The sequence below is a fragment of the Cetorhinus maximus genome, unplaced genomic scaffold (assembly GCF_964194155.1).
Source record: "Cetorhinus maximus unplaced genomic scaffold, sCetMax3.hap1.1 HAP1_SCAFFOLD_215, whole genome shotgun sequence".
Classification (NCBI taxonomy): Eukaryota; Metazoa; Chordata; class Chondrichthyes; order Lamniformes; family Cetorhinidae; genus Cetorhinus; species Cetorhinus maximus.
The window spans coordinates 444,835-589,013 of NW_027596187.1; the positions used below are offsets into that span (position 1 = coordinate 444,835).

A 144,179-nucleotide genomic window follows, 5' to 3' on the forward strand; every position below is an offset into this window, starting at 1 on the left:
TGTACAAACAGTCATACTCCCCACTGTGTTACCCGCTGTGTACACACAGCCACACTCCCCACTGTGTTACCCACTGTGTACACACAGCAACACTCCACACTGTGTTTACCACTGTGTACACACAGCCACACTCCCCACTGTGTTACGCACTGTGTACACACAGCAACACTCCACACAGTGTTACCCACTGTGTACACACAGCCACACTCCCCACTGTGTTACCCCCTGTGTACACACAGTCACACTCCACACTGTGTTACCCACTGTGTACACACAGCCACACTCCCCACTGTGTAACACACTGTGTACACATAGCCAAACACCACACCGTGTTACCCACTGTGTACACACAGCCACACTCCCCACTGTATTACCCACTGTGTACACACAGCCACACTCCTCACTGTGTTACCCACTGTGTACACACAGCCACACTCCCCACTCTATTACCCAATGTGTACACAGAGCTACACTCCCCACTGTGTTACCCGCTGAGTTCACACAGCCACACTCCCCACTGTGTTACCCACTGTGTACACACAGTCACACTCCCCACTGTGTTACCCACTGTGTACACACAGCCACACTCCACACTGTGTTACCCACTGTGCACACACAGTCACACTCCACACTGTGTTACCAACTGTTTACACACAGCCACAGTCCCCACTGTGTTACACACTGCGTACAAACAGGCACACTCCACACTGTGTTACCCACTGTGTACACACAGCCACACTCCCAACTGTGTTACCCACTGTGTACACACAGCCACACTCCACACTGTGTTACCCACTGTGTACACACAGCCACAATCCCGACTGTTTTACCCACTGTGTACACACAGATACACTCCCCACTGTGTTACCCACTGTGTACACACAGCCAACAACCCACTGTGTTACCAATGTGTCCACACTGCCACACTCCCCACTGTGTTACCCACTGTGTATACACAGCCACACTCCCCACTGTGTTACCCACTTTGTACACACAGCCACACTCCCCACTGTGTTACCCACTGTGTACACACTGCAACACTCCACACTGTGTTACCCGCTGTGTACACACAGCCAAACTCCCCACTGTGTTACCCGCTGTGTACACACGTCCACACTCCCATCTGTTTTACCCACTGCGTACACACGGCCACACTCCCCACAGTGTTACCCACTGTGTACACACAGCCACACTCCACACTGTATTACCCACTGTGTACACACAGCCACATTCCCCACTGTGTTACCCACTGTGTACACACAGTCACACTCCCCACTGTGTTACCCACTGTATACACACAGTCACACTCCACACTGTGTTACCCACTGTGTACACACAGACACACTCCCCACTGTGTTACCCACTTTGTACACAAAGCCACACTCCACACTGTGTTACCCACTGTGTACACACAGCCACACTCCCCACTGTGTTACCCACTGTGTACACACAGCCACACTCCCCACTGTGTTACCCACTGTGTACACACAACCACACTCCCCACTGTGTAACCCACTGTGTACACACAGCCACAGTCCCCACTGTTTTACCCACTGTCTACACACAGCCCCAGACCCCACTGTGTTACCCACTGTGTACACACAGCCACACTCCCCCCTGTGTTACCCACATTGTACACACCGCCACACAGCCCACTGTTTTACCCACTGTGTACACACAGCCACACACCCCACTGCGTACACACAGCCAAACTCCACACTGTGTTACCCACTGTGTACACACAGCCCCACACCCCACTGTGTTACCCACTGTGTACACACAGCCGCACTCACCCCTGTGTTACCCACTGTGTACACACAGTCACACACCCCACTGTGTTACCCACTGTGTACACACAGCCACACTCCCCACTGTGTTACCCACTGTGTACACACAGCCACACTCCACACTGTGTTACCCACTGTGTACACACAGCCACACTCCACACTGTGTTACCCACTGTGTACACACAGCCACACTCCCCACTGTGTTACCCACTGTGTACACACAGCCACACTCCCCACTGTGTTACCCACTGTGTACACACAGCCACACTCCACACTGTGGTACCCACTGTCTACACACAGCCACACTGTGTTACCCACCGTGTACACACAGTCACACTCCCCACTGTGTTACCCGCTGTGTACACACAGTCACACTCCTCACTGTGTTACCCACTGTGTACACACAGCCACACTCCACACTATGTTTCCCACTGTGTACACACAGCCACACACCCCACTATGTTACCCACTGTGTACACACCGCCACACGCCCCACTGTGTTACCCACTGTGTACACACAGTCACACTCCACACTGTGTTACCAGCTGTGTACACACAGCCCCTCTCTCCACTGTGTTACCCACTGTGTACACACAGCCAAAATCCACACTGTGTTACCCACGGTGTACACATAGCCACACACCACACTGTGTTACCCACTTTTTACACACAGTCACATTCCCCACAGTGTTAACCGCTGTGTACACACAGCCACACTCCCCACTGTGTTACCCACTGTGTACACACAGGCACACTCCCCACTGTGTTACCCACTGTGTACACACAGTCACACTCCCAACTGTGTTACCCACTGTGTACGCACAGCCACACTCCACACTGTGTTCCCCTCTGTGTATACATAGCCACACTCCCCACTGTGTTACCCACTGTGTACGCACAGCCACACTCCACACTGTGGTACCCACTGTGTACACACAGCCTCACTCCCCACTGTGTTATCCACTGTGTACACACAGCCACACTCCCTACTGTGTTACCCACTGTGTACACACAGACACACTCCACACTGTGGTACCCACTGTGTACACCTAGCCTCACTCCCCACTGCGTTACCCACTGTGTACACACAGTCACACTCCACACTGTGTTACCCACTGTGTACACACAGCCGCACACCACACTGTGTTTCCCACTGTGTACACAGAGCCACACTCCACACTGTGTTACCCACTGAGTACACACAGCCACTCTCCACACTGTGTTACCCACTGTGTACACACAGCCACACTCCCCACTATGTTACGCACTGTGTACACACAGCCACACTCCACACTGTGTTACCCACTGTGTACACACAGCCACACTCCACACTGTGTTACCCACTGTGCACACACAGTCACACTCCACACTGTGTTACCCACTGTGTACACACAGCCACACTCCCCCCTGTGTTACCCACATTGTACACACAGCCGCACAGCCCACTGTTTTACCCACTGTGTACACACAGCCACACACCCCACTGCGTACACACAGCCAAACTCCACACTGTGTTACCCACTGTGTACACACAGCCCCACACCCCACTGTGTTACCCACTGTGTACACACAGCCGCACTCACCCCTGTGTTACCCACTGTGTACACACAGTCACACACCCCACTGTGTTACCCACTGTGTACACACAGCCACACTCCCCACTGTGTTACCCACTGTGTACACACAGCCACACTCCACACTGTGTTACCCACTGTGTACACACAGCCACACTCCACACTGTGTTACCCACTGTGTACACACAGCCAAAATCCACACTGTGTTACCCACGGTGTACACATAGCCACACACCACACTGTGTTACCCACTGTTTACACACAGTCACATTCCCCACAGTGTTAACCGCTGTGTACACACAGCCACACTCCCCACTGTGTTACCCACTGTGTACACACAGGCACACTCCCCACTGTGTTACCCACTGTGTACACACAGTCACACTCCCAACTGTGTTACCCACTGTGTACGCACAGCCACACTCCACACTGTGTTCCCCACTGTGTATACATAGCCACACTCCCCACTGTGGTACCCACTGTGTACACACAGCCTCACTCCCCACTGTGTTATCCACTGTGTACACACAGTCACACTCCACACTGTGTTACCCACTGTGTACACACAGCCGCACACCACACTGTGTTTCCCACTGTGTACACAGAGCCACACTCCACACTGTGTTACCCACTGAGTACACACAGCCACTCTCCACACTGTGTTACCCACTGTGTACACACAGCCACACTCCCCACTATGTTACGCACTGTGTACACACAGCCACACTCCACACTGTGTTACCCACTGTGTACACACAGCCACACTCCACACTGTGTTACCCACTGTGCACACACAGTCACACTCCACACTGTGTTACCCACTGTGTACACACAGCCACAGTCCCCACTGTGTTACCCACTGTGTACACACAGCCACACTCCACACTGTGTTACCCACTGTGTACACACAGCCACACTCCCCACTGTGTTACCCACTGTGTACACACAGCCACACTCCACACTGTGTTACCCACTGTGTACACACAGCCACACTCCCGACTGTTTTACCCACTGTGTACACACAGATACACTCCCCACTGTGTTACCCACTGTGTACACACAGCCAACACACCACTGTGTTACCAATGTGTACACACTGCCACACTCCCCACTGTGTTACCCACTGTGTACACACAGCCACACTCCCCACTGTGTTACTCACTTTGTACACACAGCCACACTTCCCACTGTGTTACCCACTGTGTACACACTGCAACACTCCACACTGTGTTACCCTCTGTGTACACACAGCCAAACTCCCCACTGTGTTACCCGCTGTGTACACACGTCCACACTCCCAACTGTTTTACCCACTGTGTACACACGGCCACACTCCCCACAGTGTTACCCACTGTGTACACACAGCCACACTCCACACTGTATTACCCACTGTGTACACACAGCCACATTCCCCACTGTGTTACCCACTGTGTAAACACAGTCACACTCCCCACTGTGTTACCCACTGTGTACACACAGTCACACTCCACACTGTGTTACCCACTGTGTACACACAGACACACTCCCCACTGTGTTACCCACTGTGTACACACAGCCACACTCCACACTGTGTTACCCACTGTGTACACACAGCCACACTCCCCACTGTGTTACCCACTGTGTACACACAGCCACACTCCCCACTGTGTTACCCACTGTGTACACACAGCCACACTTCCCACTGTGTTACCCACTGTGTACACACAGCCACAGTCCCCACTGTTTTACCCACTGTCTACACACAGCCCCACACCCCACTGTGTTACTCACTGTGTACACACAGCCACACTCCCCCCTGTGTTACCCACAGTGTACACACAGCCACACACCCCACTGTTTTTCCCACTGTGTACACACAGCCACACTCCCCACTGTGTACACACAGCCAAAATCCACACTGTGTTACCCACTGTGTACACACAGACCCACAACCCACGGTGTTACCCACTGTGTACACACAGCCACACTCACCCCTGTGTTACCCACTTTGAACACACAGTCACACTCCCAACTGTGTTACCCACTGTGTACACACAGCCACACTCCCCACTGTGTTACCCACTGTGTACACACAGCCACACTCCACACAGTGTTACCCACTGTGTACACACAGCCCCACTCTCCACTGTGTTACCCACTGTGTACACACAGCCACAATCCACACTGTGTTACTCACGGTGTACACATAGCCACACACCACAATTTGTTACCCACTGTGTACACACAGTCACAATCCCCACAGTGTTAACCGCTGTGTACACACAGCCACACTCCACACTGTGTTACCCACTGTGTACACACAGCCACACTCCCCACTGTGTTACCCACTGTGTACACACAGTCACACTCCCAACTGTGTTACCCACTGTGTACACACAGCAACACTCCACACTGTGTTACCCACTGTGTACACATAGCCACACTCCCCACTGTGTTACCCACTGTGTACACACAGCCACACTCCACACTGTGTTCCCCACTGTGTACACACAGCCATACTCCACACTGTGTTACCAACTGTGTACACACAGCCACACTCCCCACTGTGGTACCCACTGTGTACACACAGCCTCACTCCCCACTGTGTTACCCACTGTGTACACACAGCCACACTCCCCACTGTGTTACCCACTGTGTACACACAGACACACTCCACACTGTGGTACCCACTGTGTACACATAGCTTCACTCCCCACTGCGTTATCCACCGTGTACACCCAGTCACACTCCACACTGTGTTAACCACTGTGTACACAAAGCCACACTCCCCACTGTGTTACCCACAGTGTACACAGAGCCACACTCCACACTGTGTTACCCACTGAGTACACACAGCCACTCTCCACACTGTGTTACCCACTGTGTACATACAGCCACACTCCCCACTGTGTTACGCACTGTGTACACACAGCCACACTCCCCACTGTGTTACCCACTGTGTACACAGAGCCACACTCCCCACTGTGTTACCCACTGTGTACACACAGCCACACTCCACACTGTGTTACCCACTGTGTACCCACAGCCACACTCCCCACTGTGTTACCCACTGTGTACACACAGCCACACTCCACACTGTGTAACCCACTGTGTACACACAGCCACACTCCCGACTGTTTTACCCACTGTGTACACACAGATACACTCCCCACTGTGTTACCCTCTGTGTACACACAGCCAACACACCACTGTGTTACCAATGTGTACACACTGCCACAATCCCCACTGTGTTACCCACTGTGTACACACAGCCACACTCCCCACTGTGTTACCCACTTTGTACACACAGCCACACTTCCCACTGTGTTACCCACTGTGTACACACTGCAACACTCCACACTGTGTTACCCGCTGTGTACACACAGCCACACTCCCCACTGTGTTACCCGCTGTGTACACACGTCCACACTCCCAACTGTTTTACCCACTGTGTACACACGGCCACACTCCCCACAGTGTTACACACTGTGTACACATAGCCACACTCCACACTGTATTACCCACTGTGTACACACAGCCACATTCCCCACTGTTTTACCCACTGTGTACACACAGTCACACTCCCCACTGTGTTACCCACTGTGTACACACAGTCACACTCCACACTGTGTTACCCACTGTGTACACACAGACACACTCCCCACTGTGTTACCCACTGTGTACACACAGCCACACTCCACACTGTGCTACCCACTGTGTACACACAGCCACACTCCACACTGTGTTACCCACTGTGTACACACAGCCACACTCCCCACTGTGCTGCCCACTGTGTACACACAGCCACACTCCCCACTGTGTTACCCACTGTGTACACACAGCCACAGTCCCCACTGTTTTACCCACTGTCTACACACAGCCCCACACCCCACTGTGTTACCCACTGTGTACACACAGCCACACTCCCGCCTGTGTTACCCACAGTGTACACACAGCCACACACCCCACTGTTTTACCCACTGTGTACACACAGCCACACTCCCCACTGTGTACACACAGCCAAAATCCACACTGTGTTACCCACTGTGTACACACAGAACCACACCCCACTGTGTTACCCACTGTGTACACACAGCAACACTCACCCCTGTGTTACCCACTGTGAACACACAGTCACACTCCCAACTGTGTTACCCACTGTGTACACAAAGCCACACTCCCCACTGTGTTACCCACTGTGTACACACAGCCACACTCCACACAGTGTTACCCACGGTGTACACACAGCCCCACTCTCCACTGTGTTACCCACTGTGTACACACAGCCACAATCCACACTGTGTTACTCACGGTGTACACATAGCCACACACCACACTTTGTTACCCACTGTGTACACACAGTCACACACCCCACAGTGTTAACCGCTGTGTACACACAGCCACACTCCACACTGTGTTACCCACTGTGTACACACAGCCACACTCCCCACTGTGTTACCCACTGTGTACACACAGTCACACTCCCAACTGTGTTACCCACTGTGTACACACAGCAACACTCCACACTGTGTTACCCACTGTGTACACACAGCCACACTCCCCACTGTGTTACCCACTGTGTACACACAGCCACACTCCACACTGTGTTCCCCACTGTGTACACACAGCCACACTCCACACTGTGTTACCCACTGTGTACACACAGCCACACTCCCCACTGTGGTACCCACTGTGTACACACAGCCTCACTCCCCACTGTGTTACACACTCTGTACACACAGCCACACTCCCCACTGTGTTACCCACTGTGTACACACAGACACACTCCACACTGTGGTACCCACTGTGTACACATAGCTTCACTCCCCACTGCGTTACCCACTGTGTACACCCAGTCACACTCCACACTGTGTTACCCACTGTGTACAGAAAGCCACACTCCCCACTGTGTTACCCACTGTGTACACAGAGCCACACTCCACACTGTGTTACCCACTGAGTACACACAGCCACTCTCCACACTGTGTTACCCACTGTGTACAGACAGCCACACTCCCCACTGTGTTACGCACTGTGTACACACAGCCACACTCCCCGCTGTGTTACCCACTGTGTACACACAGCCACACTCCCCACTGTGTTACCCACTGTGTACACACAGCCACACTCCACACTGTGTTACCCACTGTGTACACACAGCCAAAATCCCGACTGTTTTACCCACTGTGTACACACAGATACACTCCCCACTGTGTTACCCACTGTGTACACACAGCCAACAACCCACTGTGTTACCAATGTGTACACACTGCCACACTCCCCACTGTGTTACCCACTGTGTACACACAGCCACACTACCCACTGTGTTACCCAATTTGTACACACAGCCACACTCCCCACTGTGTTACCCACTGTGTACACACTGCAACACTCCACACTGTGTTACCCGCTGTGTACACACAGCCAAACTCCCCACTGTGTTACCCGCTGTGTACACACGTCCTCACTCGCTTCTGTTTTACCCACTGCGTACACACGGCCACACTCCCCACAGTGTTACCCATAGTGTACACACAGCCACACTCCACACTGTATTACCCACTGTGTACACACAGCCACATTCCCCAATGTGTTACCCACTGTGTACACACAGTCACACTCCCCACTGTGTTACCCACTGTATACACACAGTCACACTCCACACTGTGTTACCCACTGTGTACACACAGACACACTCCCCACTGTGTTACCCACTGTGTACACACAGCCACACTCCACACTGAGTTACCCACTGTGTAAACACAGCCACACACCCCACTGTGTTACCCACTGTGTACACACAGCCACACTCCCCACTGTGTTACCCTCTGTGTACACACAGCCACACTCCCCACTGTGTTACCCACTGTGTACACACAGCCACAGTCCCCACTGTTTTACCCACTGTCTACACACAGCCACACACCCCACTGTTTTACCCACTGTGTACACACACCCACACTCCCCACTGTGTACACACAGCCAAACTCCACACTGTGTTACCCACTGTGTACACACAGCCCCACACCCCACTGTGTTACCCACTGTGTACACACAGCCACACTCACCCCTGTGTTACCCACTGTGTACACACAGTCACACTCCCCACTGTGTTACCCACTGTGTACACACAGCCACACTCCACACTGTGTTACCCACTGTGTACACACAGCCACACTCCCCACTGTGTTACCCACTCTGTACACACAGCCACACTCCACACTGTGTTACCCACTGTGTACACACAGCCACACTCCACACTGTGTAACCCACTGTGTACACACAGCCACACTCCACACTGTGTTACCCACTGTGTACACACAGCCACACTCCACACTGTGTTACCCACTGTGTACACACAGCCACACTCCACACTGTGTTACCCACTCTGTACACACAGCCACACTCCACACTGTGTTACCCAATGTGTACACACATCCACACTCCCCACTGTGTTACCCACTGTGTACACACAGCCACACTCCCCACTGTGTTACCCACTGTATACACACAGCCACACTCCACACTGTGTTACCCACTGTCTACACACAGCCACACTCCACACTGTGTTACCCGCTGTGTACACACAGTCACACTCCTCATTGTGATACCCACTGTGTACACACAGCCACACTCCACACTATGTTTCCCATTGTGTACACACAGCCACACACCCCACTATGTTACCCACTGTGTACACACCGCCACACTCCCCACTGTGTTACCCACTGTGTACACACAGTCACACTCCACACTGTGTTACCAGCTGTGTACACACAGCCCCACTCTCCACTGTGTTACCCACTGTGTACACACAGCCAAAATCCACACTGTGTTACCCACGGTGTAGACATAGCCACACACCACACTGTGTTACCCACTGTGTACACACAGTCACACTCCCCACAGTGTTAACAGCTGTGTACAAACAGCCACACTCCCCACTGTGTTACCCAATGTGTACACACAGGCACACTTCCCACTGTGTTACCCACTGTGTACACACAGTCACACTCCCAACTGTGTTACCCAATGTGTACTCACAGCAACACTCCCCACTGTGTTACCCACTGTGTACACATAGCCACACTCCCCACTGTGTTACCCACTGTGTACACACAGCCACACTCCACACTGTGTTCCCCACTGTGTACACACAGCCACACTCCACACTGTGTTACCCACTGTGTACACACAGCCACACTCCCCACTGTGGTAACCACTGTGTACACACAGCCTCACTCCCCACTATGTTACCCACTGTGTACACACAGCCACACACGCCACTGTGTTACCCACTGTGTACACACAGACACACTCCACACTGTGGTACCCACTGTGTACACATAGCCTCACTCCCCACTGCGTTACCCACTGTGTACACACAGTCACACTCCACACTGTGTTACCCACTGTGTACACACAGCCACACTCCACAATGTGTTACCCACTGTGTACACAGAGCCACACTCCACACTGTGTTACCCACTGAGTACACACAGCCACTCTCCACACTGTGTTACCCACTGTGTACACACAGCCACACTCCCCACTGTGTTACGCACTGTGTACACACAGCCACACTCCCCACTGTGTTACCCACTGTGTACACTCAGCCACACGCCACACTGTGTTACCCACTGTGCACACACAGTCACACTCCACACTTTGTTACCCACTGTGTACACACAGCCACAGTCCCCACTGTGTTACCCACTGTGTACACACAGCCAGACTCCACACTGTGTTACCCACTGTGTACACACAGCCACACTCCCCACTGTGTTACCCACTGTGTACACACAGCCACACTCCACACTGTGTTACCCACTGTGTACACACAGCCACACTCCCGACTGTTTTACCCACTGTTTACACACAGATACACTCCCCACTGTGTTACCCACTGTGTACACACAGCCAACACACCACTGTGTTACCAATGTGTACACACTGCCACACTCCCCACTGTGTTACCCACTGTGTACACACAGCCACACTCCCCACTGTGTTACCCACTTTGTACACACAGCCACACTTCCCACTGTGTTACCCACTGTGTACACACTGCAACACTCCACACTGTGTTACCCGCTGTGTACACACAGCCAAACTCCCCACTGTGTTACCCGCTGTGTACACACGTCCTCACTCCCATCTGTTTTACCGACTGCGTACACACGGCCACACTCCCCACAGTGTTACCCACTGTGTACACACAGCCACACTCCACACTGTATTACCCACTGTGTACACACAGCCACATTCCCCAATGTGTTACCCACTGTGTACACACAGTCACACTCCCCACTGTGTTACCCACTGTATACACACAGTCACACTCCACACTGTGTTACCCACTGTGTACACACAGACACACTCCCCACTGTGTTACCCACTGTGTACACACAGCCACACTCCACACTGAGTTACCCACTGTGTACACACAGCCACACTCCACACTGTGTTACCCACTGTGTACACACAGCCACACTCCCCACTGTGTTACCCACTGTGTAAACACAGCCACACTCCCCACTGTGTTACCCACTGTGTACACACAGCCACACTCCCCACTGTGTTACCCTCTGTGTACACACAGCCACACTCCCCACTGTGTTACCCACTGTGTACACACAGCCACAGTCCCCACTGTTTTACCCACTGTCTACACACAGCCACACACCCCACTGTTTTACCCACTGTGTACACACAGCCACACTCCCCACTGTGTACACACAGCCAAACTCCACACTGTGTTACCCACTGTGTACACACAGCCCCACACCCCACTGTGTTACCCACTGTGTACACACAGCCACACTCACCCCTGTGTTACCCACTGTGTACACACAGTCACACTCCCCACTGTGTTACCCACTGTGTACACACAGCCACACTCCACACTGTGTTACCCACTGTGTACACACAGCCACACTCCACACTGTGTTACCCACTCTGTACACACAGCCACACTCCACACTGTGTTACCCACTGTGTACACACATCCACACTCCCCACTGTGTTACCCACTGTGTACACACAGCCACACTCCCCACTGTGTTACCCACTGTATACACACAGCCACACTCCACACTGTGTTACCCACTGTCTACACACAGCCACACTCCACACTGTGTTACCCACCGTTTACACACAGTCACACTCCCCACTGTGTTACCCGCTGTGTACACACAGTCACACTCCTCATTGTGTTACCCACTGTGTACACACAGCCACACACCACACTATGTTTCCCACTGTGTACACACAGCCACACACCCCACTATGTTACCCACTGTGTACACACCGCCACACTCCCCACTGTGTTACCCACTGTGTACAGACAGTCACACTCCACACTGTGTTACCAGCTGTGTACACACAGACCCACTCTCCACTGTGTTACCCACTGTGTACACACAGCCAAAATCCACACTGTGTTACCCACGGTGTACACATAGCCACACACCACACTGTGTTACCCACTGTGTACACACAGTCACACTCCCCACAGTGTTAACCGCTGTGTACAAACAGCCACACTCCCCACTGTGTTACCCACTGTGTACACACAGGCACTCTTCCCACTGTGTTAACCACTGTGTACACACAGTCACACTCCCAACTGTGTTACCCAATGTGTACACACAGCAACACTCCCCACTGTGTTACCCACTGTGTACACATAGCCACACTCCCCACTGTGTTACCCACTGTGTACACACAGCCACACTCCACACTGTGTTCCCCACTGTGTACACACAGCCACACTCCACACTGTGTTACCCACTGTGTACACACAGCCACACTCCCCACTGTGGTAACCACTGTGTACACACAGCCTCACTCCCCACTGTGTTACCCACTGTGTACACACAGCCACACACCCCACTGTGTTACCCACTGTGTACACACAGACACACTCCACACTGTGGTACCCACTGTGTACACACAGCCACACTCCCCACTGTGTTACCCACTGTGTACACACAGTCACACTCCACACTGTGTTACCCACTGTGTACACACAGCCACACTCCACAATGTGTTACCCACTGTGTACACAGAGCCACACTCCACACTGTGTTACCCACTGAGTACACACAGCCACTCTCCACACTGTGTTACCCACTGTGTACACACAGCCACACTCCCCACTGTGTTACGCACTGTGTGCACACAGCCACACTCCCCACTGTGTTACCCACTGTGTACACTCAGCCACACGCCACACTGTGTTACCCACTGTGCACACACAGTCACACTCCACACTGTGTTACCCACTGTGTACACACAGCCACAGTCCCCACTGTGTTACCCACTGTGTACACACAGCCACACTCCCGACTGTTTTACCCACTGTTTACACACAGATGCACTCCCCACTGTGTTACCCACTGTGTACACACAGCCAACACACCACTGAGTTACCAATGTGTACACACTGCCACACTCCCCACTGTGTTACCCACTGTGTACACACAGCCACACTCCCCACTGTGTTACCCACTATGTACACACAGCCACACTTCCCACTGTGTTACCCACTGTGTACACACTGCAACACTCCACACTGTGTTACCCGCTGTGTACACACAGCCAAACTCCCCACTGTGTTACCCGCTGTGTACACACGTCCACACTCCCAACTGTTTTACCCACTGTGTACACACGGCCACACTCCCCACAGTGTTACCCACTGTGTACACACAGCCACACTCCACACTGTATTACCCACTGTGTACACACAGCCACATTCCCCACTGTGTTACCCACTGTGTTCACACAGTCACACTCCACACTGTGTTACCCACTGTGTACACACAGTCACAATCCACACTGTGTTACCCACTGTGTACACACAGACACACTCCCCACTTTGTTACCCACTGTGTACACACAGCCAAACTCCACACTGTGTTACCCACTGTGTACACACAGCCACACTCCCCACTGTGTTACCCACTGTGTACACACAGCCACACTCCCCACTGTGTTACCCACTGTGTACACACAGCCACACTCCCCACTGTGTTACCCACTGTGTACACACAGCCACAGTCCCCACTGTTTTACCCACTGTCTACACACAGCCCCACACCCCACTGTGTTACCCACTGTGTACACACAGCCACACTCCCCCCTGTGTTACCCACAATGTACACACAGCCACACAACCCACTGTTTTACCCACTGTGTACACACAGCCACACTCCCCACTGTGTACACACAGCCAAACTCCACACTGTGTTACCCACTGTGTACAAACAGACCCACACCCCACTGTGTTACCCACTGTGTACACACAGCCACACTCACCCCTGTGTTACCCACTGTGAACACACAGTCACACTCCCAACTGTGTTACCCACTGTGTACACACAGCCACACTCCCCACTGTGTTACCCACTGTGTACACACAGCCACACTCCACACTGTGTTACCCACCGTGTACACACAGCCCCACTCTCCACTGTGTTACCCACTGTGTACACACAGCCACAATCCACACTGTGTTACTTACGGTGTACACATAGCCACACACCACACTGTGTTACCCACTGTGTACACACAGTCACACTCCCCACAGTGTTAACCGCTGTGTACACACAGCCACACTCCACACTGTGTTACCCACTGTGTACACACAGCCACACTCCCCACTGTGTTACCCACTGTGTACACACAGTCACACTCCCAACTGTGTTACCCACTGTGTACACACAGCAACACTCCACACTGTGTTACCCACTGTGTACACATAGCCACACTCCCCACTGTGTTACCCACTGTGTACACACAGCCACACTCCACACTGTGTTCCCCACTGTGTACACACAGCCACACTCCACACTGTGTTACCCACTGTGTACACACAGCCACACTCCCCACTGTGGTACCCACTGTGTACACACAGCCTCACTCCCCACTGTGTTACCCACTGTGTACTCACAGCCACACTCCCCACTGTGTTACCCACTGTGTACACACAGACACACTCCACACTGTGGTACCCACTGTGTACACATAGCTTCACTACCCACTGCGTTACCCACTGTGTACACCCAGTCACACTCCACACTGCGTTACCCACTGTGTACACAAAGCCACACTCCCCACTGTGTTACCCACTGTGTACACAGAGCCACACTCCACACTGTGTTACCCACTGAGTACACACAGCCACTCTCCACACTGTGTTACCCACTGTGTACACACAGCCACACTCCCCACTGTGTTACGCACTGTGTACACACAGCCACACTCCCCACTGTGTTACCCACTGTGTACACACAGCCACACTCCACACTGTGTTACCCACTGTGTACACACAGTCAAACTCCTCACTTTGTTAGCCACTGTGTGCACACAGCCACACACCGCGCTGTGTTACCCACTGAGTACACACAGCCACACTCCACACTGTGTTACCCACTGTGTACACACAGCCACACACCCCACTGTGTAACCCACAGTGTGCACACAATCAAACTCCACACTGTGTTACCCACTGTGTACACAGAGCCACACTCCACACTGTGTTACCCACTGTGTACACACAGCCACACTCCCCACTGTGTTACCCAATGTGTACACACAGCCACACTCCACGCTGTGTTACCCACTGTGTACACACAGCCACACTCCAAACTGTGTTACCCACTGTGTGCACACAGCCACACTCCACACTGTGTTACCCACTGTGTACACACAGCCACAATCCCCACTGTGTTACCCACTGTGTACACACAGCCACACTCCACACTGTGTTACCCACTGTGTACACACAGCCACACTCCACACTGTGTTACCCACTGTGTACACACATCCACACTCCACACTGTGTTACCCACTGTGTACACACAGCCGCATTCCACACTGTGTTACCCACTGTGTACACATAGCCACACTCCCCACTGTGTTACCTGCTGTGTACACACAGTCACACTCCCCACTGTGTTACCCACTGTGTACACACAGCCACACTCCCCACTGTGTTACCCACTGTGTTCACACAGCCACACTCCCCACAGTGTTACCCACTGTGTACACAAAGCCACACACCCCAATGTGTTACCCTCTGTGTACATACATCCACACTCCCCACTGTGTTACCCACTGTGTACACGCAGCCACACTCCCCACTGTGTTACCCACTGTGTACACACAGACACACTCACCACTGTGTTACCCACTGTGTACACACAGACACACTCACCACTGTGTTACCCACTGTGTACACAAAGCCACACTCCCCACTGTATTACCCTCTGTGTACACACAGCCACACTCCCCTCTGTGTTACCCACTGTGTACACTCAGCCACACTCCACACTGTGGACACACAGCCACACTCCCCACTCTGTTACCCACTGTGTACACACAGCCACACTCCCAACTGTGTTACCCACTGTGTACACACAGCCAGACACCCCTCTGTGTTACCCACTGTGTACACACAGCCACACTCCCCACTGTGTTAACCACTGTGTACACACAGCCACACTCCACATTGTGTTACCCACTGTGTACACACATCCACACTCCACTCTGTGCTACCCACTGTGTACACACAGCCACACTCCACACTGTGTTACCCACTGTGTACACACAGCCACACTCCCCACTGTGTTACCCACTGTGTACACACAGCCACACTCCCCACTGTGTTACCCACTGTGTACACACAGCGACACTCCACACTGTGATACCCACTGTGTACACACAGTCACAGTCCCCGCTGTGTTACCCACTGTGTACACACAGTCACACTCCACACTGTGTTACCCACTGTGTACACACAGTCACACTCCCCACTGTGTTACCCACTGTGTACACACAGTCACACTCCACACTGTGTTACCCACTGTGTACACACAGCCACACTCCACACTGTTTTACCCACTGTGTACACACAGCCACACTCCGCACTGTGTTACCAACTGTGTACACACAGCCACACTCCACACTGTGTTATCCACTGTGTACACACAGTCACACTCCCCACTGTGTTACCCACTGTGTACACACAGCCACACTCCCCACTGTGTTACCCACTGTGTACACACAGCCACACTCCCCACTGTGTTACCCACTGTGTACACACAGACACACTCCACACTGTGGTACCCACTGTGTACACATAGCCTCACTCTCCACTGCGTTACCCACTGTGTACACACAGCCACACTCCCCACTGTGTTACCCACTGTGTACACAGAGCCACACTCCACACTGTGTTACCCACTGAGTACACACAGCCACTCTCCACACTGTGTTACCCACTGTGTACACACAGCCACACTCCCCACTGTGTTACCCACTGTGTGCACACAGCCACACTCCCCACTGTGTTACCCACTGTGTACACACAGCCACACTCCACACTGTGTTACCCACTGTGTACACACAGTCAAACTCCACACTGCGTTACCCACTGTGTACACACAGCCACACTCCACACTGTGTTACCCACTGTGTACACACAGCCACACTCCCCACTGTGTAACCTACTGTGTGCACACAGTCAAACTCCACACTGTGTTACCCACTGTGTACACAGAGCCACACTCCACACTGTGCTACCCACTGTGAACACACAGCCACACTCCCCACTGTGTTACCCAATGTGTACACACGGCCACACTCCACGCTGTCTTACCAACTGTGTACACACAGCCACACTCCACACTGTGTTACCCACTGTGTACACAGAGCCACTCTCCCCACTGTGTTATCCACTGTGTACACACATCCACACTCCCCACTGTGTACACACAGCCGCACTCCACACTGTGTTACCCACTGTGTACTCATAGCCACACTCCCCACTGTGTTACCTGCTGTGCACACACAGTCACACCCCCCACTGTGTTACCCACTGTGTACAAACAGCCACACTCCCCACTGTGTTACCCACTGTGTACACACAGCCACAATCCCCACAGTGTTACCCACTGTGTACACACAGCCAAACACCCGACTGTGTTATCCACTGTGTACACACATCCACACTCCCCACTGTGTTACCCACTGTGTACACACAGCCACACTCCCCACTGTGTTACCCACTGTGTACACACAGCCAGACTCCCCTCTATGTTACCCACTGTGTACACACAGCCACACTCCCCACTGTGTTACCCACTGTGTACACACAGCCACACTCCACATTCTGTTACCCACTGTGTACACACAGCCACACTCCACTCTGTGCTACCCACTGTGTACACACAGCCACACTCCACACTGTGTTACCCACTGTGTACACACAGCCACACTCCCCACTGTGTTACCCACTGTGTACACACAGCCACACTCCCCACTGTGTTACCCACTGTGTACACACATCGACACTCCACACTGTGTTACCCACTGTGTACACACAGTCACAGTCCACGCTGTGTTACCCACTGTGTACACACAGCCACACTCCACACTGTTTTACCCACTGTGAACACACAGCCACACTCCGCACTGTGTTACCAACTGTGTACACACAGCCACACTCCACACTGTGTTACCCACTGTGTACACACAGTCACACTCCCCACTGTGTTACCCACTGTGTACACACAGCCACACTCCCCACTGTGTTACCCACTGTGTACACACAGCCACACTCCCCACTGTGTTACCCACTGTGTACACACAGCCACACTCCCCACTGTGTTACCCACTGTGTACACACAGCCACAATCCCCACTGTGTTACCCACTGTGTACACACAGCCACACTCCCCACGTTGTTACCCACTGTGTACACACAGCCACACTCCACACTGTGTTACCCACTGTGTACACACAGCCACACTCCCCACTGTGCTAACCACTGTGTACACACAGTCACACTCCCCACTGTGTTACCCACTGTGTACACACAGCCACACTCCACACTGTGTTACCCACTGTGTACACACAGCCACACTCCACACTGTGTTACCCACTGTGTACACACAGCCACACTCCCCACTGTGTTACCCACTGTGTACACACAGCCACACTCCACACTGTGGTACCCACTGTGTACACACAGCCACACTCCCCACTGTGTTAACCACTGTGTACACACAGCTAGACTCCACACTGTGTTACCCACTGTGTACACACAGCCACACTCCCCACTCTGTTACCCACTGTGTACACACAGCCACACTCCCCACTGTGTTACCCACTGTGTACACACAGCCACACTCCCCACTGTGTTACCCGCTGTGTACAGACAGTCACACACCCCACTGTGTTACCCACTGTGTACACACATCCACACACCCCACTGTGTTACCCACTGTGTACACACAGCCACACTCCCCACTGTGTTACCCACTGTGTACACACAGCCACACTCCACACTGTGTTACCCACTGTGTACACACAGCCACACTCCACACTGTGTTATCCACTGTGTACACACAGCCACACTCCACACTGTGTTTCCCACTGTGTACACACAGCTACACTCCCCACTGTGTTACCCACTGTGTACACACAGCCACACTCCACACTGTGTTACCCACTGTGTACACACAGTCACACTACACACTGTGGTACCCACTGTGTACACACAGCCACACTCCCCACTGTGTTACCCACTGTGTACACACAGCCACACTCCCCACTGTGTTACCCACTGTGTACACACAGCCCCACTCCACACTGTGTTACCCACTGTGTACACACAGCCACACTCCCCACTCTGTTACCCACTGTGTACACACAGCCCCACTCCACACTGTGTTACCCACTGTGTACACACAGCCATACTGCACACTGAGTTACCCACTGTGTACACACAGCCGCACTCCACACTGTATTACCAACTGTGTACACACAGCCATACTCCCCACTGTGTTACCCACTGTGCACACACAGCCACACTACCCACTGTGTTATCCACTCTGTATACACAGCCACACTCCCCACTGTGTTACCCACAGTGTACACACAGCCACACTCCACACTGTGTTACCCACTGTGAACGCACAGCCACACTCCCCGCTGTGTTACCCACTGTGTACGCACAGTCACAATCCCCACTGTGTTACCAACTGTGTACACACAGCCACACTCCCCACTGTGTTACCCACTGTGCACACACAGCCACACTCCCCACTGTGTTACCCAAAGTGTACACTCAGCCACACTCCACACTGTGTTACCCACTGTGTACACACAGACACACTCCACACTGTGTTACCCACTGTGTACACACAGCCACACTCCCCACTGTGTACACACAGCCACACTCCACACTGTGTACACACAGCCACACTCCCCATTGTGTTACCCACTGTGTACACACAGCCACACTCCCCACTGTGTTACCCACTGTGTACACACTGTCACAATCCACACTGTGTTACCCACTGTGTACACACAGCAACACTCCACACTGTGTTACCCACGGTGTACACACAGCCACACTCCCCACAGTGTTACCCGCTGTGTACACACAGCCACACTCCACACTGTGTTACCCACTGTGTACACACAGCCACACTCCCCACTGTGTACACACAGCCACACTCCCCACTGTGTACACACAGCCACACACCCTACAGTGTTACCCGCTTTGTACACACAGCCACACTCCACACTGTGTTTCCCACTGTGTACACAAAGCCACACTCCCCACTGTGTTACCCACTGTGTACACACAGACACACTCCCCACTGTGTTACCCACTGTGTACACACAGCCACACTCCACACTGTGTTTCCCACTGTGTACACACAGCCACCCTCCACCCTGTGTTACCCACTGTGTACACACAGCCACACTCCCCACTGTGTTACCCACTGTGTACACACAGCCACACTCCCCACTGTGTTACCCACTGTGTACACATAGCCACACTCCCCACTGTGTTACCCGCTGTGTACAGAAAGTCACACACCCCACTGTGTTACCCACTGTGTACACACATCCACACACCCCACTGTGTTACCCACTGTGTACACACAGCCACACTCCCCACTGTGTTACCCACTGTGTACACACAGCCACACTCCACACTGTGTTACCCACTGTGTACACACAGCCACACTCCACACTGTGTTATCCACTGTGTACACACAGCCACACTCCACACTGTGTTTCCCACTGTGTACACACAGCTACACTCCCCACTGTGTTACCCACTGTGTACACACAGCCACACTCCACACGGTGTTACCCACTGTGTACACACAGTCACACTACACACTGTGGTACCCACTGTGTACACACAGCCACACTCCCCACTGTGTTACCCACTGTGTACACACAGCCACACTCCCCACTGTGTTACCCACTGTGTACACACAGCCCCACTCCACACTGTGTTACCCACTGTGAACACACAACCACACTCCCCACTCTGTTACCCACTGTGTACACACAGCCCCACTCCACACTGTGTTACCCACTGTGTACACACAGCCATACTGCACACTGTGTTACCCACTGTGAACACACAGCCGCACTCCACACTGTATTACCAACTGTGTACACACAGCCACACTCCCCACTGTGTTACCCACTGTGTACACACAGCCACACTCCCCACTGTGTTACCCACTGTGTACACACAGCCACACTCCCCACTGTGTTATCCACTGTGTATACACAGCCACACTCCCCACTGTGTTACCCACAGTGTACACACAGCCACACTCCACACTGTGTTACCCACTGTGTACGCACAGCCACACTCCCCGCTGTGTTACCCACTGTGTACACACAGTCACACTCCCCACTGTGTTACCCACTGTGTACACACAGCCACACTCCCCACTGTGTTACCCACTGTGCACACACTGCCACACACCCCACTGTGTTACCCACTGTGTACACACAGCCACACTCCACACTGTGTTACCCACTGTGTACACACAGACACACTCCACACTGTGTTACCCACTGTGTACACACAGCCACACTCCCCACTGTGTACACACAGCCACACTCCCCACTGTGTACACACAGCCACACTCCCCATTGTGTTACCCACTGTGTACACACAGCCACACTCCCCACTGTGTTACCCACTGTGTACACACTGTCACAATCCACACTGTGTTACCCAATGTGTACACACAGCAACACTCCACACTGTGTTACCCACGGTGTACACTCAGCCACACTCCCCACAGTGTTACCCGCTGTGCACACAAAGCCACACTCCAGACTGTGTTACCCACTGTGTACACACAGCCACACTCCCCACTGTGTACACACAGCCACACTCCCCACTGTGTACACACAGCCACACACCCCACAGTGTTACCCGCTTTGTACACACAGCCACACTCCACACTGTGTTTCCCACTGTGTACACAAAGCCACACTCCCCACTGTGTTACCCACTGTGTACACACAGACACACTCCCCACTGTGTTACCCATTGTGTACACACAGCCAACACTCCACACTGTGTTTCCCACTGTGTACACACAGCCACACTCCACCCTGTGTTACCCACTGTGTACACACAGCCACACTCCCCACTGTGTTACCCACTGTGTACACACAGCCACACTCCCCACTGTGTTACCCACTGTGTACACATAGCCACACTCCCCACTGTGTTACCCACTGTGTACACACAGCCACACTCCACACTGTGTTACCCACTGTGTACACACAGTCACACACCCCACTGTGTTACCCACTGTGTACACACAGCCACACTCCCCACTGTGTTACCCACTGTGTACACACAGCCACACTCCCCACTGTGTTACCCACTGTGTACACGCAGCCGCACTCCACGCTGTGTTACCCACTGTGTACACACAGCCACACTCCCCACTGTGTTACCCACTGTGTACACACAGCCACTCTCCACACTGAGTTACCCACTGTGTACACACAGCCACACTCCACACTGTGTTACCCACTGTGTACACACAGCCACACTCCACACTGTGTTACCCACTGTGTACACACAGCCACACTCCCCACTCTGTTACCCACTGTGTACACACAGCCACACTCCACACTGTGTTACCCACAGTGTACACACAGCCACACTCCCCACTCTGTTACCCACTGTGTACACACAGCCACACTCCACGCTGTGTTACCCACTGTGTACACACAGCCACACTCCCCACTGTGTTACCCGCTGTGTACACACAGCCACACTCCACACTGTGTTACCCACAGTGTACACACAGCCACACTCCCCACTCTGTTACCCACTGTGTACACACAGCCACACTCCACGCTGTGTTACCCACTGTGTACACACAGCCACACTCCCCACTGTGTGACCCGCTGTGTACACACAGCCACACTCCACGCTGTGTTACCCACTGTGTACACACAGCCACACTCCCCACTGTGTTACCCACTGTGTACACACAGCCACACTCCACACTGTGTTACCCACTGTGTACACACAGCCACAATCCCCACTGTGTTACCCACTGTGTACACACAGCCACACTCCCCACTGTGTTACCACTGTGTACACACAGCCACACTCCCCACTGTGTTACCCACTGTGTACACACAGTCACACTCCCCACTGTGTTACCCACTGTGTACACACAGCCACACTCCCCACTGAGTTACCCACTGTGTACACACAGCCACACTCCACACTGTGTTACCCACTGTGTGCACACAGCCACACTCCACACTGTGTTACCCACTGTGTACACACAGCCACACTCCACACTGTGTTACCCACTGTGTACACACAGCCGGACTCCACACTGTGTTACCCAATGTGTACACAGAGCCACAATCCACACTGTGTTACCCGCTGTGTACACACAGTCACCTCCCCACTGTGTTACCCACTGTGTACACACAGCCTCACTCCACACTGTGTTACCCACTGTGTACACACCGCCACACTCCACACTGTGTTACCCACTGTGTACACACTGTCACATCCACACTGTGGTACCCACTGTGTACACACAGCCACACTCCCCACTGTGTAACCCACTCTGTACACACAGCCACACTCCCCACTGTGTTACCCACTGTGTACACACAGCCACACTCCACACTGTGTTACCGACTGTGTACACACAGCCACACTCCACACTGTGTTACCCACTGTGTACACACAGCCACACTCCACACTGTGTTACCCACTGTGTACACACAGTCACACTCCACACTGTGGTACCCACTGTGTACACACAGCCACACTCCCCACTGTGTTACCCACTGTGTGCACACAACCACACTCCACACTGTGTTAAACACTGTGTACACACAGCCACACTCCACACTGTGTTACCCACTGTGTACACACAGCCGCACTCCACACTGTGTTACCCACTGTGTACACACAGCCACACTCCCCACTGTGTTACCCACTGTGTACACACAGCCACACTCCCCACTGTGTTACCCACTGTGTACACACAGTCACACTCCCCACTGTGTTACCCACTGTGTACACACAGCCACACTCCCCACTGTGTTACCCACTGTGTACACACAGCCACACTCCACACTGTGTTACCCACTGTGTACACACAGCCACACTCCACACTGTGTTACCCATTGTGTACACACAGCCACACTCCACACTGTGTTACCCACTGTCTACACACAGCCACACTCCACACTGTGTTACCCACTGTGTACACACAGCCACACTCCCCACTGTGTACACACAGCCACACTCCCCACTGTGTACACACAGCCACACTCCCCGACGTGTTACCCACTGTGTACACAAAGCCACACTCCACACTGTGTTACCCACAGTGTACACACAGCCACACTCCACACTGTGTTACCTACTGTGTACACACAGCCACACTCCACACTGTGTTACCCACTGTGTACACACAGCCACACTCCCAACTGTGTTACCCACTGTGTACACACAGCCGCACTCCACACTGTGTTACCCACTGTGTACACACAACCACATTCCACACTGTGTTACCCATTGTGTACACACAGCCACACTCCCCACTGTGTTACCCGCTGTGTACACACAGTCACACTCCCCACTTTGTTACCCGCTGAGTACACACAGCCACACTCCCCACTGTGTTACCCACTGTGTACACACAGCCACACTCCCCAATGTGTTACCCACTGTGTACACACAGCCACTCTCCCCCCTGTGTTACCCACTGTGTACACACAGCCACACTCCACACTGTGTTACCCACTGTGTACACACAGCCACACTCCCCACTGTGCTACCCACTGTGTACACATAGTCACACTCCCCACGGTGTTACCCATTGTGTACACACAGCCACACTCCACACTGTGTTACCCACTGTGTACACACAGCCACACTCCACACTGTGTTACCCACTGTGTACACACAGCCACACTCCCCACTGTGTTACCCACTGTGCACACACAGCCACACTCCACACTGTGGTACCCACTGTGTACACACAGCCACACTCCCCACTGTGTTAACCACTGTGTACACACAGCCACACTCCACACTGTGTTACCCACTGTGTACACACAGCCACACTCCACACTGTGTTACCCACTTTGTACACACAGCCACACTCCCAACTGTGTTACCCACTGTGTACACACAGCCGCACTCCACACTGTGTTACCCACTGTGTACACACAACCACATTCCACACTGTGTTACCCATTGTGTACACACAGCCACACTCCCCACTGTGTTACCCGCTGTGTACAGACAGTCACACTCCCCACTTTGTTACCCGCTGTGTACACACAGCCACACTCCCCACTGTGTTACCCACTGTGTACACACAGCCACACTCCCCACTGTGTTACCCACTGTGTACACACAGCCACTCTCCCCCCTGTGTTACCCACTGTGTACACACAGCCACACTCCACACTGTGTTACCCACTGTGTACACACAGCCACACTCCCCACTGTGCTACCCACTGTGTACACATAGTCACACTCCCCACGGTGTTACCCATTGTGTACACACAGCCACACTCCACACTGTGTTACCCACTGTGTACACACAGCCACACTCCACATTGTGTTACCCACTGTGTACACACAGCCACACTCCCCACTGTGTTACCCACTGTGTACACACAGCCACACTCCACACTGTGGTACCCACTGTGTACACACAGCCACACTCCCCACTGTGTTAACCACTGTGTACACACAGCCACACTCCACACTGTGTTACCAACTGTGTACACACAGCCACACTCCCCACTGTGTTACCCACTGTGTACACACAGCCACACTCCCCACTGTGTTACCCACTGTGTACACACAGCCACACTCCCCACTGTGTTACCCGCTGTGTACAGACAGTCACACTCCTCACTGTGTTACCCACTGTGTACACACATCCACACACCCCACTGTGTTACCCACTGTGTACACACAGCCACACTCCCCACTGTGTTACCCACTGTGTACAAACAGCCACACTCCACACTGTGTTACCCACTGTGTACACACAGCCACACTCCACACTGTGTTATCCACTGTGTACACACAGCCACACTCCACACTGTGTTACCCACTGTGTACACACAGCCACACTCCACACTGTGTTACCCACTGTGTACACACAGTCACACCCAACACTGTGGTACCCACTGTGTACACACAGCCGCACTCCCCACTGTGTACCCACTGTGTACACACAGCCACACTCCCCACTGTGTTACCCACTGTGTACACACAGCCCCACTTCACACTGTGTTACCCACTGTGTAAACACAGCCACACTCCCCACTGTGTTACCCACTGTGTACACACAGCCCCACTCCACACTGTGTTACCCACTGCGTACACACAGCCACACTCCACACTGTGTTACCCACTCTGTACACACAGCCGCACTCCACACTGTATTACCCACTGTGTACACACAGCCACTCTCCCCACTGTGTTACCCACTGTGTACACACAGCCACACTCCCAACTGTGTTACCCACTGTGTACACACAGCCACACTCCCCACTGTGTTATCCACTGTGTACACACAGCCACACTCCCCACTGTGTTACCCACTGTGTACACACAGCCACACTCCACACTGTGTTACCCACTGTGTACGCACAGCCACACTCCCCGCTGTGTTACCCACTGTGTACACACAGTCACACTCCCCACTGTGTTACCCACTGTTTACACACAGCCACACTCCCCACTGTGTTACCCACTGTGTACACACAGTCACACTCCCCACTGTGTTACCCACTGTGTACAGACAGCCACACTGCCCACTGTGTTACCCACTGTGTACACACAGCCACACTCCACACTGTGTTACCCACTGTGTACACACAGCCACACTCCACACTGTGTTACCCACTGTGTACACACAGCCACACTCCACACTGTGTTACCAACTGTGTACACACAGCCACACTCCACACTGTGTTACCCACTGTGTACACACAGCCACACTCCCCACTGTGTTACCCACTGTGTACACACAGCCACACTCCACGCTGTGCTACCACTGTGTACACACAGCCACACTCCACAATGTGTTACCCACTGTGTACTCACAGCCACACTCCCCACTGTTTTACCCACTTTGTACACACAGCCACACTCCCCACTGTGTTACCCACTGTGTAGACACAGCCACACTCCACACTGTGTTACCACTGTGTACACACAGCCACACTCCACACTGTGTTACCCACTGTGTACACACAGTCACACTCCCCACTGTGTTACCCACTGTGTACACACAGTCACACTCCACACTGTGTTACCCACTGTGTACACACAGCCACACTCCCCAATGTGTTACCCACTGTGTACACACAGCCACACTCCGCACTGTGTTACCAACTGTGTACACACAGCCACACTCCACACTGTGTTACCCACTGTGTACACACAGTCACACTCCCCACTGTGTTACCCACTGTGTACACACAGCCACACTCCCCACTGTGTTACCCACTGTTTATACACAGCCACACTCCCCACTGTGTTACCCACTGTGTACACACAGTCACACTCCACACTGTGTTACCCCCTGTGTACACACAGCCACACTCCCAACTGTGTTACCCACTGTGTACACACAGCCACACTCCCCGACGTGTTACCCACTGTGTACACAAAGCCACACTCCACACTGTGTTACCCACAGTGTACACACAGCCACACTCCACACTGTGTTACCCCCTGTGTACACACAGCCACACTCCACACTGTGTGACCCACTGTGTACACACAGCCACACTCCCAACTGTGTTACCCACTGTGTACACACAGCCTCACTCCACACTGTGTTACCCACTGTGTACACACAACCACACTCCACACTGTGTTACCCATTGTGTACACACAGCCACACTCCCCACTGTGTTACCCGCTGTGTACAGACAGTCACACTCCCCACATTGTTTCCCGCTGTGTACACACAGCCACACTCCCCACTGTGTTACCCACTGTGTACACACAGCCACACTCCCCACTGTGTTACCCACTGTGTACACACAGCCAATCTCCCCACTGTGTTACCCACTGTGTACACACAGCCACACTCCACACTGTGTTACCCACTGTGTACACACAGCCACTCTCCCCACTGTGCTACCCACTGTGTACACACAGTCACACTCCCCACGGTGTTACCCATTGTGTACACACAGCCACACTCCACACTGTGTTACCCACTGTGTACACACAGCCACACTCCACACTGTGTTACCCACTGTGTACACACAGCCACACTCCCCACTGTGTTACCCACTGTGTACACACAGCCACACTCCACACTGTGGTACCCACTGTGTACACACAGCCACACTCCCCACTGTGTTAACCACTGTGTACACACAGCCACACTCCACACTGTGTTACCCACTGTGTACACACAGCCACACTCCCCACTGTGATATCCACTGTGTACACACAGCCACACTCCCCACTGTGTTACCCACTGTGTACACACAGCCACACTCCCCACTGTGTTACCCGCTGTGTACAGACAGTCACACTCCTCACTGTGTTACCCACTGTGTACACACATCCACACACCCCACTGTGTTACCCACTGTGTACACACAGCCACACTCCCCACTGTGTTACCCACTGTGTACACACAGCCACACTCCACACTGTGTTATCCACTGTGTACACACAGCCACACTCCACAATGTGTTACCCACTGTGTACACACAGCCACACTCCACACTGTGTTACCCACTGTGTACACACAGTCACACTCCACACTGTGGTACCCACTGTGTACACACAGCCACACTCCCCACTGTGTTACCCACTGTGTACACACAGCCACACTCCCCACTGTGTTACCCACTGTGTACACACAGCCCCACTTCACACTGTGTTACCCACTGTGTAAACACAGCCACAGACCCCACTGTGTTACCCACTGTGTACACACAGCCCCACTCCACACTGTGTTACCCACTGTGTACACACAGCCACACTCCACACTGTGTTACCCACTGTTTACACACAGCCGCACTCCACACTGTATTACCTACTGTGTACACACAGCCACACTCCCCACTGTGTTACCCACTGTGTACACACAGCCACACTCCCAACTGTGTTACCCACTGTGTACACACAGCCACACTCCCCACTGTGTTATCCACTGTGTACACACAGCCACACTCCCCACTGTGTTACCCACTGTGTACACACAGCCACACTCCACACTGTGTTACCCACTGTGTACGCACAGCCACACTCCCCGCTGTGTTACCCACTGTGTACACACAGTCACACTCCCCACTGTGTTACCCACTGTGTACACACAGCCACACTCCCCACTGTGTTACCCACTGTGTACACACAGCCACACTCCCCACTGTGTTACCCACTGTGTACACACAGCCACACTCCACCCTGTGTTACCCACTGTGTACACACAGACACACTCCACACTGTGTTAACCACTGTGTACACACAGCCACACTCCCAACTGTGTACACACAGCCACACTCCCCACTGTGTACACACAGCCACACTCCCCATTGTGTTTCCCACTGTGTACACACAGCCACAATCCCCACTGTGTTATCTACTGTGTACACACAGTCACACTCCACACTGTGTTACCCACTGTGTACACACAGAAACACTCCACACTGTGTTACCCACTGTGTACACACAGCCACACTCACTACAGTGTTACCCGCTGTGTACACACAGCCACACTCCCCACTGTGTTACCCACTGTGTACACACAGCAACACTGTTCACTGTGTACACACAGCCACACTCCCCACAGTGTTATCCGCTTTGTACACACAGCCACACTCCACACTGTGTTTCCCACTGTGTAGACAAAGCCACACTCCCCACTGTGTTACCCACTGTGTACACACAGACACACTCCCCACTGTGTTACCCACTGTGTACACACAGCCAGAAACCACACTGTGTTTCCCACTGTGTACACACAGCCACACTCCACACTGTGTTACCCACTGTGTACACACAGCCACACTCCCCACTGTGTTACCCACTGTGTACACACAGCCACACTCCCCACTGTGTTACCCACTGTGTACACACAGCCACACTCCACACTGTGTTACCCACTGTGTACACACAGCCACACTCCACACAGTGTTACCCACTGTGTACACAGAGCCACACTCCACACTGTGTTACCCACTGTGTACACACAGTCACACACCCCACTGTGTTACCCACTGTGTACACACAGCCACACTCCCTACTGGGTTACCCACTGTGTACACACAGCCACACTCCCCACTGTGTTACCCACTGTGTACACACAGCCACACTCCACGCTGTGTTACCCACTGTGTACACACAGCCACACTCCCCACTGTTTTACCCACTGTGTACACACAGCCACACTCCACACCTTGTTACCCACTGTGTACACACAGCCACACTCCCCACTGTGTTACCCACTGTGTACACACAGCCAAACACACCACTGTGTTACCCACTGTGTACACAAAGACACACTCCCCACTGTGTTACCCACTGTGTACACACAGCCACACTCCCCACTGTGTTACCCACTGAGTACACACAGCCACACTCCCCACTGTGTTACCCACTGTGTACACACAGTCACACTCCCCACTGTGTTACCCACTGTGTGCACACAGCCACACTCCCCACTGTGTTACCCACTGTGTACACACAGCCACACTCCACACTGTGTTACCCACTGTGTACACACAGCCACACTCCACACTGTGTTACCCACTGTGTACACACAGCCGCACTCCACACTGTGTTACCCACTGTGTACACACAGCCACAATCCACACTGTGTTACCCGCTTGTACACACAGTCACAATCCCCACTGTGTTATCCACTGTGTACACACAGCCTCACTCCACACTGTGTTACCCACTGTGTACACACCGCCACACTCCACACTGTGTTACCCACTGTGTACACACAGTCACACTCCACACTGTGGTACCCACTGTGTACACACAGCCACACTCCCCACTGTGTAACCCACTGTGTACACACAGCCACACTCCCCACTGTGTTACCCGCTGTGTACACACAGCCACACTCCACACTGTGTTACCCACTGAGTACACACAGCCACACTCCCCACTATGTTACCCACTGTGTACACACAGTCACACTCCCCACTGTGTTACCCACTGTGTACACACAGCCACACTCCCCACTGTGTTACCCACTGTGTACACACAGCCACACTCCACACTGTGTTACCCACTGTGTACACACAGCCACACTCCACTCTCTGTTACCCACTGTGTACACACAGCCTCACTCCACACTGTGTAACCCACTGTGTACACACAGCCACAATCCACACTGTGTTACCCGCTGTGTACACACAGTCACAATCCCCACTGTGTTATCCACTGTGTACACACAGCCTCACTCCACACTGTGTTACCCACTGTGTACACACCGCCACACTCCACACTGTGTTACCCACTGTGTACACACAGTCACACTCCACACTGTGGTACCCACTGTGTACACACAGCCACACTCCCCACTGTGTAACCCACTGTGTACACACAGCCACACTCCCAACTGTGTTACCCGCTGTGTACACACAGCCACACTCCACACTGTGTTACCCACTGTGTACACACAGCCACACTCCACACTGTGTTACCCACTTTGTACACACAGCCACACTCCACACTGTGTTACCCACTGTGTACACACAGTCACACTCCACACTGTGGTACCCTCTGTGTACACACAGTCACACTCCACACTGTGTTACCCGCTGTGTACACACAGCCACACTCCCCACTGCGTTACCCACTGTGTGCACACAACCACACTCCACACTGTGTTACCCACTGTGTACACACAGCCACACTCCAAACTGTGTTACCCACTGTGTACACACAGCCGCACTCCACACTGTGTTACCCACTGTGTACACACAGCCACACTCCCCACTGTGTTACCCACTGTGTACGCACAGCCACACTCCCCACTGTGTTACCCACTGTGTACACACAGTCACACTCCCCACTGTGTTACCCACTGTGTACACACAGCCACACTCCACACTGTGTTACCCACTGTGTACACACAGCCACACTCCACACTGTGTTACCCACTGTGTACACACAGCCACACTCCACACTGTGTTACCTACTGTATGCACACAGCCACACTCCACACTGTGTTACCCACTGTGTACACACAACCACACTCCCCACTGTGTACACACAGCCACACTCCCCACTGTGTACACACAGCCACACTCCCCATTGTGTTACCCACTGTGTACACACAGCCACACTCCCCACTGTGTTACCCACTGTGTACACACAGCCACACTCCACACTGTGTTACCCACTGTGTGCACACTGCCACACTCCCCACTGTGTTACCCACTGTGTACACACAGCCACGCTCCACACTGTGTTACCCACTGTGTACACACAGCCACACTCCACACTGTGTTACCCACTGTGTACACACAGCCACACTCCACACTGTGTTACCCACTGTGTACACACAGCCACACGCCACACTGTGTTACCCACTGTGTACACAGCAGCCACACTCCCCACTGTGTTACCCACTGTGTACACACAGCCACACTCCACACTGTGTTACCACTGTGTACACACAGCCACACTCCACACTGTGTTACCCACTGTGTACTCACAGCCACACTCCCCTCTGTGTTACCCACTGTGTACACACAGCCACACTCCCCACTGTGTTACGCACTGTGTACACACAGCCACACTCCCCACTGTGTTACCCACTGTGTACACACAGCCACACTCCCCACTGGGTTACCCACTGTGTACACAAAGCCACACTCCCCACTGTGTTACCCACTGTGTACACACAGCCACACACCCCACTGTGTTACCCACTGTGTACACACAGCCACACTCCCCACTGTGTTACCCACTGTGTACACACAGCCACACTCCCCACTGTGTTACCCACTGTGTACACACAGCCACACTCCCCACTGGGTTACCCACTGCGTACACACAGCCACACTCCCCACTGTGTTACCCACTGTGTACACACAGCCACACACCTCACTGTGTTACCCACTGTGTACACACAGCCACACTCCCCACTGTGTTACCCACTGTGTACACACAGCCACAATGCACACTGTGTTACCCACTGTGTACACACAGCCACACTCCCCACTGTGTTACCCACTGTGTACACACAGCCACACTCCCCACTGTGTTACCCACTGTGTACACACAGCCACACTCCCAACTGGGTTACCCACTGTGTACACACAGCCACACTCCCTACTGTGTTACCCACTGTGTACACACAGCCACACACCCCACTGTGTTACCCACTGTGTACACACAGCCACACTCCCCACTGTGTTACCCACTGTGTGCACACAGCCACACTCCCCACTGTGTTACCCACTGTGCACACACAGTCACACTCCCCACTGTGTTACCCACTGTGTACACACAGACACACTCCCCACTGTGTTACCCACTGTGTACACACAGCCACACTCCCCACTGTGTTACCCACTGTGTACACACAGCCACACTCCACACTGTGTTACCCACTGTGTACACACAGCCACACTCCACACTGTGTTACCCACTGTGTACACACAGCCACACTCCACACTGTGTTACCCTCTGTCTGCACACAGCCACACTCCACACTGTGTTACCCACTGTGTACACACAGCCACACTCCCCACTGTGTACACACAGCCACACTCCCCACTGTGTACACACAGCCACACTCCCCATTGTGTTACCCACTGTGTACACACAGCCACACTCCCCACTGTGTTACCCACTGTGTACACACAGCCACACTCCACACTGTGTTACCCACTGTGTGCACACAGCCACACTCCCCACTGTGTTACCCACTGTGTACACACAGCCACGCTCCACACTGTGTTACCCACTGTGTACACACAGCCACACTCCACACTGTGTTACCCACTGTGTACACACAGCCACACTCCACACTGTGTTACCCACTGTGTACACACAGCCACACTCCACACTGTGTTACCCACTGTGTACACACAGCCACACTCCCCGCTGTGTTACCCACTGTGTACACACAGCCACACTCCCCACTGTGTTACCCACTGTGTACACACAGCCACAATGCACACTGTGTTACCCACTGTGTACACACAGCCACACTCCCCACTGTGTTACCCACTGTGTACACACAGCCACACTCCCCTCTGTGTTACCCACTCTGTACACACAGCCACACTCCCCACTGGGTTACCCACTGTTTACACACAGCCACACTCCACACTGTGTTACCCACTGTGTACACACAGCCACACACCCCACTGTGTTACCCACTGTGTACACACAGCCACACTCCCCACTGTGTTACCCACTGTGTGCACACAGCCACACTCCCCACTGTGTTACCCACTGTGTACACACAGCCACACTCCCCACTGGGTTACCCACTGTGTACACACAGCCACACTCCACACTGTGTTACCCACTGTGTACACACAGCCACACACCCCACTGTGTTACCCACTGTGTACACACAGCCACACACCCCACTGTGTTACCCACTGTGTACACACAGCCACACTCCACACTGTGTTACGCACTTTGTACACACAGCCACACACCCCACTGTGTTACCCACTGTGTACACACAGTCACACTCCCCACTGTGTTACCCACTGTGTACACACAGTCACACTCCACACTGTGTTACCCACTGTGTACACACAGCCACACTCCCCACTGTGTTACCCACTGTGTACACACAGCCACACTCCACACTGTGTTACCCACTGTGTACACACATCCACACTCCCCACTGTATTTCGTTGGTGTACACACGGCCACATTCCCCACTTATTTACCCGCTGTGTACACACAACCACACTCCACACTATGTTACCTGATGTTTACGCAAAGTCCCACTCCACACTCTGTTACTTTTGTGTACACACATCTCCTCTCCCCACTGTGTTACTGCTGTGTACAATCAGTCCCACACCCCACGGTGTTACTTTTGTGTGCACTAATGTCCATGCTACCCACCAGTCCCACCGTGCCCAGGCTGGCCACCTCACTCACCGTTTTACCCGTATTGTACACCCGCCCCTAACCCGACTGGCAATTTTAATTTAGAATGGGCGTGGAGGGGGGAGGCACAAGGGCATGGAAGTACTTTGCTGCTGTCGAAGCAACACTGGGTGTGCAAGATGTGGTGGGGCGGGGTGAGAAGCATTAGCAGTTGGGAGTAGACGACTGAGAGAGGAATCGGAGGGTGATGTTTGCGCAGGACTGGGAATGTGTGTGGAGGAGCGGGTTTATTGCTGCAGGTGGGTGAATGACTGGAGGATGGAAATGGTACTTTCTGAGATCATGGGAGAGTGCGGGGGTGAATAATCAAACATTTCACCAACTTCTTCCCAAATCAGCTGCACAGAGAGACAACAAGAAGGGAATTTATTGTGCATTTCATCCCAATCCCCCCTGGTGAAGTTGTAGAAAATCTGATCGGTGGAGATGGCTGCCGATGTTTCTTATTTTCATTGTTTTTTTTAAAGATTGTTGTTTAGTCGCAAATATTGAAAAAAAAATCTCCAGATTATCAGGTGCAGCCAGATGGGAATAAATGATTCTGATTTTTTAATTTGTTGTATTTTTAGCTGTTTTCAATCATTGATCCTATGAGGCATGCTCTGTGTTTTATATTTCTGTTGATGCATTTTCTGGGACAAGCATAAATCAGATTAAATTTTTCAAAGCATCCCCTACTGCAGGTTTCGGAATATGCTGCGCCTTTGGTATTTTTGGCACTAATGCTCTTTAGATTAGTTGAATCTTTAAGGTGTTTTTTTTTGCTGAATTTTAACTTCCACACTCGCTCACTGCAGAGAGGACCGCTATGGTGTAAGAAACTCAAAGATTCCGCAACACCTTTATCAGGTTCTGTTGAAGAGTCATACGGACTCGAAACGTTAACTCTGTCTTCCCCTCCATAGACGCTGTCAGACCTGCTGAGTTTTTCCAGCTATTTTTGTTTATGTTACAGATTTCCAGCATCCACAGTGTTTTGCTGTTACCTTCATCAGGGGCTCTTTAATTTGCTTCCGGGTTTCCTGACCAATCAGCGCAATGGGGCCTGATGATGACCCACTGCAGTAAGTGGGCTGACAGACTGGAAAGACAAAAACAGAACTACCTGGAAAAACTCAGCAGGTCTGGCAGCATCGGTGGAGAAGAAAAGAGTTGACGTTTCGAGTCCTCAAGACCCTTCAACAGAACTGAGTGTAGTTAGGGGAGGGGTGAAATATAAGCTGGTTTAAGGGGGTGGGGGTGGGGGGAGAGAAGTTGGGGGTGGGGGTGGTTGTAGGGACAAGCAAGCAGTGATAGGAGCAGATAATCAAAAAATGTCACAGATAAAGGAACAAAGAGGTGTTAAAGGTGGTGATATTATCTAAGAGAATGTGCTCATTAAGAATGGATGGCAGGACACTCAAGGTACAGCTCTAGTGGGGGTGGGGTGGAAAGACTGACAGGGCATTACAGTTATAGATTTAAAAATAATGGAAATAGGTGGGAAAAGAAAAATCTATATAAATTATTGGAAAAAACAAAAGGGAGGGGGAAGAAACGGAAAGGTGGTGGGGATGGAGGAGGGAGTTCAAGATCTAAAGTTGTTGAATTCAATATTCAGTCCAGAAGGCTGTAAAATGCCTAGTCGGAAGATGAGGTGCTGTTCCTCCAGTTTGCGATGGGCTTCACTGGAACAATGCAGCAAGCCAAGGACAGACATGTGGGCAAGAGAGCAGGGTGGAGTGTTAAAATGGCAAGTGACAGGGAGGTTTGGGTCTTTCTTGTGGACAGACCTGGAAAGACAGTTGGGTGTAGGGTCAAAGTGCGTTTCAGTGTTCAGGCTACTGTTGGTGTGTGGGTCAGAGTTACTGTTAGGGATTAGGTTTGCTGTTTAGGGTTAGTGTTAGCTTAAGGGTTACCGTGACATCTAGGGTTAGGGTCACAGTGCGTTTTGATGGGAAGAGGTCGAGTTAGCTCTCCCAGAACCCATTTATTTTCACGGAGTTAAAACTGCGTCCAGTCAGTTTCAACTCCAATATTTAAGGAACCGCTGGAGGAGGTCAGAATTGAAGTGCTCTGACAAAGCCAAGAATTGCACTGATGTAAGTGCAAGAGTTCACCATGGCTCCCTAGACAACACCTTCCAAATCCACGACCACTACCACCTAGAAAGAGAAGTGCAGCAGATAGATGGGAACATTACCACCTGGAAGTTACCCTCCAAGTCGCTCACCATCCTGACTTGGAAATATATCGGCCGTTCCTTCACTGTCGCTGTGTCAAAATCCTGTAACTCCCTCTCTAACTGCACTGTGGGTGTACCTACACCGCATGGACTGCAGAGGTTCAAGAAGGCAGCTCACCACCACCTTCTCAAGGGCAATTAGGGATAGGCAATAAATACTGGCCTAGCCAGTGAAGCCCACATCCCATAAATGAAAGAAAATATCCACTTGGCAAGGCACCACCATGTTTCTCCGATGCATCCTAGTCCCTCCTGTACAAGAGTTAGATTTAGATTTGGATTTACTGTTAGAATCTGGGCTACAGTAACACTTAGGGTCACAGTAAGGCTTGGGGTTAAGATTAGTTTAAGTGCTGCAGTGACATTTAGGATTGGGGTGAGGGTCATGGTTAAGTTTAGGGTGAGGGCTGTTTTATGGATTGCATGGACACTTAGGGTTAGTGTTACAGAAAGATTGAGGATAAGGGTACAAGTTCATGTTCGGGTATGTAATATATATTGTAATTTTATTCGTTGTCCAGGTTGATACACTGGCTTAGGGGCAGGGTTATTGAACAGTCACAGTTAGGGGTAAGGCTCAAATTTAGCTTTAGAGTTACAGTCAAGTTCATGTTTAGTGTTAGGATTCAGATTGTGAAAATACAGTTCAGATTAGGGTTGTTTTTAGGGTTACAGTTAGAATTAAGAATAGGTATTTATATAGACTCTATATGATAACTAAACATCCCAAGGTGATTCACAGGCACTTCATCATCAGAATTAGAAGACAGTTTTCATGACAGTGCGTCCAAAAGCACTGGATCACTAGTGCGGTCACCATGGCTTAAGAAAGTGGGCAAGTAAATTCAGAAAGCGAGACCAGTACAGAATGAGATTGTCATGTACATGGAGAAGCACACGAATTGTACACGAGCAGATGGGGTGCTTCATTCACATTTACTGCAGTGTACTGTTCATGAAGAGGAGTTGACACTGAAGCACACAACTTGTATATGTATATATATATATAGAACATTGAAAGAATAACATTTCTCAGGCCACTTTATAGGAGCAATACAGAGCCAAAATTGACAATGAACCATATAAGGGGATATTTGGACCCATGAGAAAAATCATGGTTAAAGAGGTTTACTTCAAAGAGTCTCTATTTCAAAGTAATTGCTCAGGTAAAGGTCTAGACGGTAAAAGGCACAGCCACGAATGGGGGAGTGATATAAGTCACGGGGGGAGGGGGAGCAGCAGGACCGGAGGGAACAAAAATGCTGGAAAATGCTGGAAAAGCTCAGCAGGTCTGGCAGCATCTGTGGAGAGAGAAACAGAGTTAACGTTTCGAGTCTGCATGACCCTTCTTCGTTGGCTCTGAAGAAGAGTCATACAGACTCCAAAAGTTAACACTGTCTTTTTTTCCACAGACGCTGTTAGACACGTTGAGATTTTTCCAGCATTTTCTGTTTTTGTTTCAGATTTCCAGCATCCGCAGTGTTTTGCTTTTATAGTAAGCAGAATGTCACAATAGCAGAACAAGGGTGAACACTGTGTGAAATGGAACAAGTAACAGATGGCCCTTTTGTGTGGGGGGTGGGATTGCACGAAAGACCTGGATTGTAGAATTGCAGATGCCTTAGACACCAATATGGACTGCAGGAGGTCAGAAGAAGGTTAGGGAGCTGTTATAAGGCTGGAACAGGGGAGCGCCGAGGTCATGGGAGTGTTTGAAAGCAAAGGTTAACTTTATGCTTTGCTTGATTATTACAGGTTCCGGAACACAAGGGTGATGGGAGAACGGGAATTGGTGCAGGTCAGGAGACGGGCAGAAGAGTTTTTCAATGACCTCAGATGTAGGTAGTGTAGAGTAGCCGGGCAGGGGTATGTCAGAATAGTGAAGTCTAGAGTGAACAAACACATGGAGAAGGGTTTCAGCAGCAGTGCAGGTATTGGAAGCACAAAGTCAGGTGAAGTTACTGAGACAGAAATGGGCCGGCCTTAGTGATGGTGTGGATATGTGGCCGGATATTCATCTCGGGGTCAGTTAGAGCAAACAGCCTGGTTCAGCATCAGACGGAGGCCACCCACAGACCCCAGCGAGAGTGATGGAGCTGGTGACTGTAGAAAGGAAGCAGGGGCCGAGAACTGTGCTTTATGCCCGGCCAATACTTTGCTGTTCCCGATTGGAAGTCAGGAAAGCTGTAATAAAGCTTAGAGAGATTGGAGGGGTGGAGAGATGTGCTGGGTGGAGTCAGCCTGCTTTTGAAAACTGAAGTTCGTGTTCTGGGAGATGCTGCCAAGGGAAAGCCTGTAGATTGGGAGCAATGGGGAGGGGGGTGGGGGTTGGAGGGGGAGGCGAGGATAGATGGTCTTAGTCACAGTCACATATGACTTGATGAAGGTTTTGATCAGATCCCCTCTGCGCAGTGAGTGGAGGGAGAAACTTGACGAGAGGGATTTACAAATGCAGTTCCGAGCATGGGTTTGGAAGATGACAAACGCTTTCAAGAATATTGGAGAGGAAAGTGAGATTGCAGATCCCACCGGTAGTTTGGCAGGGCTGAAGAAGTGATTTTTTTTTTTAAGGAGTGGGTGATGAGGGTAGTTTTAAGGGAGAGAGCGACAGAACGTGAGCAGAGGGAGAGTCATGAACAATATCGACCAACATGGGAACCAGGGGAAGTCTCAGCCCCATCTACCTACGCAGTCTGTTAACCGAGGTGTTGGGACGGTTGACCCCTATACCAATGCCCTAGCCCTGAGTCGCGCCTCCCCGCCCAAGCTCCTCGCTTGTCCAGACAGGAGCCTCTCGAATCCCACCACTGCCTCATTCAGGGTGTGAGAGAGAGGAACAGCCAAGGTGGGAGGTTGACTCAGTGAAGGGCCTCCAAAAATGAAGGCAAAATAATGATCAACAGACACAACATTTCTAGCATCTTTGTAAGGAGAATATTTTTTTTTTTAGTTTATTTTCTGAACGGATGTGAGCAGTGGGAAATTGAACAAGTGGAAGTGATGGTGAAACTGTGGCTGTTAACTTCACCTCCTGTGCTCCTAGCGACCCGTGGACTCTTCTCTTGGTCCCCACTGCACTGACCCTCCGAACACCACCTCTTGCCTGGTCCCACTGCTCGTTGGAGCGTCTGGCTCATCTGCCAAGTGTATTCCTGGTCCTCCAGCTGTCTTTCACCACTGGCCTGTCGTGCACAGCTCTTTAGCATTTAGTTGCTCCTCCACCCATTTCCCTCTGGTTTTCTGATAGTGACCCCTTGCCCCTTTTGCCGCTGGGTCTTAGGGTTGAATCTACTCCATTGTTAATCAGACAGTGCCCTTGCACCAAGAAAAAACCGTGACCCCCTCTCCCCTTCTCCTGCCACCACCGCTGGGGGTATTTTCAGACCCCAGTGATTGCTGTTCAGATTATAAAAGCCTTTGGAGATATTGATAGATTGGAAACACTGGGACTCCAGGCTGCTCTCAATAACTTCATTAATTAACAAATTGGGCAATTAAACTAATTGGATATTTCACCGCGCTTCTCAACTGCTCCCTGAACTTAGACTGAGTCACCCCATAAATAAATGTGTTTGTGCAGCAGCTTAAGTTTGCCAGCATATATCCAAGCTGTCGAAAAACATATAAAGGGTCCTGATAGTGTTTGGGATCTGTTCCTGTAATTGTATAGTAGAGGAATTCTAGAACATGTGTCAACCACAGGAGGATGAAGGTGCCGGATATGGCGAAGAGTAAAATCACTGACCTCCTCCTGCTCTCCATCCCTGGGTCACTGCGATTCTCTCCCTTACTCTGAGCCCTCAGTCCCTTCCGGACTCGACTGGCCACTAAAATGTGTCTGACTGTCAGAGCGTTGATCAGCAGAATTAAACCGAAAGGGAGCAATGGGGTTATAAAGGTATCAAACCCATCAAATCCCACCCATCCGGGATCAGTATAACAGCTTGGTTTTATATGACAACCCCATGGTACATTGTCAATTATCCTTTCAGGTTCATATACAAAGTAGAAGGGGACATTTTTTAAAGAGAGCAGGATGCCGGTTGTCGCTAGAACCACAGCCGCAGTTTTCCCGGTGCAATATTTTGTTTTCAGCTTCTGGCAACAAATGGCCACAAAACGATCAAAGGTGAAAGCGACGGTGAACCAGACAGAACAGTCTCTGGTTACACTAATCAGTCCAAGGATAAGGCGGCACACAGGCGTTATATTGAAGAAAGATCCAGGGAAATAATAATATTTGAGCCGATTTAATATGACATCGGCGATGATGACCATTAGATCCGCTGTTGCCATGGCCACCAGGTAACGATTGGTGCAAGTGGAGAGGCCGCACTTTCCCCGGGACAGAATCACAATGGCTATGAAATTAACTGGAAGAAAGAAAAGGGAAAGAAGTATCAAACATTTGCCCTGTATTAGCTTGGAACAGGAAGGTCGAGATTTTAGCTCCAAAAATTGCTGGATTGGGGTCAGATTTTGGGGTAAAGAATCTCAGCTGTCACCTCAGTCCACTTCCAATACACCCACGGGACATGGTTGGGCAGTACAATGTTCCCAAGAGGCATGTTGGAATTGTAATGATGCTGGTAGCCTCTGATTTCAGTTGGTTGGAGCAGGGGATTGTTACAGTATTCAATCATTCCAAAATGATTTAGGAACTATAATGTCACACATAGGCGTACAGGTATGTCCAGAGTGCCACAGCACTCAATGCTACACTAGAGTCAGTGAATATGTGCGATAAGACATGGAGAGATATGAAAAACACACTCGAGGTCTACTAAACTATTTGTATCTAAAAGTATGATTATTTCTGGAAGCTACACAATGTAACAGGGACAGCTTCAAAAAGAAACTAAGTGCTAGTTGTGGTCTGGGGAGCAGTCTGGGTCTCCATGCTCACCCCTCGAAACCGCTCCAAATCAGAATCCCTCCATCAAAGTTCCCTGCTGTACAGGACACAGCAGCGTGAGCAGTGAATATTGTGCACAGTACAGGACACAGCATCATGAACAGTGAATATTGTGCACAGTACAGGACACAGCATCATGAGCAGTGAATATTGTGCACAGTACAGGACACAGCATCATGAACAGTGAATATTGTGCACAGTACAGGACACAGCATCATGAACAGTGAATATTGTGCACAGTACAGGACACAGCATCATGAGCAGTGAATATTGTGCACAGTACAGGAGACAGCATCATGAGCAGTGAATATTGTGCACAGTACAGGACACAGCATCATGAACAGTGAATATTGTGCACAGTACAGGAGACAGCATCATCAGCAGTGAATATTGTGCACAGTACAGGAGACAGCATCGTAAGCAGTGAATATTGTGCACAGTACAGGAGACAGCATCGTAAGCAGTGAATATTGTGCACAGTACAGGAGACAGCATCGTAAGCAGTGAATATTGTGCACAGTACAGGAGACAGCATCGTAAGCAGTGAATATTGTGCACAGTACAGGAGACAGCATCATGAGCAGTGAATATTGTGCACAGTACAGGACACAGCATCATGAGCAGTGAATATTGTGCACAGTACAGGAGACAGCAGCGTGAGCAGTGAATATTGTGCACAGTACAGGAGACAGCAGCGTGAGCAGTGAATATTGTGCACAGTACAGGACACAGCATCATGAGCAGTGAATATTGTGCACGGTACAGGAGACAGCAGCGTGAGCAGTGAATATTGTGCACAGTACAGGAGACAGCAGCGTGAGCAGTGAATATTGTGCACAGTACAGGAGACAGCATCGTAAGCGGTGAATGCTGTCTACAGTACAGTACATGTGGCTGATTCCTGCCCACAGACGGTGTCGCCACTTGCATCGGTCATCAGCTAGTGTTTCCCCTTTTCTCATGATTGATGCTGAGAGCCCCCTGCCTCTTTTGACAACATCTTTGGATTGGAAAACAGAAATACCTGGAAAAACTCAGCAGGTCTGGCAGCATCGGTGGAGGAGAGCACAGTTGACGTTTCAAGTCCCCATGACCCTTCAACAGAACAGGTCGTGAGGACTCGAAACATCAACGGTGCTCTTCTCCACTGATGCTTCCAGACCTGCTGAGTTTTTCCAGGTATTTTTGTTTTTGTTTTGGATTTCCGGCATCCGTAGTTCTTTGCTTTTATCCTTGGATTGGAGCTTTTGGCTCTGGTCACTTGTCACGGGCTACCTCTCCATTTACGTAGAGGGGTACAAATAATTGAGAGAGTAGTCTAACGGGAAAATTCCTCTAGCATTTGTTACGATCCTTGGTCAGACCACGAGTTGTTGGTGAGATACGTTCAAAGGGAAGGTGAATAGACACATGTGGGAGAAAGGAATAGGAGGTTATGGTAATAGATGGGCAGGAACGAGAATACAGCTTTAAACAGCGGATTTAATCAATTGGCTGGAGTATGCAGTTTCTGCGCTGTACCTGTTAGGCGACTCTGTGTAACCCGAATATAATTATTTATAGTCACCTGCTCTTTCATAATATTGCAGTTAAAGAAGCGGTTGCTGTCCTGAAGCAGACCAGTATTTGTTTTATTGTTAACAGTTTGCTGACATTATTAGTTATTGCCTCTGGACTGACCTCTGCGACATCAAAAGCTGAAATCTCTATTCCTCAGCTACGAGTGTCTCTCCTCGCAGGGGCACAGTTCCCTGAATTAGAAAAAAATGAGACTGCAGGTTACATGGGTTGGGACTCACATTCTAAGAACGAATAAAAATGCGCGGTCACTGGGATCAGTTATTCGATTCCAAAGTTAGTGACCTGGAGTCAAAACAATCGACAGTGAGCGATTCTCGCAGTAATACATGACCACTGGGGTCAAACATTGCACTCCATTTAGTAACCAATACGCAGTAGGATTTTACACTAACTGATACTGCCACTAATACCTTCCACAGCGCTTTTCCTGCATTGAGACCTGTTTCAACATTACACCATGTTCCACTGGATGAAACAGCGTGATAATTCAATTAGCCTGAGATACAAAGAGACGCTTATTTTCAGCTGAGGTGATAGAATAACCAGGCAACTCAGGACATGTGAATGAAATGGTATCACTGATCCAGATAATAGTGACAACCGATCCAAAATGTAACCGTCAGTAACAGAGTAAAACCAGAAACCAACTCACACAGAGATTTACACAAAATAAATGGAGTTTCACTTACCCAGGACGCCAACAAAGGCGAGTATTGTGTAGTAAGTTTTTCTGATATGGGAAAACGTTTCCATTATTTTCTCTTTGAAAGTGATGAGCCCCTCAGTGTGGCAGAATCGTTAGTAAATTCTGAATCAGCTCATTTCCAGATCCTTGAATATATTTATAGTGGGAATCCCCATGGGGAGATTGATGTTGCAACATCTTTCAACTTAGCCTTTTTTTTAATGAACAAACAGATAACGACGGATGATTTAATTGCTTGTTCTGTCCGAATATGCTTAGTTTTTGAAATTGAACTGGAAATCTCCAAAGAATGGAGCATTCTGATCACATTAATGGCTGCAATAAGAGGTTCTACCAGCAATGAGGTTGTACTTTTCAAACACTCTGGATGCTGAGAGGATGTTTCCCTGTGTAGGAGAGGCGAGAACAAGGGGCACAATTGAAAAATAGAAGATATCCCATTTAACACAGAGAGGAGGAGAATGTTATTTTTCTCTGTCAGAGCATCATGAATCTTTGGAACTCTCTTCCCCAGAGAGCAGCGGAGGTCAAGCCAATGAATAGTTTTGAGGCGGAGGTAGACAGATTATTGACCAACAAGGGAGTCAAAGGTTGCAGGGGGTAGGCAGAACGCGGGGTTGAGGGCACAATCAGGGCAGCCATGATCTTATTGAATGGCGGAGCAGGGTCGAGGGGCCGAATGGCCTACGCCTGCTCCTAATTCATACTCGTCGAATCGCATGATGTTTTGGTGATTTCTCTGTACTTGGATGTGGCTGCTTTCTTTAACTGTGGACACTCAGCCAGTAACTTCCAAATGTTGGATAGTCCCTGTCAGGGCTGGTCCAGAGCACATTGGGGTTTGGCTTCCTCCTTTAACTGTGGTCACTCAGTTAGAATCGCTCTCTCGCTCTCTCTCTCTCTCGCTGTGCACTATTCTACTTTGCTCTTAGACATGTCTGTCCTCTATCTGTGGACATTCTGTAAATTGATTTGTGGCTATTCAGTAGAGAATGTAACTAATGGAGCCTATGTAACTAATTCAACTGCACAAACTTATACAGTATCTCCAACTAACAAACCACCTCAAGCTAGTACGACATTTGAACCCAACAGGGCACCTCAGACATACTGCAAACGCTATGACTATAGCCCAGATGTTCCAGTACATTTACATGGCGTCTCCCCGGCACTGTCAAAACTTTTCCAGGTACTTCCTGTTCAAGAAAAGCAGGGCAAATCCAACCCGGCCAATTACCACTCTATCAGTTTCCTCTTACACAGCAATTAACCTGATCATTGATGTTCAGTTTGGGTTCCGCCAGGGCCACTCAGCTCCTGACCTCATTACAGCCTTGGTTCCAGCATGGACATAAGAGCTGAACTCCCGAGGTGAGGTGAGAGTGACTGCCCCTTGATATCAAGGCAACTTTTGACTGATGAGGCTTCAAGGAGCACTTGCAAAACCGGAATCAATAGGAATCAGGGGGAAAACCCTCTGCAGGTTGGAGGCATGTCCAGCACAGAGGAAGATGGTTGTGGTTGTTGGAGGTCAGACATCTCAGTTCCAGGACATCACTGGAGGAGTTCCTCAGGGTTGTGCCCTGGATCCAGTCTTCAGCTGCTTCATCAATGACCTTCCCTCCATCATAAGGTCAGAAGTGAGGATGATCACTGATGATTGCTTGATGCTCCATACCATTCTCAACTCCTCAGATAAGTGATTCCCTTTAAATATTGAAAACGAATCCCTAACTCATAGCAGCCCAACATTTTGAGCAGCCGTGTTGAAAACAATAAATAGCGGGGAGTTTGGGGTCTTAAAGCCAAAGAATAAATAAAACTGCAGGAAAGAGGGATTCCAGTTCCTTGGATCAGCTGGAGATGAACATTTAGTAATATCTAATAGGCTGTTCGTCAGGGAATGGGGAAAGTTGAGAGGAGGTTTGATAGAGACTCTTAAATCATGAGGCTTTAAAAAGAGTAATTTGGGAGGAATTGATTCCATCGGATGTTCGATGAACAGGGGGGCACAGGTTAAGGGGATTGACAAACCAACCAGTAGTGACAGGTGAAGAAGCTTTTATTTTAACATCTTAAATAACTCGAGCTTTATTTGAATACATTCTACATAAAGTTAAATGAGAATTTAACAAAGGCAATGCAAATTAGGTGCTTGTAGCACATTCACAAATCAAAAATGGCATCCCAGCCTTTGGGATACTCTGTTGGGAATGTGATCAATATTGAGTTGGAAATTTGTTCTGACCCTTTCATTGAAGTCCCATTGTCAAAGGCATTCGAAGCTCAATTCACTCCATCTAGTTGTCTCTGGTGAACTAACATTGCAGTCTTTTTGAAGATTCAATGTTAGAAAAGGAAACACTTGTAGATCATTGAAGATGTCTAAGTGGAGAGCCTGGCTTATTTCCATGATCTTCCCAAGATTGATGATCAGATGAAAATTGAAAGTTGCAAGACGCCTTACTTTCCACTCATTCAAGTGCCTGGTCTCCAGTTCCTCAGCAGCACCATGTCTTGAAAACTTCCACCAGGAATCTTGGCTGCTGTAGCTGCTCCTTCCACACAGAAAGAAGGAGAAAGGTTACCCTCCGGCGATTTCACCACGAGGGTTATCAATGGGATAGCTTGTCGCTGTTCTGTGTTGAGATTTCAACTCTGTGCTACACTCCAGAGTAAGGAAATTCCTCTAGGAGAATAACCCTATTGCCGAAAAGGACAATCAATGATATAGAGTGCAAACAGGCAAGGTTTACTGAATGACAAAGATTAATACTTAACATTCTACTAGTCGGAGCATGACAGGATCCAATGCCTTTCCAGGGGGTCTCACAACTTCCAGGGTCTTCTCTTGGTTTCTGTGCCTTCTGCAGTTTTCTCTTCTTGGTCCCTGAGACCAATCTGTTAACTCACAAAATCTTGAAGATTCTACCTCATCCAACTTAATTTTAACATACATACAGAAACAGCTTTTGCGGCTTTAACACTCCTAATTTCCCAGTCTATCTATTTCACAGCCACTTGCTGAATGTTTTTTCTGTCTCTCTCTTTCCCTCACTCTCTGTCTACAATTGCGGCTGAGTATTGAGGGCACCTTTCACTTTCGCTTTCTCCTTAAAGCAGCTACCTCTGGTCCTCATACTGAACGCTAGTACTGATCTAACAAAGGTGCCTTGGACTTCTTATGGCAATTCCCAAACTTGTAATCACCTCTGGGTTTCCCAAAAGTAATATGTACATCTCGGTTTCTTGTGGGAAACCCCACACCTGTATGGCAATTGAATTAGTCACTACCGGATTACTTATGGCAACCCCTGAACATATATCTGGATTTCTTACAGCCAATCCCAAACCTTGCCCGTCGACTTGCACAATTAGTAACTCCCAACTCTGTCCCAGCAAGAGCCCCTTTCAGCAAGTCTCCTGAAACTAATGCTACCCCTTGGCAGATGGAAGAACTGCAGTGCTACTCCCTTATTCGCAGGCAGCTTTTACAACATTCAGCCCAAGTCTGTGGACCTGTGTAAATGCAACTGCTAACTTTTCCCAAATATTCTGTGATTTGCAACTGCTGACCAATAGGAAGTGAGTTTATAGGTTCCCTACAATAACTTAACCTCAACTTACACCATATAATGGCAATTCCCGACCACTGGAAGAAGTATTTATGGCTTCCCTACAACAAACTAACTTTCGCTTGTACCTGTATAAAATGCCTTTTGAAAGTCCATGTATGCCAATCAACAGTATTACCCTCATTGACCTTTTCCATTACCTGTTCAAAAAACTCCAGCAAGTTTGTTAAATGCGATTTCCCCTTTAGAAATCCATACTGGCTTTTCCTAATCAACCCACATTTTTCCACATGACTACTAATTCCATCCAGAATAATTGTTCCTAGAATCTTGCCAACCACTGGAGTTAAACTGACTAGTCTGTAATTGTTAGACTTATCCTTACAACCTTTTTTGAACAAGGGCGTAATGTTTGCAATTCTCCAGTCCTCTGGCACCTCCCCTGAGTCTAGGGAAGATGGAAAATTATTGCCAGTGCCCCTACAATTTCTACTCTCGCTTCCTTCAATATCTTTGGATGCATCTCCTCCAGTCCCAGTGCCTTGTCAACTTTAAGTACTGACAGTCTATTCAACACTTCCTCCTTATCGATTTTGAACGCATCTAGTGACAGAGTTTCCTCGTCTGTCACCGTGGCCTGGGTAGCATCTACCTCCTTGGTAAAGCAGATGCAAAGTATTCATTTACCACCTCAGCCATGACTCCTTTGTCCATGTGTAAATCCTTTTTTAGGTATCTAATCGGCTCTACTCCTTTTACCATTTTTTACTATTCATATGCCAATATAAAACTTTGTGATTCCCCTTTATGTTGGCTGCTAATCTTTTCTCATAGCCCCTCTTCATTTTTCTAATATGCTTCTTCACCTCCCCTCTGAACCTTCACCTCCCCTCTGAACCTTCACCTCCCCTCTGAACCTTCACCTCCCCTCTGAACTTTCACCTCCCTTCTGAACCTTCATCTCCCCTCTGAACCTTCACCTCCCCTCTGAACCTTCACCTCCCCTCTGAACCTTCACCTCCCCTCTGAACATTCACCTCCCCTCTGAACCTTCTGTATTCCTCTTTGTTCTCAATTGTATTTTCTACCTGACACCTGTCATAAGTGCACTTTTCCTTCTTTATCTTAATTTCAATCTCATTTTTCATCCAGGGAGTTCTGGATTTGTTTGCCCTACCTTTCCCTTTCAGTGGAATATACCTTGACTGTGCCCAAACCAATTCTTTGTTGAAGGTAGCCCATTGTTCAGCTCCAGGTTTTCCTGCCAATCTTTCATTCCAGTCTATCCGGCCCAGCTCTGTTCCTGCCCCATCAAAGTCAGCTCTCATCCAGTGAATTATTCTTATTCTGGGTTGCCTTTCATCCTTTTCTATCATCATATTAAAACATACAATACAATGATCACTGTCTCCTAAATGTTCCCCACTGGTGCTTGATCTATTTGGCCCACCTGATTTCCAAGAACCAGGTCCAACAGTGTCTCTTTTCTTTTTAGATTGGACATATACTTTACAGAAGTATATGTCCAATCTAAAAAGAAAAGTTTTTCGGAACACAGTCTAAGAGCTTATGCCCCTCTCTGCCCTTTAAATTACCACTGCCCCAGTCTACATTCAGGTAATTAAAGTCACCCATTATAATTACTCTATAATGCCTGCATCTCTTTGCAGATTTGTTCCTCTATGTCCTTCTCACTAGTTGGCGGTCTATAGACTACACTGGGCAATGCGATTGCACCCTTTTCGTTCCTTAGCTCGAGCCAAATTGATTCTGCCCTTGAACCCTCTGGAACATCCTCTTTCTCCATCAATTCAATGCTCCCCTTAACCAATTTAAATCGGAGATGAGGAGGAAATACTTTTCTCAAAGGGTCGCGAATCTGTGGAATTCACCACCTCAGAGTGCAGTGGATGCCGGGACGCTGAATAAATTTAAGGAGGAGACAGATTTTTCATTAGTAATGGATTGAAAGGTGATGGGGAGAGGGCGGGGAATTGGAGTTGAGGCCGAAATGAGATAAGCTCATGATTGTAATGAATGGCCGGGCAGGCTCGAGGGGCTGAATTGCCGACTCCTGCTCCTAGTTCTTATGTTTTTATGTTCTTATACCACCATCCCTCCTCCTTTCCTTCCTTTCCTATCTCTTCTGAACACACCCTGTACCCAGAATATTTAACACCCAGTCCTGTCCTTCCTTGAGCCAGGTCTCTGTTATCGCCACAATATCTTATTTCCACATGGCAATCTGCGCCTGTAACTCCCCAATCTTATTTACTATACTCCATGCATTCACATAAATGCATAATAACCCTCATTTAGATGTTGTTACTTTCTCCCTCACTATGACTTCACCTATTAACTTGCTATTCTTTATATTAGTGCTATTTGTCCCTCCCAGTATTTTGTGCGTCCTGGTGTTCCTCTCTAATATTTTTTCTTGCTTCCCGCACCCCTGCTGAGTTAGTTTAAAACCCTCCCAACAGCACTAGCAAAACGCCCCACATGGAACTCAGTCCCAGCTCTGTTCAGGTGTTATGGCAAAGCTGATGGTAAATACTGAGTTGTTCAAATCCCTAAGGGAAACTTAAAACAACTGCCACACCTTGTTTTGCAGTTTGTATAAATTGCGAGCTGCATGCCTTGACTTCAGCAGTAATAAGACCACCAAGTCTTATAGGTTTTTATAAAACTAAATTAAACATTTATTATTAAGAGAAATGATTTTAAATACAAACATCGATCTTCAAATTACTATTATGATAACTTCTAAATCCCCTAGTTAATCTAACTCACAGTTACACTCTCATTAAGGCAACATTAAGACACAGATTTTAAAAGACCCAGGCAAAGAAACACGAAACCCTGAACAAGTCGAATTCAAAGTGAGTTCTCTTAACTTCAGTCCCTGGAGGCAGCAGTTTGGTATATACAGGCTGCAGGATTTTCACACTTGTTGGATCTTAAGCTGCCTCTCTTACAGTCTTATCTCCTTTATACATATTATCCTCTTCGAAAGCAAATTCCCATTCTTTCACTATGTCTTTTGAACTTTACCTCTCTACTAATAAAAAATTTCTCCTGGTCCCAATTCCACCGGTAATTTTTGGGAAAAATAAATAAACACATTTCTTACTACTTCAGCTAGCTAGGTATACATTATAGCCACTCCTTTTAATTCCGGCCATTATAGTTTATTTAAACTTCCCATGTTTATATAATTAATAATTCAGACCTAACTTCTCTTCTTACATCAAAACACCCAGACAAGCTATCTCTAATTCAATTAAGTCTCTCTCTCACACACACACATACATATAGACACACACATAGACACATCCCACTCTTACTCTATTTTACAATAAATTCCAATGACATTATGGGAATTATTATATATTCCTGACATAGGTGCAAGCCTTCTGGCTTGTACAGGTGCCACCTCCCACAGAGGCAGTCCCAGTGTCCCAGGAACCTAAAGCCCTCCCTCCTGCATCACCTTTCCAGCCACAAATTTGTATGCCTTATCCTCTTATTTCTGCATTCACTGCCACGGGGCACTGGGAGCAATCCGGAGATTAGTCTGAGGTCCTGCTTGCTGATTGTCTACCTAGCTCCCTAAATTCTGACTGTAGGACCACGCCCCCTTCCTACCTAACTCATCGGTACCATTGTGGACCATGACTGCTGGCTAATCACCCTCCCCCAGAAGAATGTTCGCAGCCGCTCTGTGACATCCTTGACCTGGCATCAGGGAGGCAACATACCATTCTAGAGTCACGTCTACAGCCACAGAAACGCCTGTCTGTTCCCTTAACCAATGAATCCCCTATCACTATTGCTCTTCCTTTCTTCTTACCCCCTCCTCTACAGCCCCTCTACAGCACCAGCTCGTGGTGCCACAAACCTGGCTCTGACTGCACTCCTCTGAAGAACCAGCACCATCACAAGCTTCCAAAGTGGAAAACCAATTTGTGAGCGGGGCCCCAGGGACTCCTACACTACCTGCCTACTTCTCGTGGACAGCTTGGTGGTCACCCATGCCTTCTCTGTCTCCAGATCCCTCAGCTGTGGTGTGACCACCTCTCTGAATGTGCTATCTGTGTAGCTCTCAGCCTCACGGATGCACCAGAGTGACTCCAGCCACCGCTCAATATCTGAAACTCAGAGGTCAGGTTCAGAGCTTAGTGGCAGCACTTTCTGCACATGCGATGTTAATCCAGGGTCTGGAAATTGACTTTGTGCTTGTCAGGAAGATATAGTAATTGTCATAATGTTATTGCAATTAATTGTAGAGTAATAATTGGGTCTGTGTTTATGTCTGTGTTTCTGCATGTGTGTGTATGTGTGTGTGTGTGACTTCATTGAATTAAAGGCAGCTGGTCTGAAGTCTTTGATGTGTTAAAAGATAAGCTAGGTTTGAAATGTTAAGTCGGCAAACATAGGTGTAAAGGGAACCTTTGCATTTTAAATAAAACAGACTAGCTTGAATTCAAAAGAAGAGGTGAAAAGCTTCACCAAGCCAGGAGAAGTTTCTGATGAAGAGTCATTCAGACTTGGAAGATTAACTGCATTCCTCTCCGGAGATGCTGTCAGATGTTGAGTTTTTCCAGCTATTTTTGTTTTTGTTTCAGGGTTCCAGCATCCACAGTGTTTTGCTTTTATCTTAATAAACAGTGTGTTTATTTTTCCCAAATATTACTGGTAAAATTGGTACTTGGATGGATTTTATTATTAGAGAGGTAAAAGTCCAAAGACATAGTGAAACGATGGGAATTTGTATTCAAAGGGGAAAATGTGTATAAAGAGGTGAAGGCTGTGTGTAAAGGAAGGCAATCTGAGATCTAAATCAAGTGTGAAAAACCTCCAGCATCTACGCTGTCTACAAACAACTGAAGTTAAGAAAACTCACTTTGAGTTGGATTGCTCAGGGTATCGTGTCTTTTTGCCTGGGTCTTTTAAATCTATGTGTCTCAATGTTGCCTTAACGAAAGTATAACTGGGAGTTAGATTAACTATGGGATTTAGAAGCTATCATAGTAGTAATTTGTAGATCTATGTGTGTACTTAAAATCATTTCTTCTATCAATAAAGGTTTAATTTAGTTTTGTATGAAACCTAAAAGACTCAGTGGTCTTATTACTACTGAATTCAAGGCATGCACCTCAAAATTTACACAAATTGCAAAACAGTTGTGGCAGTTGTTTCAAGTTCCCCTTTAGGATTTGAGCAACTCAAACATTTACCATTGGTTGTGCCATAACATGTTCCAGGCTGATAACGTCTCAGTCATTATGGGTTCAAAGGGGTTGAGGATCTGGTGCTTGGGAGGTCATTGACTCCATAGACTCTCTGACTCTGCTGGCAGGCCTGGTTTATCAAACACACGTTTGAATTTGGGCTGTGCAGTCCCAGGTGGTCTGTTAGTAACTCCTCAAAATATATCAGGTGTGACATTTATGAGACCGTGAAGTTGCTACTTCTTAATTTTAAACACATATCCTCCTGGTCATTTTTATAAAATGTGTTTGGTCCTGTTCCATCACACAACATTTTCTGGTTTTATATCCAGCACTGGAAGTATTTAGCATTTGTGTCACTGTATTATTGTCTCTGTTCTTTAAATCTTGAGTCACCTGAAGCCAGTGTCTCCGTTCCTGTCACAAACTCCACTCTCTAATCACTAGCAACTCTCACCCTGCCGGACCCCTTTCCACTAGCTAATGTCTGACACTGCAGCACAATGTTTTCAACCTCGATGGCTCCTTTGGCCATGAGCTAAGGTCCAATCCCATATCTTCTCCCTCACCAATCCTGCCCCCTGAAGCCTCCTTAATAATGTCCTCTGCCTCAGCTTATCTGCTGCATAAACCCTCATCCATGCCTTTGTTAAATCTGGAATGGTCTATGCCAATGCTATCCTGTCCATTTCCACAGTCACAAACATCCAAAAGCCATAGCTCATCTAACAATCTGCTCCCTGTCTCCTAACCTACACCAAATCACATTCACCCATCATTTCTGTGCTTCCTGAGCTGTGCTTGTTCCCAGTCTAGCAGCATTCCAGTTTTAATATCATCATTCTTGTGTTGAAATCTTCCCTTGGCTTCATTCCCCCAATTTCAACCTATCCATCATCCCTGCAAATCTTTGTCCAATTCAATTTTCAAATTATTGATGGGAAAAATGGTTTCCCATTGTATTCCTACCTGGCTGTGATTTTCACCTGAACCACACCATTAGTGCAGGTACTACAGAAACCTCGATCAATAAAATGCTGCAAGTCACACTGTCAACCAATCTGGCGTGGTCTGCTCAGAACTCCAAGTTGGACAGGTCACTAGCCTGGGGCTACATGGTGTGGAGGATGGTGGCGACATAGTGGAATTGTCACTGGACTAGAGACCTAGGTAATGCTCTGGGGACCTGGGTTCGAGTTCCAGCACAGCAGATGGTGAAAGTTTATTTCCAGATTTTTTAGACTTTGAATTCAATAATCATGACAATAAGGCTAATCCCCTTTATACCTGGTGACTTTTAAATGCCCTCTGAAATGGCCTAGCAAGCCACTCAGTTCTCTGGAGCAATTAGGGATAGGTAATAAATGCTGGCCTAGCCAGGGATGCCTCCATCCCATGAACAAATAAATAAAAAAGGTCTGAATGTCAATGAGCAGTTCCGTTAGCATACACACACATCTTTAAATCTATGCCTGTGTCTATTCACCAAACGCCTGTATTCGTCACTCTCAGCTGAACTTGCATTCAACAGCACAAGAGAACCCCTTCCAGCATTATTTTAAAGAGACTGGCATTGAACTTGCAGATGAGCGACGTTTCAATAGCAAAAGTAGGTCAAAGGTTACTGGAGGCGGTGTGGGTGTTTTTACTGCAGGTTGTGCGGTGATCTGCTGCATACATTCAGGAAGACCAGAGGGGTTAGTGACACATCTCTGGGTATGGGGATTGTAGTCACAGTGCATCAGGGTCTGCAACATGACCAACAAGTGGAGCAGAGCCTGCAGATACTACTGGGAAGTTTTGCAAAGATGGAAGAGGTAGCGGGAGGGGTGGGTTGGGGGCAGCTCTGGAGTGCCTACCCCTGGTTTCCAAAGGTCAATTTCCATACCTACACTTTATAAAGGAACCGAACATTATTGATTCACCACCTCTTTCGGTGTGAACATTAAAAATTATCTTGTTTTTCAAATTCCTCCTTGGCCTTTCCATTCCCTCTCTCCGTAATCTCCTCCAGGTCCTAGAACCTTCTGCGATATCTGCACTCCTCTAATTCTGACCTCTTTAGCAATGGCAATTTGAATCAATCCACCATTGGCTGCTCAGCTTTCAGCTTCTTGGGCCCCAAGTTCACCTCCACGTCTCCAGCTCGCTTTCCTCCATTTTGACATTCCTTATACACAAAGCCCTTTGACCAAGCCTTTGGTTATCTCATTGAGGATTGTGCAATGTGGCTGGATCTCCTATTTTGTTTGATATTGCTCTGGTGAAACAAAATGTCTCGAGATATTAACATGAACGCTGTAGTATTAGTATAAGTTATTGCTGCTGAAATATTCAGCAGCTCTGGAAGTATCAGTGGAGAGAGCAATAAAGCTGATGGCCTGTATTTGAAGCCCCCATGGTGGTGAAAGCTGAGAAGGTTTCCTCTACTGAGAGATGCAATGAGACTGGATCTTCTGTGGAGCCCACGTCTGCTCATATCCAAAAGTTGCGCTCCTCCTGAATGGGCTCCAGAGGATGGTTCCACCAGGAACTGCCAGTCAACAACTTGGGCCAATTGTCCAGAATTTACACCCTGGGCTCCACCCTCAGGTGCAAGCTCCCTCCAGTACTCCCAGCTCCTTTCCCCCTCTCACACTATCCACTCCCCTCCTCACTGGCATCACTCCCACCCACAATTTCTTTCCCCTGCCAGTTCCCCTCCAATCCCTGTCTCCCATCCCACCCTGCAGCACTCCCATCCCTCTAATATGGGCTCCTGTCCCCCACAGCACAACCGGCTTCTCATCCCAGCTTCCTCTCTTCCCTCTGGTTACACTGCTGGCACTCCCAGCTCCTCTCCCAACATCCCAAGCTCCTCATATGCCCACTGCTTCTCTCGCTCGGGCTTCACTCTGCACCACCCCAGCTCTTCTCCTACACCTGACCCCTGTCTCCCAAGGTTTCTCTCCCCCATCACTTCCTACTCTGTGGAGGACACAGGCCAGTGTAGGGGGGGAAGGGGGTCGGTGGGACATGCATGCCAAGTTTGAGCTATAATTAAACGTTCATCAAACAATAATTGATAAAATGTTACCTGTCATGGAACTGAAGGTATATCTACAGAAACATGTCTTCACCTCTTGATTTTTAAGGGACTAGTGAGGCTATGCCCCCCGCCCACCACTACCCCCCACCCGCCCATGCCCCTCCCCCCAACCCTCTCCCGCCCCTCCCCCCACCCACGCCCCTCCCCCCACCCACTCCCGCCTCTCCCCCCACCCACTCCTTGCTGCAGCCAACAGTTGGCAGTGAATTCCTCCGGAACAAGGTTTCAGGTCAGTGGCATTTCATCAGAACTGAGAGTGTTTAGTGATTTTATACCAGACAGGGAAAGGAGGGAGGGGAGAATTATGATAAGCAATGAGTTCAACAATTTCAGGATGGTCCTGATTGTCAATTAATCTCTCATCTTCCACTCTGTCAGATAACTCCCTGTTTAGCTTTTCAGGTACAATCATTTCAATACATAACTGGGTATTAATTGAGATTTTCAAAAATCTTATTGTAACCAACCAAACTGGTAATTTTGTTCGAAGCCTGATTTATAATTTCCATGTTTATTCCCCCCCCACCCCCACCTCCCCCCCCCACCCCAACCCCCACCACCACACAGCTAACTTATTGGCGATTTTTATGCTGTCTCGTGGAAAGTGTGGTCTCTCCAAATGTATCACTCGGAACCTGGTGGCCATGGCAGCAGCGGATCTCCTGGTCTTTATCCTCGACATGATATTGAGGCACATTTCTATTGTTTATAGGAACAGTCTAGCTTCCTGAAGTCCATCCCACAGTGTAATATCCATGATGCTTCTCTTCATGCAGCAGCTGTGGTCTGGTTCACTGTCGCTTTCACCTTTGGTCGATTTGTGGTCACTTCTTTCCAGAAGCTAAAATGTAAATATTGCAGTGAGAAAACGGCAACAGTGGTTCTGGGAACATTACATGGTATTTATATTCACAGGTCTGTACTTGCTGATGAAATACCGCTGGTTTTGCTTTGCACCAAATGATATTGTGCTCTCTCCAGTCTGGGCATCATTTGAGTTCTTCCATCACGTTCTAACCCCGTGTGTCCCATTTGTCCTGATTCTGCTGCTCAACGTTTTCACCGTCAGGCACATTTTAGTGACCAGCAGATCCCGCAGGAGACTCCGGACTCACAGCAGTTGGGGGGAGTCCTAGAGACTCAGAGATGGAGAGTCAAAGGAAACCCATCATTTTACTGTTTGTTATTTGGGCAAATTTCATCCTGCTATGGTCAACGTTCATGGTTTATTTGCCTGGAACTGGATGGATGATTTGGGTCATCATTTTGTGCAGGAATTGGGCTTCATGCTGTAACTCCTGAGTTGCTGCACAAATACTTGTATTTATGCTGTGACACAGACTAGGTTCAGGGAGCAGTAGAAGGATGTGCTGAAATATCCCCTCACTCCAATTGTTCAATTCATTCAATGATGAGAAGAATTGCATCACTGAGAATTTCTGGTATTTTCTCATTTTATTTCACACAACCTGGGCGACCTGTTGTACATTTTGGAAATGATGGGATGAAGGATAAAAATAATATTGAAAAATAATATAAAGAAAAATGAAGCATTAAGCTGAATATTAGCTCTACAGATACATGGACTCAATATCCTAAAGATTTCATTAAACAGTTAATTAACTACCTACTTTCGGGTATTACAATAATTGCATCAACTTAGGTTCTGCTTCACATTGTGGGAGTGAAATGATCAAATAATGGTTTTAGCTATGTGAAAGTGTTTTTGGTAATTAATGACGAATTGGCTATTATTTGCATTACTTCCCTTGACTTGGCCCTAGCTTAATAGAAAACATTTGTAAAATCCCAAACCTAATTAATCGTTCTCTACATCTTCAGCATCATTCTCAAATTCCTCGGGTAAAAACCTACATCTACATCTATTTGCTCAATATTTGTCAAAATTCAGAATACTTCATCATTAATGTCCATAGCAACATCTGTCATATCGCACTCTATCTTTTGTTTTCAGTGCCAATGTCTGCATTTTCAGTGTTTGCTGAAACATCAAATGTGCTCTATCATGTAGCATTTACATTTCTTCGTTCTTCCGATGAACAAAAGCGATTTTACTTGTGGGGAAGGGGAGGAGCTTGGTTGGTCACATTGAAAAACAATGAAGTGCTTTTAAGCCATGATACTGCTTGATTAAATGAAATCCTGATATAAATTTAGAATTAAAGGCTGTAATAATGACCATGTATCTGCCAAATAGAAACAGAAAATGCTGGAAAATCTCAGCAGGTCTGGCAGCAGCTGCGGAAACAGAAACAGAGTTAACGTTTCAAGTCTGTATGATTCTGTCTTTTTAGCTTTAAAAAACTTTTTTTCTTCCTTCATGGGACGTGGGCATCGCTGGCTGGGCCAGCATTTATTGCCTATCCCTAATTGCCCTTGTTCAGAGGGCATTTTTAAGAGTCAACCACATTGCTGTGGGTCTGGAGTCCCATGTAGGCCAGACCAGGCAAGGACAGCAGATTTCCTTCCCTAATGGATATTTTTAACAACAATCGTCAGCTTTTAATTCCAAATTTTTATTGAATTCAAACTTCACCAGTTGCCAATGTGGGATTCGAACCCGGTTCCCCAGAGCATTACTCTGGGTCTCTGGAATGAAAATGAAGCTGTAGTAATGACCATGTATCTGCCAGTGACAATGCCACTGGTGGTGATGATGCTGTTATCATCTCCTCCATCAGAAGGTCAGAATTGAAGATGTTCACTCAGGGTTCAGGGATAGTACTGAACATTGTGTAATGGTCAGATACTGAAGCAGTCCATGTCCTCCTGCAGCCATGATAAGCTGCAGATAACATACCTGACAATGACCTTCTCCATCATTAAAGACTCTAACTATCTCCATTCAATGGCATTACCAGCACTGAATTCCCTGCTACCAACATGCCAGTGCCTACCATTGATCAGAAACTTAACTTGATCAGCCATATAAAAACTTTGGCTACAAAGTCAAGTCACAGGCTGGGAATTCTGTGATGAGTAACTCATATCCTGAGTCCTCAAGACCCGTTCACCATTGTTAAGGCACAAGTCAGGAGTGTGATGGAATACTCTCCACTTGCCTGAATGCCTGCAGCTCCAAAAGTACTCAAGCAGCTCGATACCATCCAGAACAAAGCATCCTGCTTGATTGGAACCCCATCCACCTCCTTCAACATTCACTCTCTTCATCACTGACCCACAGTGGCAGCAGTGTGTACCATCTACAAGATGCACTGCAGCAACTCGTCAATGTTCGTTTGGCAGCACCTTCCAAATACGTAACCTCTACCACCTAGAAGGTTAAGAGTAGCAGATGCATGGGAACACCACAGCGTTCAAGTTCCCCTTCAAGATCCAAACCATCTCAACTTGGAACTTGGATTCCTTCAAAGTCACTGGGTCAAAATCCTGAAACTCTCATGCTAACAGCACCGTGGGAGTACCTATACCTCATGGACAGCTTCTGTTCAATATGACGGCTCACCACGACCTTCTAAAGGGCAATTAGGGATGAGCAATAAGTGCTGGCCGAGCCAGCGGCATACACATCTGGTGAAAGAATGGATAAAAATTCAAAATGCTGGGCGTACTCAGCATGAATGTGTTTGTGCTGGAATCTTCTGTTACATGAGGAATCTGTAATCAGAACCTGGACACAAGTGCAGAGAGGGAGAGAGAGAAGGTGTGTGACACAGGAGCAGAGGGAGAGTGAAAGGGAGAAAGAATGAGAGAGAGAGGGAGGTGGGCTGAGAAAGAGAGGGGAGTGATGAAAGGAAGAGAAAGTGAGGCTGAAATGGAGGGAGTATGTGAAAGGGGAATAGATAGGTACAGAGAGAGAAATAAAGACACAGAGAGAGGGACAAAGTCACAGAGTCAGGGAAGAGATTAGGGAACAGTCACTAGGAGAGAGGAAAAGAGATAGGAAAAAAGAGAAGCGGGGAGTGATACAAGCAATGGGAAAGAGTGACTGAAAAGGAGAAAGACAGAGAGGGGGAAATAGGGGGAGGGAGAGACACTGACAGGGATAGAGGAAAGCTGAGGGAGGGGGAGATGTAGGGGCTGATAAAGAGTGACAGAAAGAGAGAAAAAATTAATGACAAAGTGATGGAGAGAGATAGTGTCAGAGAGTGAGAGCAAGTGGAAAAGACAAATAGACATTGAGAGGGAGAGAGAGAGGTGAGGACACTGACAAAAAGAGGGAGAATAGGGATACACTGAAGAAGAGATGGAGAAGGCGGAAGAAAGAGAGAGAGGGACTAACAGGGAGAGCGCGAGAATGGGGAGAGAGACACTGATAGAGAGAAAGGGAGAATGGGGAGAGATACACTGATAAAGAGAGGTTGGAAGCAAGGAACAGAGAGAGAGATTTAGTGAGAGAGCGAGAGAAGGGGGACACTGAGACAGACAGAAACAGACAGATAAATAAAGATTATAGACAGAGAGCGAGGTTGAAAGAGACAGAAAGAAATGGAGGGAGGGAGAGAGAAAAGTGGAGGAGAGAGAGAGTGAGGATTAGAGGTAGGTGAAGACTGAAAGAGTGTCAAGAGAGATAAAGGAGACAGAAACAGAGAGAGTATTTGAGCATTTTTAAGAGAGAGAGAGAGAGATTCAAACAAGTTATATATAGTATTTTAATATATATTGTTATGATCACTGTAGAGACTGATAGTTTTTCTAATTGAGTTGAATTTCCAATAAATTGAGGGAAATAGCCAATGGAAAAAATTCCACGTTATAAACTTTCAGTGTAACAGGCAAACTAAAATAAACATAGGTCAAGCATTACTTACCAGACAACTAATATACCAAACTACAAAAAAGATATTTCCTTATCAACAAGTTAACATAATGGAGATACGTCTTACAACTTCATTTTTCTGTGCACTCCATGTCTGGCAGATGTGTAACATTACAATTGCAATCCCAAGTTACTCTCATCCATCAAGTGGGCTCTCTGCTCCCGGCCACACCAAGTCACAACTTCCAATGTTCTTTGAAAATTATTTGAATCAACCTAAGCCTTCTAGGTCTTATTTCCATCAGCAAGCTCCACCCCGAAATCTCCAAAAGTTACATTGGTTCTTCTCGAAAAGAAAACCAGGTCTTAGACACATTTTGCCTGCCTTTTAACATAAATCAATCTTTCTCTGCTCTTCACAGCAGTATCTTCTGATTTCCATTTTCTTCCTTGTCTGCATGCTTTTTTTCATTTCAGAGTCTGTGAGTAAAGACTCAACTAACTAAACATCCGAATTGCCCTGCAAAACAATTGAATTCACGTCCTCTTGTTTAAATTCAGGATCACCTTTATCTTTAAGCTTGTTTCCATGATTTAATCCTTCGGTGTTCCTTTCCGGGAGGCACTGCCTCCTTTTGCACAAGCATTTAATTTTTCTGTCAAGTAAGATCCGTTTTAGCTGCTTAAGAACTTTGTTAATGTCATTTTGATGTTGAGCAAAGAATGTCCACACACCATTTTTGTCAGTTTGCGGTTTTTCTGAAATCTATTTTGACTTCTTGTCCTCCCATTGCGTTCTAGCTCTGGATAATTATTTTCCAGTAACAGCAATCACTTTGTTATTTTCATGTTTTAATGTATCTTCACAAACTTGTGTTGTTCCTCGCAGTTCTGCAACATCAGTATTGAATACAGCTGTGCCATGCTCCTTCAAGGCATTCCTTTCCATTGTTTCCTTTACAACTTTCTGCACAGTTGCTAACTGCTTTACCCAACCTTGCTCATGTCTTTCTTTTTTTTTAAATTTCAGATGGCTTTTATTCATCCCCATTTGTCATTAACCCCTCCTTATCAGCCTGATGCTCAAATGCCCCTTTTGAAATAGCAGGCTGACTTTCCAACTCTTTTGACACATCCTTTCTGGGAGCTACATATATCCGTATGCAGTGACCTGTCCTCTGCAGGCAAAAGGAATATGACCAGGCAATGCACCATTTTTGAATAAATAAAAGCATTGTTGTGGTGGTGGGGGGTGGGGGGGGGGGGGGGCAATAGCTCCCAGGTGCATTCACCATGGCAAAGTCTCAGCCAATCAGAGCTGACTTGCCCTTTTTCTTACACAGTATAAATTGCTGTTCCCTTTGAAATGTGGTATTCTTGTGTCTATCCATATGAGTGCAAGATGAAAAGCTTCAACCGAATGTCTCTTATTTTCAACGATACTCACGTTCTATACTGCCAAGTGACTACTGGTACTGGGTTATTCATTTCATAGACTATATTGCATTGTTCCCATGTAATCTTTTCATTTTATTAAGGCTGTTTTCCTTGTGTCCGTGATCCAAAAATGTTTAAGACCTTTTAAGTGTTTGCATGTTCCACATTGCTTGTCACCACAATTTGGGGTAGCTCGAGTTCTCAATCAGCTCCTGAGCAATAAATCTTTGAAACGGACGCTCTGGATACTGAACCACACAGCTGAGGATCCCAAGAATTATTACCAGCAGTTGGGCTGCAACCAACTGTCCATGCTGAGAAAGATCATTGCTGGCAGTCGCACTCTCTACTCGGATCACAGCATTGAACTGGATCAAAGCCTCTTCATGATTTTTATACTTTAATATATTTTTCATGCAGTTATTTTATATTTATTTTATATATTAAATCCTCCCCCACTGCTCTATATGTTATATATAATATAAAATATACACAAGGGTTGGTTTCTATCTAAAGTTTAGTTTTTTTGTTTAATTTAGCAATTAATTAAATATTGCTCCTTAAGTTAAGAGAAGTTGAATTTTATTGCAGCCTTAAAACAGGGGTATACAAGCTCTTTGAGAGCAGCTGCAGCTAGTTAATTAAGTAGCTAGCCTAAACTACTTTTCAGAAGCTTAAATGCCTTTCAGGGAGCATAAAAAGGGGCCTTCCTCAGTGCTGCCTTGTCTGCATTGAGTGTTGATTCGGGTGCACAGAGTGTAAAGTGAGAGTTTGGTGAGTGAGGGAGTTAGGGGAAGGAGGTGCTCCTTTCTTTTTCGATCATTTTCAGCCTCCAGTAGCTGGCTCTTACTTCAGCACTGGATTGATTTCAATTGAAGAATTTACCTGACATGCATCATACACCCTCTTTTTTTTGCTACATTATATCCTCTATCTCCCTCAAGATCCAAGGAGCCCTGGCTTTTGGCTCCCCTACCTTTCACAGTTATGGAAATGTACCTAACCTGCACATGAAGAATCTCCTCAAAGATTGCCCATTGCAGTTTTTTTTCCTGTCAGGCTTTGGCTCCATATTACCTTGGCGAGAAACTCTCTCATCCCATTGAAGTTAGCCCTCTTCCAATTTAGAAGTTCTACTTTAGATTGCTCCTGCTCTTCTCTATTAATACCTCATGATCCGATCATCACTCTTAACCCTAGTGTTCCCACACACAGACTCTTACTCCACTTGACCCACATCAATTCCCAGCACCAGATCCAGCAATGCCTCCTTCCTAGTCGAACTGAGAACATACTAATGAACAAAATTCTTCCGAACGCCTTTTAGAAATTCTTCTCTCTCCTTACTCTCTACTCTAACATAATTCCAATCAATATTTGGGTAATTAAAATCCCCCAATATCACTACTCTTTAGTTCTTGCACATCTCTGTGATTTCCCCGCAGATTTGTTCGTCTCCATCCCTCTCTCTCTCACTCACTGTTTGGAGGGTTGTAGAAAACCTCCAGTAGAGTGATCATACCCTTTTTGTTTCTCAACTCTAATCAGCTGGATTCGATTCCCCTCAAGGACATCCCCTCTTTCCAGCACTATAATGTCTTCCTTAATCAGTACTGCCACTCAACTTCCCTTTTTCCTTTTTGTATCTTTTCTGAATACATTATAACCATGAATATTAAGTGCTCATTTTTAAGCCACGTTTCCATTATCACCTTAACATCATCGTCCCACACAGCTATCTGTGTTTGTAGCTCACCGATCCATGCTTTGTACATTTACTTACTTGCATTATAATGTAATCCTGCCATTGCACTCCTCTTAGTCCACTCCTAACTAATATGGTACTACTTCCTTCTTTAGTACTGTCCAACACTCTCACTTTATGTGCCTTATTCCTATTGTCTACCTCTATATGCTGATACCCATTCCCCTGCCAATTTAGTTTAAACCCTCCCCAACCACACTAATCAGCCTCTCCATGAGGACATTGTCTCAGTCCTGTTGAGGCGCAAAGTGCCCTTTTTGAAAAGGCGTCTCTGTCCTAGAACTGGTCCCAATGTCCCAAGAATCCTTCCTGCACCAGATGACAAGCCGTGCATTGATTCTGCCGACCCTCCTACTTTGACTCTCGCTAGTGCGCGGCACTGGGTCTAGTCTGGAGATTAGGACCTTTGAGGTCCTGCTTTTTAACATCTGTCCTAGCTCCTGAAAATCTGGCTGTAGGATATCAGTACCTGTCCTCTCTGTGCCATTGAGACTGACGTGTCCCACAACGTCTGACATACTCTCTTCCCCATACAGAACATTCTGCACCCTCTCCATGGTGGCACCAAGGGAACAACACACTATACGGGTCTCTCAATGATGGTTACAGGAACACTTGTCTGTCCCCCTAAGCATGGAACCTCCTATCACGACTGCGTTTCTATTCCTTGCTAGTTCCCTCCCATGCAGTCCATTCTGCAGTGACTCCAGCTGTCTCTGAAGCTTGGAATTGCTGAGCTCGAGCTGAAGACACTTGGTGTGAATGTGGCCTCCAAGGTGCATAACTGGCCTGAAGTTTCTACGCGGCAGAAGAATTGCAAGCAACAGGTCTCAGCTCGTTAAAAACAGGGTAAGATGGTGGGTTAACATTTCTCCTTCTTCCTCACCCCTCAGTCGTCTGCAACAAGATGTGTACTGTGGAGGGGGCGTTGGTAAAGCTTGTGGACTGAACAGAGGCGTTGCGCAAAGCGGTCACCCGATCTGCATTCAGTCTCCCCAATGTAGAGGAAACCACATTGTCAGCAGCAAAAACAGTGGACTAGGTTGAAAGAAGTACTTTACTAGGATGTTGCCAGGTCTTAAGGAGTTGAGTTACAGGGAAAGATTAAACAGGTTAGGACTTTATTCCTTGGAGCGTAGAAGGATGAGGGGAGATTTGATAGAAGTTTACAAAATTGTGAGGCTATACGTAAGAGTAAATGCGAGTAGGCTCTTTCCACTTAGATTAGGAGAGATAAACACGAGTGGACATGGCTTTAGGGTGAAAGGGGAAAGGTTTAGGGGGAACATTAGGGGGAACTTCTTCACTCAGAGAGTGGTCAGAGTGTGGAACGAGCTACCATCTGACGTGGTAAATGCGGGCTCACGCTTAAAAGTTTTAAGAATAAATTGGATAGATACATGGATGGGAGAGGTCTGGAGGGTTATGGACTAGGTGCAGGTCAATGGGACTAGAAGGGCCGAATGGCCTGTTTTCTGTGCTGTCGTGTTCTATGGTTCTAAGTACACGTAAATCGCTGCTTCACTGGGAAGGAGTGTTTGGGGCTTTGGATGTTGAGGAGAGAGAGGTAAAAAGGCAAGTGTTACATCTACGTTGTGGGAAGGGAACTAGGTTTTCAGGCTGCCTGAGACAGCGTGTCACAGAGGGAACGACCCATTCAGAATGCCGAAAGGGGAGGGCGGCAGAGGAAGGTGTGTTTGGTGGTGGCATCACGCTGGAGCTGGTGGAAACGGAGGATGGTGATGGGTTGGAAGATGAGGGCAAGGAGAACTCTACTGTGGTTCTGGGAGTGAGAGGAAGGGGTGAGAGCGGAAGTGCGGGGGGATGTGGTGCACACAGACAAGGGACCTGTCAACCATGGTGGAGGAATTCTCGGTTGAGGTAAAAAGATGACATCTCTGAAACGCTGTGGTGGATGGTCGCATCATTAGAACAGGTGAGACGGAGATGGAGGAACTGGGAGAATGGAGTGCAGTCCTTTACAGGGTGCAGTGTGTGATGACGGGGATCGAGGTAGCTGTGGGGGTCGGTGGGCTTATCAGAAATATTAGTTGATGCCACCTACCCGCTGCCCTCTGAAGTGACTCCTTGCATTTTTGGAAAACATAGTTCTAGGTCCATGCTTCCCCCCCGCCCATCCAAACTCTGATTTATCAGCCCTTGCCCCCTCCAACCAGTTTCACTCCCCCACTCAGATGTATCCTCCGTTGTTGCTGCTGTCTTCATGTTTTTAATTTTCCTTATTGCATTCCTTAATAATCCCTTTATTGTTGTTTGGAGCTCCAACTCCACAGGATTTTCATGTTTTCTGCATTGGTAAGAGGCACTTTTTAAGCTTGAAACTGTCCTGTATCTTGTTTGCAGACCATGCTTACTCAACGCCACAAATGGAGCCTTTTGATCTGGAGGTTTGTGCGCCGGCTTGTATAACACCAATACCGCCCACCATTTCCAAACTTCAGTCCAGTCAGCTTGTGTCACATTCTTTCAAAGTCAGCATGGCTTAAATTTGGAAGGGAGAGTGAGATTATAAAAACGTCAAATTCAATCACGGTTATGGCTGTTGTACCCAAGTTGTTTCCTTACAGAGACCCATTCTGGCTTCTTCCCCATCACTGAATCGAAGGTGACCTGCTCCCCTGTTGACTCAAGAACCAATAGCTTCAGGAAACTGCCCCAAATATATGCTCGACTTTTGCTGCATTTGTGACTTGAGCTGCTTTGGTTCTCCCAGTCAATGCAAAAATGAAAGCCTCCCATTATGATGACCACACTGTTTGTGTTACTTCTCTGATCTCTGTGCTTGTGCCTCCTGGTACAATTTCACTGTCAGATGGTCTGTGGACAACTGCTACCAGATCTTGCATTTATTGCTAGCTAATTCCACCCAGCCTGTCCCCACTGCCTGCTCATCCCTACTGACACCCTCTCATTCAACCGCTGTCGTTGTGTCCGTCAGCAACATTGCTCCCCTGATCCTTTACAGAAAGGCAAGGCTTTCCTTTTTCTAAGAGTTGGAGCTGTGCTGGAATGTGAACAAGTGAAAACAAAACTCAAGCCACTCGATTTAAATACAAACATGCTGGTAATTTATTCAGCTATTTGACAGCTTATGATATTTCACAACATTTCAGCGACATCATTCAGAAATATTCCAGCTGCAACCTGGCCAGTGCTTTGTGGAGATGTGGAGCAACGCAGAGTCTACTGTGTGAATAGCTGAGGACAACACGGATCGATATTGTTCATTTGTTCTTTAATTATTGGACAGCTGGTGCCCACAATAAGGTCTAATGGAGTGTCAGTCTGCAGCTCTCAAATACAAGGGCTCCTCAGATACAGCAAGTAAAAGCTCAAATGGTTTTCTGGGCACACAAGAAATACACAATAGCAGAGGATGTGAAAAGATCCTTAAAGACAAGTCTCCACTACTAAAGTATTTGGAGACACAGAACCTAAACTCAACTAGGGTGAAAACAAGGACACAAAATCCCAACCGCATAGCAATAGGGACAGGGGCAGGCCACTCAGCCCCTTCAGCCTGCTCTGCCTTTCAATGAGATCATGGCTGATGTGTATCTTAACCCATCCACCTGCCTGAACTCCATATTCCTTATATCCTTGTCCAGCAAAAACTTATGAATCTCAGATTTAAACGGATTAATTGAGCTTATTGTGGGAGAGAGTTCCACATTTCTACTATCCTTTCAATGTAGAAAGATTTTCAGAATTCGCTCCTGAATGGCATCGCTAACTAGCAGAAAACTTCTCGGTCAATGCTGAGAATTTCTTCCAAAATCTTAAGTACTGAAATCAAACTGCCCCTTAAAGGAGGCACGCATTCTCTGGAATATCGGAAGTTATGTAAAGCCGGTCACAGTATGACCTTTGGAACTCTCAGCACACAACAGCCCAGAGAGGAGATAATAAGACCAAGGAGTGAGGACATTAATACTCATGGGGTACCTTCCTCAACTCCTTATTTGTTTCGCTCACTGCTTCCTAAAGGGCCGTCCGTCACCTTTGGGTTATCCCAGCACCTCCTGAGTGTTCACCCCACCCAGGTTTTCTGATCAGGCACAGTGTGTATGCTGCCTGCTAAATCGAACCCAAACCAATGCTCAAGGAGCTGCCCAAGGGACATTTCCTGGGACGAGCAACCGCTATTACCAATATCCTGCAGAAGTTACTTATGAGACAAGGCGATCAAGCTGGAGGTGGGCAGATAGGTGGCAGATGAAGTTCAATGCAGAGAGGTGTGAGGTGATGCATTTTGGTAGGAAGAACATGGACAGACAATATAAAATAAGGGGGTGCAGGAACAGAAGGACCTGGGGGTATATGCGCATAGATCACTGTAGATGGCAGGACAGGTGGAGAAGCAGTTAATAAATCATACCGTATCCTGGGCTTTATTATTAGGGGTATAGAGTACAAGAGCAGGGAGGTATTAATTAATTAATTAATACACAGGCTCAGAGTAAAGGGAAGACCTTTTAGAACAGAGATGAGGAGAAACTTCTTTAGCCAGAGAGTGGTGAATCTATGGAATTCGTTGCCACAGAAGGCTGTGGAGGCCAGGTCGTTCAGTGTATTTAAGACCGAGATAGATAGGTTCTTGATTGGTAAGGGGATCAAAGGTTACGGGCAGAAGGCGGGAGAATGAGGTTGAGAAATTTATCAGCCATGATTGAATGGCGGAGCAGACTCGATGGGCCGAATGGCCTAATTTCTGCTCCTATGTCTTATGGTATGCTGAGCTTATATAAGACTTCAACTGGAGTAGTATGTACAGTCTGGGCACCACACTATAGGAAGGGTGTGAACACATTGGAGGGGGTGCAGCACAGGTTTACAAGAATGGTTCCAGGGAGGAGAAACTTCAGTTATGAAGATAGATTGGAGAAATTGGAACTGTTCTCCTTGGAAAGGAGAAGGCCAAGAGGAGATTTGATAGAGGTATTCAAAATCACAAGGGGGCCGGATAGAGTAGATAGGGAGAAACTGTTCCTGCTCGTAAAAAGATTGAGAAAAAGAGGGTATAGGTTTAAAGTGATTTGCAAAAGAAGCAAATGTGGTGGGAGAAAAAACTTCTTCACACAACAAATGGTTCGGGTCTGGAACGCACTGCCTGGAAGTGTGGTGGATTCAATCGAGAGATTCAAGAGGGCATTAGATGATTGTTTGAATAGAAACAATGTGCAAGGGTATGGGGAAAAGGCAGGGCAATGGCACTAGGTGATAATGCTCTTTTGGAGGGCTGGTGCAGACACGATGGGCCAAATGGCCACCTTCAGCACCATAAGAATTGTGATTTGTCATGAAAAAGGCAGTAAAGAGTTTTCAAATTATCTGCAAACAATCTGTATTTATATAATGTTGGTGCCTCATAGGAATCAAACACTGACAGCAAGCCACATAAGGAGATATTAGGCCAGGTGACCAAAAGCTTGGTCAAAGAGGTGCGTTTCAAGGAGAGTCTTAATGAGGAACAGAGAGGGTGAGAACTAAGATAATTGCAATGAAGTATTTATGAGAAGCTACTTTGCCTAGAGTGCCGAGAAAGTGGAACTCGCCACCGCCTGATGTAGCTGAAGCAATGATTATAGATGCATTTTAACAGAAAACTGGATAAACATGAAGAAGGGAGAAATAAAAGGATATGTTGATAGAGTGAGTTTAAGTAGGTGGGAGAAGACTCATGTGGAGCCTAAATATTCGCACAGACCAGTTGGGCTTGATGGCATGTTTCTGTGGTGCACATCCTTGATTACATATTACCCAACAGCGCTTGTTCAGAGTGCCCAGCGATCAAAGAGACGCCCTCATTCTCCTGAACCGGTGACTGCCAAAGAGATCACATCCAACACTCTGCTGTGAGTGGGCAGAAGCTGGGATGGTACCAGCAAAGGAAAAGAGGCTGAGACAGTACTGCCGCTGTGGATAGAGGCCATGATGTGGCCTCCTGCATCCCGGTGAGATTGTCTCGGAGAAGCGCTCAGTGACACACTAGCTTTGTTAAATCGGGAAGAGTGGGTGAAATAAAGGAAGGGAAGATGGGTTTTGTGATTCTACAGTAAGTGGATTATCGTATGATGTAGCCCACCAGCACTGTGCACTCTTGTGAAAATAACCACTAGGATGGTGAGTTCATACGGAGTGAGCTCCGTGTGGGACACAGTGATTAACATTGCAGTCCAGCAGTATGTGGCACAATCCATCTCATTATACAAGTAGCTTCTATACAGCAAAACACTGATGATTCTACTGAGTCGAAGAGACACTTGGCCACAATTGACTGTAGGGGTAAATCTAATGGTTTCTCCCATTACAGCTTGCCATTGCAGGTTTAGACTTTCTAATTTCCAATGCATGGCAAGTTGCTAAAAGTGAAAGCTGATATCAGTAACTCAAGAGATGAGTGAACATGGTAAGCAACAGAATGTTGCCCTAACCAGACTGAAGGATGGAGGAATTAACAGTGCAGGAACCAAGGTGGAGTGTGAATTCGGGTCAGTGAATTCAACGGCAAATCAGTTTCAAGAAAGAGAAATAAAAGGCTCGATTGTTAAGGTGGGAAAGTGACGCTCAGATATTTTCTGGATCCTGGCCTCACATCGCATCAGCGTCACACGTGATGTTATCTTCAAATGTAAATGCCCTAAATAGGCCAGCAGGGAGCTCGGTGCCAGGCATTGGCAAAAGGTGGGAGCTGCCTGTAAACTGCAAGTGGCAAAGGCAAATGGCAGCCATGATGGGTCCTGCCGCTACCTTGCCAAATAGAGCAGACAGCACCTCTAAGGGCAAGCAGCCTGACCATGCACAAAAGCAGACAACAGCTAAATGAGAGGTAATGCACGTGATTAGCGTAAAATCACCCAGGTCCCAAATTTTTTAACCATATAAAAAAAAATCTTAATTTCTACCTGCATTGAACCCAACAGCAGTGCACAAACGGGCAACAGACAGATCAAGTGGAGCGATTTACAAATTGAAAGCAGCCTCTGGCCCTCCCCAGCCCATTAACAACTTCAAGGAGCTTAACAGGCGATTAATTGGAGACGAGCGGGTCCTCAATTCCCTCCCTTCCACCCACCCTCACTTTGAAAGTTCCAGGGTGTCCTGGAGGTGCCGGGACCCTGACATACCATTCGGGAACTCTATTTTCATAGCGCACCCAGTCCTGTTCCGACCCCCATGGGCAATTGAAATCCCCACCAGAGGGAAAGAAAGACTGGATTCAAAAAAGAAACATGAAAAACGTTACAACTTTAAATTCAGCATGATTTTAAAATCTCCAAGAACAATTAAAAACTGACTGAATGAGATTCCACGCTCATAATAGTTCATTTTCAGTGTCAGAAGTTGTCTGACAGAAAATAACCACATTGTTGATCAAGTACTTCGACCAAAATGGACAACATTTAACTTTGTGATAGGTTTAATTCATTGTCCCACTCGCATATACAGCAAAGCTTCACACCGTTCCAACACATCTCACCGAGGAGGACCAGGTTATTGAGATGCTGTTTTCACAAAGCTAACACCCGAGCACCCATCTCAGGCAGGCAACTCCGTCATTTCTGTGTTTAATGCTGCACATCTGCTCCTCACCTGAAGTGGGTGTAGCATTCATGCATAAATAACAGCAAGGACCCTGAGCCTCCCCCGCTATCCTGACAGCAAATTAAGGGCTCAGCCTCTGGCCTCGTCTTGCTCATTCAGCATCTTTGCCGCGGTGGGAATACTGTGTCTGTTGTCCAGATGCTTAGTGTTGACATACAATCAATTGAACAGCTCCTACCCACTGTGAGTGCGCTGATGTCTTATCAGGTGGCCGGATGTGTAGAATCTTTTCTTGCACACTGCACACTCAAAAGGTTTCTCGCCCGTGTGAATTCGCTGGTGCACCCGGAGGTCATTACAGGTGGAGAATCGTTTTTGGCACACGGTGCACTCGAAGGGCTTCTCCCCGGTGTGAAATCGCCGGTGCCTGGTCAAGTTACTGGACTTACTGAAGCACTTCTTGCACACGGCACACTCGAAGGGTTTCTCCCCAGTGTGAACCCGCAGGTGCCTTTTCAAAAGGCATGCCCAGCGGAAGCCCTTCCCGCACACAAAGCACTGGAAGCAGTCCTCCTCCTGAACGCTCCGAGCCTGTCGCTCTGCCCCCGGGCCATCGGAGGATTCCGGCTGCTCGCCCAGCAACACTTCCGTTTCCGTCACCAATTCCATCGCCTCCCAGAGGGTCGGAACTCAGTCTCCCAGAGCTGAACAACACACAGAACAGAACAATGAGTAAGACACTGGGCAACTGAGCTCAGCTTCTAACAACCCAGGTGCCACAGCGGAGTTTGACTGGGTTTATCTGCTGGGGTTTAGTGTGGCTCACAATCCATTAGTGATAGATATCCCCACCCCTATCTCTCTCTCCCCCATATTACTCTATCTCTCAGCATCAGGCCATTGGAACCGCAAGCCCAAGTATGCACAGTTTATGCTGAGCTAGGGAGGGTTCTGCGCTGTGGGGCTCCTTGAGAATGGAGATTCACACCAGCCAGACCAAGCCCTGCACACAACGGGAACAGTTTCCCCACAGGACACTTCTGCCCCGGACAATCTGGACATCCAACTTGTGGCTTTCAAACCTAGGAGAGCATTTCACTTTGTTTTTACTTTTTGGACGTTTCCAATGTGTATTGTGTACCCTCTGGGCTAACAGTTCACAAAAAGGATCGAGAGGCACAACACAAGGAGCTTTTTTGCAGAATGATGCCAGAGCGGAGGGCAGATCTAACAGAAAAGATGAAACGGTGTGGCAACACTCTTCTCTAGCAGGGTAATCTGATAAGCGTCTTTAAACTGATGAAAAGGTCTTTTTAAAATTCACTCCTGGGGTGTGGGCATCAGCATCGAGGCCAGCATTTATTGCCCATTCCTGATTGCCCCTTGAGAAGGTGGTGGTGAGCTGCCATCTTGAACCGCTGCAGTCCACGTGGTGCACTCCATGTGCCTGTTAGGGATGGAGGTCCAGGATTTTGATCCAGTGACAGTGGGTGATATATTTCCAAGTCAGGATAGTGTGTGACTTGAGGGGAACTTTCAGGTGGTGGGGTTCCCATGTGCCTGCTGCTCGTCCTTCTAGATGGTTGTAGTCATGGGTTTGGAAGGTGCTGTCTAAGGAGGGTTGGTGAGTTGCTGCAGTGCATCTTGTAGATGGTACACACACTGCTGCTACTGTGTGTCGGTGGTGGAGGGAGTGAATGTTTGTGGGAGGGATGTCAATCAAGCCAGCTGTTTCATCCTGAATGATGTTGAGCTTCTTAAGTGTAGTTGGAGCTGCACTCATCCAGGCAAGTGGGGAGTATTCCATCACACTCCTGACGTGCCCTGTAGATAGTGGACAGGCTTTGGGGAATCAGGAGGTGAGTTACTTGCCACAGGACTCCTAGCCTCTGACCTGCTCTTGTAGCCACAGTATTTATATAGCTAGTTCAGTTCAGTTTCTGATCAATGGTAACCCCGCAGGATGTTGATGGTAGGGGGTTCAGTGATGGTAATGTCATTGAATGTCAAAGGGAGATGTTTAGGATCTATCTTGTTGGAGATGGTCATTGCCTGACACTTGTGTGGCACGAATGTTACTTGCCACTTGTCAATCCAAGCCTGGATATTGTCCAGGTCTTGCTGCATTTGGACATGGACTGATTCAGTATCTGAGGAGTCGTGAATGATGCTGAACATTGTGCAAACATCAGTGAAACATCCCCATTTCTGACCTTATGATGGAAGGAATGAAGCAGCTGAAGATGGTTGGGCCGAGGACACTACCCTGAAGAACACCTATAGTGATGTCCTGGAGCTCAAAGTCAGAGAGCCATAGAGTTGTACAGCACAGAAACAGGCCCTTCGGCCCACCGTGTCCAAGCTGGCCATTAACACCTATCTATTCTAATCACATTTTCCAGCACTTGGCCCATAGCCCTGTGTGCTATTGCATTTCAAGTGCTCATTTAAATATTTCTTAAATGTTGTGAGGGTTCCCGTCTCTACCACCCCCTCAGGCAGTGTGTTCCAGATTCCAACCGCCCTCTGGGTGAAAAAATGTTTCCTCGCATCCCCTCTAAACCTCCTACCCCTTACCTTAAATCTATGCCCCCTGGTTATTGACACCTCCACTAAAGGGAAAAGTTTCTTCCTATCTACGCCCCTTATAATTTTGCATACCTCTATCAGGTCCCCCCTCAGCCTTCTCTGCTCTAAGGAAAACAACCCTAGCCTATCCAGTCTCTCTTCATAGCTGAAACGCTCCAGCCCAGGCAACATCCTGGTGAATCTCCTCTACACCCTCGCCAGTGCAATCACATCCTTCTTACAGCGACCAGAACTGCACACAGTACTCCAGCTGTGGCCTAACTGGCATTTTCAACAGCTCCAACATAACCTCCCTGCTCTTATATTCTATGCCTCGGCTAATAAAGGCAAGTATCCCATATGCCTCCTTAACCACCTTATCTACCTGTGCTGCCGCCTTCAGGGATCTATGGACATGTACACCAAGGTCCCTCTGATCCTCTGTAGTTCCTAGGGTCCTACTATTCACTGCATTCCTTTGCCATGTTAACCCTCCCATCACCTCACATTTCTCAGGCTTAAATTCCATTTACCACTGCCCAGCCCATCTTCCCAGCCCATCTATATCGTCCTGTAATCCAAGACTTTCCTCCTCACTATTTACACCACCAATTTTCATGTCATCTGCAAACTTACTGATCATACCTCCTATATTCACGTCTACATCATTAATGTTCACTACAAACAGCCAGGGTCCCAGCACTGATCCCTGTGGCACACCACTCATCACAGGTTTCCAATCACAAGAACAACCTTCAACCATCACCCTCTGCCTCCTGCCACTAAGCCAATTTTGGATCCAATTTGCCAAATTGCCCTGGATCCCATGGGCTCTTACCTTCTTGACCATTCTCCCTTAGTGAAGTCCAGATAGACTACATTATCAGCACTACCCTCATCTACACAACCCATCACCTCCTCGAAAAATTCAATCACATTTGTTACACATGATCTCCCCCTACAAAGCCACGCTGACTATCCCTGCCTCTCCAAGCGGAGATTGATCCTGTCCCTCGGAATTTTTTCCAATAGTTTCCCAACCACTGACGTAAGACTCACTGGCCTGCAATTACCTGGTTTATCCCTACCACCCTTCTTGAATAATGGTACCACACTCGCTGTCCTGCAGTCCTCTGGCATCTCTCCTGTGGCCAGAGAGGATTTGAAAATTAGTGTCAGAGCCCCTGCAATCTCCTTCCATGCCTTACATAGCAGCCTGGGATACATATCATCTGGGCGTGGGGATTTAAGCTTGCTAAAACCGCTAATACCTCCTCCCTTTCAATGCTAATTTGTTCAAGTATATCACAGTCCCCCTCCCTGGTTTCTACACCTACATCATTCTTCTCCATAGTCATCACAGATGAAAAGTAATCATTTAAAACCTCACCTACGTCCTCCGGCTCCATGCACAGTTTGCCACTTTGGTCCCTAGTGGGCCCTACTCTTCCCCTGGTTATCCTCTTGCCTTTAATATATTTATAAAAGGGTTTTCCTTTATCTTGCCCGCCAGTGTTTTCTCATGCCCCACTTCGCTCTCCTAATTACTTTTTTAAGTACCCCCTGCATGACTGACCTCCAACAGCCACAACCATCTTCCTTTATGCCAGGTTTGACTCCAACCAGTGGAGAGTTTTCCCCAATTCCCACTGGCTCCTTGATGCCACACCCTCGGTCAAATGCTGCCTTGATGTCAAGAGCAGTCACTCTCACCTCACCTCTGGAGTTCAGCTCTTTTATCCATGTTTAAACCAAGGCTGTAATGAGGTCAGGAGCTGAGTGGCCCTGACGGAACACACACAGAGTGCCAGTGAGCAGGTTATTGCTAAGCAAGTGCTGCTTGATAGCACTGTTGATGACACCTTCCATCACTTTGCTGATGATCGAGAGTAGCCTAAAGGGGCAGGAATTGGCAATGTTGGATTTGTCCTGCTTTGTGTACAAGACATAACTGGGCAATTTTCCACATAGCCGGGTAGATGCCAGTGTTGTAGCTGCACTGGGATAGCTTGGCTCGGAGCGTGGCAAGCTCTGGAGCACAAGTCTTCAGTACTATTGCCGGAATATTATCAGGGCCCATAGCTTCTGGAGTATCCAGTGCCTTCAGCTGTTTCTTGATATCACGTGGAGTGAATCAAATTGGCTGCAGACTGGCATCTGTGATGCTGGGGACCTCCAAAGGGGGCAGAGTTGGATCATCCACTCGGCACTTCTGGCTGAAGATTGTAGCAAATGCTTCAGCCTTACCTTTTGCACTGATGTACTGGGCTCCTCCATCATTGAGGATGGGCTATTTGTGGAGCCTCCTCCTCCAGTGAATTGTTTAATTGTCCACCACCATTCATGCCTGGATGTGGCAGGGTTGCAGAGCTCACATCTGATCTGTTGGCTTTGGGATCGCTTAGCTCTGTCTATCACTTGCTGCTTATTCTGTTTGGCACGCAAGTGGTCCTGTGTTGCAGCTTCACCAGGTTGACGCCTCAACTTTAGGTATGCCTGGTGCTGCTCCTGGCATGCCCTCCTGCACTCTTCATTGAACCAGAGCTGATCCCTTGGCTTGGTGGTCATGGTAGAGTGGGGAAATGCCGGGCTATGAGGTTACAGATAGTGTTCGAGTACAATTCTGCTGCTGCTGATGGTCCATAGCTCCTCATGGATGCCCAGTCTTGAGTTGCTAGATCTGTTTGAAATCTATCCCATTTAGCACTATGGGAGTGCCACACAACACGATGGAGGGTCTCCTCAATGTGAAGACGGGACTTCATCTCCACAACGACTGTGCGGTGGTCACTCCTCGCGATACTGTCATAGACAGATGCATCCACGGCAGGCAGGTTGGTGAAGATAAGGTCAAGTGCGTTTTTCCTTCTTGTTGGTTCCTCACCACCTGTCACAGACCTAGTCTAGCAGCTATGTCCTTTAAGGCACGGCCAGTTCGGTCAGCAGTGGTGCCGAGCCACTTTTGGTGATGGACACTGAAGTCCATCAACCAAGAGTACATTCTGCACCCTTGCCACCCTCATTCCTTCCTTCAAATGGTGTTAAACATGGAGGATCACTGATTCATCCGCTAAGGGAGAGTGGTACGTGGTATTCTGCAGGAGGTTTCCTTGCCCATATTTGACCTGATGGCCTGAGACTTCATGGGGTCTGGAGTCGATGTTGAGAACTCGCAGGGCAACTCCCTCCCGACTGCATACCACTGTGTCACCACGTTTGCTGGCTCTGTCCTGCCAGTGTGACAGGACATACCCAGGGATGGTGATAACGGTGTCTGGGACATGATCTGTAAGGTATGATACCTCGAGTATGGCTATGTCTGGCTGTTGCTTGACACGCCTGTGAAACAGCTCTCCCAATTTCGGCACAAGCCCCCACAGGTTAGTGAGGAGGACATTGCAGGGTCGACAGGGCGAGGTTTGCCGTTGCCCTTTCTGGTGCCTAGGTTGATGCCAGGTGTGCTGACCGGTTTCATTCCGAATTGAATTTCTGGAGGTTTGATACAACTGAACTGCTTGTTGGGGCATTTGAGAGTCAACCACATGGTTGTGGATCTGGAATCACATGTAGGCCAGGCCAGAGAATTAATGCTGGTCTTGCCGGTGGGACAGGCAAAACAAGAACGAATGAAAGAAAACAATGAGAGAGCCCCTCATATCTTAAAGAACACAATATAAACAGATATAGTAACTGACTCTCTCAAACTGATATATCCCCTATCTTTATGAACACAATAAAACAGGTATAATTACTGACTCTCACACTGATATATCCCCTATCTTTATGAACACAATATAAACAGATATAGTTACTGACTCTCTCACACTGATATATCACCTATCTTCATGAACACAATAAAACAGGTATAATTACTGACTCTCACACTGATATATCCCCTATCTTTATGAACACAATATAAACAGATATAGTTACTGACTCTCTCACACTGATATATCCCCTATCTTTATGAACACAATATAAACAGATATAGTTACTGACTCCCTCACACTGATATATCACCTATCTTTATGAACACAATATAAACAGATATAGTTAATAACTCTCTCTCAGATATATCCTCTATCTTTATGAACACAATATAAACAGATATAGTTACTGACTCTCTCACACTGATATATCCCCTATCTTTATGAACACAATATCAACAGATATAGATACTGACTCTCTCACACTGATATATCCCCTATCTTTATGTACACAATATAAACAGATATAGTTACTGACTCTCTCACACTGATATATCCCCTATCATTATATACACAATACAAACAGATATAGTAACTGACTCTCACACTGATTAATCCCCTATCTTTATATACACAATATAAACAGATATAGTAACTGACTCTCTAACACTGATATATCCCCTATCTTTATATACACAATATAAACAGATATAGCTACTGACTCTCTCTCACTGATATATCCCCTATCTTTATGAACACAATATAAACAGATATAGATACTGAATCTCACACTGATGTATCCCCCATCTTTATGTACACAATATAAACAGATATAGTTACTGACTTTTCTCACACTGATATATCCCCTATCTTTATGAACACAATATAAACAGATATAGTTACTGACACTCTCACACTGATATATCCCCTGTCTTTATGAACACAATATAAACAGATATAGTTACTGACTCTCACACTGATATATCCCCTGTCTTTATGAACACAATATAAACAGATATAGTTACTGACTCTCACACAGATATATCCCCTATGTTTATGAACACAATATAAACAGATATAGTTACTGACTCTCTCACACTGATATATCCCCTATCTTTATGAACACAATATAAACAGATATAGTTACTGACTCTCACACTGATATATCCCCTATCTTTATGAACACAAGATAAACAGATATAGTTACTGACTCTCTAACACTGATATATCCCCTATCTATATGTACACAATATAAACAGATATAGTTACTGACTCTCTCACACTGATATATCCCCTATCTTTATGTACACAATATAAACAGATAGTGTTACTGACTCTCTCACACTGATGTATCCCCTGTGTTTATATAGTTACTGACTCTCTCACACTGATGTATCCCCTGTGTTTATATAGTTACTGACTCTCTCACACTGATGTATCCCCTGTGTTGAAATAGTTACTGACTCTCTCACACTGATATATCCCCTATCTTTATGTACACAATCTAAACAGATATAGTTACTGACTCTCTCACACTGATATATCGCCTGTCTTTATGTACACAATATAAACAGATATAGTTACTGACTCTCTCACACTGATATATCCCCTATCTTTATATACACAATATAAACAGATATAGTTACTGACTCTCTCACACTGATATATCCCCTATCTTTATATACACAATATAAACAGATATAGTTACTGACTCTCTCACACTGATATATCCCCTGTCTTTATGAACACAATATAAACAGATATAGTTACTGACTCTCTCACACTGATGTATCCCCTGTGTTTATATAGTTACTGACTCTCTCACACTGATGTAGCCCCTGTGTTTATATAGTTACTGACTCTCTCACACTGATGTATCCCCTGTGTTTATATAGTTACTGACTCTCTTACACTGATATATTCCCTGTGTTTATAAAGTTACTGACTTTCTCACACTGATATATTCCCTGTGTTTATACAGTTACGGACTCTCTCACACTGATATATCCCCTATCTTTATGAACACAATATAAACAGATATAGTTACTGACTCTCTCACACTGATCTATCCCCTATCTTTATGAACACAATATAAACAGATATAGTTACTGACTCTATCACACTGATGTATCCCCTGTGCTTATATAGTTACTGACTCTCTCACACTGATGTATCCCCTGTGTTTATATAGTTACTGACTCTCTCACACTGATGTATCCCCTGTGTTTATATAGTTACTGACTCTCTCACACTGATATATTCCCTGTGTTTATATAGTTACTGACTCTCTCACACTGATATATTCCCTGTGTTTATAGAGTTACTGACTCTCTCACACTGATATATTCCCTGTGTTTATATAGTTACTGACTCTCTCACACTGATATATCCCCTATCTTTATGAACACAATATAGACAGATATAGTTACTGACTCTCTCACACTGATATATCCCCTATCTTTATGTACACAATATAAACAGATATAGTAACGGACTCTCTCTCTGATATATCCCCTATCTTTATGTACACAATATAAACAGATATAGTTACTGACTCTCTCACACTGATATATCCCCTATCTGTGCATAGTTACTGACACTCTCAAACTGATATATCCCCTATCTTTATGTACACAATATAAACAGATATAGTTACAGACTCTCTCACACTGATATATCCCCTATCTTTATGAACACAATATAAACAGATATAGTTACTGACTCTCTCTCATTGATATATCCCCTATCTTTATGAACACAATATAAACAGATATAGATACTGACTCTCTCACACTGATATATCCCCTATCTTTATGTACACAATATAAACAGATATAGTAACTGACTCTCTCTCTGATATATCCCCTATCTTTATGTACACAATATAAACAGATATAGTTACTGACTCTCTCACACTGATATATCCCCTATCTGTGTATAGTTACTGACTCTCTCACACTGATATATCCCCTATCTTTATGTACACAATATAAACAGATATAGTTACTGACTCTCTCACACTGATATATCCCCTATCTTTATGTACACAATATAAACAGATATAGTTACTGACTCTCTCACACTGATATATCCCCTATCTTTATGAACACAATATAAACAGATATAGTTACTGACTCTCTCACACTGATATATCCCCTATCTTTATATACACAATATAAACAGATATAGTTACTGACTCTCTCACACTGATATATCCCCTGTCTTTATGAACACAATATAAACAGATATAGTTACTGACTCTATCACACTGATGTATCCCCTGTGTTTATATAGTTACTGACTCTCTCACACTGATGTATCCCCTGTGTTTATATAGTTACTGACTCTCTCACACTGATGTATCCCCTGTGTTTATATAGTTACTGACTCTCTCACACTGATATATTCCCTGTGTTTATATAGTTACTGACTCTCTCACACTGATATATTCCCTGTGTTTATACAGTTACAGACTCTCTCACACTGATATATCCCCTATCTTTATGAACACAAGATAAACAGATATAGTTACTGACTCTCTCACACTGATATATCCCCTATCTTTATGAACACAATATAAACAGATATGGTTACTGACTCTCTCACACTGATGTATCCCCTGTGTTTATATAGTTACTGACTCTCTCACACTGATGTATCCCCTGTGTTTATATAGTTACTGACTCTCTCACACTGATGTATCCCCTGTGTTTATATAGTTACTGACTCTCTCACACTGATGTATCCCCTGTGTTTATATAGTTACTGACTCTCTCACACTGATGTATCCCCTGTGTTTATATAGTTACTGACTCTCTCACACTGATATATTCCCTGTGTTTATATAGTTACTGACTCTCTCACACTGATATATTCCATGTGTTTATATAGTTACTGACTCTCTCACACTGATATATTCCCTGTGTTTATATAGTTACTGACTCTCTCACACTGATATATCCCCTATCTTTATGAACACAATATAGACAGATATAGTTACTGACTCTCTCACACTGATATATCCCCTATCTTTATGAACACAATATAAACAGATATAGTAATGGACTCTCTCTCTGATATATCCCCTATCTTTATGTACACAATATAAACAGATATAGTTACTGACTCTCTCACACTGATATATCCCCTATCTGTGCATAGTTACTGACACTCTCAAACTGATATATCCCCTATCTTTATGTACACAATATAAACAGATATAGTTACAGACTCTCTCACACAGATATATCCCCTATCTTTACGAACACAATATAAACAGATATAGTTACTGACTCTCTCTCAATGATATATCCCCTATCTTTATGAACACAATATAAACAGATATAGATACTGACACTCTCACACTGATATATCCCCTATCTTTATGTACATAATATAAACAGATATAGTAACTGACTCTCTCTCTGATATATCCCCTATCTGTGTATAGTTACTGACTCTCTCACACTGATATATCCCCTATCTTTATGTACACAATATAAACAGATATAGTTACTGACTCTCTCACACTGATATATCCCCTATCTTTATGAACACAATATAAACAGATATAGTTACTGACTCTCTCTCACTGATATATCCCCTATCTTTATGAACACAATATAAACAGATATAGTTACTGACTCTCTCTCACTGATATATCCTCTATCTTTATATACACAAAATAAACAGATATAGTTACTGACACTCTCACACTGATATAACCCCTATCTTTATGAACACAATATAAACAGATATAGTTACTGACACTCTCTCACTGATATATCCCCTATCTTTATATACACAATATGAACAGGTATAGTTACTGACTCTCTAACACTGATATATCCCCTATCTTTATATACACAATATGAACAGGTATAGTTACATAGTTACTGACTCTCACACTGATATATCCCCTATCTTTATGAACACAATATGAACAGATATAGTTACTGACTCTCTCACACTGATATATCCCTTATCTTTATGAACACAATATGAACAGGTATAGTTACTGACTCTCACACTGATATATCCCCCATCTTTATGAACACAATATGAACAGGTATAGTTACTGACTCTCTCACACTGATATATCCCCTATCATTATGAACACAATATGAACAGGTATAGTTACTGACTCTCTCACACTGATATATCACCTATCTTTATATACACAATATAAACAGATATAGTTACTGACTCTCTCACACTGATATATCACCTATCTTTATATACACAATATAAACAGATATAGTTACTGACTCTCTCACACTGGTATATCCCCTGTCTTTATGAACACAATATAAACAGATATAGTTACTGACTCTCTCACACTGATATATCCCCTGTCTTTATGTACACAATATAAACAGATATAGTTACTGACTCTCTCACACTGATATATCCCCTATCATTATATACACAATATAAACAGATATAGTTACTGACTCTCTCACACTGATATATCCCCTATCTTTATGAACACAATATAAACAGATATAGTTATGACTCTCTCACACTGATATATCCCCTGTCTTTATGTACACAATATAAACAGATATAGTTACTGACTCTCTCACACTGATATATCCCCTATCTTTATATACACAATATAAACAGATATAGTTACTGACTCTCTCACACTGATATATCCCCTATCTTTATCTACACAATATAAACAGATATAGTTACTGACTCTCTCACACTGATGTATCCCCTGTGTTTATATAGTTACTGACTCTCTCACACTGAGGTATCCCCTGTGTTTATATAGTTACTGACTCTCTCACACTGATGTATCCCCTGTGTTTATATAGTTACTGACTCTCTCACACTGATATACTCCCTGTGCTTATATAGTTACTGACTCTCTCACACTGATATATTCCCTGTGTTTATACAGTTACTGACTCTCTCACACTGATATATCCCCTATCTTTATGAACACAATATAAACAGATATAGTTACTGACTCTCTCACACTGATATATCCCCTATCTTTATGAACACAATATAAACAGATATAGTTACTGACTCTCTCACACTGATGTATCCCCTGTGTTAATATAGTTACTGACTCTCTCACACTGATGTATCCCCTGTCTTTATATAGTTACTGACTCACTCACACTGATGTATCCCCTGTGTTTATATAGTTACTGACTCTCTCACACTGATATATTCCCTGTCTTTATATAGTTACTGACTCTCTCACACTGATACATTCCCTGTGTTTATATAGTAACTGACTCTCTCACACTGATATATTCCCTGTGTTTATATAGTTACTGACACTCTCACACTGATATATCCCCTAACTTTATGTACACAATATAAACAGATATAGTAACTGACTCTCTCACACTGATATATCCCCTATCTGTGTATAGTTACTGACTCTCTCACACTGATATATCCCCTATCTTTATGTACACAATATAAACAGATATAGTTACTGACTCTCTCACACTGATATATCCCCTATCTTTATGAACACAATATAAACAGATATAGTTACTGACTCTCTCTCACTGATATATCCCCTATCTTTATGAACACAATATAAACAGATATAGTTACTGACTCTCTCTCACTGATATATCCTCTATCTTTATATACACAATATAAACAGATATAGTTACTGACTCTCTCACACAGATATATCCCCTATCTTTATGAACACAATATAAACAGATATAGTTACTGACACTCTCACACTGATATATCCCCTATCTTTATATACACAATATGAACAGGTATAGTTACAGACTCTCTAAGACTGATATATCCCCTATCTTTATATACACAATATGATCAGGTATAGTTACTGACTCTCACACTGATATATCCCCTATCTTTATGAACACAATATGAATAGATATAGTTACTGACTCTCTCACACTGATATATCCCCTTTCTTTACGAACACAATATAAACAGATATAGTTGCTGACTCTCTCACACTGATGTATCCCTTGTGTTTATATAGATACTGACTCTCTCACACTGATGTATCCCCTGTGTTTATATAGTTACTGACTCTCTCACACTGATATATTCCCTGTGTTTATATAGTTACTGACTCTCTCACACTGATATATTCCCTGTGTTTATATAGTTACTGGCTCTCTCACACTGATATATTCCCTATCTTTATGTACACAATATAAACAGATATAGTTACTGACTCTCTCACACTGATATATCCCCTATCTTTATGAACACAATATAAACAGATATAGTTACTGACTCTCTCTCACTGATATATCCCCTATCTTTATGAACACAATATAAGCAGATATAGATACTGACTCTCTCACACTGATATATCCCCTAGCTTTATGTACACAATATAAACAGATATAGTAACTGACTCTCTCTCTGATATATACCCTATCTTTATGTACACAATATGAACAGGTATAGTTACAGACTCTCTAACACTGATATATCCCCTATCTTTATGAACACAATATGAACAGATATAGTTACTGACTCTCTCACACTGATATATCCCTTATCTTTATGAACACAATATGAACAGGTATAGTTACTGACTCTCACACTGATATATCCCCTATCTTTATGAACACAATATGAACAGGTATAGTTACTGACTCTCTCACACTGATATATCCCCTATCTTTATATACACAATATAAACAGATATAGTTACTGACTCTCTCACACTGATATATCCCCTATCTTTATGTACACAATATAAACAGATATAGTTACTGACTCTCTCACACTGATATATCCCCTATCTTTACATACACAATATAAACAGATATAGTTACTGACTCTCTCACACTGATATATCCCCTATCTTTATATACACAATATAAACAGATACAGTTAGTGACTCTCTCACACTGATATATCCCCTGTCTTTATGAACACAATGTAAACAGATATAGTTACTGACTCGCTCACACTGATATATCTCCTATCTTTATATACACAATATAAAAAGATATAGTTACTGACTCTCTCACACTGATATATCCCCTATCTTTATATACACAATATAAACAGATATAGTTACTGACTCTCTCACACTGATATATCCCCTATCTTTATATACACAATATAAACAGATATAGTTACTGACTCTCTCACACTGATATATCCCCTATCTTTATATAAACAATATAAACAGATATAGTTACTGACTCTCTCACACTGATATATCCCCTATCTTTATATACACAATATAAACAGATATAGTTACTGACTCTCTCACACTGATAAATCCCCTATCATTATATACACAATATAAACAGATATAGTTACTGACTCTCTCACACTGATATATCCCCTATCTTTATATACACAATATAAACAGATATAATTACTGACTCTCTCACACAGATATATCCCCTATCTTTTTTACACAATATAAACAGATATAGTTACTGACTCTCTCACACTGATGTGTCCCCTGTGTTTATATAGTTACTGACTCTCTCACACTGATGTATCCCCTGTGTTTATATAGATACTGACTCTCTCACACTGATGTATCCCCTGTGTTTATATAGTTACTGACTCTCTCACACTGATATATTCCCTGTGCTTATATAGTTACTGACTTTCTCACACTGATATATTCCCTGTGTTTATACAGTTACTGACTCTCTCACACTGATATATCCCCTATCTTTATGAACACAATATAAACAGATATAGTTACTGGCTCTCTCACACTGATATATCCCCTATCTTTACGAACACAATATAAACAGATATAGATGCAGACTCTCTCACACTGATGTATCCCGTGTGTTTATATATATACTGACTCTCTCACACTGATGTATCCCCTGTGTTTATATAGTTACTGACTCTCTCACACTGATATATTCCCTGTGTTTATATAGTTACTGACTCTCTCACACTGATATATTCCCTGTGTTTATATAGTTACTGGCTCTCTCACACTGACATATTCCCTGTGTTTATATAGTTACTGACTCTCTCACACTGATATATCCCCTATCTTTATGTACACAATATAAACAGATATAGTTACTGACTCTCTGACACTGATATATCCACTATCTTTATGAACACAATATAAACAGATATAGGTACTGACAATCTCTCACTGATATATCCCCTATCTTTATGAACACAATATAACCAGATATAGATACTGACTCTCTCACACTGATATATCCCCTATCTTTATGTACACAATATAAACAGATATAGTAACTGACTCTCTCTCTGATATATCCCCTATCTTTATGTACACAATATAAACAGATATAGTTACTGACTCTCTCACACTGATATATCCCCTATCTGTGTATAGTTACTGACTCTCTCACACTGATATATACCCTATCTTTAAGTACACAATATAAACAGATATAGTTACTGACTGTCTCACACTGATATATCCCCTATCTTTATGAACACAATATAAACAGATATAGTTACTGACTCTCTCTCACTGATATATCCTCTATCTTTATATACACAATATAAACAGATACAGTTACTGACTCTCTCACACTGATATATCCCCTATCTTTATGAACACAATATAAACAGATATAGTTACTGACACTCTCACACTGATATATCCCCTATCATTATATACACAATATGAACAGGTATAGTTACTGACTCTCTAACCCTATCTTTATATACACAATATGAACAGGTATAGTTACTGACTCTCACACTGATATATCCCCTATCTTTATGAACACAATATGAACAGATATAGTTACTGACTCTCTCACACTGATATATCCCTTATCTTTATGAACACAATATGAACAGGTATGGTTACTGACTCTCACACTGATATATCCCCTATCTTTATGAACACAATATGAACAGGTATAGTTTCTGACTCTCTCACACTGATATATCCCCTATCTTTATATACACAATATAAACAGATACAGTTACTGACTCTCTCACACTGATATATCCCCTCTCTTTATGAACACAATATAAACAGATATAGTTACTGACTCTCTCACACTGATATATCCCCTATCTTTATATACACAATATAAACAGATATAGTTACTGACTCTCTCACACTGATATATCCCCTATCTTTATATACACAATATAAACAGATATAGTAACTGACTCTCTCACACTGATATATCCCCTATCTTTATATAGACAATATAAACAGATATAGTTACTGACTCTCTCACACTGATATATCCCCTATCTTTATATACACAATATAAACAGATATAGTTACTGACTCTCTCACACTGATATATCCCCTGTCTTTATATACACAATATAAACAGATATAGTTACTGACTCTCTCACACTGATAAATCCCCTATCTTTATATACACAATATAAACAGATATAGTTACTGACTCTCTCACACTGATATATCCCCTATCTTTATATACACAATATAAACAGATATAATTACTGACTCTCTCACACAGATATATCCCCTATCTTTTCTACACAATATAAACAGATATAGTTACTGACTCTCTCACACTGATATATCCCCTATCTTTATATACACAATATAAATAGATATAGTTACTAACTCTCTCACACTGATATATCCTCTATCTTTATGTACACAATATAAACAGATATAGTTACTGACTCTCTCACACTGATATATCCCCTGTCTTTATGTACACAATATAAACAGATATAGTTACTGACTCTCTCACACTGATATATCCCCTATCTTTATATACACAATATAAACAGATATAGTTACTGACTCTCTCACACTGATATATTCCCTGTGTTTATACAGTTACTGACTCTCTCACACTGATATATCCCCTATCTTTATGTACACAATATAAACAGATATAGTTACTGAATCTCACACATTGATATATCCGCTATCTTTATGAACACAATATGAACAGGTATAGTTACTGACTCTCACACTGATATATCCCCTATCTTTATGAACACAAAATAAACAAATGTAGTTACTGACTCTCTCACACTGATATATCCCCTATCTTTATGTACACAATATAAACAGATATAGTTACTGACTCTCTCAAACTGATGTATCCCCTGTGTTTATATAGTTACTGACTCTCTCACACTGATGTATCCCGTGTTGAAATAGTTACTGACTCTCTCACACTGATATATCCCCTATCTTTATGTACACAATATAAACAGATATAGTATCTGACTCTCTCACACTGATATATCCAGTGTCTTTACGTACACAATATAAACAGATATAGTTACTGACTCTCTCACACTGATATATCCCCTATCTTTATATACACAATATAAACAGATATAGTTACTGACTCTCTCACACTGATATATCCCCTATCTTTATATACACAATATAAACAGATATAGTTACTGACTCTCTCACACTGATATATCCCCTGTCTTTATGAACACAATATAAACAGATGTAGTTACTGACTCTCTCACACTGAAGTTTCCCCTGTGTTTATATAGTTACTGACTCTCTCACACTGATGTATCCCCTGTGTTTATAAAGTTACTGACTCTCTCACACTGATGTATCCCCTGTGTTTATATAGTTACTGACTCTCTCACACTGATGTATCCCCTGTGTTTATATAGTTACTGACTCTCTCACACTGATATATTCCCTGTGTTTATATAGTTACTGACTCTCTCACACTGATATAATCCCTGTGTTTATATAGTTACTGACTGTCTCACACTGATATATTCCCTGTGTTTATATAGTTACTGACTCTCTCACACTGATATATCCCCTATCTTTATGAACACAATATAAACAGATATAGTTACTGACTCTCTCACACTGATATATCCCCTATCTGTGCATAGTTACTGACTCTCTCACACTGATATATCCCCTATCTTTATGTACACAATATAAACAGATATAGTTACATACTCTCTCACACTGATATATCCCCTATCTTTATGAACACAATATAAACATATATAGTTACTGACTATCTCTCACTGATATATCCCCTATCTTTATGAACACAATATAAACAGATATAGATACTGACTCTCTCACACTGATATATCCCCTATCTTTATGTACACAATATAAACAGATATAGTAACTGACTCTCTCTCTGATATATCCCCTATCTTTATGTACACAATATAAACAGATATAGTTACTGACTCTCTCACACTGATATATCCCCTATCTGTGTATAGTTACTGACTCTCTCACACTGATATATCCCCTATCTTTATGTACACAATATAAACAGATATAGTTAGTGACTCTCTCACACTGATATATCCCCTATCTTTATGAACACAATATAAACAGATATAGTTACTGACTCTCTCTCACTGATATATCCCCTATCTTTATGAACACAATATAAACAGATATAGTTACTGACTCTCTCTCACTGATATATCCTCTATCTTAATATACACAATATAAACAGATATAGTTACTGACTCTCTCACACTGATATATCCCCTAACTTTATGAACACAATATAAACAGATATAGTTACTGACACTCCCACACTGATATATCCCCTATCTTTATATACACAATATGAACAGGTATAGTTACTGACTCTCTAACACTGATATATCCCCTATCTTTATATACACAATATGAACAGGTATAGTTACATAGTTACTGACTCTCACACTGATATATCCCCTATCTTTATGAACACAATATGAGCAGACATAGTTACTGACTCTCTCACACTGATATATCCCTTATCTTTATGAACACAATATGAACAGGTATAGTTACTGACTCTCACACTGATATATCCCCTATCTTTATGAACACAATATGAACAGGTATAGTTACTGACTCTCTCACACTGATATATCCCCTATCTTTATGAACACAATATGAACAGGTATAGTTACTGACTCTCTCACACTGATATATCACCTATCTTTATATACACAATATAAACAGATATAGTTACTGACTCTCTCACACTGATATATCACCTATCTTTATATACACAATATAAACAGATATAGTTACTGACTCTCTCACACTGATATATCACCTATCTTTATATACACAATATAAACAGATATAGTGACTGACTCTCTCACACTGATATATCACCTATCTTTATATACACAATATAAACAGATATAGTTACTGACTGTCTCACACTGATATATCCCCTGTCTTTATGAACACAACATAAACAGATATAGTTACTGACTCTCTCACACTGATATGTCCCCTGTCTTTATGTACACAATATAAACAGATATAGTTACTGACTCTCTCACACTGATATATCCCCTATCTTTATATACACAATATAAACAGATATAGTTACTGACTCTCTCACACTGATATATCCCCTATCTTTATGAACACAATATAAACAGATATAGTTACTGACTCTCTCACACTGATATATCCCCTGTCTTTATGTACACAATATAAACAGATATAGTTACTGACTCCCTCACACTGATATATCCCCTATCTTTATATACACAATATAAACAGATATAGTTACTGACTCTCTCACACTGATATATCCCCAATCTTTATATACACAATGTAAACACATATTGTTACTGACTGTCTCACACTGATATATCCCCTATCTTTATATACACAATATAAACAGATATAGATACTGATTCTCTCACACTGATATATCCCCTGTCTTTATATAGTTACTGACTCTCTCACACTGATGTATCCCCTGTGTTTATATAGTTACTGACTCTCTCACACTGGTCTATTCCCTGTGTTTATATAGTTACTGACTCTCTCACACTGATATATTCCCTGTGTTTATACAGTTACTGACTCTCTCACACTGATATATCCCCTATCTTTATGAACACAATATAAACAGACATAGTTACTGATTCTCTCACACTGATATATCCCCTATCTTTATGAACACAATATAAACAGATATAGTTACGGACTCTCTCAAACTGATGTATACCCTGTGTTTATATAGTAACTGACTCTCTCACACTGATGTATCCCCTGTCTTTATATAGTTACTGACTCTCTCACACTGATGTATCCCCTGTGTTTATATAGTTACTGACTCTGTCACACTGATATATTCCCTGTGTTTATATAGTTACTGACTCTCTCACACTGATATATTCCCTGTGTTTATATAGTTACTGACTCTCTCACACTGATATATTCCCTGTGTTTATATCGTTACTGACTCTCTCACAGTGATATATCCCCTATCTTTATGTACACAATATAAACAGATATAGTAACTGACTCTCTCTCTGATATATCCCCTATCTTTATGTACACAATATAAACAGATATAGTTACTGACTCTCTCACACTGATATATCCCCAATCTGTGTATAGTTACTGACTCTCTCACACTGATATATCCCCTATCTTTATGTACACAATATAAACAGATATAGTTACTGACTCTCTCACACTGATATATCCCCTATCTTTATGAACACAATATAAACAGATATAGTTACTGACTCTCTCTCACTGATATATCCCCTATCTTTATGAACACAATATAAACAGATATAGTTACTGACTCTCTCTCACTGATATATCATCTATCTTTATATACACAATATAAACAGATATAGTTACTGACTCTCTCACACTGATATATCCCCTATCTTTATGAACACAATATAAACAGATATAGTTACTGACACTCTCACACTGATATATCCCCTATCTTTATATACACAATATGAACAGGTATAGTTACTGACTCTCTAACACTGATATATCCCCTATCTTTATATACACAATATGAAAGGGTATAGTTACTGACTCTCACACTGATATATCCCCTATCTTTATGAACACAATATGAACAGATATAGTTACTGACTCTCTCACACTGATATATCCCCTATCGTTATGAACACAATATGAACAGGTATAGTTACTGACTCTCTCACACTGATATATCCCCTTTCTTTATGAACACAATATGAACAGGTATAGTTACTGACTCTCTCACACTGATATATCACCTATCTTTATATACACAATATAAACAGATATAGTTACTGACTCTCTCACACTGATATATCATCTATCTTTATATACAAAATATAAACAGATATAGTTACTGACTCTCTCACACTGATATATCACCTATCTTTATATACACAATATAAACAGATATAGTTACTGACTCTCTCACACTGATATATCACCTATCTTTATATACACAATATAAACAGATATAGTTACTGACTCTCTCACACTGATATATCCCCTGTCTTTATGAACACAATATAAACAGATATAGTTACTGACTCTCTCACACTGATATATCCCCTGTCTTTATGTACACAATATAAACAGATATAGTTACTGACTCTCTCACACTGATATATCCCCTATCTTTATATACACAATATAAACAGATATAGTTACTGAAACTCTCAAACTGATATATCCCCTATCTTTATGTACACAACATAAACAGATATAGTTACTGACTCTCTCACACTGATATATCCCCTGTCTTTATGTACACAATATAAACAGATATAGTTACTGACTCTCTCACACTGATATATCCCCTATCTTTATATACACAATATAAACAGATATAGTTACTGACTCTCTCACACTGATATATCCCCTATCTTTATATAAACAATATAAGCAGATATAGTTACTGACTCTCTCACACTGATATATCCCCTGTCTTTATGAACACAATATAAACAGATATAGTTACTGACTCTCTCACACTGATGTGTCCCCTGTGTTTATATAGTTACTGATTCTCTCACACTGATGTATCCCCTGTGTTTATATAGTTACTGACTCTCTCACACTGATGTATCCCCTGTGTTTATATAGTTACTGACTCTCTCACACTGATATATTCCCTGTGTTTATACAGTTACTGAATCTCTCACACTGATATATCCCCTATCTTTATGAACACAATATAAACAGATATAGTTACTGACTCTCTCACACTGATATATCCCCTATCTTTATGAACACAATATAAACAGATATAGTTACTGACTCTCTCACACTGATGTATCCCCTGTGTTTATATAGTTACTGACTCTCTCACACTGATGTATCCCCTGGGTTTATATAGTTACTGACTCTCACACTGATGTATTCCCTGTCTTTATATAGTTACTGACTCTCTCACACTGATATATTCCCTGTGTTTATATAGTTACTGACTCTCTCACACTGATATATTCCCTGTGTTTATATAGTTACTGACTCTCTCACACTGATATATCCCCTATCTTTATGAACACAATATAAACAGATATAGTTACTGACTCTCTCACGCTGATATGTCCCCTATCTTTATGTACACAATATAAACAGATATAGTAACTGACTCTCTCTCTGATATATCCCCTATCTTTATGAACACAATATAAACAGATATAGTTACTGACTCTCTCACACTGATATATCCCCTATCTGTGTATAGTTACTGACTCTCTCACACAGATATATCCCCCATCTTTATGTACACAATATAAACAGATATAGTTACTGACTCTCTCACACTGATATATCCCCTATCTTTATGAACACAATATAAACAGATATAGTTACTGACTCTCTCTCACTGATATATCCCCTATCTTTATGAACACAATATAAACAGATATAGATACTGACTCTCTCACACTGATATATCCCCTATCTTTATGTACACAATATAAACAGATATAGTAACTGACTCTCTCTCTGATATATCGCCTATCTTTATGTACACAATATAAACAGATATAGTTACTGACTCTCTCACACTGATATATCCCCTATCTGTGTATAGTTACTGACTCTCTCACACTGATATATCCCCTATCTTTACATACACAATATAAACAGATATAGTTACTGACTCTCTCTCACTGATATATCCCCTATCTTTATGAACACAATATAAACAGATATAGTTACTGACTCTCTCACACTGATATATCCCCTATCTTTATGAACACAATATAAACAGATATAGTTACTGACACTGTCACACTGATATATCCCCTATCTTTATATACACAATATGAACAGGTATAGTTACTGACTCTGTAACACTGATATATCCCCTATCTTTATATACACAATATGAACAGGTATAGTTACTGACTCTCACACTGATATATCCCCTATCTTTATGAACACAATATGAACAGATATAGTTACTGACTCTCTCACACTGATATATCCCTTATCTTTATGAACACAATATGAACAGGTATAGTTACTGACTCTCACACTGATATATCCCCTATCTTTATGAACACAATATGAACAGGTATAGTTACTGACTCTCTCACACTGATATATCCCCTATCTTTATGAACACAATATAAACAGATATAGATACTGACTCTCTCACACTGATGTATCCCCTGTCTTTATGAACACAATATAAACAGATATAGTTACTGACTCTCTCACACTGATATTTCCCCCATCTTTATGAACACAATATAAACAGATATAGTTACTGACTCTCACACACTGATATATCCCCTATCTTTATGAACACAATATGAACAGGTATAGTTACTGACTCTCTCACACTGATATATCCCCTATCTTTATATACACAATATAAACAGATATAGTTACTGACTCTCTCACACTGATATATCCTCTATCTGTGTATAGTTACTGACTCTCTCACACTGATATATCCCCTATCTTTATGTACACAATATAAACAGATATAGTTACTGACTATCTCACACTGATATATCCCCTATCTTTATGAACACAATATAAACAGATATAGTTACTGACTCTCTCTCACTGATATATCCCCTATCTTTATGAACACAATATAAACAGATATAGATACTGACTCTCTCACACTGATATATCCCCTTTCTTTATGTACACAATATAAACAGATATAGTAACTGACTCTCTCTCTGATATATCCCCTATCTTTATGTACACAATATAAACAGATATAGTTACTGACTCTCTCACACTGATATATCCCCTATCTGTGTATAGTTACTGACTCTCTCACACTGATATATACCCTATCTTTAAGTACACAATATAAACAGATATAGTTACTGACTCTCTCACACTGATATATCCCCTATCTTTATGAACACAATATAAACAGATATAGTTACTGACTCTCTCTCACTGATATATCCCCTATCTTTATGAACACAATATAAACAGATATAGTTACTGACTCTCTCTCACTGATATATCCTCTATCTTTATATACACAATATAAACAGATATAGTTACTGACTCTCTCACACTGATATATCCCCTATCTTTATGAACACAATATAAACAGATATAGTTACTGACACTCTCACACTGATATATCCCCCATCTTTATATACACAATATGAACAGGTATAGTTACTGACTCTCTAACACTGATATATCCCCTATCTTTATATACACAATATGAACAGGTATAGTTACTGACTCTCACACTGATATATCACCTATCTTTATGAACACAATATGAACAGGTATAGTTACTGACTCTCTCACACTGATATATCCCCTATCTTTATATACACAATATAAACAGATATAGTTACTGACTCTCTCACACTGATCTATCCCCTATCCTTATGTACACAATATAAACAGATATAGTTACTGACTCTCTCACACTGATATATCCCCTATCTTTATGAACACAATATAAACAGATATTGATACCGACTCTCTCACACTGATATATCCCTTGTCTTTATGAACACAATATAAACAGATATAGTTACTGACTCTCTCACACTGATATTTCCCCTATCTTTATGTACACAATATAAACAGATATAGTTACTGACTCTCACACACTGATATATCCCCTAACTTTATGAACACAATATGAACAGGTATAGTTACTGACTCCCGCACACTGATATATCCCCTTTCTTTATATACACAATATAAACAGATATAGTTACTGACTCTCTCACACTGCTATATCCCCTATCTGTGTATAGTTACTGACTCTCTCACACTGATATATCCCCTATCTTTATGTACACAATATAAACAGATATAGTTACTGACTCTCTCACACTGATATATCCCCTATCTTTATGAACACAATATAAACAGATATAGTTACTGACTCTCTCTCACTGATATATCCCCTATCTTTATGAACACAATATAAACAGATATAGATACTGACTCTCTCACACTGATATATCCCCTATCGTTATGTACACAATATAAACAGATATAGTAACTGACTCTCTCTCTGATATATCCCCTATCTTTATGTACACAATATAAACAGATATAGTTACTGACTCTCTCTCACTGATATATCCCCTATCTTTATGAACACAATATAAACAGATATAGTTACTGACTCTCTCTCACTGATATATCCTCTATCTTTATATACACAATATAAACAGATATAGTTACTGACTCTCTCACACTGATATATCCCCTATCTTTATGAACACAATATAAACAGATATAGTTACTGACACTCTCACACTGATATATCCCCTATCTTTATATACACAATATGAACAGGTATAGTTACTGACTCTCTAACACTGATATATCCCCTATCTTTATATACACAATATGAACAGGTATAGTTACTGACTCTCACACTGATATATCCCCTATCTTTATGAACACAATATGAACAGATATAGTTACTGACTCTCTCACACTGATATATCCCTTATCTTTATGAACACAATATGAACAGGTATAGTTACTGACTCTCACACTGATATATCACCTATCTTTATGAACACAATATGAACAGGTATAGTTACTGACTCTCTCACACTGATATATCCCCTATCTTTATATACACAATATAAACAGATATAGTTACTGACTCTCTCACACTGATATATCCCCTATCTTTATGTACACAATATAAACAGATATAGTTACTGACTCTCTCACACTGATATATCCCCTATCTTTATATACACAATATAAACAGATATAGTTACTGACTCTCTCACACTGATATATCCGCTGTCTTTACGAACACAAAATAAACAGATATAGTTACTGACTCTCTCACACTGATATATCCCCTATCTTTATATACACAATATAAACAGATATAGTTACTGACTCTCACACTGATATATCCCCTATCTTTATATACACAATATAAACAGATATAGTTACTGACTCTCTCACACTGATATATCCCCTATCTTTATATACACAATATAAACAGATATAGTTACTGACTCTCTCACACTGATATATCCCCTATCTTTATATACACAATATAAACAGATATAGTTACTGACTCTCTCACACTGATATATCCCCTATCTTTATATACACAATATAAACAGATATAGTTACTGACTCTCTCACACTGATATATCCACTATCTTTATATACATAATATAAACAGATATAGTTACTGACTCTCTCACACTGATATATCCCCTATCTTTATATACACAATATAAACGGATATAGTTACTGACTCTCTCACACTGATATATCCCCTATCTTTTTTACACAATATAAACAGATATAGTTACTGACTCTCTCACACTGATATATCCCCTATCCTTATGTACACAATATAAACAGATATAGTTACTGACTCTCTCACGCTGATATATCCCCTATCTTTATGAACACAATATAATCAGATATAGATACTGACTCTCTCACACTGATATATCCCCTGTCTTTATGAACACAATATAAACAGATATAGTTACTGACTCTCTCACACTGATATATCCCCTATCTTTATGTACACAATATAAACAGATATAGTTACTGACTCTCACACACTGATATATTCCCTATCTTTATGAACACAATATGAACAGGTATAGTTACTGACTCTCACACTGATATATCCCCTATCTTTATGAACAGAAAATAAACAGATATAGTTACTGACTCTCTCACACTGATATATCCCCTATCTGTGTATAGTTACTGACTCTCTCACACTGATATATCCCCTATCTTTATGAACACAATATGAACAGGTATAGTTACTGACTCTCTCACACTGATATATCCCCTATCTTTATGAACACAATATAAACAGATATAGTTACTGACTCTCTCACACTGATATATCCCCTATCTTTATGTACACAATATAAACAGATATAGTTACTGACTCTCTCACACTGATATATCCCCTATCTTTATATACACAATATAAACAGATATAGTTAATGACTCTCTCACACTGATATATCCCCTATCTTTATGTACACAATATAAACAGATATAGTTACTGACTCTCTCACACTGATATATCCCCTATCTTTATATACACAATATAAACAGATATAGTTACTGACTCTCTCTCTGATATATCCCCTATCTTTATGTACACAATATAAACAGATATAGTTACTGACTCTCTCACACTGATATATCCCCTATCTTTATGTACACAATATAAACAGATATAGTTACTGACTCTCTCACACTGATATATCCCCTGTCTTTATATACACAATATAAACAGATATAGTTACTGACTCTCTCACACTGATATATCCCCTATCTTTATATACACAATATAAACGGATATAGTTACTGACTCTCTCACACTGATATATCCCCTATCTTTTTTACACAATATAAACAGATATAGTTACTGACTCTCTCACACTGATATATCCCCTATCCTTATGTACACAATATAAACAGATATAGTTACTGACTCTCTCACGCTGATATATCCCCTATCTTTATGAACACAATATAATCAGATATAGATACTGACTCTCTCACACTGATATATCCCCTGTCTTTATGAACACAATATAAACAGATATAGTTACTGACTCTCTCACACTGATATATCCCCTATCTTTATGTACACAATATAAACAGATATAGTTACTGACTCTCACACACTGATATATTCCCTATCTTTATGAACACAATATGAACAGGTATAGTTACTGACTCTCACACTGATATATCCCCTATCTTTATGAACAGAAAATAAACAGATATAGTTACTGACTCTCTCACACTGATATATCCCCTATCTGTGTATAGTTACTGACTCTCTCACACTGATATATCCCCTATCTTTATGAACACAATATGAACAGGTATAGTTACTGACTCTCTCACACTGATATATCCCCTATCTTTATGAACACAATATAAACAGATATAGTTACTGACTCTCTCACACTGATATATCCCCTATCTTTATGTACACAATATAAACAGATATAGTTACTGACTCTCTCACACTGATATATCCCCTATCTTTATATACACAATATAAACAGATATAGTTAATGACTCTCTCACACTGATATATCCCCTATCTTTATGTACACAATATAAACAGATATAGTTACTGACTCTCTCACACTGATATATCCCCTATCTTTATATACACAATATAAACAGATATAGTTACTGACTCTCTCTCTGATATATCCCCTATCTTTATGTACACAATATAAACAGATATAGTTACTGACTCTCTCACACTGATATATCCCCTATCTTTATGTACACAATATAAACAGATATAGTTACTGACTCTCTCACACTGATATATCCCCTGTCTTTATATACACAATATAAACAGATATAGTTACTGACTCTCTCACACTGATATATCCCCTATCTTTATTTACACAATATAAACAGATATAGTTACTGACTCTCTCACACTGATATATCCCCTATCTTTATATACACAATATAAACAGATATAGTTACTGACTCTCTCTCAATGATATATCCCCTATCTTTATGAACACAATATAAACAGATGTAGATACTGACACTCTCACACTGATATATCCCCTATCTTTATGTACATAATATAAACAGATATAGTAACTGACTCTCTCTCTGATATATCCCCTATCTTTATGTACACAATATAAACAGATATAGTTACTGACTCTCTCACACTGATATATCCCCTATCTGTGTATAGTTACTGACTCTCTCACACTGATATATCCCCTATCTTTATGTACACAATATAAACAGATATAGTTACTGACTCTCTCACACTGATATATCCCCTATCTTTATGAACACAATATAAACAGATATAGTTACTGACTCTCTCTCACTGATATATCCCCTATCTTTATGAACACAATATAAACAGATATAGTTACTGACTCTCTCTCACTGATATATCCTCTATCTTTATATACACAAAATAAACAGATATAGTTACTGACACTCTCACACTGATATAACCCCTATCTTTATGAACACAATATAAACAGATATAGTTACTGACACTCTCTCACTGATATATCCCCTATCTTTATATACACAATATGAACAGGTATAGTTACTGACTCTCTAACACTGATATATCCCCTATCTTTATATACACAATATGAACAGGTATAGTTACATAGTTACTGACTCTCACACTGATATATCCCCTATCTTTATTAACACAATATGAACAGATATAGTTACTGACTCTCTCACACTGATATATCCCTTATCTTTATGAACACAATATGAACAGGTATAGTTACTGACTCTCACACTGATATATCCCCCATCTTTATGAACACAATATGAACAGGTATAGTTACTGACTCTCTCACACTGATATATCCCCTATCATTATGAACACAATATGAACAGGTATAGTTACTGACTCTCTCACACTGATATATCACCTATCTTTATATACACAATATAAACAGATATAGTTACTGACTCTCTCACACTGATATATCACCTATCTTTATATACACAATATAAACAGATATAGTTACTGACTCTCTCACACTGGTATATCCCCTGTCTTTATGAACACAATATAAACAGATATAGTTACTGACTCTCTCACACTGATATATCCCCTGTCTTTATGTACACAATATAAACAGATATAGTTACTGACTCTCTCACACTGATATATCCCCTATCATTATATACACAATATAAACAGATATAGTTACTGACTCTCTCACACTGATATATCCCCTATCTTTATGAACACAATATAAACAGATATAGTTATGACTCTCTCACACTGATATATCCCCTGTCTTTATGTACACAATATAAACAGATATAGTTACTGACTCTCTCACACTGATATATCCCCTATCTTTATATACACAATATAAACAGATATAGTTACTGACTCTCTCACACTGATATATCCCCTATCTTTATCTACACAATATAAACAGATATAGTTACTGACTCTCTCACACTGATGTATCCCCTGTGTTTATATAGTTACTGACTCTCTCACACTAAGGTATCCCCTGTGTTTATATAGTTACTGACTCTCTCACACTGATGTATCCCCTGTGTTTATATAGTTACTGACTCTCTCACACTGATATACTCCCTGTGCTTATATAGTTACTGACTCTCTCACACTGATATATTCCCTGTGTTTATACAGTTACTGACTCTCTCACACTGATATATCCCCTATCTTTATGAACACAATATAAACAGATATAGTTACTGACTCTCTCACACTGATATATCCCCTATCTTTATGAACACAATATAAACAGATATAGTTACTGACTCTCTCACACTGATGTATCCCCTGTGTTAATATAGTTACTGACTCTCTCACACTGATGTATCCCCTGTCTTTATATAGTTACTGACTCACTCACACTGATGTATCCCCTGTGTTTATATAGTTACTGACTCTCTCACACTGATATATTCCCTGTCTTTATATAGTTACTGACTCGCTCACACTGATACATTCCCTGTGTTTATATAGTAACTGACTCTCTCACACTGATATATTCCCTGTGTTTATATAGTTACTGACACTCTCACACTGATATATCCCCTAACTTTATGTACACAATATAAACAGATATAGTAACTGACTCTCTCTCTGATATATCCCCTATCTTTATGTACACAATTTAAACAGATATAGTTACTGACTCTCTCACACTGATATATCCCCTATCTGTGTATAGTTACTGACTCTCTCACACTGATATATCCCCTATCTTTATGTACACAATATAAACAGATATAGTTACTGACTCTCTCACACTGATATATCCCCTATCTTTATGAACACAATATAAACAGATATAGTTACTGACTCTCTCTCACTGATATATCCCCTATCTTTATGAACACAATATAAACAGATATAGTTACTGACTCTCTCTCACTGATATATCCTCTATCTTTATATACACAATATAAACAGATATAGTTACTGACTCTCTCACACAGATGTATCCCCTATCTTTATGAACACAATATAAACAGATATAGTTACTGACACTCTCACACTGATATATCCCCTATCTTTATATACACAATATGAACAGGTATAGTTACAGACTCTTTAAGACTGATATATCCCCTATCTTTATATACACAATATGATCAGGTATAGTTACTGACTCTCACACTGATATATCCCCTATCTTTATGAACACAATATGAACAGATATAGTTACTGACTCTCTCACACTGATATATCCCCTTTCTTTACGAACACAATATAAACAGATATAGTTGCTGACTCTCTCACACTGATGTATCCCTTGTGTTTATATAGATACTGACTCTCTCACACTGATGTATCCCCTGTGTTTATATAGTTACTGACTCTCTCACACTGATATATTCCCTGTGTTTATATAGTTACTGACTCTCTCACACTGATATATTCCCTGTGTTTATATAGTTACTGGCTCTCTCACACTGATATATTCCCTATCTTTATGTACACAATATAAACAGATATAGTTACTGACTCTCTCACACTGATATATCCCCTATCTTTATGAACACAATATAAACAGATATAGTTACTGACTCTCTCTCACTGATATATCCCCTATCTTTATGAACACAATATAAGCAGATATAGATACTGACTCTCTCACACTGATATATCCCCTAGCTTTATGTACACAATATAAACAGATATAGTAACTGACTCTCTCACTGATATATACCCTATCTTTATGTACACAATATGAACAGGTATAGTTACAGACTCTCTAACACTGATATATCCCCTATCTTTATATACACAATATGAACAGGTATAGTTACTGACTCTCACACTGATATATCCCCTATCTTTATGAACACAATATGAACAGATATAGTTACTGACTCTCTCACACTGATATATCCCCAATCTTTACGAACACAATATAAACAGATATAGTTGCTGACTCTCTCACACTGATGTATCCCCTGTGTTTATATAGATACTGACTCTCTCACACTGATGTATCCCCTGTGTTTATATAGTTACTGACTCTCTCACACTGATATATTCCCTGTGTTTATATAGTTACTGACTCTCTCACACTGATATATTCCCTGTGTTTATATAGTTACTGGCTCTCTCACACTGATATATTCCCTATCTTTATGTACACAATATAAACAGATATAGTTACTGACTCTCTCACACTGATATATCCCCTATCGTTATGAACACAATATAAACAGATATAGTTACTGACTCTCTCTCACTGATATATCCCCTATCTTTATGAACACAATATAAGCAGATATAGATACTGACTCTCTCACACTGATATATCCCCTAGCTTTATGTACACAATATAAACAGATATAGTTACTGACTCTCTCACACTGATATATCCCCTATCTGTGTATAGTTACTGACTCTCTCACACTGATATATACCCTATCTTTAAGTACACAATATAAACAGATATAGTTACTGACTCTCTCACACTGATATATCCCCTATCTTTTTGAACACAACATAAACAGATATAGTTACTGACTCTCTCTCACTGATATATCCCCTATCTTTATGAACACAATATAAACAGATATAGTTACTGACTCTCTCTCACTGATATATCCTCTATCTTTATATACACAATATAAACAGATATAGTTACTGACTCTATCACACTGATATATCCCCTATCTTTATGAACACAATATAAACAGATATAGTTACTGACACTCTCACACTGATATATCCCCTATCATTATATACACAATATGAACAGATATAGTTACTGACTCTCTCTCACTGATATATCCCCTATCTTTATGAACACAATATAAACAGATATAGTTACTGACTCTCTCTCACTGATATATCCTCTATCTTTATATACACAATATAAACAGATATAGTTACTGACTCTCTCTCACTGATATATCCTCTATCTTTATATACACAATATAAACAGATATAGTTACTGACTCTCTCACACTGATATATACCCTATCTTTAAGTACACAATATAAACAGATATAGTTACTGACTCTCTCACACTGATATATCCCCTATCTTTTTGAACACAACATAAACAGATATAGTTACTGACTCTCTCTCACTGATATATCCTCTATCTTTATATACACAATATGAACAGGTATAGTTACTGACTCTCACACTGATATATGCCCTATCTTTATGAACACAATATGAACAGATATAGTTACTGACTCTCTCACACTGATATATCCCTTATCTTTATGAACACAATATGAACAGGTATAGTTACTGACTCTCACACTGATATATCCCCTATCTTTATGAACACAATATGAACAGGTATAGTTACTGACTCTCTCACACTGATATATCCCCTATCTTTATATACACAATATAAACAGATATAGTTACTGACTCTCTCACACTGATATATCCCCTATCTTTATGTACACAATATAAACAGATATAGTTACTGACTCTCTCACACTGATATATCCCCTATCTTTACATACACAATATAAACAGATATAGTTACTGACTCTCTCACACTGATATATCCCCTATCTTTATATACACAATATAAACAGATACAGTTAGTGACTCTCTCACACTGATATATCCCCTGTCTTTATGAACACAATGTAAACAGATATAGTTACTGACTCGCTCACACTCATATATCTCCTATCTTTATATACACAATATAAAAAGATATAGTTACTGACTCTCTCACACTGATATATCCCCTATCTTTATATACACAATATAAACAGATATAGTTACTGACTCTCTCACACTGATATATCCCCTATCTTTATATACACAATATAAACAGATATAGTTACTGACTCTCTCACACTGATATATCCCCTATCTTTATATAAACAATATAAACAGATATAGTTACTGACTCTCTCACACTGATATATCCCCTATCTTTATATACACAATATAAACAGATATAGTTACTGACTCTCTCACACTGATAAATCCCCTATCTTTATATACACAATATAAACAGATATAGTTACTGACTCTCTCACACTGATATATCCCCTATCTTTATATACACAATATAAACAGATATAATTACTGACTCTCTCACACAGATATATCCCCTATCTTTTTTACACAATATAAACAGATATAGTTACTGACTCTCTCACACTGATGTGTCCCCTGTGTTTATATAGTTACTGACTCTCTCACACTGATGTATCCCCTGTGTTTATATAGATACTGACTCTCTCACACTGATGTATCCCCTGTGTTTATATAGTTACTGACTCTCTCACACTGATATATTCCCTGTGCTTATATAGTTACTGACTTTCTCACACTGATATATTCCCTGTGTTTATACAGTTACTGACTCTCTCACACTGATATATCCCCTATCTTTATGAACACAATATAAACAGATATAGTTACTGGCTCTCTCACACTGATATATCCCCTATCTTTACGAACACAATATAAACAGATATAGATGCAGACTCTCTCACACTGATGTATCCCGTGTGTTTATATATATACTGACTCTCTCACACTGATGTATCCCCTGTGTTTATATAGTTACTGACTCTCTCACACTGATATATTCCCTGTGTTTATATAGTTACTGACTCTCTCACACTGATATATTCCCTGTGTTTATATAGTTACTGGCTCTCTCACACTGACATATTCCCTGTGTTTATATAGTTACTGACTCTCTCACACTGATATATCCCCTATCTTTATGTACACAATATAAACAGATATAGTTACTGACTCTCTGACACTGATATATCCACTATCTTTATGAACACAATATAAACAGATATAGGTACTGACAATCTCTCACTGATATATCCCCTATCTTTATGAACACAATATAACCAGATATAGATACTGACTCTCTCACACTGATATATCCCCTATCTTTATGTACACAATATAAACAGATATAGTAACTGACTCTCTCTCTGATATATCCCCTATCTTTATGTACACAATATAAACAGATATAGTTACTGACTCTCTCACACTGATATATCCCCTATCTGTGTATAGTTACTGACTCTCTCACACTGATATATACCCTATCTTTAAGTACACAATATAAACAGATATAGTTACTGACTGTCTCACACTGATATATCCCCTATCTTTATGAACACAATATAAACAGATATAGTTACTGACTCTCTCTCACTGATATATCCTCTATCTTTATATACACAATATAAACAGATACAGTTACTGACTCTCTCACACTGATATATCCCCTATCTTTATGAACACAATATAAACAGATATAGTTACTGACACTCTCACACTGATATATCCCCTATCATTATATACACAATATGAACAGGTATAGTTACTGACTCTCTAACCCTATCTTTATATACACAATATGAACAGGTATAGTTACTGACTCTCACACTGATATATCCCCTATCTTTATGAACACAATATGAACAGATATAGTTACTGACTCTCTCACACTGATATATCCCTTATCTTTATGAACACAATATGAACAGGTATGGTTACTGACTCTCACACTGATATATCCCCTATCTTTATGAACACAATATGAACAGGTATAGTTTCTGACTCTCTCACACTGATATATCCCCTATCTTTATATACACAATATAAACAGATACAGTTACTGACTCTCTCACACTGATATATCCCCTGTCTTTATGAACACAATATAAACAGATATAGTTACTGACTCTCTCACACTGATATATCCCCTATCTTTATATACACAATATAAACAGATATAGTTACTGACTCTCTCACACTGATATATCCCCTATCTTTATATACACAATATAAACAGATATAGTAACTGACTCTCTCACACTGATATATCCCCTATCTTTATATAGACAATATAAACAGATATAGTTACTGACTCTCTCACACTGATATATCCCCTATCTTTATATACACAATATAAACAGATATAGTTACTGACTCTCTCACACTGATATATCCCCTGTCTTTATATACACAATATAAACAGATATAGTTACTGACTCTCTCACACTGATAAATCCCCTATCTTTATATACACAATATGAACAGGTATAGTTACTGACTCTCTAACACTGATATATCCCCTATCTTTATATACACAATATGAACAGGTATAGTTACATAGTTACTGACTCTCACACTGATATATCCCCTATCTTTATGAACACAATATGAGCAGACATAGTTACTGACTCTCTCACACTGATATATCCCTTATCTTTATGAACACAATATGAACAGGTATAGTTACTGACTCTCACACTGATATATCCCCTATCTTTATGAACACAATATGAACAGGTATAGTTACTGACTCTCTCACACTGATATATCCCCTATCTTTATGAACACAATATGAACAGGTATAGTTACTGACTCTCTCACACTGATATATCACCTATCTTTATATACACAATATAAACAGATATAGTTACTGACTCTCTCACACTGATATATCACCTATCTTTATATACACAATATAAACAGATATAGTTACTGACTCTCTCACACTGATATATCACCTATCTTTATATACACAATATAAACAGATATAGTTACTGACTCTCTCACACTGATATATCACCTATCTTTATATACACAATATAAACAGATATAGTTACTGACTGTCTCACACTGATATATCCCCTGTCTTTATGAACACAATATAAACAGATATAGTTACTGACTCTCTCACACTGATATGTCCCCTGTCTTTATGTACACAATATAAACAGATATAGTTACTGACTCTCTCACACTGATATATCCCCTATCTTTATATACACAATATAAACAGATATAGTTACTGACTCTCTCACACTGATATATCCCCTATCTTTATGAACACAATATAAACAGATATAGTTACTGACTCTCTCACACTGATATATCCCCTGTCTTTATGTACACAATATAAACAGATATAGTTACTGACTCCCTCACACTGATATATCCCCTATCTTTATATACACAATATAAACAGATATAGTTACTGACTCTCTCACACTGATATATCCCCTATCTTTATATACACAATGTAAACACATATTGTTACTGACTCTCTCACACTGATATATCCCCTATCTTTATATACACAATATAAACAGATATAGTTACTGATTCTCTCACACTGATATATCCCCTGTCTTTATATAGTTACTGACTCTCTCACACTGATGTATCCCCTGTGTTTATATAGTTACTGACTCTCTCACACTGGTCTATTCCCTGTGTTTATATAGTTACTGACTCTCTCACACTGATATATTCCCTGTGTTTATACAGTTACTGACTCTCTCACACTGATATATCCCCTATCTTTATGAACACAATATAAACAGACATAGTTACTGATTCTCTCACACTGATATATCCCCTATCTTTATGAACACAATATAAACAGATATAGTTACGGACTCTCTCACACTGATGTATACCCTGTGTTTATATAGTAACTGACTCTCTCACACTGATGTATCCCCTGTCTTTATATAGTTACTGACTCTCTCACACTGATGTATCCCCTGCGTTTATATAGTTACTGACTCTCTCACACTGATATATTCCCTGTGTTTATATAGTTACTGACTCTCTCACAGTGATATATCCCCTATCTTTATGTACACAATATAAACAGATATAGTAACTGACTCTCTCTCTGATATATCCCCTATCTTTATGTACACAATATAAACAGATATAGTTACTGACTCTCTCACACTGATATATCCCCAATCTGTGTATAGTTACTGACTCTCTCACACTGATATATCCCCTATCTTTATGTACACAATATAAACAGATATAGTTACTGACTCTCTCACACTGATATATCCCCTATCTTTATGAACACAATATAAACAGATATAGTTACTGACTCTCTCTCACTGATATATCCCCTATCTTTATGAACACAATATAAACAGATATAGTTACTGACTCTCTCTCACTGATATATCATCTATCTTTATATACACAATATAAACAGATATAGTTACTGACTCTCTCACACTGATATATCCCCTATCTTTATGAACACAATATAAACAGATATAGTTACTGACACTCTCACACTGATATATCCCCTATCTTTATATACACAATATGAACAGGTATAGTTACTGACTCTCTAACACTGATATATCCCCTATCTTTATATACACAATATGAAAGGGTATAGTTACTGACTCTCACACTGATATATCCCCTATCTTTATGAACACAATATGAACAGATATAGTTACTGACTCTCTCACACTGATATATCCCCTATCGTTATGAACACAATATGAACAGGTATAGTTACTGACTCTCTCACACTGATATATCCCCTTTCTGTATGAACACAATATGAACAGGTATAGTTACTGACTCTCTCACACTGATATATCACCTATCTTTATATACACAATATAAACAGATATAGTTACTGACTCTCTCACACTGATATATCATCTATCTTTATATACAAAATATAAACAGATATAGTTACTGACTCTCTCACACTGATATATCACCTATCTTTATATACACAATATAAACAGATATAGTTACTGACTCTCTCACACTGATATATCACCTATCTTTATATACACAATATAAACAGATATAGTTACTGACTCTCTCACACTGATATATCCCCTGTCTTTATGAACACAATATAAACAGATATAGTTACTGACTCTCTCACACTGATATATCCCCTGTCTTTATGTACACAATATAAACAGATATAGTTACTGACTCTCTCACACTGATATATCCCCTATCTTTATATACACAATATAAACAGATATAGTTACTGACTCTCTCAAACTGATATATCCCCTATCTTTATGTACACAATATAAACAGATATAGTTACTGACTCTCTCACACTGATATATCCCCTGTCTTTATGTACACAATATAAACAGATATAGTTACTGACTCTCTCACACTGATATATCCCCTATCTTTATATACACAATATAAACAGATATAGTTACTGACTCTCTCACACTGATATATCCCCTATCTTTATATACACAATATAAGCAGATATAGTAACTGACTCTCTCACACTGATATATCCCCTGTCTTTATGAACACAATATAAACAGATATAGTTACTGACTCTCTCACACTGATGTGTCCCCTGTGTTTATATAGTTACTGATTCTCTCACACTGATGTATCCCCTGTGTTTATATAGTTACTGACTCTCTCACACTGATGTATCCCCTGTGTTTATATAGTTACTGACTCTCTCACACTGATATATTCCCTGTGTTTATACAGTTACTGAATCTCTCACACTGATATATCCCCTATCTTTATGAACACAATATAAACAGATATAGTTACTGACTCTCTCACACTGATATATCCCCTATCTTTATGAACACAATATAAACAGATATAGTTACTGACTCTCTCACACTGATGTATCCCCTGTGTTTATATAGTTACTGACTCTCTCACACTGATGTATCCCCTGGGTTTATATAGTTACTGACTCTCACACTGATGTATTCCCTGTCTTTATATAGTTACTGACTCTCTCACACTGATATATTCCCTGTGTTTATATAGTTACTAACTCTCTCACACTGATATATTCCCTGTGTTTATATAGTTACTGACTCTCTCACACTGATATATCCCCTATCTTTATGAACACAATATAAACAGATATAGTTACTGACTCTCTCACGCTGATATGTCCCCTATCTTTATGTACACAATATAAACAGATATAGTAACTGACTCTCTCTCTGATATATCCCCTATCTTTATGAACACAATATAAACAGATATAGTTACTGACTCTCTCACACTGATATATCCCCTATCTGTGTATAGTTACTGACTCTCTCACACAGATATATCCCCCATCTTTATGTACACAATATAAACAGATATAGTTACTGACTCTCTCACACTGATATATCCCCTATCTTTATGAACACAATATAAACAGATATAGTTACTGACTCTCTCTCACTGATATATCCCCTATCTTTATGAACACAATATAAACAGATATAGATACTGACTCTCTCACACTGATATATCCCCTATCTATATGTACACAATATAAACAGATATAGTAACTGACTCTCTCTCTGATATATCGCCTATCTTTATGTACACAATATAAACAGATATAGTTACTGACTCTCTCACACTGATATATCCCCTATCTGTGTATAGTTACTGACTCTCTCACACTGATATATCCCCTATCTTTAAGTACACAATATAAACAGATATAGTTACTGACTCTCTCACACTGATATATCCCCTATCTTTACATACACAATATAAACAGATATAGTTACTGACTCTCTCTCACTGATATATCCCCTATCTTTATGAACACAATATAAACAGATATAGTTACTGACTCTCTCACACTGATATATCCCCTATCTTTATGAACACAATATAAACAGATATAGTTACTGACACTCTCACACTGATATATCCCCTATCTTTATATACACAATATGAACAGGTATAGTTACTGACTCTGTAACACTGATATATCCCCTATCTTTATATACACAATATGAACAGGTATAGTTACTGACTCTCACACTGATATATCCCCTATCTTTATGAACACAATATGAACAGATATAGTTACTGACTCTCTCACACTGATATATCCCTTATCTTTATGAACACAATATGAACAGGTATAGTTACTGACTCTCACACAGATATATCCCCTATCTTTATGAACACAATATGAACAGGTATAGTTACTGACTCTCTCACACTGATATATCCCCTATCTTTATGAACACAATATAAACAGATATAGATACTGACTCTCTCACACTGATGTATCCCCTGTCTTTATGAACACAATATAAACAGATATAGTTACTGACTCTCTCACACTGATATTTCCCCCATCTTTATGTACACAATATAAACAGATATAGTTACTGACTCTCACACACTGATATATCCCCTATCTTTATGAACACAATATGAACAGGTATAGTTACTGACTCTCTCACACTGATATATCCCCTATCTTTATATACACAATATAAACAGATATAGTTACTGACTCTCTCACACTGATATATCCCCTATCTGTGTATAGTTACTGACTCTCTCACACTGATATATCCCCTATCTTTATGTACACAATATAAACAGATATAGTTACTGACTATCTCACACTGATATATCCCCTATCTTTATGAACACAATATAAACAGATATAGTTACTGACTCTCTCTCACTGATATATCCCCTATCTTTATGAACACAATATAAACAGATATAGATACTGACTCTCTCACACTGATATATCCCCTTTCTTTATGTACACAATATAAACAGATATAGTAACTGACTCTCTCTCTGATATATCCCCTATCTTTATGTACACAATATAAACAGATATAGTTACTGACTCTCTCACACTGATATATCCCCTATCTGTGTATAGTTACTGACTCTCTCACACTGATATATACCCTATCTTTAAGTACACAATATAAACAGATATAGTTACTGACTCTCTCACACTGATATATCCCCTATCTTTATGAACACAATATAAACAGATATAGTTACTGACTCTCTCTCACTGATATATCCCCTATCTTTATGAACACAATATAAACAGATATAGTTACTGACTCTCTCTCACTGATATATCCTCTATCTTTATATACACAATATAAACAGATATAGTTACTGACTCTCTCACACTGATATATCCCCTTTCTTTATGAACACAATATAAACAGATATAGTTACTGACACTCTCACACTGATATATCCCCCATCTTTATATACACAATATGAACAGGTATAGTTACTGACTCTCTAACACTGATATATCCCCTATCTTTATATACACAATATGAACAGGTATAGTTACTGACTCTCACACTGATATATCACCTATCTTTATGAACACAATATGAACAGGTATAGTTACTGACTCTCTCACACTGATATATCCCCTATCTTTATATACACAATATAAACAGATATAGTTACTGACTCTCTCACACTGATCTATCCCCTATCCTTATGTACACAATATAAACAGATATAGTTACTGACTCTCTCACACTGATATATCCCCTATCTTTATGAACACAATATAAACAGATATTGATACCGACTCTCTCACACTGATATATCCCTTGTCTTTATGAACACAATATAAACAGATATAGTTACTGACTCTCTCACACTGATATTTCCCCTATCTTTATGTACACAATATAAACAGATATAGTTACTGACTCTCACACACTGATATATCCCCTAACTTTATGAACACAATATGAACAGGTATAGTTACTGACTCCCGCACACTGATATATCCCCTTTCTTTATATACACAATATAAACAGATATAGTTACTGACTCTCTCACACTGATATATCCCCTATCTGTGTATAGTTACTGACTCTCTCACACTGATATATCCCCTATCTTTATGTACACAATATAAACAGATATAGTTACTGACTCTCTCACACTGATATATCCCCTATCTTTATGAACACAATATAAACAGATATAGTTACTGACTCTCTGTCACTGATATATCCCCTATCTTTATGAACACAATATAAACAGATATAGATACTGACTCTCTCACACTGATATATCCCCTATCGTTATGTACACAATATAAACAGATATAGTAACTGACTCTCTCTCTGATATATCCCCTATCTTTATGTACACAATATAAACAGATATAGTTACTGACTCTCTCTCACTGATATATCCCCTATCTTTATGAACACAATATAAACAGATATAGTTACTGACTCTCTCTCACTGATATATCCTCTATCTTTATATACACAATATAAACAGATATAGTTACTGACTCTCTCACACTGATATATCCCCTATCTTTATGAACACAATATAAACAGATATAGTTACTGACACTCTCACACTGATATATCCCCTATCTTTATATACACAATATGAACAGGTATAGTTACTGACTCTCTAACACTGATATATCCCCTATCTTTATATACACAATATGAACAGGTATAGTTACTGACTCTCACACTGATATATCCCCTATCTTTATGAACACAATATGAACAGATATAGTTACTGACTCTCTCACACTGATATATCCCTTATCTTTATGAACACAATATGAACAGGTATAGTTACTGACTCTCACACTGATATATCACCTATCTTTATGAACACAATATGAACAGGTATAGTTACTGACTCTCTCACACTGATATATCCCCTATCTTTATATACACAATATAAACAGATATAGTTACTGACTCTCTCACACTGATATATCCCCTATCTTTATGTACACAATATAAACAGATATAGTTACTGACTCTCTCACACTGATATATCCCCTATCTTTATATACACAATATAAACAGATATAGTTACTGACTCTCTCACACTGATATATCCGCTGTCTTTATGAACACAAAATAAACAGATATAGTTACTGACTCTCTCACACTGATATATCCCCTATCTTTATATACACAATATAAACAGATATAGTTACTGACTCTCACACTGATATATCCCCTATCTTTATATACACAATATAAACAGATATAGTTACTGACTCTCTCACACTGATATATCCCCTATCTTTATATACACAATATAAACAGATATAGTTACTGACTCTCTCACACTGATATATCCCCTATCTTTATATACACAATATAAACAGATATAGTTACTGACTCTCTCACACTGATATATCCCCTATCTTTATATACACAATATAAACAGATATAGTTACTGACTCTCTCACACTGATATATCCACTATCTTTATATACATAATATAAACAGATATAGTTACTGACTCTCTCACACTGATATATCCCCTATCTTTATATACACAATATAAACGGATATAGTTACTGACTCTCTCACACTGATATATCCCCTATCTTTTTTACACAATATAAACAGATATAGTTACTGACTCTCTCACGCTGACATATCCCCTATCTTTATGAACACAATATAATCAGATATAGATACTGACTCTCTCACACTGATATATCCCCTGTCTTTATGAACACAATATAAACAGATATAGTTACTGACTCTCTCACACTGATATATCCCCTATCTTTATGTACACAATATAAACAGATATAGTTACTGACTCTCACACACTGATATATTCCCTATCTTTATGAACACAATATGAACAGGTATAGTTACTGACTCTCACACTGATATATCCCCTATCTTTATGAACACAAAATAAACAGATATAGTTACTGACTCTCTCACACTGATATATCCCCTATCTGTGTATAGTTACTGACTCTCTCACACTGATATATCCCCTATCTTTATGAACACAATATGAACAGGTATAGTTACTGACTCTCTCACACTGATATATCCCCTATCTTTATGAACACAATATAAACAGATATAGTTACTGACTCTCTCACACTGATATATCCCCTATCTTTATGTACACAATATAAACAGATATAGTTACTGACTCTCTCACACTGATATATCCCCTATCTTTATATACACAATATAAACAGATACAGTTAATGACTCTCTCACACTGATATATCCCCTATCTTTATGTACACAATATAAACAGATATAGTTACTGACTCTCTCACACTGATATATCCCCTATCTTTATATACACAATATAAACAGATATAGTTACTGACTCTCTCTCTGATATATCCCCTATCTTTATGTACACAATATAAACAGATATAGTTACTGACTCTCTCACACTGATATATCCCCTATCTTTATGTACACAATATAAACAGATATAGTTACTGACTCTCTCACACTGATATATCCCCTGTCTTTATATACACAATATAAACAGATATAGTTACTGACTCTCTCACACTGATATATCCCCTATCTTTATATACACAATATAAACAGATATAGTTACTGACTCTCTCACACTGATATATCCCCTATCTTTATTTACACAATATAAACAGATATAGTTACTGACTCTCTCACACTGATATATCCCCTATCTTTATATACACAATATAAACAGATATAGTTACTGACTCTCTCACACTGATATATCCCCTATCTTTATATACACAATATAAACAGATATAGTTACTGACTCTCTCACACTGATATATCCCCTATCTTTATATACACAATATAAACAGATATAGTTACTGACTCTCTCACACTGATATATCCCCTATCTTTATATACACAATATAAACAGATATAGTTACTGACTCTCTCACACTGATATATCCCCTGTGTTAATATAGTTACTGACTCTCTCACACTGATATATCCCCTGTGTTAATATAGTTACTGACTCTCTCACACTGATATATCCCCTGTGTTAATATAGTTACTGACTCTCTCACCCTGTGTTTCTGTAGTTACTGACTCTCTCACCCTGTGTTAATATAGTTACTGACTCTCTCACCCTGTGTTTATATAGTTACTGACTCTCTCACACTGATATATCCCCCGTGTTAATATAGTTACTGACTCTCTCACCCTGTGTTTCTATAGTTACTGACTCTCTCTCTCTCTCTCACTGGTTTCCTGATCTATTCCGGCGCTAATCCAATGAAAACTCTCTGAATGTTATGGTTCAGAACTCACACCCTCTCTCTGCCATTTTCTGAAGCGTCCGGCCGGCAGCAGTGGACGGAGACGGGGCCAGGGCCCAGACCGGGAACTGGACCCCGACCACAGACCAAATGCCAAGTGCCAGGCCTCAGGCCTGAATCCTGACCGTCAGCTTTGGGGGCGGAACTGCGCACGCGCGCCATGTCCAATTCCGTCAAACGGTGGGCGGGGCCAGTGCTCAGGGGGTGGGTGACGGCAGGCCTCGGGGGCGGGGCCCGCACAAAGGGGCGTGGCCATGCGGAAATGGAACGTGCTCCGACATTAGACAAGGATGGGGCGGAGCCAGGGTTAATGTCAGGGCGCGGCACTTCCTCAAAAGGAGGGGGCGTGGCGTCGGTGCCTTGAGGGGGCGGGCCCAGCTGTCAGGGAGAGTGCGGGGCCACGGATAAAGAGGGGGCGGGGCCTTCAGACAGGGCGGGTCCGGGCTTGCTAACAGGGAGGGGGCGGGGTCGGGTCATAGAGCGTGCTGGGTTTTCCGACTGCGAGGGGCGGAATCTGGGCTGTGTCTGGGGACAGTGTGGGGTCTGGGGTCAGGGGACAGGGTGGGGTCTGGGGTCAGGGGACAGGGTGGGGTCTGGGGTCAGGGGACAGGGTGGGGACAGGGGACAGGTTGGGGACAGGGGACAGGGTGGGGTCTGGGGTCAGGGGACAGGGTGGGGTCTGGGGTCAGGGGACAGGGTGGGGACAGGGGACAGGGTGGGGACAGGGGACAGGGTGGGGACAGGGGAAAGGGTGGGGACAGGGGAAAGGGTGGGGACTGGGGACAGGGGACAGGGTGGGGACTGGGGACAGGGTGGGGACTGGGGACAGGGTGGGGACTGGGGACAGGGTGGGGTCTGGGGTCAGGGGACAGGGTGGGGACAGGGGACAGGGTGGGGACTGGGGACAGGGTGGGGACTGGGGACAGGGTGGGGTCAGGGGACAGGGTGGGTTCTGGGGTCAGGGGACCGGGTGGGTTCTGGGGTCAGGGGACCGGGTGGGGACTGGGGACAGGGTGGGGACTGGGGACAGGGGACAGGGTGGGGACTGGGGACAGGCGACAGGGGACAGGGTGGGGACAGGGGACAGGGTGGGGACAGGGGACAGGGTGGGGACAGGGGACAGTGTGGGGTCTGGGGACAGGGGACAGGGGACAGGGTGGGGTCAGGGGACAGTGTGGGGTCTGGGGTCTGGGGACAGGGGACCGGGTGGGAACTGGGGACAGGGTGGGGTCTGGGGACAGGGGACAGTGTGGGGTCTGTGGACAGGGGACAGGGTGGGGACAGGGGACAGGTTGGGGACTGGGGACAGGGTGGGGACTGGGGACAGGGGACAGGGTGGGGACTGGGGACAAGGGACAGGGTGGGGTCTGGGGACAAGGTGGGGTCTGGGGACAGGGTGGGGTCTGGGGACAGGGGACAGGGTGGGGTCTGGGGACAGGGGACAGGGTGGGGACTGGGGACAGGGTGGGGACTGGGGACAGGGGACAGGGTGGGGTCAGGGGACAGGGTGGGGACTGGGGACAGGGTGGGGACTGGGGACAGGGTGGGGACTGGGGACAGGGTGGGGTCAGGGGACAGGGTGGGGTCTGGGGACAGGGGACAGGGTGGAGACTGGGGACAGGGGACAGGGTGGGGTCAGGGGACAGGGTGGGGACAGGGGACAGGGTGGGGACTGGGGACAGGGTGGGGTCAGGGGACAGGGTGGGGACTGGGGACAGGGTGGGGTCAGGGGACAGGGTGGGGACTGGGGACAGGGTGGGGTCAGGGGACAGGGTGGGGTCTGGGGACAGGGGACAGGGTGGGGACTGGGGACTGGGGACAGGGTGGGGTCAGGGGACAGGGTGGGGACTGGGGACAGGGTGGGGTCAGGGGACAGGGTGGGGTCTGGGGACAGGGTGGGGACTGGGGACAGGGTGGGGTCAGGGGACAGGGTGGGGTCTGGGGACAGGGGACCGGGTGGGGACTGGGGACAGGGTGGGGACTGGGGACAGGGGACAGGGTGGGGACTGGGGACAGGGGACAGGGTGGGGACTGGGGACAGGGGACAGGGTGGGGACTGGGGACAGGGGACAGGGTGGGGACTGGGGACAGGGGACAGGGTGGGGACTGGGGACAGGGTGGGGTCAGGGGACAGGGTGGGGTCTGGGGACAGGGGACCGGGTGGGGACTGGGGACAGGGTGGGGACTGGGGACAGGGGACAGGGTGGGGACTGGGGCCAGGGGACAGGGTGGGGACTGGGGACAGGGTGGGGACTGGGGACAGGGTGGGGACTGGGGACAGGGGACAGGGGACAGGGTGGGGTCTGGGGACAGGGTGGGGACTGGGGACAGGGTGGGGACAGGGGACAGGGTGGGGACTGGGGACAGTGTGGGGTCTGGGGACAGGGGACAGGGTGGGGACAGGGGACAGTGTGGGGTCTGGGGACAGGGGACAGTGTGGGGTCTGGGGACAGGGGACAGGGTGGGGTCTGGGGACAGGGGGAGGTCTGGGGACAGGCGACAGGGGCGGGTCTGGGGACAGGGTGGGGCCTGGGGACAGGGGGGGTCTGTGGACCTGGGACAGGGGGGTGTCTGGGGACAGGGTGGGGTCTGGGGACAGGGGACAGGGTGGGGTCTGGGGACTGGGGACAGGGTGGGGCCTGGGGACAGGGGGGGTCTGGGGACCTGGGACAGGGTGGGGTCTGGGGACTGGGGACAGGGTGGGGTCTGGGGACAGGGGACAGCGTGGGGTCTGGGGACAGGGGGAGGTCTGGGGACAGGCGACAGGGGCGGGTCTGGGGACAGGGGACAGGGTGGGGCCTGGGGACAGGGGGGGTCTGGGGACCTGGGACGGGGGGGGGTCTGGGGACAGGGTGGGGTCTGGGGACAGGGTGGGGTCAGGGGACAGGGTGGGATCTGGGGACAGGGGACAGGGTGGGGTCTGGGGACAGGGTGGGGTCTGGGGACAGCGGACAGGGTGGGGTCTGGGGACAGGGGGCAAGGTGGGGTCTGGGGACAGGTGACAGGGTGGGGTCTGGGGACAGGGTGGGGTCAGGGGACAGGGTGGGATCTGGGGTCAGGGGACAGGGTGGGGTCTGGGGACAGGGGACAGGGTGTGGTCTAGGGACAGGGGCAGGGTGGGGTCTGGGGACAGGGGACAGGGTGAGTGAGGAGGTCTGGGGACAGGGTGAGGGGAGAGTTGCTTTGTGTACAGGAAGGGACAGGGTCTGAGGGGAGACAGAATGTGGCCTGGGGAGCGGGTGGTGTCTCAGGGGAGGGGCTGGGCCTTGGATCCAGGTCAGGGGCAGATTGTCAGAATAATCCTCCTCCTCCTTGAGGTCCCATGCTGTATGAGGGCGTTGGTGACCTTTGGATTGGTCCATGATGATAGTTGGCGAAATACTGCACTGACTTGTTGTTCCCTTCTGCAGTATGGCTGACCAGGAAACTCCTGTTACAATGATACCTTCGTCTAATCAGGTTCAATTATGAAGACAAGTTGCAGAGTTGAAGCTCGAATTCACTTGAGTCGAGATGTTTAGTGACGGCCCAATCAGGGTTTTCGAGGTGATTCAGGGAGTTGATTGGGTTCCTGGAGAGAAGCTATTTTCCTGGTGGAGGAAGTTCTGAACAAAGGGGAGAATCTTAACATGAGAGCCAGAGAGTTGCGGAGTATTATCAGGAGGCGCCCCAGTCACACAAAGGATGTGGAAATCTTCAGCTCTCTCCCCAAAAACCTGGAAAGGCTCAAGGCTAATTGAAAATTTCAGAACCGAGATTGACACATTCCTGTTAAGTGAGGGATACAGAACCAAGGTGGGTAACTGGAGATCTAATTAAATGGCAGAACAGACTTGAGGGGCTGAATGGCCTCCACCTGATCCGATGCTCCTTAATCTCTATAATCTCTTCGTTGCAGATGACAGTCAACAAGTCACACACTATCAGCTACTTCCTGACTATAAGATCATGACTTAAAGTTAAATCGTGAGTATGTGGGCAACCAGTAGACAATAGACGTTACCAGGCTCACCTGACAGTTTGTAACTCTTTCGAGTTATCAACAGTCACAGATTGTAACTCTTTCGAGTACATTCACAGTTCTTGGTTTCCAGGAGTGGGACATGAACCCACAACCTTCTGATTCAAAGGCGAGGGTGCTATGAACTGAGCCACAGCTGACACCTCGTTCCTGACAGTTTGTAAGGCTAATTTTTAATGAACAGAACTAACACAATTAGCAACCGGTTTAAACGCGATTCAGAATTGTTGCCACTTTTTCAATGCTGTCTTTTAAATTATCGTTTACACCAGGCTCCAACACTATTACAAATTAGTAATTGATTTTAAAAAATGCAGGATGATATGGACACTGGTGAATGTGGCAGACACGTGACAAAAGAAATCTAACGCAGAGATGTTGTGAAACTATGCGGTTTGGTAGGGAGAATGAGAGGCAATACAAGATGACCTGGTAAAATGGTAAAGAGACTTCGGGACTTGACCATCAGCAGGATGGACTGCAGAGAAGTGATAGCCTTGGGAAGTGGAGGGATTCAGGTCAAAGCCTCCCTGTACATGGACAACATCGCTGTCTTCTGCTCAGATTCACTGGCAGTGCACAGACTGATGAACCTCTGCGATCAGTTTAAACTGGCCTCAGGAGCTGACATGAATTGTGGTAAGAACGAGGTCATGTTCTTTGGGAACTGGGCCGACTGATCTCTTTGTCCCCTTCACCCGTGAGGTCAGACTGCCTGAAAGTACTGGGGATGTGGTTCAGAGGGGCCGGGTACCAAAAGCCGGAAGGAGCAAATAGTCATGGCAAAACAGAAGCTGGGTGTGTCGTCATCAGGTGTGAGACACTCTTGGTATTGCTGTATGTGTTGCGGGTCTGGCCCATATCCTGACCCTGTGCCAGAGCAGTCACCCGAGCCATCTTCCACTTTGTCTTGAGATCAGATGTGATGTACAAGTCTCTAGACAAAGTGTGAAAAAACCCCTGCCCAACGTTGCCCTCACCCTGATGGCCAATTTTGTGTGTGGCTGCATCAAGCTGTGCCTAGACCCTCGGTACGCAAACACCAAGTATCCCAGAGTGCTGAGGTTCTATCAGTCTCCGGCGTTGCAAAGGATGGGTCTGGTCACGTTGTCACAGAACACTCCATTCAGTTGGACCTGTCCCTTGTGGAGAAGTTTATGCAGAAAGACACCTTTGACCACAAGTCCATTCGGTAGTGGTCCACACGTAACTTCCCTGAGGCCCTGCGGGAATAGGAGATGGGGCATCCTGTCCAAATCGTTTGGCAGAATGCCTCAACGCCAGAACTTTCAAACAAGCGGCAAGATGTAGCTTGGATGGTGGGCCAACCCATCTCGCATGCTGGACTCTCTCTCCGGGGTCCAGGTAAGAAATCATGAGCCCCTTGGCTTCTCTTGTTTCCAGGCCCATTATCCCCCATCCCCTTTAATTTTGCAGCATGAGTGAAGGGGAGAGGGAGGAATGATGTGAGTCCAGAGAGAGTAAAAATGGTCATTACGCCAAGGGAATGTCCTTCATCAGGGACTGTGGGTTCTTTAATCACCAGCTGAAGTAGGAGAGGGAAGTGGCTCATTGGTTCACAGCACCTCTGCCCATGCAGTGCTGAATGCGGGCGGGCTGTAACCTGGAGGCACTGTAGTCCTGCTCAGAGATTGGCTTTGAAGCAGAGGCCTGCACTAATGGCCTCACTAACCTCCCCTCACCGTTAACACGAGCCGGAGTCACTGCAGGGTGGAAGATCTTCCAGCCCAGGCCAGTCCTAGGACCAGCTGAACTGGGAACATGTTCACACAGCTCAGTAATGTCCGGGATGACTGATACCACCCAATCTGATTCCTACATGCTTATCCGTCGTCCCCTCCATGGCTCTTCACCGGCCCGTGACCACATCCCCTCCCTCCAAAGCCAGAGGCTCCCGGAGTTTCATCCTTTTTTCGTTTATGGGATATGGGCGTTGCTGGCTAGGCCAGCATTTATTGCCCGTCCCTAATTGCCCTTGAGAAGGTGGTCCGGAGCTGCCTTCTTGAATTTGTTCTGAGGTGGCAGATGCTTAGCGCCAGGCGGACCAAATCCTCAAAGGAAACTTGGTCACCCCATCACAAAGGTCTTGCAATCTGTATTTTTTACGAGAAGATGTGGGCACTGAATTCAGAAGTGAAGAGTCCACCAAAACCTTTAGAGATTTTAAAAGTTAAATTAAAATATTTATTAACAAAGTAAAAGATTTTAAGCACATACATAAGACTACAATTACTTGTTACTATAACAACTCCCAAAATTCCTAATTAACCCCCCAGTTACACACCCACTTTAAGGCAACAGTCCAAAATAAATTTTAGATTTAAAAGAAAACCAGCAAGTTACCACAGCACCCACTCGACAGTGGAATTCCAAATCTCCGACTTCAGTTACTGGACACAGCAGACTTATGCACAAATGACTGGAAGCTTCTTGAAGGCTATTTCACACACTCCTGTTGGATTTTACATAGCCCTCTCCTCACATAGCCTTTCATTCTCCTTTAGATATGTTTTTCTCTCTTTAATATTTAAATTCTATTGTTCCATATGTCTTTGAAACTGTATCTTTCTCAGTATAAAAGCCTTCATGTTGCCAATATTGTCAGTTACCTTTGGGAAAAATAAATGCACTCCTTAGCCTTGCTTATCTAACTAGTTGTAAACAGACTAACACCCCTTTGAAATCCCTTCACTTATCTAAAAATGCAAATTCTCTTCATAGCTAAGATGTTAAGCCAGCATCTATATTTACTCATCAGCATTTCAAGCACATCTCTACAAAAAGCATCTTTTGATAATTCCAAACTTGCTGTTTACCTGACTCCAAATACAATTAAATGACACAGTCAGACCCAACTGTACTCAACCTTAAACCGCTCCACAATAAACCAGAAAAATAATATGAAAATTATTAAACTTTCACAACAAACCGCTGCTGTCCATGTGGTGTAGGTACACCCACAGTGCTGTTAGGAAGGAAGTTCCAGAAATTTGACCCAGCGACAGTGAAGGAATGGCCGATATATTTCCAAGTCAGGATGATGAGCGGCTTGGAGGGGAACTTCCAGCTGGTGATGTTCCCATGTGTCTGTTGCCCTTGTCCTTCTAGGTAGTAGCAGTCGTGGGTTTGGAAGGAGCCTTGGTGAGTTCCTGCAGTGATTCCTGCAGATGGTACACACGCTGCTGCTACTGTGCATTGGTGGTGGAGGGAGTGAATGTTTGTGGAATTCGCTGCCCAAGTTGGTGGTAGAGGCAGAAACTTTAAACTCTTTTAAAAAGTACCTGGATCTGCACCTAAAGTGCAGTAAGCTGCAGGGCTATGGGCTGGGTGCAGGAAGGTGGGATTAGAAAGCGCACCTGGGTGTCCTCGGGCTGGCATGGACAAGATGGGCCGAATGGCCTCCTTCTGTGCTGTAACTTTTATATGGTTCGATGGAAGGGGTGCCAATCAAGCGGGCTGCTTTGTCCTGGGTGGTGGCGAGCTGCTTGAGTGTTGTTCGAGCTGCACTCATCCGGTCAATCATAGGATGCATGGCAGCAACATAGCGAGGATTTTGTTGATAGCAATTCCCAGACTGGCTGCTAGCTAGCAGGACAAGGACAGAAGATGCTTGGACAAACTGTCACCCGCAAGCTCCCCTTCAAGTCACACACCCTCCTGACTTAGAAGTATGTGGCCTGTCGCTGGCTCAAATCCTGCAACTCCCTCCCTTACTGCGCTGGGAGTAATCCTGCACCACATGGACTGCAGCAGTTCAAGAGAATGGCTCACTATCGCCTTCTCCAGGGCAATTGGGGGTGGCCATTAAATACTGGCCTTGCCATCCCATGAATGAATGAAAACCAAAGTAACAGGGATATCTGGGGATACACATGAATCAATTATGAATCATATATGAACAAGGAGCAGGAGTAGGCCATTCAGCACCTCGAGCCTGCTCCGCCATTTAATAAGATCATGGATGATCTGATAGTAAACTCCTGCCTACCTCTGCTAGCTTATCACCCCGTTGCTTACCAAGAATCTATCCACTTCTGCTTAAAAATATTCAAAGACTCTGCTTCCGCCGCCTTTTCAGGAAGAGAGTTCCAAAGACTCACCACCCTCAGAGAGAAAACATTTCACCTCAACTCTGTTCTAAATGGGGGACCCCCTATTTTTAAACAGTGACTCCTAGTTCTGGATTCTCCCAGAAGAAGAAACGTCCTCTCCACATCCACCCTGTCAAGACCCCCTCAGGAGCTTATATGTTTCAATCAAGTCACCTCTTACTCTTCTAAACTCCAGCCGATACAAGCCTAGCCTGTGCAACCTTTTCTCATAAGACAACCAGCCCATTCCAGGTATTAGTCTGGTAAACCTTCTCTGAACTGCTTCCAATGCATTTACATCCTTCCTTAAATAAGGAGACACAATTCTCCAGATGAGGTCTCACTGGTGCTCTCTATAACTGAAGCATAACCTTCCTACTCTTGTATTCGATTACGCTGGCAATAAATGATAACATTCTATTCATGTTCCTAATTACTTGCTATACTTGCATACTAACCTTTTGCGATTCATGCACTAAAACACCCAGATCCCTCAGCACCTCAGAGCTCTGCAATCTCTCACCATTTAGATAAAACACCCAGATCCCTCTGCACCGCAAAGCACTGCAATCTCTCACCATTTAGATAAAACACCCAGATCCCTCTGCACCTCAGAGCTCTGCAATCTCTCACCATTTAGATAAAACACCCAGATCCCTCTGCACCTCAGAGCTCTGCAATCTCTCACCATTTAGATAAAACACCCAGATCCCTCTGCACCTCAGAGCTCTGCAATCTCTCACCATTTAGATAAAACACCCAGATCCCTCTGTACCTCAGAGCTCTGCAATCTCTCACCATTTAGATAATAAGCTTCTCTTTTATTCTTCCTGACAGAATGGACAAATTTACATTTCCCCACATTATACCCCATCTGCCAGATTTTTGCCCATACACTTAACTTATCTACATCTTTTTGTAGCCTCCTTATGTCCTCTTCACAACTTACTTTCCTACCTATCCTTGTGTCATCCGCAAATTTGGCAACCATCCCATCCATCCCTTCATCCAACCATTTATATAAATTGTAAACTGTTGAGGTCCCAGCACTGATCCCTGTGGCACACCACTCGTTACATTTTGCCAACCTGAAAAAGACCCATTTATGCCTACTCTCTGTTTCCTGTTAGCCAGCCAATCTTCTATCCATGTCAATACATCACCCCCTACATCATGAGCTTTTATTTTCCGCAATAACCTTTGATGTGGCACCTTATCAAATGCCTTCTGGAAATCTAAGTACAGTACATCCACCGGTTCCCCTTTATCCACAGCATATCTTACTTCCTCAAAGAATTCCAATAAGTTGGTTAAACATGATTTCTTTTTCACAAAACCATGTTGACTCTGCCTGATTACCTTGAATTTATCTAAGTGCCCTGCTATAGTTTCTTTAATAATAGCTTCTAACATTTTCCCTATGATAGATGTTAAGCTAACTAGCCTATAGTTTCCAACTTTCTGTCCCCTTTTCATTCAGATGATAAAAGTTGAATAGAGAAAGAAAGATTTACAGGGTAAAGACCATAGAGCAAAGAATTATTGTTTCACTTGAGTGCAGAGTCCAGAATCAAAAGTCCAATGGTATATTCCTTCAGAAGAGGTTGGCAGGTTAAAGACTGATGCTGAATAATTCACTTTTCCAGTAGAGATGACTTCCACAATGAGATAGACGTGCAGAGATGAATTCCCCTTGTAGGTGCTGGTACAGAAGTTTAGGAGTTCCCGTATAAACAGTGTGATGGGGGCCAGGTATTCACCTGGACCAAGCCCTTGTTCTGAGCTGCTGCTTGATAGGTGGAAGGTGACAGTCTGATTGGCAGTACAGCAAGACAGGGTAACTGGTTCCTCCAGCTAGGGGTCATGTCACATGACCCCCACCTGTCCACTATGGCTCTGACAAAGGATGCATATCCATTTGTCTGGATTCTTAAGGTTGTTAATGTTCCCACCATTAAGAATTTACAAGGAGGTTGCAGGGTCCTTCGTCCTAGCAGACTGGTAGACCCTGGTGGTTTATTGGTAGGTGACCTTTGTAGAATTCCACCGAATTTGATCTCTGCAGCCACAGGGGTCATTCGCGTCTCTTCAGAGATAGTGACGTGTCACCTTCTCGAATACAGCCAGAAAGCTCCTTTTGTTCAGGGTTACAGGCAGGTATAGCTTCTGCCTTGTTAAAGTCTTTGTCCAGTTATTTTTAACAGGTATAGCTTCTGCCTTTTTAAAGGCTTTGTCCAATTTCTTAAAATTTTAGGAAGGACCCATGTTAATAGGATATAAATATATATATATATGCGTGTGTCTGTGTTTGTTTGTGTGTCTGTGTTTGTGTGTGTGTCTGTGTTTGTGTGTGTGTGTGTCTATGTTTGTGTGTGCCTGTGTTTGTGTGTCTGTTTGTGTGTGTCTGTGTCTGTGTCTGTGTTTGTGTGTGTGTTTGTATGTCTGTGTCTGTGTGTGTCTGTGTCTCTGTGTGTGTGTCTGTGTGTGTGTCTCTGTGTGTGTCTCTGTGTGTATCTCTGTGTGTGTGTGTGTGTGTCTGTGTTTGTGTGTGTGTGTACATATTTCATAAAAACATGGGAAACACAGCAGGATCTTCCGCTCCTACAGAAATCAGTGGAGTCTGGAGTGGCTCGCCGCATTTTCCGGCCCCGCTCCCACCAGGAAGCTGTTCTTGTCCTTGAGCCCTCAGCCGATTGGTGACACCGCAGCCAGGTTGTGGCATTCTGTATTGGATCCCAATGCATCAGGAAGGGGGTCGGGATAGCCTGAGAAACGTCAGTGCTGATACCCGGCTGACAAGAACTCTCGAGTGTGTTATAATTAAAGTTCATTTGATTGAATCCTCCCTCACATTCTGCAGTGCTGCTGGGAATGACTTGTGTGCAATGTAGTTATGGTGGTAAATCCTGGGGAATGCGTCGTCCACCTTCCTCCACATAGTCTCTGAATGCATTGATTTCAGAAGTAGATGACAATTTAAACTGCTTGCATAGAGAAGCTATAGTTGATTCTCCATAACCTGGTGACATTTCAGTTGGCCAATAGTCTTTGCCAAGAAAGCGTGATTGGTCGATCAGACATGCAAACCTGTTTTGGGCTGCAGCGGTTAAACCAGAGCCTTTCAATGACATGGTTGTGAACATTGGATTTTCCAAATGATTAACAAGACTGGTAAGAAGCTGCTGATAGTTGATGCTGATAATCTTACTGTCGCTCCCTTTCGAGATCATTCCAAACTTCCCCTGTGTGAATTCAACTTTGGCCACAAGAGTTTTTGTGCTTGGTCACTCTCTCAGTCCACACAATAAGTGCAAAGGATCAGTTTGTGTGCATATGCAAGCATTGGAGTGCACTTCTGCAAACATTCGGAGAGCAGCTAAGTTGATGTAAGGTGTCATACACCAGAGCTAAGTCTAAGAGAAACTTTCTCGAGATAATTCTCTTTAACAGACCCTCGTAGGTTTTCCTGTCAGATGCAGGTCTTGTTTCATTGGCCATTGCCGGTTCAAAGTACACACATAATGCTTCATAAGACATAGGAGCAGAAATTAGGCCATTCGGCCCATCGAGTCTGCTCCGCCATTCAATCATAGCTGATAAGTTTCTCAACCCCATTCTCCCGCCTTCTGCCCGTAACCTTTGATCCCCTTACCAATCAAGAACCTATCTATCTCGGTCTTAAATACACTCAATGACCTGGCCTCCACAGCCTTCTGTGGCAATGAATTCCATAGATTCACCACTCTCTGGCTAAAGAAGTTTCTCCTCATCTCTGTTCTAAAAGGTCTTCCCTTTACTCTGAGGCTGTGCCCTCGGGTCCTAGTCTCTCCTACATAGTTACACCAAACAGCCAGCACTGTTCAAAATGAAATTGCTACTGTAATGGAGCTGAGAGCTCGCACTGTGGGCGGATTTTACTTACATTTACTAAGGTGGTATTTTTTTCACACTGGAGCAGTTTTATTGCAGAATCAGTGACGCGCGGTGACATCGGGCGGGCGTCCTGACATCACCGCACGTCACCCTGATCTTGAGTTTGGCGGGCGTGCACCAGAGTCAACTGCGCACCCGCCGAACTGTCAAAGGCCTGTTAAGGCCATTTAAATAGTAATTAAACCAATGAACTGAGCTGCCCGTCCAGCCTTAAGGTTGGCGGGGGGCAGGCGAAGAGCCCAGGCAGCCTTCGCATTTAATCATGAAACCTCATCCACGGTGGGGTTGAGGTTTCGTGAAGGGTTTATAAATTAAATCAAAATTTTTGTTAAAATTCATTGACATCCCAGCTCCTGAGGGGACACGTCTTAAAGTTTTTTTTGTTTTCCTTTATTAAAATTTTCAAAAATCAAAATAATTGCCTGAGGGAGATTTCTGCACTCTTTCGCGCGCTTGCCCTGACTCAGCTTACTCCCCCTCCTCCTGCACAGGGAGCGTACAGCACCTGCCGGTGTGTGTCACGCTGGGTGGGCCTTAGTTGGCCTGTCCATGTAAAATGGCGGTGAGCAGCCAATCGCGGGCAGCGATCTGCTACGCACCCACTCCCGGTCAATCCCCCCCACCACCGACGGGGAGAAAATTCCCCCCCCCGGTGTGTTTGAATTCAGGGTTTTATTAGATTGTTAAAAGTTTATATTTTTTCCCACCACTTTGAAAATAATTCCCATTGCTGTTCCATGGCTGGTGAGGACTGTGCATAGTGGATACCAAGTGAGGTTCTATGGACGATACATGGGGATCCAAGGGGGCATAGAGGTTGCATGGGCAGTTCGATGGGGCATGGGGTGGCACGGGGGATGGGCGAGCGGTGCTTTTTTGGCGATTTAAACAATGTCAGGAGCTGGGCAGCGGGGTTAGGGAACTGAGGCCTTCTAACCAACCCACCTCTGCGCCCACACTCCTCACGCACTCCCTCGCAGCTCGCAATATGCACCACCAGCCCGACAAAAGTCACACTGGGGTCGGGTGCGCACTGCAGAAGGTGCTAAAGTGCACAGGACAGGCTTTACCGAATCCGCATGAAAATCTGGCTCGCTATCAGTGCCAGAAACTCTCAACCAAACCGCCCCCCTAACCTTCTCTATCCCAGAGAACACAAGCCCAGTTTATGGAGTCTCTCCTTATCGGTTAATCCTGCCAGCCTTCCTGGTCATTTTCGGGTCAATCTGCACTGCAGTTCTTCGAAGGCCCGATATATCGGGAATAACCCGGAAAGGGTTCGCACTGCAGGCTGAGGAGAAACAGAGTCAGCTTTTGCCTTTATCTCTGAAACGTGAATGATTAGACGCAGTGACGGACAGGAAACGCCCTTCTGTCCTACGCAGCCTGCACCAGACGATTGTGGTACCTTGTGTAGGGGAAACATCCGCACACCATTGGAAAGCAGGTGATCTCCTGCCAGAGCTGGAAACCTCGGTCAAATTGGGCACGGGATTCCTGAGTGATTCCTGTCTGACACCTCCAGCTATCCAAACTAGTCCGGGCCATCTCTCTGGCCCTGCTCATTCCCTGCACCGCCTATCTCCCAAACAAACTGGTTCCCCACTAACCAGATTCAGCTCTTAATGGGCACTGCAGCCCCACACCCCCCACCCCACCCCACACCCCCGGCCAGACTTCTCGAAGCTTCTTAAAGGGACCGGACACGCGGAGTGTTTCCAATCAAGCTGGTTTATTTGACATTTATACATATATATGCACAAGGTTAACCTCAATTGAAACAATTTCACTCACCCCCCCCCTCTCCCTCACCCAGTGCCAGAACATCACAGCCAACGCCCTGGCTGTGTTGGGCACCAGCGCCAGCAGCGGGCATCTTCAGGCCCGCGGAGTCAGGGGTGAGCGCTCTGGTGCTTGAGCAGGTAGGAGGAGCAGGTGAAGGCCTTCTCACACTGGGAGCATTTGAAGGGCCTCTCCCCGGTGTGGACCCGCTGGTGTATGCGCAGGTGGTAGGAGCGGGTGAAGCCCCTCCCGCACTGCGTGCAGGCGAAGGGCCTCTCCCCGGTGTGGACCCGCCGGTGGGTCTCCAGCTGGGACGGGTAGTTGAACTGCTTGCCGCACTCGGAGCAGGTGAAGGGCCGCTCGGCGCCGTGGGTGGGCTGGTGCGCCTGCAGCTTGGACATGTACTTGAAGCCCCGGCCGCAGTGAGTGCAGATGAAGGGCCCCTCGCCGCTGTGGACCCGGCGGTGGGTCAGCAGGTTGGAGGAGCAGGCAAAGCGCTTGCCGCACACCGAGCACTGAAAGGGGCGCTCGCCGGTGTGCAGCCGCCGGTGGATCTCCAGGTAGGAGGGGCAGGCAAAGCGCTTGGGGCACTGGGAGCAGGCGAAGGGCCTCTCGCCGGTGTGGCTGCGCTGGTGCTTCAGCAGGTGGGAGGAGCAGACAAAGCCCTTGCCGCACTGGGAGCAGGTGAAGGGCCTCTCGCCGGTGTGGCTGCGCTGGTGGGTCTTGAGGTGGGAGAGGCTGGTGAAGCGCTTCTCGCACTGCGAGCAAGGGAAGGGCCGGGCCACGGCCTGGGAGCAGCTGGCCGCCCCCTGCCCGCACCGGGAGCAGCAGCCCTGGGCGTAGAGCGGGCGGCCGGGGGCCCGGCCCAGGGGCTCCCCGCACAGGGAGCAAGGGAGCGGCCGCTCCCCGCTGTGGACACGCTGGTGGGTCTGCAGGTTGGAGGACTGGCTGAAGGCCTTGCCGCACACCGTGCAGCTGAACGGCCGCTCCCCGGTGTGACTCCGCCGGTGGATCTCCAGGTACGAGGGGCGGGCAAAGCCCTTCCCGCAGTCCCCGCACCGATAGGCTCGGTCCAGGCTGCGCGCAGGCTGCCTCCCGCCCTCTGCCAGAGCCGGGCGCTCCTCACGTCCCGACGAACCGACCGTCTCTCTCCGATCCTCTCGCGAATCTCCCTCTGAACTTTCCGGCTGCAAATGCTCCATTTCCAACAAGCCTGTGAAAACACGGGAGAGAAATTGAGAAGAATTCCCAGCCTCGAGGGTACGCTCTGTCCCCAGCGCTCCAACCCCTCATCCCACACTTTCCCCCCTGCCTCCCCTCTTTCTCAAAATCAAGATTGTCCGGCTTCCGAATTATTATTCTCCCCCACTACAGTTCCCCTAGTAACAACTCCGACGGGTTGTCCCAGCCTCGGCGATGGGTGCAGAGGAGAGATTTGTATTTGGACAGCCCTCAGCATGAGGGACTTGTTATGTGGAGAGACTGGAGAAGGTCGGATATTCTCCCTAGGGCAGGGAGATTTCAGAGGTAACTTGGTGGAGGTGTTCAGAATCACGAGGGGTTCTTTGCTTTTGTAAATGAGGAGAGAGTGTTTCCAGTGGTCAGAGGGACACAGATTTAAGGTCATTGGCAAAAGGAATAGAGACGACTTGGGGAAACATCCTTTACATAGCAATCGGTTGCCATTTGTCATGATCTGCCTTAAGGGGCAATGGAAGCAGATACAATAATAAACTTCAAAAAAGAAATGGATAAATATTTGAAAAGAGTTTTTGCGAATTTGCCACGAAAGAAAGATTTGCATTTATATAGTGCCTTCCCACAACTGCTGGTTGCCTCAAAGTGTTTTGCAGCCAATGCAATACTTCCATCCAAAGTAGCCACTGTTGCAGGAAATGCTGGAGTCAGTTCACGCACAGCATGATCCCACAAACAGAAATGTGCCAATGATTGGTGATGTTGAATGAGGGATTAAAAATTGTCCCGGACACCAGGGAGGACTCCCCTGCTCTTCTTCAGAACAGTGCCACGCGATCCTTTACATCCCCACCCCCACCCCGAGGGGGCAGATGGGAGACTTGGTTCAGCGTCTCATCTGAATAACAGAACTTCTGACAGTGCAGCACACCCTCAGTACAGTACACGAGTGTCAGCCTAGGTTTTGTACTTCATTCCTCAAGCGGGACTTGAACCCACAACCTTGAGATTCAGAAGTAAGGATATTACTAACTGAGCCACAGGCTAGAGCTTATATTTAAGGGGAGGGAGGGTGACCGAATACCGTGAAACTTTTCAGCAGACCAAAGACGGTCAGGATGGATTTGTACAGAGATAAAAACAAAAAACTACTGTGGATGCTGGAAATCCAAAACAAAAACCGAATTACCTGGAAAAACTCAGCAGGTCTGGCAGACCTGCTGAGTTTTTCCAGGTAATTCGGTTTTTGTTTTGGATTTGGACAGGGTATGTCAGGACCAACAAATTGACTGAAACCTTTGAAGAGGTGACTACACTCACGGACAAAGGAATCGTAGAAATTTACAGTGTGGAAGGAAGGAGGTCATTTCACCCATCTTGTCCACACCCGCTGACAAGTACCATCCAGCCTAGTCCCACTGTCCAGCTCCTCCTTGTAGCCTTGTATGTTCTGCCACTTCAAGCGCATACCCAAGTCCTTTTTAAATGTTATGAGGGTTTCTGCCTCCACCACCCTTTTCCAGCAGTGAGTTCCAGCCCCCCACCATCCTCTGGGTGAAAATATAAAAATCCCCTTAAACTAAAAGGTGAAAATTAGCGATAGGCTTGAAGATTGGGGGAAATTTTGGAAACCAGCAAAGGATGATTTTTTTTTAAAAATTGAGAAATTAAAAGATGGGTAAATTAGCAAGAAATATAAAAACAGACTGCTGTTTGAGTGAGCCTCTACAAGTATATAAAAAGGAAGAGAGTAGCTAAAGTAAAGGTTAGTCACCCAGACAATGGGACTGAGAAATGGCCGTGACTTGGAACAAGTATTTTGTATCCATCTTCACAAAAAGAATCCCGAGCAGAAAACCAAGTAATGAAAGGGAGGGAGGAACGTAAAACAATAACAATCACTAGAGAAAGAGTGCTGGGAAAACTGAATGGACTGATAAGCCTGGCTGGCTGGCATCTTAGAGTCTTACAAGAAATGGCTGCAGAGACAGTGGATGCATTGGTTGTAAATCGTTAAAAATGCCCTAGATTCTGGAAAAGTAATAGTGGATTGGGAAGGTGTGGATGTAACACCTCTATTCAGGAAAGTAGAGGTACAGAAAGCAGGAAGCTATAGACCATAGGTAGCCTCAAGTCTGTCATTGGGGAAAATGCTGGAATCCATGAAGAAGAAGGTAGTGGTTGGGCATTGAGAAAATCAGAGTACAATCGGGCAGAGTCAACATGGTTATGTGCAAAGGAAACCGAGTTTGACAAATTTATTCGAGTTCTTTAAGGGTGTAACAAGCAGGGTAGACAAAGGGAAACCAGTAGATGTAATGTTTTTTGATTTCCAAAAGGCATTCAATAAGGTACCTCATTAAAGCTTACTATACAAGATAGGAGGTCATGGTCTTGGGCACGATATATTAACATGGATCCTCCTCTCTCCTTCTCTCCCATGCCTAATGACATGAGACAGACAAAGCATACGTGCTTCTGTCTGTTCCCATAGTTAGTTTTACCTGGAACAGGTCACTAGCCTGTCGCCAGAGGCTATAGGTTGAGGGATGCCACTCCACCTCAAGCTTTGTTGACTAGGAGACTCGTCCTCTCTTATTGTCTGTCAGAGTTGTATTGGAAGGATTTACAGGTTGATAATCAACCTTTTTGACCATGTTGTGAATGCAGCTTCCGTGGCCATCAAGTCCTGGAGTGAGACTCCATCCCCCAATTGGTCAGTAACACGGGTCGGTCAGTAACACGGATCGGTCAGTAACACGCATCGGTCAGTAACACGCATCGGTCAGTAACACGGGTCAGTCAGGAACACAGATCAGTCAGTAACACGCGTCGGTCAGTAACACGCGTCGGTCAGTAACACGCGTCGGTCAGTATCACGAATCGGTCAGTAACACGCATCGGTCAGTATCACGGATCGGTCAGTATCACGGATCGGTCAGTATCACGGATCGGTCAGTAACACGGATCGGTCAGTAACATGGATCGGTCAGTAACACAGATTGGTCAGTAACATACGTCGGTCAGTAACACGGAGCACTAACTAACACAGATCAGTCAGTGACATGGATCGGTCAGTAACACTGATCGGTCATTAACATACATCAGTCAGTGACATGGATCGGTCAGTAACAGGAATCATCATCGGTAACCAACATCGGTCTGTAACATAGACCACTCAGTAAACGCATCAGTCAGTAACCTGCATAGGTCAGTAACACAGATCGGTCAGGAACACAGATCGGTCAGGAACACAGATCGGTCAGGAACACAGATCGGTCAGGAACACAGATCGGTCAGGAACACACGTCGGTCAGGAACACACGTCGGTCAGGAACACACATCGGTCAGTGACCCAGATAGGTCAGTGACACAGACCAGTAATTAACCCAGATCGGTCAGTAACACAGATCGGACATTAACCCAGATAGGTCAGTAACCCAGATCGTTCAATAACACGGACCAGTCATTAACCCAGATCGGTCAGTAACACAGATCGGACATTAACCCATATCGGTCAGTGGCCCAGATAGGTCAGTAACCCAGATCGTTCAATAACACGGACCAGTCATTAACCCAGATCGGTCAGTAACACAGATCGGACATTTACCCAGATCGGACATTAACCCAGATCGGTCAGTAACACAGATCGGACATTAACCCAGATCGGTCAGTAACACAGATCGGACATTAACCCAGATCGGTCAGTAACACAGATCGGACATTAACCCAGATCGGTCAGTAACACAGATCGGTCATTAACCCAGATTGGACAGTAACACGCATCGATCATTTACCCAGATCGGACATTAACCCAGATAGGTCAGTAACACGCATCGTTCATTTACCCAGATCGGTCAGTAACACGCATCGGTCAGCAACACAGATCGGACATTAACCCAGATAGGTCAGTAACACGCATCGTTCATTTACCCAGATCGGTCAGTAACCCGCATCGGTCATTTACCCAGATCGGTCAGTAACACAGATCGGTCAATAACACAGATCGGTCAGTAACACGCATCAGTCATTTACCCAGATCGGTCAGTAACACAGATCGGACAGTAACCCAGATCAGTCAGTAACATGCATCGGTCAGTAACACGCATCAGACATTAACCCAGATCGATCAGTAACACGCATCAGTCATTAACACAGATCGGTCAGTAACACAGATCAGACATTAACCCAGATCGGTCAGTAACATGCATCGGTCATTAACACAGATTGGACATTAACCCAGATCGGTCAGTAACACGCATCGGTCATTAACACAGATCGGACATTAACCCAGATCGGTCAGTAACACAGATCGGTCAGTAACACAGATCGGTCAGTAACACACATCAGTCATTTACCCAGATCGGTCAGTAACACAGATCGGACAGTAACCCAGATCAGTCAGTAACATGCATCGGTCAGTAACACGCATCAGACATTAACCCAGATCGATCAGTAACACGCATCAGTCATTAACACAGATCGGTCAGTAACACAGATCAGACATTAACCCAGATCGGTCAGTAACATGCATCGGTCATTAACACAGATTGGACATTAACCCAGATCGGTCAGTAACACGCATCGGTCATTAACACAGATCGGACATTAACCCAGATCGGTCAGTAACACGCATCGGTCATTAACACAGATCGGACATTAACCCAGATCGGTCAGTAACACAGATCGGTCAGTAACACAGATCGGTCAGTAACACGCATCAGTCATTTACCCAGATCGGTCAGTAACACAGATCGGACAGTAACCCAGATCAGTCAGTAACATGCATCGGTCAGTAACACGCATCAGACATTAACCCAGATCGATCAGTAACACGCATCAGTCATTAACACAGATCGGTCAGTAACACAGATCAGACATTAACCCAGATCGGTCAGTAACATGCATCGGTCATTAACACAGATTGGACATTAACCCAGATCGGTCAGTAACACGCATCGGTCATTAACACAGATCGGACATTAACCCAGTTCGGTCAGTAACACGCATTGGTCAGTAACACGGATCGGTCAGTAACACGGATCGGTCAGTGACCTGGATCGGTCAGTAACACGGATCGGTCAGTAACACGGATCGGTCAGTAACACAGATCAGTCAGTAAGACACATCAGTCACTCACACGGATCAGACAGTAATGGGGATCGGTGAGTGATCAGGATCGGTCAGTAACCTGGATCAGTCAGTAACATGGATCAGTCAGTAACACGGATCAGTCAGTAACACGCATCAGTCAGTAACACGCATCAGTCAGTAACACGCATCAGTCAGTAACACGCATCAGTCAGTAACACGCATCAGTCAGTAACACGCATCAGTCAGTAACACACATCAGTCAGTAACAAGGATCCATCAGTAACAAGGATCATTCGGTAACCAACTTTGGCCAGTAACCCGCAATGGTCAGTTACACAGATCGGTCAGTAACCCAAATCGGTCAGTGACTTGAATCAGTCAGTGACATGCACCAGCCAGTAATGCGCGTCGGTCAGTAACACGCGTCGGTCAGTAACGCGCGTCGGTCAGTAACACAGATCGGACATCAACCCAGATCGGTCAGTAACACGCATCGGTCAGTAACACGCATCGGACATTAACCTAGATCGGTCAGTAACACGCATCGGACATTAACCCAGATCGGTCAGTAACACGCATTGGTCAGTAACACGGATCGGTCAGTAACACGGATCGGTCAGTAACCCAAATCGGTCAGTGACTTGAATCAGTCAGTGACTTGAATCCGTCAGTGACACGCACCAGCCAGTAACGCGCGTCGGTCAGTGACACGCACCAGCCAGTAACGCGCGTCGGTCAGTGACACGCACCAGCCAGTAACGCGCGTCGGTCAGTAACGCGGGTCGGTCAGTAACGCGCGTCGGTCAGTAACACAGATCGGACAGTAACCCAGATCAGTCAGTAACACGCATCGGTCAGTAACACGCATCGGTCAGTAACACGCATCGGTCAGTAACACGCATCAGACATTAACCCAGATCGGTCAGTAACACGCATCGGTCATTTACCCAGATTGGTCAGTAACACAGATCGGTCAGTAACACGCATCAGTCATTTACCCAGATCGGTCAGTAACACAGATCGGTAATTAACCCAGATCGGTCGGTAACACGGATCAGTCAGTAACACGGATCGGTCAGTAACACGGATCGGTCAGTGACCTGGATTGGTCAGTAACTCTGATCGGTCAGTAACACTGATCAGTCAGTAACACTGATTGGTCAGTAACACACATCGATCAGTAACACAGACTAATCAGTCACAGCGATCGGTCAGTAACACGGATTGGTCAGTAACACTGATCGGTCACTCACACGGATCGGTCACTCTTGGATCGGTCACTCACACGGAACGGTCACTCACACAGATAGGTCACTCACACGGATCGGTCACTCACACAGATCGGTCAGTAACACAGATCGGTCAGTAACTGCATCGATCGGTAACTCAGATAGGCCAGTAACACAGATTGGTCAGTGACCTGGAAAGATCAGTAACCCAGATCAGTCAGTAACCCATATCGGTCAGTGACCCAGATAGGTCAGTAACCCAGATCGTTCAATAACACGGACCAGTAATTAACCCAGATCGGTCAGTAACACAGATCGGACATTAACCCAGATCGGTCAGTAACACAGATCGGTCATTAACCCAGATCGGTCAGTAACACGCATCGATCATTTACCCAGATCGGACATTAACCCAGATCGGTCAGTAACATGCATCGGTCATTTACCCAGATTGGTCAGTAACTCAGATCGGTCAGTAACATGCATTGGTCATTTACCCAGATCGGTCAGTAACACAGATCGGTCAGTAACACAGATCGGTTAGTAACACGCATCAGTCATTTACCCAGATTGGTCAGTAACACGGATCGGTCAGTAACCTGGATCGGTCAGTAACACGGATTGGTCAGTAACACTGATCAGTCAGTAAGACACATCAGTCACTCACACGGATCAGACAGTAACGGTGATCAGTGAGTGATCGGGATTGGTCAGTAACCTGGATCGGTCAGTGACATGGATCAGCCAGTAAACGGATCAGTCAGTAAAACAGAACGGACAGTAACACACATCAGTCAGTAACACACATCGGTCAGTAACACACATCAGTCAGTAACAAGGATCCGTCAGTAACATGCATCATTCGGTAACCAACTTTGGCCAGTAACCCGCATTGGTCAGTTACACAGATCGGTCAGTAACCCAAATCGGTCAGTGACTTGAATCAGTCAGTGACACGCACCAGCCAGTAACGCGCGTCGGTCAGTAACGCGCGTCGGTCAGGAACGCGCGTTGGTCAGGAACGGGCGTCGGTCAGGAACGCGCGTCGGTCAGTAACGGGCGTCAGTCAGTAACGCGCGTCGGTCAGTAACACAGATCGGACATCAACCCAGATCGGTCAGTAACACGCATCGGTCAGTAACACAGATCGGAAATTAACCCAGATCGGTCAGTAACACGCATCAGTCATTTACCCAGATCGGTCAGTAACACGCATCAGTCATTTACCCAGATCGGTCAGTAACACGCATCGGTCAGTAACACGCATCGGTCATTTACCCAGATCGGTCAGTAACACGCATCGGTCATTTACCCAGATCGGTCAGTAACATGCATCAGTCAGTAACCCAGATCGGTCAGTAACACGCATCGGTCATTTACCCAGATCGGTCAGTAACATGCATCAGTCAGTAACCCGGATCAGTCAGTAACCCACTTCAGTCAGTTAAATGGATCAGTCAGAAACACACATCGGTCAGTAACACGGATCGGTCAGTAACACGGATCGGTCAGTAACATGGATTGGTCAGTGACCTGGATCGGCCAGTAGCATGGTTTGGTCAGTAGTCCAGAACGCTCAGTGACCCGGATCAGTCAGAGACCCGGATTGGTCAGTAATCCGTAAGGGTCAGAGACCCGGATTGGTCAGTAATCCGTAAGGGTCAGAGACCCGGATTGGTCAGTAATCCGTAAGGGTCAGAGACCTGGATTGGTCAGTAAGATCAATCAGTCAGTAACCCGGATTGGCCAGTGAGCTGGATCGGTCAGTATCCTGGATCAGTCAGTAACACAGTTTGGTCAGTTCAACTGATCGATTAACTCATTGTGGTCACTGACTCACATCTATCAGTTGAATTGATCAGTAAACCAGCATTCGGTCAGCTAAACCACTTTGATCAGTTTACATGGTCAGTTAACCAGCATCAATTAGTTAAACTGCTTCATCAGTTAACCGTTTATTGGTCAGTGGACCTACATCAGTCAGTTGTCTTGACCCATTTTAGTCAGTTAATTGGTCGGTCCTTTCAGTCAGTTCACTCCCAGTCTGTTCAAATTGGGTCTCCCATTGAAGACGGAGATGAGGAGGAATTTCTTCTCTCAAAGATTTGTTAGTCTGTGGAATTCACTCCCCCAAAGAGCAGTGGAGGCTGGCTCATTGAATATATACAAGGCTGAGTTAGACAGGCTTTTGATGGACTAGGGGGTCGAGGGTTATGGGGGGGGGGAGACAGGCAGGAAAGTGGAGTTGAGGCCACAATCAGATCAGCCATGATCTTATTGAAGGGGGAGAGCAGGCTCGAGGGGCCGAATGGCCTACTGCTCCTATTCTTTACGTTGTTATGTTCAGTTAATCCATTTTGATCAGTTTGGTCAGTGAATAAGTTTCAGTCAGTCAGCCAGTTTTGGTTTAGACGATAGGAAATGGAAGGAAGGGATTCTAACCGGCTCCTCAGACAGTTCAATACTTCACTTAAAGGGGTGAGCATCTGTGAGAGGTAATCACCCACAGCCCACGGAGGGCCGCAGCTGCCCCTTTAAGAGCCCAGAAACCATGAGTGAGGGTGGGGTGGGGTGGGCTGGGGGGTGTACAAATCCATGTCCAGGGCAAAGAGTAAGGGGATAGAGTTTCACTCACAGCCTTGCTCCACACACAAAGCTCCAGGTTTGCTTCCACACTGGAATTTGGGATCTCTATGTCACAAATTAAATCTGCAACTGGACTGAAGCTGGATTAGAGCTGGGGATGGATTAAATCTGGACTCGAGTTGGAGATGGGTTGAAGCTGGATTAGAGATGATGTTGGATTGAATGCTGCAGGAGTGGATCCATTCCAGGCTGGGTTGATCTATTCCAGGGTATTCCAGGCACGGGTGGATCTATTCCAGGCTTGGCTGATCTGTTCCAGGCTGGGTTGATCTATTCCAGGGTATTCCAGGCACGGGTGGATCTATTCCAGGCTGGGTTGGTCTATTCCTGGGGTATTCCAGACTGGAGTGGATCTATTCCAGGATATTCCAGACTGGAATCTGTCTATTTGGGGATATTCCAGGCTGGGATCTGGCTATTCCGGGGTATTCCAGCTGGGATCTGGATATTCCGGGGTATTCCAGACTGGGATCTGTCTATTCCGGGGTATTCCAGCTGGGATCTGTCTATTCCTGGCTGGGATCTGTCTATTCCGGGGTATTCCAGGCTGGGATCTGTCTATTACTGGCTGGGATCTGTCTATTCTGGGGTATTCCAGGCTGGGATCTTGATATTCCAGACTGGGATCTGTCTATTCTGGGGTATTCCAGGCTGGGATCTGGATATTCCTGGCTGGGATCTGTCTATTCCGGGGTATTCCAGACAGGGATCTGTCTATTACTGGCTGGGATCTGTCTACTCTGGGGTATTCCAGGCTGGGATCTGGATATTCCAGACTGGGATCTGTCTATTCCGGGGTATTCCAGGCTGGGATCTGGATATTCCAGACTGGGATCCGTCTATTCTGGGGTATTCCAGGCTGGGATCTGGATATTCCGGGGTATTCCAGGCTGGGATCTGTCTATTCCAGGCTGGGATCTGGATATTCCAGACTGGGATCTGGATATTCCAGACTGGGATCTGGATATTCCGGGGTATTCCAGGCTGGGATCTGTCTATTCCAGGCTGGGATCTGGATATTCCAGCTGGGATCTGTCTATTCTGGGGTATTCCAGGCTGGGATCTGTCTATTCCGGGGTATTCCAGGCTGAGATCTGTCTATTCCGGGATATTCCAGCTGGGATCTGTCTATTCGAGGTATTCCAGCTGGGATCTGTCTAATCCGGGGTATTCCAGCTGGGATCTGTCTATTCCGGGGTATTCCAGCTGGGATCTGTCTATTCCGGGGTATTCCAGCTGGGATCTGTCTATTCTGGGGTATTCCAGCTGGGATCTGTCTATTCCGGGGTATTCCAGCTGGGATCTGTCTATTCCAGCTGGGATCTATCTATTCTGGGGTATTCCAGCTGGGATCTGTCTAATCCAGGCTGGGATCTGTCTATTCCAGA

General features: G+C 44.8%; 2 protein-coding genes across 3 annotated transcripts; both read right to left on the reverse strand.

Annotated features, from left to right (window-relative positions):
* Nucleotides 1–47,744: 47,744 nt before the first annotated feature.
* LOC144673049 (uncharacterized) lies at nt 47,745–118,838 on the reverse strand. Of its 2 annotated transcripts, XR_013574245.1 has the most exons (3): nt 118,772–118,838; nt 72,711–73,366; nt 47,745–48,197 (listed from the first exon to the last, which is right to left on the reverse strand). XR_013574245.1 is itself a non-coding variant. In XM_078535048.1 (2 exons), the coding sequence occupies exon 2, from the start codon at nt 73,329–73,331 to the stop codon at nt 72,897–72,899; it is 435 nt and encodes a 144-aa protein (XP_078391174.1). In that variant the 5' UTR covers nt 73,332–73,366; nt 118,772–118,838; the 3' UTR covers nt 68,163–72,896. The 2 variants fall into 2 exon arrangements, 1 of the variants encoding a protein (XP_078391174.1); XM_078535048.1 differs by lacking the exon at nt 47,745–48,197 and having other exon boundaries at nt 68,163–73,366.
* Nucleotides 118,839–132,567: 13,729 nt separating this feature from the next.
* On the reverse strand, nt 132,568–135,290 carry LOC144673040 (uncharacterized). Its single transcript, XM_078535035.1, has 2 exons — nt 135,224–135,290; nt 132,568–133,838 (listed from the first exon to the last, which is right to left on the reverse strand). Exons 1-2 carry the CDS (start codon nt 135,288–135,290, stop codon nt 132,736–132,738), a joined length of 1,170 nt encoding a protein of 389 aa, XP_078391161.1. The 3' UTR covers nt 132,568–132,735.
* Nucleotides 135,291–144,179: the final 8,889 nt, after the last annotated feature.

Excerpts from the sequence above, each read along its gene's own strand:
- LOC144673040 (XM_078535035.1), bottom strand. The coding sequence starts at position 135,290 with ATGCGCTTGAAGTGGCAGAACATACAAGGCTACAAGGAGGAGCTGGAC. Across the intron at positions 133,839-135,223 it reads CAGTGGGACTAGGCTGGATG|GCTTGTTGGAAATGGAGCAT; the intron begins GTACTTGTCAGC and ends GTGTTTTCACAG.
- LOC144673049 (XM_078535048.1), bottom strand. The coding sequence starts at position 73,331 with ATGGAATTGGTGACGGAAACGGAAGTGTTGCTGGGCGAGCAGCCGGAA.